At 41.3% G+C, this 144,179-nt stretch overlaps 10 protein-coding genes across 10 annotated transcripts in view; 5 read left to right on the forward strand and 5 right to left on the reverse strand.

Annotated features, from left to right (window-relative positions):
- Window positions 1–4,700: 4,700 nt before the first annotated feature.
- Window positions 4,701–10,882, reverse strand: LOC308172133 (very-long-chain (3R)-3-hydroxyacyl-CoA dehydratase-like; the record flags this gene model as incomplete). Its single annotated transcript, XM_080547043.1, has 7 exons — window positions 4,701–4,783; window positions 5,629–5,760; window positions 7,796–7,902; window positions 8,485–8,597; window positions 8,763–8,890; window positions 10,417–10,523; window positions 10,869–10,882. The coding sequence occupies 7 exons, from the start codon at window positions 10,880–10,882 to the stop codon at window positions 4,701–4,703; spliced, it is 684 nt and encodes a 227-aa protein (XP_080403169.1).
- A 1,843-nt stretch (window positions 10,883–12,725) lies between these two features.
- Window positions 12,726–18,969, forward strand: LOC308172134 (testicular spindle-associated protein SHCBP1L-like; the record flags this gene model as incomplete). Its single annotated transcript, XM_080547044.1, has 10 exons — window positions 12,726–13,088; window positions 13,646–13,831; window positions 14,155–14,369; window positions 14,965–15,051; window positions 15,378–15,590; window positions 15,727–15,838; window positions 17,185–17,338; window positions 17,503–17,753; window positions 17,984–18,103; window positions 18,715–18,969. The coding sequence occupies 10 exons, from the start codon at window positions 12,726–12,728 to the stop codon at window positions 18,967–18,969; spliced, it is 1,956 nt and encodes a 651-aa protein (XP_080403170.1).
- A 1,130-nt stretch (window positions 18,970–20,099) lies between these two features.
- Window positions 20,100–22,140, reverse strand: LOC308172135 (ATP-dependent RNA helicase A-like; the record flags this gene model as incomplete). The annotated part of the gene is made up of 4 exons (XM_080547045.1): window positions 22,032–22,140; window positions 21,303–21,503; window positions 20,419–20,523; window positions 20,100–20,103 (listed from the first exon to the last, which is right to left on the reverse strand). Exons 1-4 carry the CDS (start codon window positions 22,115–22,117, stop codon window positions 20,100–20,102), a joined length of 396 nt encoding a protein of 131 aa, XP_080403171.1. The 5' UTR covers window positions 22,118–22,140.
- An 810-nt stretch (window positions 22,141–22,950) lies between these two features.
- On the reverse strand, window positions 22,951–27,759 carry LOC308172137 (very-long-chain (3R)-3-hydroxyacyl-CoA dehydratase-like; the record flags this gene model as incomplete). The annotated part of the gene is made up of 7 exons (XM_080547047.1): window positions 22,951–23,033; window positions 23,878–24,009; window positions 25,980–26,086; window positions 26,462–26,574; window positions 26,740–26,867; window positions 27,295–27,401; window positions 27,746–27,759. The coding sequence occupies 7 exons, from the start codon at window positions 27,757–27,759 to the stop codon at window positions 22,951–22,953; spliced, it is 684 nt and encodes a 227-aa protein (XP_080403173.1).
- A 1,832-nt stretch (window positions 27,760–29,591) lies between these two features.
- LOC308172138 (testicular spindle-associated protein SHCBP1L-like) lies at window positions 29,592–35,852 on the forward strand (the record flags this gene model as incomplete). The annotated part of the gene is made up of 10 exons (XM_080547048.1): window positions 29,592–29,942; window positions 30,501–30,686; window positions 31,013–31,227; window positions 31,824–31,910; window positions 32,237–32,449; window positions 32,588–32,699; window positions 34,046–34,199; window positions 34,367–34,617; window positions 34,854–34,973; window positions 35,586–35,852. The coding sequence occupies 10 exons, from the start codon at window positions 29,592–29,594 to the stop codon at window positions 35,850–35,852; spliced, it is 1,956 nt and encodes a 651-aa protein (XP_080403174.1).
- Window positions 35,853–42,662: 6,810 nt separating this feature from the next.
- On the forward strand, window positions 42,663–47,036 carry cUnh4orf54 (chromosome Un C4orf54 homolog; the record flags this gene model as incomplete). Its single annotated transcript, XM_080547049.1, has 1 exon — window positions 42,663–47,036. The coding sequence occupies one exon, from the start codon at window positions 42,663–42,665 to the stop codon at window positions 47,034–47,036; it is 4,374 nt and encodes a 1,457-aa protein (XP_080403175.1).
- Window positions 47,037–55,687: 8,651 nt separating this feature from the next.
- Window positions 55,688–89,569, reverse strand: rap1gds1 (RAP1, GTP-GDP dissociation stimulator 1; the record flags this gene model as incomplete). The annotated part of the gene is made up of 15 exons (XM_080547050.1): window positions 55,688–56,525; window positions 57,016–57,144; window positions 57,346–57,472; window positions 58,659–58,798; window positions 58,957–59,082; window positions 59,896–60,030; window positions 61,748–61,879; window positions 63,888–64,031; window positions 64,388–64,513; window positions 67,392–67,520; window positions 74,601–74,747; window positions 80,830–80,955; window positions 83,156–83,278; window positions 87,467–87,602; window positions 89,513–89,569. 15 exons carry the CDS (start codon window positions 89,567–89,569, stop codon window positions 56,398–56,400), a joined length of 1,905 nt encoding a protein of 634 aa, XP_080403176.1. The 3' UTR covers window positions 55,688–56,397.
- Window positions 89,570–113,038: 23,469 nt separating this feature from the next.
- LOC308172141 (tRNA methyltransferase 10 homolog A-like) lies at window positions 113,039–123,462 on the forward strand (the record flags this gene model as incomplete). Its single annotated transcript, XM_080547051.1, has 9 exons — window positions 113,039–113,219; window positions 113,773–113,965; window positions 114,398–114,560; window positions 114,975–115,046; window positions 116,211–116,285; window positions 116,861–117,010; window positions 117,891–117,996; window positions 118,215–118,382; window positions 123,290–123,462. Exons 2-9 carry the CDS (start codon window positions 113,790–113,792, stop codon window positions 123,460–123,462), a joined length of 1,083 nt encoding a protein of 360 aa, XP_080403177.1. The 5' UTR covers window positions 113,039–113,219; window positions 113,773–113,789.
- Window positions 119,091–121,837, forward strand: LOC308171655 (E3 SUMO-protein ligase ZBED1-like; the record flags this gene model as incomplete). The annotated part of the gene is made up of 8 exons (XM_080546530.1): window positions 119,091–119,262; window positions 120,301–120,423; window positions 120,509–120,653; window positions 120,830–121,064; window positions 121,161–121,292; window positions 121,384–121,446; window positions 121,539–121,669; window positions 121,825–121,837. The coding sequence occupies 8 exons, from the start codon at window positions 119,091–119,093 to the stop codon at window positions 121,835–121,837; spliced, it is 1,014 nt and encodes a 337-aa protein (XP_080402656.1).
- An 8,389-nt stretch (window positions 123,463–131,851) lies between the features above and the next one.
- slc1a1 (solute carrier family 1 member 1) overlaps window positions 131,852–144,179 on the reverse strand; it is a gene marked incomplete at both ends in the record, with an annotated part of 14,100 nt that continues 1,772 nt past the window's right edge. Inside the window, 11 exons of the mRNA XM_080546247.1 lie at window positions 131,852–132,092; window positions 132,223–132,357; window positions 133,017–133,211; window positions 133,509–133,631; window positions 134,092–134,199; window positions 136,195–136,379; window positions 137,787–137,897; window positions 138,337–138,379; window positions 138,854–138,968; window positions 139,229–139,321; window positions 141,875–142,015. Of these exons, the coding sequence (XP_080402373.1) occupies window positions 131,852–132,092; window positions 132,223–132,357; window positions 133,017–133,211; window positions 133,509–133,631; window positions 134,092–134,199; window positions 136,195–136,379; window positions 137,787–137,897; window positions 138,337–138,379; window positions 138,854–138,968; window positions 139,229–139,321; window positions 141,875–142,015 (1,490 nt within the window). The remainder of the gene's footprint in view (window positions 132,093–132,222; window positions 132,358–133,016; window positions 133,212–133,508; window positions 133,632–134,091; window positions 134,200–136,194; window positions 136,380–137,786; window positions 137,898–138,336; window positions 138,380–138,853; window positions 138,969–139,228; window positions 139,322–141,874; window positions 142,016–144,179) is intronic.

Raw genomic sequence — 144,179 nt, forward strand, 5'->3', positions numbered from 1 at the left:
ATTTGAAGAGTCTGATCTTTGTCCGCTGACTGATTACCTTGGAGCTCCAGATGTTCTTTAGTTGGATGTATGAGGCCCTTGCCTTGCTGATTCTTGCTCTGACATCTGCCTCCGTGCCACCCTTCTTGTCTATGATGCTACCTAGGTAGGTGAAGGATTCTACTTCCTCGAGTGCTGTTCCCTCCAGGTTTACTGGGTCTTCGTTGTTTGTGTTGATCTTTAGTATTTTGGTCTTTGCTTGGTGGATGTTGAGGCCTAGTTGTGTTGAGGTGTCTGCCAGTATGTTCGTCTTCTCCTGCATCTGTTGTCGACTGTGGGATAGTAGGGCTAACTGTGCATTGTAATAATTGAAATTATTTACATTAAAATAATACTGTTAAAATTCCTCGTGGCTCTTTCATTGTGCACACCAAACATCATTAACAGACAACAGGTAGTGGTTGGAAAAAACAAGTTTTAATCAACAGAATCTTCTAATGGCAGCAGACCTGGTCTTTGAGTTAGTACCCCACTCTGGCCAAGCCCACAAGATGACATGAAATCAAATTTAACATAATATACAAAAAGACATCTAGTCTCGACTCTAAAAAGTCTAGAGAATATAGTTCATGACAATATTTTGGGATTTTAATAAATGTCTTGATGCTCAATATGTTCTGACATGGTACAGTATAAATGTCCTCATCTACGGGACAATAAAGTTATGAACATTTTGAATAGGAAGTAAATAAAACTTCCCTACATGACTGAAATGTCCTAATAACCAACACAGAAGAATCAGTTAATGTGACGCCTTACAAACAGGACATGAGACCTACTTCGACTAACACCCACCCCTCACCCTCACCACCCGCCCCTGTTGCCTCCTCTGTAACCACCACCACCACCACCACCTCCACCTCCACCGTATCCTCCTCCTCCTCTGTATCCTCCTCCTCCACCATAACCTCCTCCTCCTCTGTATCCTCCTCCCCCACCGTAACCACCTCCACCCCTGTATCCTCCACCTCCCCTGTACCCGCCTCCTCCACCCTGGTAACCTCCTCCCCGACCTCTGTACCCACCACCACCGCCGCCGCCGCCGTCAAACCTCGCCATCTTAGGAGGCCGTGGGCCATCTCCAAACCTGGAGGGAGGGAGGGAGACAGATAGAGAAGGACAGACAGAGAAATACAGAGACATAGAGTAAAGGAGAGAGACAGAGAGAAATCGGTTATTTCCTGTACTCATAACAGACACATACTACACTACTGAACATGACATCACTTAACTCCAGACAAGACATTCCCGCCCCCCTGTTCTAGGCTGGTTTTAGAGCCAATGTTGATCATCTACAGAAGACGCTGCTAATCCATTATTATTGCCATTTCATACACTATGTCTGGCTGGCCTGCGGGGGTTTATCAGACTATAGCCCTGCCTCAGAAACAACCGTAAGCTCCTCACCGATACCTCAGATCAGAATCACAATCGCTTTTGTTCCATCCCAGTGTACAAGTACACAAGAGTAACATTCTTTGGCTTTGCTTCCTCAACATTATATTGCAGCAGATCACAATAATAAAGTACAGTAATAATAAGTGATATAGTAAGTACTAATAAAGTAATAAAGTGATAGTAGTACCAGTCGTACTACAGTGGATTCATCAGGGCAAAATACAATACAATACAATGCAAGTAGTCCGAATATATGTATTATTGTAGTGTGCGTGGGGTTGGTTTGGGGGGGGGTAGTCTTTTGGGTTTTTTACCAGTGTATTTCTCCAGCAACCTACCTACCGATCTTAATGCCTACAGATCTACACTGGGTTGTTTCAACACAGGGCCTATCATAACTGCCGATTCCCAGAGAGCTGAGAAGGAACTCTACTCCGACCACGTGTGGTGGTCATCTGGTCGTACCGTGCGTTGTTGGCCATGAGGTTCAGCCCTGCGGCCGAGGGCTTGGAGATCTGCCGTGTGAGGTTGAGCAGGCGCTCGTTGGTGGGGTCCAGCTGCCTGATGTACTCAGGGTCTTTGCTGACCTCCACCACCAGGGCCTCCATGCCGGCCCGCAGCGCCGCGATGCCCCCAGACACCCCGTGGGGAACCTGCAGCTTGATCCTGGGAGGAGGAAGCTTATTATTGGATTTGATTGATCCTTTATCTGTACAGGAAGATCTGACTGAGACCTGAGTCTGTTTTACAGAAGAGTCCTGTAAGACCTGTTACAAGTACATGGCATGACAGGGAATACCATCAAATAAACATCCTGACAGACATAAATATTAGTAAGAGATAAATATCATTGTAAAAATGTTGTTATCATAAATGGTCTAAGACTGTCCATGCTTGACCGTGAGGATATTCATGTTTGATCAGAAAAGCCGCCCCCCCCCCCCACACACACACACACACACACTCCAATGAACAACCCCCCCCCCCCCCCCCCATAACTATACATATCCTATTTTGTCTACAATATCAAGTTTTGCACTGTCACAATTTGCACTTCTGGTTAGATGCTAAACTGCCTTTTGTTGTCTGGTACTTGTACTCTGCAATGACAATAAAGTTTAATCTAATCTAATCTAATGTATGTCAAATATTGGCAGGGTAAAAAACGATCCATTCCAGGATTGCACCAGTTAAAAAGCCACTGACCAGTCATCCAGCTCGGTGACGTCTCCGGTGGAGGTGATCTTCTTGGAGGCGAACAGGATGAGCTGCAGCGGGCTGACCAGCGTCATCCCATTGGCTGAGATCGCTCGAGTACGGATCTGATTGGACAACAATTAGACCCGAGAAATTAGACCAGTGATGACACGTTGATGCAGCTCAGGGCGCCAATTACTGTGTATATTGATATTTGATTTTAACATACATGTATAAATATTTTATTACATTAGTTCTACCTCAAAAGCAATGTTGTGCAAATAATGCTTAGACTGATGTTGTACTCATTTGCTGTTGGGTAATATCCTTACATACTACACAACTGTGTTGTGTCAGTTGGTATTGTAGGTTGAGGACTGTTTACTTTTGAAGTAAACCACAAACATGGCTTCAGGGGGCTATTCCATCAATGCCGCTAAAGGGAAATCCAGGCTTATTTTTGATAAGTCTTTCGAGAGACTATCAAACATAAGCCTGGATTTTCCTTTAGCGACGTTGATAGAATATCCCCCTGTTGTGATAACTTTCTAACTGGTTGCCACTGAAAACAAAGAATCCCTTTAAACACACATATCCAATGTATAGTTCTAGCCCAAAAAAGTTACACTGCAATACTATATTTTAGTGATGCTCCGATCTGATCAGCGCCGATCGGTATCGGCCGATATGGCCTTGATCGGTTTTGATCGGAGTTCTCAAAACGGCCGATCAAACACGACCGATCAGTTTACAAAATGGCGTCGCCAGTCTGGAAATATTACACAGTGTCGGAAAGAGACAACAAATATGCCGTTTGTAATGTCTGCTCAAAAGAAATACCTCGGGGAGGAACGCACGCAAGGTCTTTCAATACCACGAATATCATACGGCATTTGCTGCGTTCGTCGATTCGCTCAGAGAGCGCCGGAGCGCACACTGGGCTCGACGTCATAAAGGGACCGAGTGCTTTGATTGGACGAGAGGCGTTCCACGAGTGCTGGTCAGAGTTCCAGCGCGACTTCACGAGCGTAGTGTAGGTAGTGTTCAGCGACGTCATGTGACCCCGCGAGCAGGAAGTCACTTGGCCCATAATAACAACTATTAGCGCGTGAGTTTTAGGTCTTCCTCTGTGCACCTTGCACAAGTGTAGATAGCGAGCGACTTTTCAGCAGAGCAGGACATATTTTAGATAAGAGGAACAGGCTGAGTGCCAAAAACGCTGAGATGCTTGTATTTCTCAAGGCTAATCTGCCAGTGATGCTGCTTAATCAGAAGTAAGGTTTGAGTCTGAAATCTCCTTAGGTGCAATGTTTTGTTTTTTTGTTTTATTGATTATTGCTGACTTGCTGTCTTCCTGTTTATGTTGCAGTTTAGTTTGGGTATGTTTATTGTTCCTCAGGAAAGCTACAGTATAAGCTCCAAGTTCTCTAAGAGCTACTAGTTCCTCTCATTCGAGTGGAATGTTGCACATTTGATGTGACAGTGTACATTTTATTTATTATGATTTTTATTTTCACATTTTATTTGTTTTTCCTAAGCTACAGGTGGTTGTGAATTCAATAAAACAGATGGTCGTCAATTCATGATACTTTCTCATCTCCTAATTTCATTTGAATACTTAATATACAATGTCAATGGTGTTAAGAATAATTAAAAACATAAATAATGCTACACAATAAATAGAATGCTTCAATTGCCATTTTCGACGCTGTGATCGGTGATATCGGATCGGCAGATCACTGATTCCAGTGATCGGTGATCGGCACCAAAAACCCTGATCGGAGCATCTCTACTATATTTGCAGAAACCTTAAGACTGTGTTCACTTCTCATTACACTGAGGGCTGTTGTGTCTCCCCAGTTACTGTTTCTAATCACAACGGAATGTTTTCAGCATTGTTTACCCTGAAGGGTGGGCCAGCCAACATGCAACCATGGATTGCTTTCTACAAAATGTAAACATCTTTTCATCTTTTTTCAACTTTTATATGAATGATGTTTAGTTTCACAAGCATTATACACATATGTATAATAGTATATTATACTTTTACATAAAGTACATGTCCATTATTTCCTTTTGAGCTTCTTATTCCAGTTCTCCAGCTGCTGTGTTCTCTCCTTCACTAACTGCCACACTGCAATGGAAGCACCTAGACAGGATGAAGGTGAACACAGTTAGTTGTTTTCTTCTGAGCAGGACAGTAAGTTGAAGAGGCAATATTCAGTACAGTTGCAATGTTGTGTGCTTAATAGCGGGCGTTCATAAATGGCAAGTGCCTACAGTTTGATGTTATTCATCTCCCTCACACAAGCCATCGTTCCTCCACACACTTACCACAGTGCATTTCTGCAGTAGAATGTTTGCAGCATAGATTACCCTCCTGTTTCTCAATTTTCACTTTTGGCCAAGGTACAATAATGTGACAGAAGTTGGTGAAAGCGGCAACAAGTCTGCAACCAATCCAAATGTTCTGCCTTTTATTCAGAAAAACTTAAATAAATGTCAACGTTGTTGAAAATCAATGACACACTCGCTAGTCAAGCCAAAACATTGCAATGCAATGGATTCGGGGAGTAATTCCCACTACTCTACACTAACAAGGGTAGTGGAGATTACTCACCGAATCCATTGCATTGCAATATTTTGCCTTGACAAGCGAGTGTGATTGATTTCCAACAACATTGACATTTATTTACATTTTTCTGAATAAAAGTCAGAACATTTGGTCGGTTGCTGACTTGTTCCCATTTCACCAGCTGCTGTCACATGTATTTTGCAGAATGTTGCACTGTCAAATGTCAACATTGCACAGTGGAGGAGTGTGTGCCGAAATAATGGTGATGGTCATAGCACTGATGGACATCAAACATTAGCACTGTACCCATTTATACACATCCACTTCATTACAGATGTTTTGTCATTTAATTTTGTTCAGCCTATGAGTAGTAAAGCAATGACTTAGCTAGCAGGGAAGCGACATCAGAGTACACTTACCAACAGCAAGTATCGGTAAGTAGGTTTTCAGGATGAGGGGGAAGTGAATGTACGTAGACACAGGTAGTGACAGCTGGATTGAGTAGGTTCCCGTGAACTCAAAGTAAGGCAGTGCTTGGTAAATGGTCATGACTAGAAAAGGCAAAATGGTCAAATTGTTATTTGCAAATACTGTACTGACACAAAACTGCAAGATGCTAGACCAGGCACATAAACATCACATCCGTGAGACGGCGTTGATACGCTACTATTGTAGTCAATGTTAACGGCTCCATCGGCCACATGTGTCAAACATAGACGCTGCCTTACAGTTACATTTTTGGCATTTAGCAGACGCCTTATTCCAAAGCGACTTACAATCAATACATTTGACTAAGCAAGTGAATCATCAATCCACCAGTCGTAGCAGGAAGAGTAATCTAGCTCAGGCCAGGGGCCATTGGCAGTCTCAGTGAGTCTTTTTATTATTATTATATATATCTATATCTATATATAGAGAGAGAGACACTGTAGAACAGAGAAACAGTACAAGGGGGGCAGTAGAAGTCATAGCGGACACAGTAAAGGGGAAAAGCGGGTGTCTCAGGAGACGCAGTGCTGGGAGGTAGTGGATGTCTCAGGAGGAGCAGTTAAGAGTCCAAGCTGCCCTATAGCAACCAGCAGCATAAAATTAAATTTTACGAGTCTATTAACACTAATAACATATTCACTCTGCTTCATAGTATGAAAATGTAATAGAAACATTGTTAGTAGAAATACAGTCCAACTAGTCTATATTGTAAGGTAGAGGATGTTGTAGACAAACGCCCATATATAGACATATTGTAGACAAACGCCCAATAGAAGATATTAGGATGTGACCGTGCACTCAACAGTTCAACATCAAGAAGCCATACATTTGAAGTTCCATGCAGAAACAGACTGGTACAGCCATTTACTCTGTATCCACTAGCACAACTGTTCATGCTTGTGGTGTAGCAGGTCAAATGACTGCATGATGGGACGTCTACGCTTAGCGCAAGCTACATCCTGGTGTAGTAGCTCTGTAACTGTTTCGACTGCTTGACAAACTATTGGAATCACCAAAACACATTCATATATACTGTACATACATGCACATTATCTACATTTAGCAGACGCCTTTATCCAAAGTGACATTTACACAGACACATACACACTTCCTGTGTATCAGTATCCGTCTCTATGACTCTATGCCTGCTATGCCAACTCATTTCCTGTGGACTTGAGCTCTAGGTTTCCACACAACATGCAATGCTTGACACATCACCGAATGTAAAAGGAGAACTATTTATCACCACCTGTAAAAGAATATAAATAAGAGTATAAAATAACTATTTCAGAAGCAGTAGACAACAACCATGCACTAGCGAGCTGTGACATGTTCTACACATGAGACACCTACTGAGTCTGTCAGCCATTTATAGGAATGGCATGTTTAGCCTCTGAGTAATGTCTCCCAATTCTTTTTCATAAACAATATCATTGTTTATTTCCTGTAAAATGATGTCTTGAAAAGAGCGGGACAGCCTGTTAAATGTGGTGTGAAATAAACAAATTGTAATAATTGTTCTGAATTCAATAATTCATGTTAAAATATTCGTAGAAATGCATGAAAACACTTGGAATGCAATGGTTACGTAAGTAATCAATCTTATGTAAGTAAGACATCATCAGTTACGTTTTGCCTTAGATACCTCTTAAAACCACAATAATAGCGGGGGACACTATATGACCACCAGGGAACATCACACTGAACGCTGTCACAACACCAGCCCCGACCATCATAGAGCAGCATAGAGCAGAGTCATGCAGTCAGGTAGTGTCAAGGATCCCTCAATTAACATCGCAGGGCCACACGTCTTGGAGCATAAACGACATTTTCCTTTCACATGAACTAGCTCAATTACTTTTTCTTAAGGAAATGTATACAAAAGCGACATGGCCCTCCCCTGCAAGATGTGTAACCCTCCCTCTAATTGAAGAACATACTATGCACCCCCTTTGCTCCTTTTTGCTCCAAATCGACGCCCCACCAAATTTAGGCTGTTAGCCTACAGTCCACGTTTTTTCCTAATCAAGGGGTGTTAAATATTCTGTGAAAAGGCTTTCAGATTGCACCATTATAACAACTAGAGTAATATCGTACCTTCTGTGATGACTGAGAGTATGTAGATAGGGATAGACAGGGTGTATCGAACCCACATCAGGTTAAATGAATGAGTTCCCATGAGACACAGCAGTCCATGGGGGTACCTGCAAAATGCAGGTGGAGTGAAACATTAGCAGACATCAAATATATTTAAAAGAAAATATTTTTTAAAAGCGACCCGTCATTCATTATGTTGACACTTAAGAGAACAATAAAAATATTTTTTGAAAAGTGTCCCATAAGCTGTGTTGATCAGTGGGGGTCCATCTTAATAGGCTAGGTGCACAATCTCACTACTTCCTGAAAGGCAACTGGTATGAACATATCCTGTCTCACTCTATTGGTTTAATTGATTCATCAGCTGTGCGGTAAACCGTTGGAACACACAGTGCACAGCTGATTAATCAATTAAACCAATAGAGTGAGACAGGATATGTTCATGCCAGTTGCCTTTCAGGAAGTAGTGAGATCGTGCACCTAGCCTATTTAATGTTCGGCTGTAGAGCAACAAATTGTGAGAATTGTGCAACCCTAAACAATAATTATCCAATTAAATGCCTCTCCATAACTGTAATATGGTTCTCACTATCTATGCCCCATAGTTTATTTTGTCTCAAATTTCATTTAAATGAGAACCTAAAATGATGTGTCATTTTTAGGTAAAAAGACAAATGTACTGTACATACCTCAACAAATCTAGAATATTCCACAGGTAAAACTGTCCACACACAATTGGTGTACTCTGTATCTCCTCTTGACCGATTATCACCACAAACAGCAGGAGATTTCTCTCCATAACCTAGAGACGGAAAGGTTGTTATTAACCACACAGGGATGAACTTGCATGCTGTCACCTATCCAATTTGAATTGTAAAGTAAGGGAGGAAGGGCACACATTCAAGTATTTGAATGGATCCCAAACCCAGTCCTTAAGAAACAGAATAACATCAGACATGGCACACACTTGAACAAACCGTAGTAGAAGCCGGCCCTTCTCTATCCCATCAGCGATGTGAAATAGCTCCAACATGGACAGCAGTTGGCAAAGACTCATCACAACCCCCACAGCATAAAAGGTATCGGCCAGGGCATCTGAAAAGTAGTTAAACCACAGTGCTGTGAAAAAGTAAGTGAACTCCTGCACAGCTAAAAACATCAATTAGCATTGAAGCCTGAAATTGCATTTAAATTTAATTTAATTTCTTTTTCTCCAACAAATTCACACAATCTTCTCCACACAAGGGATCATGTTTTAATTAAACTTACCAAAATAAAAAATAATAACTAAATGACATGCAGTTGTGTATTATTACGTATGTGAACCCCTGACTCAGTACTTGTTAAAGCTCCTTTGTGAGCGATTACAGCTTTGAGCCGTGTACCTTGTATTTCTACCAAAATTGCACACAAGACAAAGTAACATGTTTTTCTTGGTGAATTAACCCAAACTCTATCAAGTTGTTTGGGAATTGTTGATGGACAGTACACCTTCAAGTCAGTATGTAAATGTCACACTCAAGCTCATTCACTCTCTTTGTGTTAAGCCATTCCAGCGTTGCTTTGGACTTGCTCTTGTGTCATTTTCCAACTGAAGAGTGAATCTATACCCCAATGGTAAGGTTTCTCTTTAAGTGTTGAGCAGATTCACACACGGTGGGGAAATTAATACTTGTTCACAGAAGTCAAGGGGAAGTGATTGATCAAGGGGGAGTGTTTGATTTGCATGGAATTTGTTGCGGTGATGAAAGATTATATAATGTAAGACACTAAGAAAACAAAACATCAGTCCTATACTTCGTACACTAGCACAGAGATCGAGAGCAGAAAGTTAAACATCTGACAGCTAGCCTAACTCAACATGACAACAAAGTACAGGAAAATGCAACATCACTGCTCTCAATACACCATTAGTATTTTACAACCCCAAATATTTAATACATGTAATGTATTACATTTAATAAAACAATATTTAACAAACGTTAGCCTTTTCGAGGTGCTAATAAGCACATTTACTTTATTTACATAAGAATAACAAGCTTATCCTGTAATACAGTTTATTTAAATGCTTTTTAAACATTGCTTTCTACATTGTTTACAATTATTATTGAACTTATGGACCACCAGCAATACCTTCATAGACCACCACTGACACACACACTATGAGTTTCTATCTTTAAATATTAGATGTTCTGTAAAATACTATGCTTTTTTGCCTCTTCAGCATCCTAAAAGACCTATTCACAAAAATGACCTGAAGAACAAGTCTGAATACTCGTAATACTGAATAGGGCCTACTAACTTGTTGTGGTGGAATGTTGTAAACTACAAACTCTTGATCTTTTCTCCTGTTCTTATTTTGCACCCAGATTTTTAAAATAGTTTGATTGTCCTAATTTAAATGTATGATACAGAAATGCCTACTCAAAGTGTGTATACCTCAATAAACTACTGCAATGACAACAGTCAAAAAAAGTATAACACGTATCAAATACAAGCATGTTAGAGGTAATTGCACATTTGAAAGTTGGACTGGTGTTATTTAAAAGGTGTAGGAGTAGCAGTGGGAACATTTGAAAGAAAGAGAATAATAATCAAATAATCTAAAAAAAAAGTCTTACCTCCACCAAATGTGAGAAACCTGGCTGTCATATTTGCAAATATCCATGTGTGACCACAGAACTGAAGCAGGTTATACAGGAAAAGGTAGGCAAGTCTGATGCTCATCCTATAAAATAAAGAGCACAGCAACTTTATTCAAATAACAAGCAAGCATCACATTGAACTCAATTTAGCTCTGACGCGACACTCAACATTGAGTGCCCTTACCTGTTTGGGCATGACTTCTACCTTTGAACATATCCACGTATTCTCTCTCCATCATCAGAGATTTTCTCCAGCACCACGAAATATCGATAGGGCTGTTTTAATATCCATGAAGATTAACCGTATAACCATTATTACACAAAGCCACATTTGGATCTGGTTTGGAAACCTCCACACATGGGTCGGATTGCATTTCCGCTACTTCGTAATACAATTATGATGTTTAGCCAATCACGCTCTAGTTTACCTGCAGAGCGCCATGTTTGGAGTTATGCCCAGTAACGACGGGTACACAGTTCATCTAATGGGCTGTCATGTCGTGAGCTTAGAATGATAAGGTTCTATCTCCGTTTAGGGCAGTTCAGAGATATTGAGCGTCAACGTTTTTACATTCCATTATGTTTGGTGAGATGGAACCTTTGTATTTTATTAATTACTAACTCAAAAATGTCTGCATTTTAAAAAAATAACACCACACAGGCATTAATAAACACCTAATGGATCAGATTATGTAAAAAAACTCAATTTTGACAAAAATTGAGATAGAACCTTATAATTCTAACGTCACGATGTGTCGCTTCTGGAAGCAGTGGTAAAACGCTGGGGGCAACTCGAGACATTTAAGCACCAGTTTGCAATTCTTCAACACGTATCATGGACAAACCCCGTTGGAACAAGCATATAGCCTACTGAGAAAAATGTCAACACCCACACAGCCCACTTGATAGATAGCGCCCTTGACTTGTGTTTAAGTGTTCTACTCTGCATTAAGGTGTCAGATCAATAAAGTAAGTAAGTAAGTAGGCTACAAAAAGAATCTGTTTCCACATCACTCATCATAGCGCTCATAAACTCCATGCAATGTAAAGCAGCTGACATCTAGCCTCATATCCGCGTGGTAACAAGTGACAGCGTTCAACATTATAGTAGGCTATGGTTCCTTACCTCATTTTTTAAAACAAAAACGGCGAGGGATTAATGTTGTTTCCTGACACGTTCTAGTTTGGAAACAGTAGGAAGTAGATTGCCCCCCGTGCAATTATCTGACGTCAGGAAGAGCTCAGATGGTTGCAACTTTTTCCCTGTTTTGCTCTCAAAAGAAAATGCTGACTCCTATCGTTCGTTCAAAAAAGCCACTACAGTTAAAGAAGTTGAAATAATAATATGCTCTCAAGGATAATTTCCTTATGTAATATTACAAACTGAAACTGAAAACAACATCATGACACCCTATGAATGAAGTATAAACACGCACCACAGACACTGCAGAAAAGAGTTCATGCTCTCGCTGTCAGTCCATCTCGCTCCACACCTCTAGCTTGAGCTTCTTTTTTTTCTTCTAGATTTTATTTTATTTTGGCTTTTGTTTTGTTTATTTGTCCACACTGCTGAATCTGTGTGATTCATGACCTTTTGCACCATTTCGCACCATTTAAAAAAATTAAAAATTATGTAACCTTTATTTAGACAGAGAGTCCCATTGAGACCAAGTTATCTTTTTACAAGGGAGCCGTGCATAGTTTACAAACTATTCCTTTAAAGAAGCTCACCTTAAATCTGAGCTTTTTAACAAGCTCCTCCGAATGATTACATGACTGGAACTGCTTTACTTGCCAAATGTGTGTCGGAGGTCCAGCAGCACGTATCCTAGTGTCAGCCAGTAGCCTATGTATGTATGCACTCACTGAGAATCAGAATCAGAATCAGAATCAGAAGACTTTATTGACATGACATGTCAACATGTTAGGAATTTGGTTTGGGACTCACTGCAATGTATGTGGCTTTGGATAAAAGAGTCAGCTAAATGGCATATATTATCATTATTATTATTATTATTATTATTATTATTATTATTATTATTATTATTATTATTATGGACGTAGCCGTATTCAGTCTCGCGCTTCAATTTTCAAAACCTTCCGCTTCCATGATCTCGCGAGACAGAACCGGAGTTCATTCGAATGTTTCACCAACTGCCGTTTGCGCCAGACAGACTCCAGGGTATTCGCGAGTAGCATACAAGTAGCTCCATCATCACACTACTATCACATCATATCACTAACTTTAATAGATAATTATCGAATTTGTAGTTGAAGTTCAGACGATGGCGACCTGTTCCCCAGACCCACCACCTCCTCCGGGTGAGGAAGATGTTCGTGAAGAAACGACACCGAGTGGCGGCGACTCCAGCGAGGCGTCGACCCTCCAGAAGGCCCCGGCGTCCAACAGGCCTGATCTGACCGGCGGCGAACCTTCTGTCGTCACTCCTCAAGGGAAACTTCTCCCTCCCAATCCCGACGGCGAAGAAGAGGAAGATGATGACGATGATGATGATGATGATGATGATGATGGTGATGAAGTAGAGGTGGCTCACATGTTGCCCCAGATCTTCATCTCCGACCGGGCGCACACGTACGACGAGCGGGTCGCCCTGTTCTGTGATCAGATGATCGCCAAGCAGCGTTCGGTGAGTCAGCCACCTTAGCTAGCTAGCATGGCTAAACTTTTGATAGAAGTAAAAACAATTTAACACATCGTGACGTTAGAATGATAAGGTTCTATCTCCGTTTAGAATGATAAGGTTCTATCTCCGTTTAGAATGATAAGGTTCTATCTCCGTTTAGAATGATAAGGTTCTATCTCCGTTTAGAATGATAAGGTTCTATCTCCGTTTAGAATGAGAAGGTTCTATCTCCGTTTAGAATGATACGGTTCTATTTCCGTTTAGAATGATAAGGTTCTATCTCCGTTTAGATTAGAATGATAAGGTTCTATCTCCGTTTAGGGCAGTTCAGAGATATTGAGCGTCAAAGTTTTTTCATTCCATTATGTTCTGTGAGATGGAACCTTTGTATTTGATGAATTACTAACTCAAAAATGTCAACATTTTAAAAAATAACACCACACAGGCATTAATAAACACCTAATGGGTCAGATTATGTAAAAAAACTCAATTTTGACAAAAATGGAGATAGAACCTTATCATTCTAACGTCACGATGTGTCACTGCTAATGGACTTTTAGGCAGAAGAGGCGGATGCAGCGGTCACCGTGTACATCGTTGACAAACTGGCCAGACAACGGTCTTGGACCGCGGTGTGGAAAGCTGCCCCCGACCTCCTGCTTGATACTGCTGATGATATTGCTGTTGTTGATCTTGTCAACTGCAAAATTGTTGAGGAAGTGCCTTTCATCGGTGTGCTCGTCGAGGTATCAAGTGTTGTATTTACTTTTACTGAATCAAATTGAATAGCGGTGTGTGTGGCTGTTACTGTTAGTGTACAAAGTCAGAGATAGATGACATTTGCTGCTCGCAAGTTCGTTGCAACCTTAACTGTGCTTAGTGTCAGCAAACACTTTCTTTGACAGGGGCTCCCTCTAGCGTTTGAAACAAAATACACAGTAGGCCACATTCAACTATCAACCTCCAGTTGCAGTTCATGGTTGTTTGAAATATTAAGAACAACAAACACTTTATTTCATTATGTCCTCTAATTTGCGTTATTATTATTATTATAATTTTGTATGTCTAGGTCAACTGTTTACCATGTGAAGACAAAATGGTCCCTCTTCGAGTGTCAGTCTCTGTGGCGGAACCATTCTCCTGCCAAATCGCCAACCTGCCAAGAGAGCGGGTTGAAGTGGTCCTGAAGGAGCAAGATTACTTTGTGCCAATCTGGGATGTCTATCCTGTACAAGGGTTGGGCCCTGCTGTGGATAGAATTGCAGAGTGCCTGGAACATGCAAGGTAAATACTAGGGGGCGGCAGTGGCTCAGGAGGTAGAGCCGGCGTCTAAGGTTGGCAGTTCGGCGGTTCAAACCATGGCTGGTTATGTGTCAAGGTGTCCTTGAGCAAGGGTCGCCAGGGTCGCCATCTATGGCCGCATAAAATAACAAATTCCAACAATTGACTGACAACTTGATTGCATGGCAATAAAACGTTTTTTTTTTTTTTTTACTTTGTATTATTATTACTATTGAGGATATCTGAACATTGAAACCCCAAGGTTTGCCAGAAACAGATAAGCCTGGTCTTTGACTACATACAAATCTAAATAGAAAACCTAAATTGGAGGTTGCATTTTAGTCTAGATTTAGGCTTACGGCTTTAGTTTAGGCTTAATCTGTGTCTAGGTCCTCTGCAGCTCATCCAGAATGCTGCCTCCAGTCTGGTGTTCAATCTCCCCAAATTCTCCCATGTATTTGTCGCTTTGGACAAAGGTGTCTGCTACATGCCAACAATGTAAATGTAATGCAGTGTAGGTCAGCTTTTGACACCTGAGATCTTGTGCACAGAATTCTTGCAGGTTAGAGTACAGCCTGTATGAATCTCTCTGCTGCAGGTTTTTCTACGATTTCCTGTGGAGAGACTGGGACGATGAGGAGGAGTGTGAGGAGTACGCTGGGCTCATTGAGAAACGCCTTCAGCTGTGAGTAATAACCATGTTTACTATGCATGCAATTGGAAATATGACTCTGTCTGTGTTTCTTTGACATACCTTGATTACATAATCATCATTGATAATTGGTTGTGATTATTTCTCAGTTTGGTATTTTACTTTGTGGTAAAATTATTATTATCTTCACAAAATATAATGTTAAAGTGACATTGACACCATTGGCGGTATTCTGATTAATACACAACATCGTCTGTATATATTAGTTCATAATTAGTGTATAATTCGTTCATTGATGTTCGTGCTGAATCAAAGAATAAAGACCACTTCAGGGCAGGACACTTCATGCTCTGTTCCAGCTACTACGACATCCAGGATGGAACCATCCCTGGTCCGCTCAGCGAGCGCTACTGGAAGACCCTGAAGGAGTACCGCAGGAAGCGCCAGGAGCTGCCCAAGTTCCAGACCCACGGGGAGGCCCTGTCATGGGAGGCTGTGGAGTGCTGGAAGAAGTTCTATGAGTTGTCCATGATCCGTAACCTCCTGAAGATCTGGGAGGAGCTGCGCCTTCGGTACCGACACGCCCTGTACCGATACCAGTACCCACACTGGTCACACCATAGCCCTGGGTCACATACATATACATATTTTAACTATACATATTTTATTATTCATAACCTAACCTATATATGTGTGTGTGTGTATAAGGGTGGGATGGCATGGGACTTTCTACTGCCAGATATCCAAGCGCAGAAAGGGCCAGAGAGGATCAGGGAAGAGTGTGACACATATCGTGGCCCAGATGATGACGACAGACATGGTGGGTCTGCTTCTCCTCAGTCTGCTGCACACATGTGGAACATGAGTGGTGACAACTTAGTTGTGTAGTAGGAGTCGGAGCTACAGCTGTTATGCGTTATTTATTGCTGTTTATTACAGAGGTTTGATCAGATCACAGCTTTGCTGTTACACCATATAGCGTCTAGGGCAGGGGTCGGCAACCCTAAATGTTGAAAGAGCCATATTGGACCAAAGAAACAAAAAACTAATCTGTCTGGAGCCGCAAAAAATGAAAAGCCTTATATAAGCCTTATAATGAAGGCAACACATGCTGTAAGTGTCTATATAAGCTATATTAGCCTACTATCAAAATTACTAAGTAGGCTACAAATACATAAGCCTTAGCAGATATGCATACAACCGAATGCAAACGTATTGTGCTTTACAAAAGTTAAACACTAGGATAGCGTAAAGGGGGTCTGGGGGGTTCCCCCCCAAAACATTTTTAACAGAGTAGATGCAATTTCGTGTATTCTGGTGCCTTTTAACAGGTGGGTTGATACTTTTATCTGGCTATACTAGCATGAGAAAAAATATGGATAAATTAGTAATTTCATCCGGAGGAAGTGAGCAAACCAAGAGATCAGCCAAAAAATAGACAAATCTACAGACTGTAGACTACAGTACCAAATGAAAACTAGCCTCCCTCGTCCTCTTTTCACTATTTACTATCTAAACCCTCTCAGACCCACAGGAGCGCCGGCGCTCCCAAATATCATACCTTCTTTAGAAGTTCATAATTCGGAAACGGTTTGAGCTAAAGACAAGCCGATTTTAGCATGTAAAAGTAGGCAAATAGCGCTCCCTGGGAAGCTCCCGTTCATCGATGTGCGTCGCCGATGTCCGTCTATAATTCTAGCCACAAAGTTGTAGACAATGTGGATAGTTTCTTTCTTTGCCTGCCACAGTACTTCGTCAATCCCTGTGGATATAGGTCTACTTTTGAAAAAAAAACGTCACATCCAGTCTCGTGTTGGGTCCAGTCAAAATGTATAATACTAGTCATGTGCCAACATATCCGAATCCTATTGGCCCACGTACAACATTACAGCGTAAGCAGGGAGTTGTAGTTCAAGGAGAGAGACCGCGGCAACGTAAAAAATAAATAATCGTTGTTAATTTCCATATAATTTGTGGTCAAAGCCACAGGGAGCCACTGAAGATGGGCAAAAGAGCCGCATGCGGCTCCGGAGCCGCGGGTTGCCGACCCCTGGTCTAGGGGCTATAGGGAGTAACAATATGATAAACCAGGGGACAAGAACCAGAGACAATGGGAGAATATAAATAAATATAAATGAACCGTTTATTCCACCGTGACCCACACAGATCAAGAACTTCTCGTCAGACACTCTGATCCTGCAGCACAGCAACCTGTCAGCAGCTCTGGACTCCTGCTTCTCCGGTGACACGGTGGTGGTGTTCCCAGGAGAGTACGAGGCCGACGCTCTGGCGTCCCTCACTGATGACATCATCATCAAGGGTGAAATACCTCCTTCTTCCAATAATACCAAGTCTGAATGTATTGTGATGAACCGACGCGAAAGAAAATGTTCGATGGACAATAAAGCTCTTGGGATGTCAATGTGGGATATAGATATCGGTGTACTGAAAGGGAAGGTAAGAGTTTTGAAACCCCCCCCGCAGGAGAAGGAGAGAGGCACGAGGTGGTGGTCTACTCCAGACCGGCCCACAACAACTTCGTGGCGTCCAAATCGTCCGAGGTGACGCTGATGAACCTGACGCTGGTGCAGCGCGGGACCTTCAACGGCGTGGTGGTGGTGGAGTCAGGACAGACCACCCTGGAGAACTGCACCCTGAAGTGTGACGGCACGGGGGTGTGTGTCCTGCCCGGAGCCTCGCTGGTCATGAGGAACTGTGAGATCTTTGGCGCTCAGGTACAGACGCTGCTCTCTCCCTCCGCCAGGGTCGTCATTGTAATGCGTGGAATGGAATGACGTGTGTGTGTGTGTGTGTTTGATGCCATTCCTCATTCTGTTCCATGCATCATCAATGAGACCGTCCTCCAATTTCTACCTCTGCTGGTCAAACCTGGGCAGGCAAGGTTAGGCCCAGGCTAGACCTGACCTGTTGGTGGTGGTGTTGATGGTGTTGGTGGTGTTCTCAGGGAGCAGGGGTGGAGCTGCACCCCGGCAGCACTGCAGAGCTGCATGGGAACGAGATCCACCACTGCGGCCAGCAGGCCGCTAAGGACTCCAAAGACTCCCGGGGAGGAATCTTCCTCAAGGTGACTGGAATAACGGAAGGCTTTTCATAACTGTCTGGAACACGACTCCTCATGTCCTCTCCTGTCCTGCACTCACTTAGTCCTCAAAAAGCATCAGAGGAGAATATGTAACATGTGACGGCAGCTGGTGAAAGGGGGAACAAGTCGGCAACCAATCAAAATGTTCTGACTTTTATTCAGAAAAACCTAAATACATTTCAACGTTGTTGAAAACCAATGACACGCTCGCTAGTCAAGACAAAATATTGCAATGCAATGGATTCAGTGAGTAATCCCTACTACTACCTATATGTGTAGAGTAGTGGGGATTACTCACCGAATCCATTGCATTGCAGTATTTTGGCTTGACGAGCGAGTGTGTCATTGATTTTCAACAATGTTGAAATTCATTAAAAAATGTTCAGCATAAAACATTTGGTCGGTTGCCGACTTCACCAGCCGCTGTCACATATGAGGAACCTAGATCTTCACCAGCGTGTCCTCAGTAAGACATGAGTGGAGTACAAAGAGGACCTGAGGAGTCGTGTTCTTAAAAGTCAATAAAATCGATCCTATGTCAGTCGATGATCAATAACGTCCTGTTCTGACGGACCTCCTCCCCGCGACCCCAGGTCCTCCCTCAGCCCCAGCTGAAGCTGTGCAACAACCACATCCACGACAACAGCGGCTACGGGGTGACCCTCCTGGTCCCGGACAGCCTGTACAAGGAGCTGGGCCAGACGGCCGGCGGGGACCAGAGAGAGGGGGAGTCGGACCACCTCTCCAAGACCCTGCAGAAGCTCGGCCTGGAGGTCCACGCCAACAAGCTGGACGCCAACACCTTGGGAGATGTCAGCCTACAGCGGACTCGAGAACTGCTGTGCTAACTGTTACTTACTTACTTACGCCTATCGCTCCTTTTGGAGGAGCATAGGCCGTCGACAACAGTTCGCCAGGGTCCTCTGTCCTGTGCTTTGCTTTCCAGCTGTTTCCATGTTAGTCCACTCTGTGTGATGTCTGTCTCCAAGTCCCTGCGCCAGGTGTTCTTGGGCCGGCCTCTCTTCCTTTTGCCTTGGGGGTGCCATCTAAGGGCCTGTCTGGTGGTGCTGGTGTTTGGTTTGCGTAGTGTGTGGCCGATCCATCCCCACCTTCTTCTCTTGATTTGTTCTTCCACTGGTTGTTCGCCCGTTCTCTGCCAGAGATCGTTGTTACTGATGGTATCTGGCCAGTGGATGTTCAGGATCCGCCTCAGGCATCTGTTGATGAATGACTGCACTCTAGTCATTGTGATCTTGGTTGTCCTCCACGTCTCTGATCCGTATAGGAGTACTGGCTTGATGTTGGATTTGAAGAGTCTGATCTTTGTCCGCTGACTGATTACCTTGGAGCTCCAGATGTTCTTTAGTTGGATGTATGAGGCCCTTGCCTTGCTGATTCTTGCTCTGACATCTGCCTCCGTGCCACCCTTCTTGTCTATGATGCTACCTAGGTAGGTGAAGGATTCTACTTCCTCGAGTGCTGTTCCCTCCAGGTTTACTGGGTCTTCGTTGTTTGTGTTGATCTTTAGTATTTTGGTCTTTGCTTGGTGGATGTTGAGGCCTAGTTGTGTTGAGGTGTCTGCCAGTATGTTCGTCTTCTCCTGCATCTGTTGTCGACTGTGGGATAGTAGGGCTAACTGTGCATTGTAATAATTGAATATTAAAATAATACTGTTAAAATTCCTCGTGGCTCTTTCATTGTGCACACCAAACATCATTAACAGACAACAGGTAGTGGTTGGAAAAAACAAGTTTTAATCAACAGAATCTTCTAATGGCAGCAGACCTGGTCTTTGAGTTAGTACCCCACTCTGGCCAAGCCCACAAGATGACATGAAATCAAATTTAACATAATATACAAAAAGACATCTAGTCTCGACTCTAAAAAGTCTAGAGAATATAGTTCATGACAATATTTTGGGATTTTAATAAATGTCTTGATGCTCAATATGTTCTGACATGGTACAGTATAAATGTCCTCATCTACGGGACAATAAAGTTATGAACATTTTGAATAGGAAGTAAATAAAACTTCCCTACATGACTGAAATGTCCTAATAACCAACACAGAAGAATCAGTTAATGTGACGCCTTACAAACAGGACATGAGACCTACTTCGACTAACACCCACCCCTCACCCTCACCACCCGCCCCTGTTGCCTCCTCTGTAACCACCACCTCCACCGTATCCTCCTCCTCCTCTGTATCCTCCTCCTCCACCATAACCTCCTCCTCCTCTGTATCCTCCTCCCCCACCGTAACCACCTCCACCCCTGTATCCTCCACCTCCCCTGTACCCGCCTCCTCCACCCTGGTAACCTCCTCCCCGACCTCTGTACCCACCACCACCGCCGCCGCCGTCAAACCTCGCCATCTTAGGAGGCCGTGGGCCATCTCCAAACCTGGAGGGAGGGAGGGAGACAGATAGAGAAGGACAGACAGAGAAATACAGAGACATAGAGTAAAGGAGAGAGACAGAGAGAAATCGGTTATTTCCTGTACTCATAACAGACACATACTACACTACTGAACATGACATCACTTAACTCCAGACAAGACATTCCCGCCCCCCTGTTCTAGGCTGGTTTTAGAGCCAATGTTGATCATCTACAGAAGACGCTGCTAATCCATTATTGCCATTTCATACACTATGTCTGGCTGGCCTGCGGGGGTTTATCAGACTATAGCCCTGCCTCAGAAACAACCGTAAGCTCCTCACCGATACCTCAGATCAGAATCACAATCGCTTTTGTTACATCCCAGTGTACAAGTACACGAGAGTAACATTCTTTGGCTTTGCTTCCTCAACATTATATTGCAGCAGATCACAATAATAAAGTACAGTAATAATAAGTGATATAGTAAGTACTAATAAAGTAATAAAGTGATAGTAGTACCAGTCGTACTACAGTGGATTCATCAGGGCAAAATACAATACAATACAATGCAAGTAGTCCGAATATATGTATTATTGTAGTGTGCGTGGGGTTGGTTTGGGGGGGGGGGGTAGTCTTTTGTTTTTTTTACCAGTGTATTTCTCCAGCAACCTACCTACCGATCTTAATGCCTACTGTTCTACACTGGGTTGTTTCAACACAGGGCCTATCATAATAATTGCCGATTCCCAGAGAGCTGAGAAGGACCTCTACTTCGACCACGTGTGGTGGTCATCTGGTCGTACCGTGCGTTGTTGGCCATGAGGTTCAGCCCTGCGGCCGAGGGCTTGGAGATCTGCCGTATGAGGTTGAGCAGGCGCTCGTTGGTGGGGTCCAGCTGCCTGATGTACTCAGGGTCTTTGCTGACCTCCACCACCAGGGCCTCCATGCCGGCCCGCAGCGCCGCGATGCCCCCAGACACCCCGTGGGGAACCTGCAGCTTGATCCTGGGAGGAGGAAGCTTATTATTGGATTTGATTGATCCTTTATCTGTACAGGAAGATCTGACTGAGACCTGAGTCTGTTTTACAGAAGAGTCCTGTAAGACCTGTTACAAGTACATGGCATGACAGGGAATACCATCAAATAAACATCCTGACAGACATAAATATTAGTAAGAGATAAATATCATTGTAAAAATGTTGTTATCAGAAATGGTCTAAGACTGTCCATGCTTGACCGTGAGGATATTCATGTTTGATCAGAAAAGCCGCCCCCCCCCCCCACACACACACACTCCAATGAACAACCCCCCCCGCCCCCATAACTATACATATCCTATTTTGTCTACAATATCAAGTTTTGCACTGTCACAATTTGCACTTTTGGTTAGATGCTAAACTGCCTTTTGTTGTCTGGTACTTGTACTCTGCAATGACAATAAAGTTTAATCTAATCTAATCTAATGTATGTCAAATATTGGCAGGGTAAAAAACGATCCATTCCAGGATTGCACCAGTTAAAAAGCCACTGACCAGTCATCCAGCTCGGTGACGTCTCCGGTGGAGGTGATCTTCTTGGAGGCGAACAGGATGAGCTGCAGCGGGCTGACCAGCGTCATCCCATTGGCTGAGATCGCTCGAGTACGGATCTGATTGGACAACAATTAGACCCGAGAAATTAGACCAGTGATGACACGTTGATGCAGCTCAGGGCGCCAATTACTGTGTATATTGATATTTGATTTTAACATACATGTATAAATATTTTATTACATTAGTTCTACCTCAAAAGCAATGTTGTGCAAATAATGCTTAGACTGATGTTGTACTCATTTGCTGTTGGGTAATATCCTTACATACTACACAACTGTGTTGTGTCAGTTGGTATTGTAGGTTGAGGACTGTTTACTTTTGAAGTACGGTAAACCACAAACATGGCTTCAGGGGGCTATTCCGTCAATGCCGCTAAAGGGAAATCCAGGCTTATTTTTGACAAGTCTTTCGAGAGACTATCAAACATAAGCCTAGATTTTCCTTTAGCGACGTTGATAGAATATCCCCCTGTTGTGATAACTTTCTAACTGGTTGCCACTGAAAACAAAGAATCCCTTTAAACACACATATCCAATGTATAGTTCTAGCCCCAAAAAAGTTACACTGCAATACTATATTTGCAGAAACCTCACTGTACTGTTCACTCTTAAGACTGTGTTCACTTTTCATCACACTGAGGGCTGTTGTGTCTCCCCGGTTACTGTTTCTAATCACAACGGAATGTTTTCAGCATTGTTTACCCTGAAGGGTGGGCCAGCCAACATGCAACCATGGATTGCTTTCTACAAAATGTAAACATCTTTTCATCTTTTTTCAACTTTTATATGAATGATGTTTAGTTTCACAAGCATTATACACATATGTATAATAGTATATTATACTTTTACATACATGTCCATTATTTCCTTTTGAGCTTCTTATTCCAGTTCTCCAGCTGCTGTGTTCTCTCCTTCACTAACTGCCACACTGCAATGGAAGCACCTAGACAGGATGAAGGTGAACACAGTTAGTTGTTTTCTTCTGAGCAGGACAGCAAGTTGAAGAGGCAATATTCAGTACAGTTGCAATGTTGTGTGCTTAATAGCGGGCGTTCATAAATGGCAAGTGCCTACAGTTTGATGTTATTCATCTCGCTCACACAAGCCATCATTCCTCCACACACTTACCACAGTGCATTTCTGCAGTAGAATGTTTGCAGCATAGATTACCCTCCTGTTTCTCACTTTTCACTTTTGGCCGATGTACAATAATGTGACAGAAGTTGGTGAAAGCGGGAACAAGTCTGCAACCAATCCAAATGTTCTGCCTTTTATTCAGAAAAACTTAAATAAATGTCAACGTTGTTGAAAATCAATGACACACTCGCTAGTCAAGCCAAAACATTGCAATGCAATGGATTCGGGGAGTAATTCCCACTACTCTACACTAACAAGGGTAGTGGAGATTACTCACCGAATCCATTGCATTGCAATATTTTGCCTTGACAAGCGAGTGTGATTGATTTCCAACAACATTGACATTTATTTACATTTTTCTGAATAAAAGTCAGAACATTTGGTCGGTTGCTGACTTGTTCCCATTTCACCAGCTGCTGTCACATGTATTTTGCAGAATGTTGCACTGTCAAATGTCACATTGCACAGTGGAGGAGTGTGTGCCGAAATAATGGTGATGGTCATAGCACTGATGGACATCAAACATTAGCACTGTACCCATTTATACACATCCACTTCATTACAGATTTTTTGTCATTTAATTTTGTTCAGCCTATGAGTAGTAAAGCAATGACTTAGCTAGCAGGGAAGCGACATCAGAGTACACTTACCAACAGCAAGTATCGGTAAGTAGGTTTTCAGGATGAGGGGGAAGTGAATGTACGTAGACACAGGTAGTGACAGCTGGATTGAGTAGGTTCCCGTGAACTCAAAGTAAGGCAGTGCTTGGTAAATGGTCATGCCTAGAAAAGGCAAAATGGTAAAATTGTTATTTGCAAATACTGTACTGACACAAAACTGCAAGATACTAGACCAGGCACATAAACATCACATCCGTGAGACGGCGTTGATACGCTACTATTGTAGTCAATGTTAACGGCTCCATCGGCCACATGTGTAAAACATAGACGCTGCCTTACAGTTACATTTTTGGCATTTAGCAGACGCCTTATTCCAAAGCGACTTACAATCAATACATTTGACTAAGCAAGTGAATCATCAATCCACCAGTCGTAGCAGGAAGAGTAATCTAGCTCAGGCCAGGGGCCATTGGCAGTCTCAGTGAGTCTTTTTTTTTTGTATATAGATATATATAGAGAGAGACACTGTAGAACAGAGAAACAGTACAAGGGGGGCAGTAGAAGTCATAGCGGACACAGTAAAGGGGAAAAGCGGGTGTCTCAGGAGACGCAGTGCTGGGAGGTAGTGGATGTCTCAGGAGGAGCAGTTAAGAGTCCAAGCTGCCCTATAGCAACCAGCAGCATAAAATTACATTTTACGAGTCTATTAACACTAATAACATATTCACTCTGCTTCATAGTATGAAAATGTAATAGAAACATTGTTAGTAGAAATACAGTCCAACTACTAGTCTATATTGTAAGGTAGAGGATGTTGTAGACAAACGCCCATTAGAAGATATTAGGATGTGACCGTGCACTCAACAGTTCAACATCAAGAAGCCATACATTTGAAGTTCCATGCAGAAACAGACTGGTACAGCCATTTACTCTGTATCCACTAGCACAACTGTTCATGCTTGTGGTGTAGCAGGTCAAATGACTGCATGATGGGACGTCTACGCTTAGCGCAAGCTACATCCTGGTGTAGTAGCTCTGTAACTGTTTCGACTGCTTGACAAACTATTGGAATCACCAAAACACATTCATATATACTGTACATACATGCACATTATCTACATTTAGCAGACGCCTTTATCCAAAGTGACATTTACACAGACACATACACACTTCCTGTGTATCAGTATCTGTCTCTATGACTCTATGCCTGCTATGCCAACTCATTTCCTGTGGACTTGAGCTCTAGGTTTCCACACAACATGCAATGCTTGACACATCACCAAATGTAAAAGGAGAACTATTTCTCACCACCTGTAAAAGAATATAAATAAGAGTATAAAATAACTATTTCAGAAGCAGTAGACAACAACCACGCACTAGCGAGCTGTGACATGTTCTACACATGAGACACCTACTGAGTCTGTTTAGCCACTGAGTAATGTCTCCCAATTCTTTTTCATAAACAACATCATTGTTTATTTCCTGTAAAATGATGTCTTGAAAAGAGCGGGACAGCCTGTTAAATGTGGTGTGAAATAAACAAATTGTAATAATTGTTCTGAATTCAATAATTCATGTTAAAATATTCGTAGAAATGCATGAAAACACTCGGAATGCAATGGTTACGTAAGTAATCAATCTTATGTAAGTAAGACATCATCAGTTACGTTTTGCCTTAGATACCTCTTAAAACCACAATAATAGCGGGACACACTATATGACCAGGGAACATCACACTGAACGCTGTCACAACACCAGCCCCGACCATCATAGAGCAGCATAGAGCAGAGTCATGCAGTCAGGTAGTGTCAAGGATCCCTCAATTAACATCGCAGGGCCACACGTCTTGGAGCATAAACGACATTTTCCTTTCACATGAACTAGCTCAATTACTTTTTCTTAAGGAAATGTATACAAAAGCGACATGACCCTCCCCTGCAAGATGTGTAACCCTCCCTCTAATTGAAGAACATACTATGCACCCCCTTTGCTCCTTTTTGCTCCAAATCGACGCCCCACCAAATTTAGGCTGTTAGCCTACAGTCCACGTTTTTTCCTAATCAAGGGGTGTTAAATATTCTGTGAAAAGGCTTTCAGATTGCACCATTATAACAACTAGAGTAATATCGTACCTTCTGTGATGACTGAGAGTATGTAGATAGGGATAGACAGGGTGTATCGAACCCACATCAGGTTAAATGAATGAGTTCCCATGAGACACAGCAGTCCATGGGGGTACCTGCAAAATGCAGGTGGAGTGAAACATTAGCAGACATCAAATATATTTAAAAGAAAATATTTTTTAAAAGCGACCCATCATTCATTATGTTGACACTTAAGAGAACAATAAAAATATTTTTGGAAAAGTGTCCCATAAGCTGTGTTGATCAGTGGGGGTCCATCTTAATTTATTGTTCGGCTGTAGGGCAACAAATTGTGAGAATTGTGCAACCCTAAACATTACAAATAATTATCCAATTAAATGCCTCTCCATAACTGTAATATGGTTCTCACTATCTATGCCCCATAGTTTCTTTTGTCTCAAATTTCATTTAAATGAGAACCTAAAATGATGTGTAATTTTTAGGTAAAAAAACAAATGTACTGTACATACCTCAACAAATCTAGAATATTCCACAGGTAAAACTGTCCACACACAATTGGTGTACTCTGTATCTCCTCTTGACCGATTATCACCACAAACAGCAGGAGATTTCTCTCCATAACCTGGAGACGGAAAGGTTGTTATTAACCACACAGGGACGAACTTGCATGCTGTCACCTATCCAATTTGAATTGTAAAGTAAGGGAGGAAGGGCACACATTCAAGTATTTGAATGGATCCCAAACCCAGTCCTTAAGAAACAGAATAACATCAGACATAGCACACACTTGAACAAACCGTAGTAGAAGCCGGCCCTTCTCTATCCCATCAGCGATGTGAAATAGCTCCAACATGGACAGCAGTTGGCAAAGACTCATCACAACCCCCACAGCATAAAAGGTATCGGCCAGGGCATCTGAAAAGTAGTTAAACCACAGTGCTGTGAAAAAGTAAGTGAACTCATGCACAGCTAAAAACTTCAATTAGCATTGAAGCCTGAAATTGCATTTAATGATTAGGATTTCTTTTTCTCCAACAAATTCACACAATCTTCTCCACACAAGTGATCATGTTTTAATTAAACTTACCAAAATAAAAAATTATAACTAAATGACAAATATTAGTTTTTTTTGCTTTCCATAGACCTCAATTTGCACTTTCAAATTTGAATAGTTTCAATAGAACTTCAACAAAAGTATGACTTTCAAAACGTTTAATACAAGCATGTTAGAGGTAATTGCACATTTGAAAGTTGGACTGGTGTTATTTAAAAGGTGTAGGAGTAGCAGTGGGAACATTTGAAAGAAAGAGAATAATAATCAAATAATCTCAAAAAGTCTTACCTCCACCAAATGTGAGAAACCTGGCTGTCATATTTGCAAATATCCATGTGTGACCACAGAACTGAAGCAGGTTATACAGGAAAAGGTAGGCAAGTCTGATGCTCATCCTATAAAATAAAGAGCACACCAACTTTATTCAAATAAGCAAACATCAAATTGAACTCAATTTAGCTCTGACGCGACACTCGACATTAGTGCCCTTACCTGTTTGGACATGACGTATTCTACCTTTGAACATATCCACGTAGCCTACTCTCCATCATCAGAGATTTTCTCCAGCACCACGAAATATCGATAGGGCTGTTTTAATATCCATGAAGATTAACCGTATACCCATTATTACACAAAGCCACATTTGGATCAGGTTTGGAAACCTCCAAACATGGCCGGATTGCATTTCCGCTACTTCGTAATACAATTATGATGTTTAGCCAATAACGCTCTAGTTTACCTGCGGAGCGCCATGTTTGGAGTTATGCCCAGTAACGACGGGTACACAGTTCATCTAATGGACTGTAATGTCGTGAGCTTAGAATTATAAAGTTCTATCTCCGTTTAGGGTAGTTCAGAGATATTGAGCGTCAAAGTTTTGACATTCCATTATGTTCTGTGAGATGGAACCTTTGTATTTTATGAATTACTAACTCAAAAATGTCAACATTTTAAAAATAACACCACACAGGCATTAATAAACACCTAATGGATCAGATTATGTAAAAAAACTCAATTTTGACAAAAATGGAGATAGAACCTTATAATTCTAACGTCACGATGTGTCGCTTCTAGAAGCAGTGGTAAAACGCTGGGGGCAACTCGAGACATTAAGCACCAGTTTGCAATTCTTCAACACGTATCATGGACAAACCCCGTTGGAACAAGCATATAGCCTACTGAGAAAAATGTCAACACCCACACAGCCCACTTGATTGATAGCGCCCTTGACTTGTGTTTAAGTGTTCCACTCTGCATTAGGTGTCAGGTCAATAAAGAAAGTAAGTAAGTTAGGCTACAAAAAGAATCTGTTTCCACATCAACTCACCATAGCGCTCATAAACTCCATGCAATGTAAGCAGCTGACATCTAGCCTCATATCCGCGTGGTAACAACTGACAGCGTTCAAAATGATAGGCTTGTAAATGTTCCTTACCTCATTTTTTTTAAAACAACACGGCGAAGGATTAATAATGTTGTTTCCTGACACGTTCTAGTTTGGAAACAGTAGGAAGTAGATTGCCCCCCGTGCAATTATCTGACGTCAGGAAGAGCTCAGATACTTTCCACTTTTTCCCTGCTTTGCTCCCAAAAGAAAATGCTGACTCCTATCGTTCGTTCGTTCAAAAAACCCACTACAGTTAAAGAAGTTGAAATAATTATGCTCTCAAGGATAATTTCCTTATTATATAATATTACAAACTGAAACTGAAAACAACATCATAACATCCTATGAAGTATAAAAACGCACCACAGACACTGCAGAGAAGCGTTGATGCTCTCGCTGTCAGTCCATCTCAGCTCCACACCTCTAGCTTGAGCGTCTTTTTTTTTCTTCTAAATTTTATTTTATTTTGCCTTTTGTTTATTATTTTGTCCACACTGCTGAATCTGTGTGATTCGTGACCTTTTGCACCATTTAGCACCATTTAAAAAAAAAAAAAAAAAAGTTTTATTTAACCTTCATTTAGACAGAGAGTCCCATTGAGACCAAGTTATCTTTTACAAGGGAGCCGTGCATAGTTTACAAACTATTCCTTTAAAGAAGCCCACCTTAAATCTGAGCTTTTTAAACAAGCTCCTCCAAATGATTACATGACTGGAACTGCTTTACTTGCCAAATGTGTGTGGGAGGTCCAGCAGCACGTGTTCTAGTGTCAGCCAGTAGCCTATGTATGTATGCACTCACTGAGAATCAGAATCAGAAGACTTTATTGACATGACATGTCAACATGTTAGGAATTTGGTTTGGGACTCACTGCAATGTATGTGGCTTTGGATAAAAGAGTCAGCTAAATGGCATATATTATCATTATTATTATTATTATTATTATTATTATTATTATTATTATTATTATTATTATTATTATTATGGACGTAGCCGTATTCAGTCTCGCGCTTCAATTTTCAAAACCTTCCGCTTCCATGATCTCGCGAGACAGAACCGGAGTTTGTTCGAATGTTTCACCAACTGCCGTTTGCGCCAGACAGACTCCAGGGTATTCGCGAGTAGCTAGCTACATCTCACACGCGGTTATCTTATCACTAAACTATATAGATTACAATTAGCGAACAAAGTTCAGACGATGGCGACCTGTTCCCCAGACCCACCACCTCCTCCGGGTGAAGATGAAGATGTTCATGTAGAAACGACACCGAGAGACGGCGACTCCAGCGAGGCGTCGACCCTCCTGAAGGCCCCGGCGTCCAACAGGCCTGATCTGACCGGCGACGAACCTTATTCTGTCATCACTCCTCTTATTCTGTCATCACTCCCCAATCCCGACGGCGAAGAAGAGGAAGATGATGATGATGATGATGGTGATGAAGTAGAGGTGGCTCACATGTTGCCCCAGATCTTCATCTCCGACCGGGCGCACACGTACGACGAGCGGGTCGCCCTGTTCTGTGATCAGATGATCGCCAAGCAGCGTTCGGTGAGTCAGCCACCTTAGCTAGCTAGCATGGCTCTAACTTTTGATAGAAGTAAAAACAATTTAACACATCGTGACGTTAGAATGATAAGGTTCTATCTCCGTTTAGAATGATAAGGTTCTATCTCCGTTTAGAATGATAAGGTTCTATCTCCGTTTAGAATGATAAGGTTCTATCTCCGTTTAGAATGATAAGGTTCTATCTCCGTTTAGAATGATAAGGTTCTATCTCCGTTTAGAATGAGAAGGTTCTATCTCCGTTTAGAATGATAAGGTTCTATCTCCGTTTAGATTAGAATTATAAGGTTCTATCTCCGTTTAGGGCAGTTCAGAGATATTGAGCGTCAAAGTTTTTTCATTCCATTATGTTCTGTGAGATGGAACCTTTGTATTTGATGAATTACTAACTCAAAAATGTCAACATTTTAAAAAATAACACCACACAGGCATTAATAAACACCTAATGGGTCAGATTATGTAAAAAAACTAAATTTTGACAAAAATGGAGATAGAACCTTATCATTCTAACGTCACGATGTGTCACTGCTAATGGACTTTTAGGCAGAAGAGGCGGATGCAGCGGTCACCGTGTACATCGTTGACAAACTGGCCAGACAACGGTCTTGGACCGCGGTGTGGAAAGCTGCCCCCGACCTCCTGCTTGATACTGCTGATGATATTGCTGTTGTTGATCTTGTCAACTGCAAAATTGTTGAGGAAGTGCCTTTCATCGGTGTGCTCGTCGAGGTATCAAGTGTTGTATTTACTTTTACTGAATCAAATTGAATAGCGGTGTGTGTGGCTGTTACTGTTAGTGTACAAAGTCAGAGATAGATGACATTTGCTGCTCGCAAGTTCGTTGCAACCTTAACTGTGCTTAGTGTCAGCAAACACTTTCTTTGACAGGGGCTCCCTCTAGCGTTTGAAACAAAATACACAGTAGGCCACATTCAACTATCAACCTCCAGTTGCAGTTCATGGTTGTTTGAAATATTAAGAACAACAAACACTTTATTTCATTATCTCCTCTAATTTGCGTTATTATTATTATTATTATAATTTTGTATGTCTAGGTCAACTGTTTACCATGTGAAGACAAAATGGTCCCTCTTCGAGTGTCAGTCTCTGTGGCGGAACCATTCTCCTGCCAAATCGCCAACCTGCCAAGAGAGCGGGTTGAAGAGGTCCTGAAGGAGCAAGATTACTTTGTGCCAATCTGGGATGTCTATCCTGTACAAGGGTTGGGCCCTGCTGTGGATAGCATTGCAGAGTGCCTGGAACATGCAAGGTAAATACTAGGGGGCGGCAGTGGCTCAGGAGGTAGAGCCGGCGTCTAAGGTTGGCAGTTCGGTGGTTCAAACCATGGCTGGTTATGTGTCAAGGTGTCCTTGAGCAAGGGTCGCCAGGGTCGCCATCTATGGCCGCATAAAATAACAAATTCCAACAATTGACTGACAACTTGATTGCATGGCAATAAAACGTTTTTTTTTTTTTTTTTACTTTGTATTATTATTACTATTGAGGATATCTGAACATTGAAACCCCAAGGTTTGCCAGAAACAGATAAGCCTGGTCTTTGACTACATACAAATCTAAATAGAAAACCTAAATTGGAGGTTGCATTTTAGTCTAGATTTAGGCTTACGGCTTTAGTTTAGGCTTAATCTGTGTCTAGGTCCTCTGCAGCTCATCCAGAATGCTGCCTCCAGTCTGGTGTTCAATCTCCCCAAATTCTCCCATGTATTTGTCGCTTTGGACAAAGGTGTCTGCTACATGCCAACAATGTAAATGTAATGCAGTGTAGGTCAGCTTTTGACACCTGAGATCTTGTGCACAGAATTCTTGCAGGTTAGAGTACAGCCTGTATGAATCTCTCTGCTGCAGGTTTTTCTACGATTTCCTGTGGAGAGACTGGGACGATGAGGAGGAGTGTGAGGAGTACGCTGGGCTCATTGAGAAACGCCTTCAGCTGTGAGTAATAACCATGTTTACTATGCATGCAATTGGAAATATGACTCTGTCTGTGTTTCTTTGACATACCTTGATTACATAATCATCATTGATAATTGGTTGTGATTATTTCTCAGTTTGGTATTTCACTTTGTGGTAAAATTATTATTATCTTCACAAAATATAATGTTAAAGTGACATTGACACCATTGGCGGTATTCTGATTAATACACAACATCGTCTGTATATATTAGTTCATAATTAGTGTATAATTCGTTCATTGATGTTCGTGCTGAATCAAAGAATAAAGACCACTTCAGGGCAGGACACTTCATGCTCTGTTCCAGCTACTACGACATCCAGGATGGAACCATCCCTGGTCCGCTCAGCGAGCGCTACTGGAAGACCCTGAAGGAGTACCGCAGGAAGCGCCAGGAGCTGCCCAAGTTCCAGCTCCACGGGGAGGCCCTGTCATGGGAGGCTGTGGAGTGCTGGAAGAAGTTCTATGAGTTGTCCATGATCCGTAACCTCCTGAAGATCTGGGAGGAGCTGCGCCTTCGGTACCGACACGCCCTGTACCGATACCAGTACCCACACTGGTCACACCATAGCCCTGGGTCACATACATATACATATTTTAACTATACATATTTTATTATTCATAACCTAACCTATATATGTGTGTGTGTGTGTATAAGGGTGGGATGGCATGGGACTTTCTACTGCCAGATATCCAAGCGCAGAAAGGGCCAGAGAGGATCAGGGAAGAGTGTGACACATATCGTGGCCCAGATGATGACGACAGACATGGTGGGTCTGCTTCTCCTCAGTCTGCTGCACACATGTGGAACATGAGTGGTGACAACTTAGTTGTGTAGTAGGAGTCGGAGCTACAGCTGTTATGCGTTATTTATTGCTGTTTATTACAGAGGTTTGATCAGATCACAGCTTTGCTGTTACACCATATAGCGTCTAGGGCAGGGGTCGGCAACCCTAAATGTTGAAAGAGCCATATTGGACCAAAGAAACAAAAAACTAATCTGTCTGGAGCCGCAAAAAATGAAAAGCCTTATATAAGCCTTATAATGAAGGCAACACATGCTGTAAGTGTCTATATAAGCTATATTAGCCTACTATCAAAATTACTAAGTAGGCTACAAATACATAAGCCTTAGCACATATGCATACAACCGAATGCAAACGTATTGTGCTTTACAAAAGTTAAACACTAGGATAGCGTAAAGGGGGTCTGGGGGGTTCCCCCCCAAAACATTTTTAACAGAGTAGATGCAATTTCGTGTATTCTGGTGCCTTTTAACAGGTGGGTTGATACTTTTATCTGGCTATACTAGCATAAGAAAAAATATGGATAAATTAGTAATTTCATCCGGAGGAAGTGAGCAAACCAAGAGATCAGCCAAAAAATAGACAAATCTACAGACTGTAGACTACAGTACCAAATGAAAACTAGCCTCCCTCGTCCTCTTTTCACTATTTACTATCTAAACCCTCTCAGACCCACAGGAGCGCCGGCGCTCCCAAATATCATACCTTCTTTAGAAGTTCATAATTCGGAAACGGTTTGAGCTAAAGACAAGCCGATTTTAGCATGTAAAAGTAGGCAAATAGCGCTCCCTGGGAAGCTCCCGTTCATCGATGTGCGTCGCCGATGTCCGTCTATAATTCTAGCCACAAAGTTGTAGACAATGTGGATAGTTTCTTTCTTTGCCTGCCACAGTACTTCGTCAATCCCTGTGGATATAGGTCTACTCTTGAAAAAAAAACGTCACATCCAGTCTCGTGTTGGGTCCAGTCAAAATGTATAATACTAGTCATGTGCCAACATATCCGAATCCTATTGGCCCACGTACAACATTACAGCGTAAGCAGGGAGTTGTAGTTCAAGGAGAGAGACCGCGGCAACGTAAAAAATAAATAATCGTTGTTAATTTCCATATAATTTGTGGTCAAAGCCACAGGGAGCCACTGAAGATGGGCAAAAGAGCCGCATGCGGCTCCGGAGCCGCGGGTTGCCGACCCCTGGTCTAGGGGCTATAGGGAGTAACAATATGATAAACCAGGGGACAAGAACCAGAGGCAATGGGAGAATATAAATAAATATAAATGAACCGTTTATTCCACCGTGACCCACACAGATCAAGAACTTCTCGTCAGACACTCTGATCCTGCAGCACAGCAACCTGTCAGCAGCTCTGGACTCCTGCTTCTCCGGTGACACGGTGGTGGTGTTCCCAGGAGAGTACGAGGCCGACGCTCTGGCGTCCCTCACTGATGACATCATCATCAAGGGTGAAATACCTCCTTCTTCCAATAATACCAAGTCTGAATGTATTGTGATGAACCGACGCGAAAGAAAATGTTCGATGGACAATAAAGCTCTTGGGATGTCAATGTGGGATATAGATATCGGTGTACTGAAAGGGAAGGTAAGAGTTTTGAACCCCCCCCCCCCGCAGGAGAAGGAGAGAGGCACGAGGTGGTGGTCTACTCCAGACCGGCCCAGGACAACTTCGTGGCGTCCAAATCGTCCGAGGTGACGCTGATGAACCTGACGCTGGTGCAGCGCAGGAACTGCAACGGCGTGGTGGTGGTGGAGTCAGGACAGACCACCCTGGAGAACTGCACCCTGAAGTGTGACGGCACGGGGGTGTGTGTCCTGCCCGGAGCCTCGCTGGTCATGAGGAACTGTGAGATCTTTGGCGCTCAGGTACAGACGCTGCTCTCTCCCTCCGCCAGGGTCGTCATTGTAATGCGTGGAATGGAATGACGTGTGTGTGTGTGTGTGTGTGTGTTTGATGCCATTCCTCATTCTGTTCCATGCATCATCAATGAGACCGTCCTCCAATTTCTACCTCTGCTGGTCAAACCTGGGCAGGCAAGGTTAGGTCCAGGCTAGACCTGACCTGTTGGTGGTGGTGTTGATGGTGTTGGTGGTGTTCTCAGGGAGCAGGGGTGGAGCTGCACCCCGGCAGCACTGCAGAGCTGCATGGGAACGAGATCCACCACTGCGGCCAGCAGGCCGCTAAGGACTCCAAAGACTCCCGGGGAGGAATCTTCCTCAAGGTGACTGGAATAACGGAAGGCTTTTCATAACTGTCTGGAACACGACTCCTCATGTCCTCTCCTGTCCTGCACTCACTTAGTCCTCAAAAAGCATCAGAGGAGAATATGTAACATGTGACGGCAGCTGGTGAAAGGGGGAACAAGTCGGCAACCAATCAAAATGTTCTGACTTTTATTCAGAAAAACCTAAATACATTTCAACGTTGTTGAAAACCAATGACACGCTCGCTAGTCAAGCCAAAATATTGCAATGCAATGGATTCAGTGAGTAATCCCTACTACTACCTATATGTGTAGAGTAGTGGGGATTACTCACCGAATCCATTGCATTGCAGTATTTTGGCTTGACGAGCGAGTGTGTCATTGATTTTCAACAATGTTGAAATTCATAAAAAAAATGTTCAGCATAAAACATTTGGTCGGTTGCCGACTTCACCAGCCGCTGTCACATATGAGGAACCTAGATCTTCACCAGCGTGTCCTCAGTAAGACATGAGTGGAGTACAAAGAGGACCTGAGGAGTCGTGTTCTTAAAAGTCAATAGAATCGATCCTATGTCAGTCGATGATCAATAACGTCCTGTTCTGACGGACCTCCTCCCCGCGACCCCAGGTCCTCCCTCAGCCCCAGCTGAAGCTGTGCAACAACCACATCCACGACAACAGCGGCTACGGGGTGACCCTCCTGGTCCCGGACAGCCTGTACAAGGCCAGCCAGGAGGAGCTGGGCCAGACGGCCGGCGGGGACCAGAGAGAGGGGGAGTCGGACCACCTCTCCAAGACCCTGCAGAAGCTCGGCCTGGAGGTCCACGCCAACAAGCTGGACGCCAACACCTTGGGAGATGTCGGCCTACAGCGGACTCGAGAACTGCTGTGCTAACTGTTACTTACTTACTTACGCCTATCGCTCCTTTTGGAGGAGCATAGGCCGTCGACAACAGTTCGCCAGGGTCCTCTGTCCTGTGCTTTGCTTTCCAGCTGTTTCCATGTTAGTCCACTCTGTGTGATGTCTGTCTCCAAGTCCCTGCGCCAGGTGTTCTTGGGCCGGCCTCTCTTCCTTTTGCCTTGGGGGTTCCATCTAAGGGCCTGTCTGGTGGTGCTGGTGTTTGGTTTGCGTAGTGTGTGGCCGATCCATCCCCACCTTCTTCTCTTGATTTGTTCTTCCACTGGTTGTTCGCCCGTTCTCTGCCAGAGATCGTTGTTACTGATGGTATCTGGCCAGTGGATGTTCAGGATCCGCCTCAGGCATCTGTTGATGAATGACTGCACTCTAGTCATTGTGATCTTGGTTGTCCTCCACGTCTCTGATCCGTATAGGAGTACTGGCTTGATGTTGGATTTGAAGAGTCTGATCTTTGTCCGCTGACTGATTACCTTGGAGCTCCAGATGTTCTTTAGTTGGATGTATGAGGCCCTTGCCTTGCTGATTCTTGCTCTGACATCTGCCTCCGTGCCACCCTTCTTGTCTATGATGCTACCTAGGTAGGTGAAGGATTCTACTTCCTCGAGTGCTGTTCCCTCCAGGTTTACTGGGTCTTCGTTGTTTGTGTTGATCTTTAGTATTTTGGTCTTTGCTTGGTGGATGTTGAGGCCTAGTTGTGTTGAGGTGTCTGCCAGTATGTTCGTCTTCTCCTGCATCTGTTGTCGACTGTGGGATAGTAGGGCTAACTGTGCATTGTAAAAATAAAATAATACTGTTAAAATTCCTCGTGGCTCTTTCATTGTGCACACCAAACATCATTAACAGACAACAGGTAGTGGTTGGAAAAAACAAGTTTTAATCAACAGAATCTTCTAATGGCAGCAGACCTGGTCTTTGAGTTAGTACCCCACTCTGGCCAAGCCCACAAGATGACATGAAATCAAATTTAACATAATATACAAAAAGACATCTAGTCTCGACTCTAAAAAGTCTAGAGAATATAGTTCATGACAATATTTTGGGATTTTAATAAATGTCTTGATGCTCAATATGTTCTGACATGGTACAGTATAAATGTCCTCATCTACGGGACAATAAAGTTATGAACATTTTGAATAGGAAGTAAATAAAACTTCCCTACATGACTGAAATGTCCTAATAACCAACACAGAAGAATCAGTTAATGTGACGCCTTACAAACAGGACATGAGACCTACTTCGACTAACACCCACCCCTCACCCTCACCACCCGCCCCTGTTGCCTCCTCTGTAACCACCACCACCACCACCTCCACCTCCACCGTATCCTCCTCCTCCTCTGTATCCTCCTCCTCCACCATAACCTCCTCCTCCTCTGTATCCTCCTCCCCCACCGTAACCACCTCCACCCCTGTATCCTCCACCTCCCCTGTACCCGCCTCCTCCACCCTGGTAACCTCCTCCCCGACCTCTGTACCCACTACCACCGCCGCCGCCGTCAAACCTCGCCATCTTAGGAGGCCGTGGGCCATCTCCAAACCTGGAGGGAGGGAGGGAGACAGATAGAGAAGGACAGACAGAGAAATACAGAGACATTTATCAGTTTATCGGTTTATCAGACTATAGCCCTGCCTCAGAAACAACCGTAAGCTCCTCACCGATACCTCAGATCAGAATCACAATCGCTTTTGTTACATCCCAGTGTACAAGTACACGAGAGTAACATTCTTTGGCTTTGCTTCCTCAACATTATATTGCAGCAGATCACAATAATAAAGTACAGTAATAATAAGTGATATAGTAAGTACTAATAAAGTAATAAAGTGATAGTAGTACCAGTCGTACTACAGTGGATTCATCAGGGCAAAATACAATACAATACAATGCAAGTAGTCCGAATATATGTATTATTGTAGTGTGCGTGGGGTTGGTTTGGGGGGGGGGGGGTAGTCTTTTGTTTTTTTTACCAGTGTATTTCTCCAGCAACCTACCTACCGATCTTAATGCCTACTGTTCTACACTGGGTTGTTTCAACACAGGGCCTATCATAATAATTGCCGATTCCCAGAGAGCTGAGAAGGACCTCTACTCCGACCACGTGTGGTGGTCATCTGGTCATACCGTGCGTTGTTGGCCATGAGGTTCAGCCCTGCGGCCGAGGGCTTGGAGATCTGCCGTATGAGGTTGAGCAGGCGCTCGATGGTGGGGTCCAGCTGCCTGATGTACTCAGGGTCTTTGCTGACCTCCACCACCAGGGCCTCCATGCCGGCCCGCAGCGCCGCGATGCCCCCAGACACCCCGTGGGGAACCTGCAGCTTGATCCTGGGAGGAGGAAGCTTATTATTGGATTTGATTGATCCTTTATCTGTACAGGAAGATCTGACTGAGACCTGAGTCTGTTTTACAGAAGAGTCCTGTAAGACCTGTTACAAGTACATGGCATGACAGGGAATACCATCAAATAAACATCCTGACAGACATAAATATTAGTAAGAGATAAATATCATTGTAAAAATGTTGTTATCAGAAATGGTCTAAGACTGTCCATGCTTGACCGTGAGGATATTCATGTTTGATCAGAAAAGCCGCCCCCCCCCCACACACACACACACACTCCAATGAACAACCCCCCCCCCATAACTATACATATCCTATTTTGTCTACAATATCAAGTTTTGCACTGTCACAATTTGCACTTCTGGTTAGATGCTAAACTGCCTTTTGTTGTCTGGTACTTGTACTCTGCAATGACAATAAAGTTGATTCTAATCTAATCTAATGTATGTCAAATATTGGCAGGGTAAAAAACGATCCATTCCAGGATTGCACCAGTTAAAAAGCCACTGACCAGTCATCCAGCTCGGTGACGTCTCCGGTGGAGGTGATCTTCTTGGAGGTGAACAGTTACTGTGTATATTTCAACGACAACACAACATGTGTCTCCATGACACACTGGATGTAAAACATGAGAAATGTAGTCAACGTCATAGTTGAAAGCTCTAAGAGAGAACATAAAGGTCCTAAATGCTATTGCGTGCCGGTTCAAATGCTGTAAATCCTGTGTTGTTGATGCAGGTGAATTTATATTGTCATTGAGCTGTTTTGCGTGCTGCTGTAAATCCTGTTGAGATGCAGGTGAATGTAGGCAATGCCATACAGGCTGTTGCGCTACGCTATGTGTAGTTATGAGATAACAATACATTTGACATTTTTTACCAGCTATTTGATAGTATAGTATATATGGGCTATGTGATTGACTTCATAGTATAGTATATTAGCCTACATTACATTACAGTCATTTAGCCGACGCTTTTATTCAAAGCGACTTACAATAATTGCATTTAACGTAGGAGTGTACTGCTTTTTTAAGGCAAAATGAAGAATAGCAAACAAAAAATACAGTATCAATATAGCAATAGCATAGAGAAGAATAGCAAACTAACAATACAATAGGTGCTTAAGAGGGAGGATCCTGGTAGTAGGCCTACTTCTTGAAGAAGTGAGTTTTGAGCCTGCGTCAAAAGATATAAGGGCTATTTGATTGTCTTTATAGTATGCGCTATGCCATTTGAAGTCTGGCTGCTGCGTTAATCGCATTATTTTTTTTAAATAGCTCACTGCCTACCCAGCCAATGACCTCACTGCACGTTACTGCTAATACTTAATACTATACCTATACTAAATAATAGATTGAGATGACTTTTGCTTTGTGACATGGTGCATTGGAAGATGTGCACATGACCAGCAACAATACTCAAATAGGCTGTGGCATTTAAGCTTGATTGGTATTAACAAGCCCAAAGTGTGCCAAGAAAACATTCCCCACACCGTTACACCACCTGAATGAATGAGAGGGTGTACAGTTGTTCATAATAATGTGTTCAGTGAGTGTATAACAACATAATAACAATAAGGACAACAGAATAAGAATAATGTTTTATTTATTTTTATAGAATTTTTCTCAGTACTCAAAAGACAAAACATGAAGAGAACAATAATAGATAAATAAAAAGTCAAACAAGTAAAGTAAAAAGCAAGTTTAAAAAGATGGGTTTTGAGGGATTGTTTAAATGAGAGTGTTCCAAAGAGCTGAAGAAAGCCTGGTCCCCCCAGGTACGGTATTTGTTCCTAGTGATGGAGACAAGAGGTTGGCATCAGCCGACCAGAGACTGTGGGTAGTATAGGGTGCCATGTTGTTGAAGGCTTTGAGGAGAATCTTTAACAGAATCCTAAATCAGATTGGGAGCAAGTGGAGGTTTTGGAGGACTGGAGGAGTGATGGTCTCTGGAGTGGGTTCTAGTGAGCAGGTGGACAGCTGAGTTTTTAACATGTTGTAGTCTGTTGAGGATTCTGTTGGTGGCCCCAAATACAACACTGTTGCAGTATAGTCTAGCCTGGGGGTAACAAAGGCATGGATTGCCCTCACTGAAGGACAGGGAGGATCGTAGGTGGACAACATTCCTAAGGTGGAAGAAGGCAGTTTTAGTACATGTGTTTGACATGAAGTTCAAATGAGAGGGTGCATGGAGTCCGGGTTACGGACCTGGCTTGATGTGGAGACAGTGAATACATCAATATTGAGGCTGGGATTCTTAATAGGACTGGTTGTTAAAATCCCTAAATATTCAGCACAACAATTGAGTGGAGTTGGAGATGTCCTCTTGGGTGGAGTGGAATTTGGCAATGATCACGTCAGGGACTTTGGGCCAAAGTGAATACTTTATTCTCACAGTAAACTGAGGTGTTTGTTCAAAGCAACCGTATCGGATTTGTCTCCTTTAACAAGGTAATTTGCAAGATAGGCTATTACAGAACCTATATAGTAATTTCTAAATAAAGAGCGCACCTTTTGGTCAGTGAACTGTTATAGGCTATAGGCTTCTGTCAAATCCTTGAAAATGAATGAAATAATCACTAAACTCCGGTATCTTTTCAGCCTTCAAATAAACGTCAAGTTTAAGCAACGTCTGAAGCAAGATTGATAACTAATCAAATAAGCACTACACGTTCAGGAACATTTTCAGTCATTCGTTTGAATAATTGTGACACACTTCTTCAATTAAAGCTATGTTGAAATACCGTGCCGCGCTTATTTAAAAACTAGGCTATACTTATAACTTGAAGTAAATGTGAACACCAAAGCAATAGTTTGCCTCAAAACAATTTTTATTCATACCGTATTTTGCGCTTTTAGATATTATTTGTCTGAAGAGGAATGTACAGTGCACCCCCCACCTTTCAAACTTCAAACACACGAACTTTTAGAAAAGAGAGAGAAAAAATGTGTTTTAGATAGATTTAGCACACATTTACCGGAGTTAATTGCAGGCTATGCAAATCGACGGAGATGTTATGGGGAACTGCATCACAATGGTTCTGGCAGACAATAGAAGCCATGCATGTTGTCATTCTGAAGTTCAGTATCTTGATCGTATGTAGGCTATTAAACAATCATGCACAAATACCGTTACAATTATACTGGCAGAACATATTAGCCCTTAGACCTATACTGTTATATTTCATGCGAATTGGCGTGGTATATCTTGTCTGAAATGTTCTGAAAACATTAATAAACGTTGGCCTATGTGTGTCATTCTTAAAATCGAATTAATTATATATGACTACTAATTGGATTATATGAGTAATTTGTGAGGAAAGGCGCGATAGGAGACTGATCAATAGTTTAACAAGGATGAACAAAAACCTCTACATAATACATCACTTAAGTGGATCGTTGATTTGTTTGCACTTGTCTGAGAGAGCCTATCTAGCCGTCTGTCTAAATACCCTGGAGACAAGGTTAGGGCTACCCTATTTTAAAATAGCCGTTTTAACATTTCGTCACCATTTCTATATTTATAAGATGATGTCATAAGAATAGGCCTACAGACAGCAACCGGAGTTATTTGTGTGATCAAAGCGAGCAAAAACGTTGTTGGAAGGATTTGGTTGGACATTTGTAATCATGACATGTTGAAGCGCACATTGGGTTCGCAATAGTGCACTGACCATTTTTAGATACAGGCCTAATATAAGATATAGACTTTATGCTTTCTGTGGCGAGGAAAGAGCATGGCATGTCCGGAGTGTTGGCGTGTCCAATGGCATCCGAAGTGACAGGCGCACAGTCCCATACAAGCGACTAAGGCCAGAGGCGCACATCTCCATTAGAGGATTGTGGATGGTTCTTTAAACAACGGGAAGTGAAGCAGGGAAATCCTGGGGACCTCTATCTCTATCGTTTCATTTATATCTCATGTCAAAACTAAGCTTTGTCGACAACAAAGTGTGGGTACTAAAATTACGACGATGGAAGCTCCTTATGATAAGACTCGGACTAACCAAAAGGACATCGACTCACCACAAAAGCATATTCACTGTATCGTGGATACCACCGGGAATGCACAAGACGAATCGAAGTATGTTGATTTGGATAATTCTCTTCTTGACTTAAATAAAGGCAGCTCAAAAACAGTAAACGTTTCTCTCACCGATGAAGGGTGCCAAACAGCGCGTCACGACAGTGGCACAAGTGGCCCGAGCGCAGGGGACAAAACCCCTGGAGACAGAGACCTGATGGCTAATGACTTAACTAATCAAGCCAACAACAACTACAATAACGGGGATATGACAGCAACCAAGTGTGTTGAGGGTGAGCTATCACTATCAGGCTCTTTCGCCACGGCATCCGAGGTACCTAACCTTAACGAAAACGTTGTAGACCGTCTCCAGTCAAGAGGGCCCTGCCTTGGTAATCCGGAGGCCACTGCTGCGCAACCCGCATCAGAAATGTTACCCCAAAAAGAAGACACAAAAAAGACACCTATTGATCATGAAGATTTACAATACGCAGACATGTATCTAAGCAGGACAAGTGAGTCAGATGATGAGTTTAGCTTGGTGCTGTCAAATGACGGTGTGCCTCTCACCATCGAGGATGACTCTCACTACATCACCACCCACGAAATTCAGCTCTCCGAGCTTTCAGATCATGAGGTCGATTTTGATATCGGGGTGGGATCCTCCTGCTGGGACATTGAAGATGATAACAAAGTGTCCTCTTTTGTCAATTATGCTTCTTTTGGCGGTGATCATGAAACGACATTAGGAGGGAGAGATGGCGCGTTAGCGAGAATGAAAGGTAATCAGGGGGGTCAGGCTAATAGCGGAGCAGCAGTCAGCACTAAGTGCGAAAGTGATCTTCTCTGTGACACGGACCAGTGCGCCGGCTCAGATGAGAGTACCGTTATGTCAAAGCACCAAAACTGCTGTGGGAATTCGGCAGGGGGGCAGATTCACCTGTCAATCAAAACGACTTCCCGAGCTATAAATGCGCATAGCAACAACAGCAGCCAAGAAAAAGAAAATATTATTTATTGTGCCAAGCACGCCGGAGACATGAGTCGCTATGTTATTAGAGGAGTTGATGGCGCGAAAGCGGAGAAATTCTGTGATAGTGCAAAATGTTTTATCGCTGCCCCCGGACGCTTGCACATTGGTAACCAATTAAAAAGGAAAGATGTTAACGGGTACTCCAGCGGTACATCTTCTAGCGCCGTGAGTGAACTCGACGACGCCGATAAGGAAGTGCGCAATTTGACGGCCAGGGCGTTCAAGAGTTTAGCGTACCCATATATTGAGGCCATCAATTTCAGAACCTCCAGTGATTCATCCGCGTCAGAGCATGGTCTGGGGATGAATAGGTGGTCCACTTTTGTTGACCTTAATTATGAAAAAATAAACATGTCACAGCAGGGACGAGATAAAAATACTACTGTGTCATGTAAAAGTTCTTCATTTGAAATAGCTAAGAATAAAGACAATAAAGGATATAAGGGTTTAGTTTTGGCTGACATTAAGCCGCCCCCGAACAAGATGTTGGCTTTGGATGGCAATCCCCCCCAAAACGCCTCTTCTTCAACCAAGAAAATTGAGCTAATGGGAGATTTTAGCCATCAGGGTCATGGTGGAGTTATCACTCTCACAGAAACGTTAAATTTCCGTTGCAATGTCAAATCGGGGGTGTCTGCAGGGGACGAAAGGCGCTCGAAATGTGCACAAAACGCAACGGGATCACGTTCCACAGATGAGGTTACCAACACCGTGCCAAGCGGGCAGGGGTCAGGGAGTGAGGCCAGCAGGCAACTCCGTAATGCGGGAGAAACCATGGAAGACACGACACACAAGAAAGCAATATTTGCATCGAGCCTTCTTAAAAATGTTATCTCTAAAAAAATTCAGTTTGAGCAGGAGCGAAAAATGGAGAGAGGGGAAATATGCGAGCCGTCTCAAGTTCCGTCTCCCTGCTTTCTGCACCAAGAGCCCGAGGCGCACCAGGGGAGAGCTCCTAGGCAGAGGGGGTCCAGAGATTCACACCGACACAGCTCGACATTATCGGAGACCAGTTCTGACTTGACTATTGTTTGTGAGGATGAATTAGGTGACCTATTGGACAGCAGTTCGTGCGATGCCAACGATGCCTGTCGGAGACAAGACTCCGCATCAGAAACGCATTTAGAGTCGACAAATGAAGCCGAATTTGATACTAAAAAAGGCGCATTCGACGCGGCTAAGAGCATGCTGCTCCGGAGCCAAAATAGCGCCTTCAGATCCTGGAGGGACGGTGAGAGTTTAGAGTTTCAAAAGGGACATAAAAACGACAAAACTCCGGAGGGTAAACCTCCTCCGTCTAACGACAACCTGAAGGAAACGGACTTGCAAACCGATTCGGGCAACAGTACTAATCTTAATAAAATGTCACATTTGTTTGTGCCAAGTATCCAAGTGGTGTCCAATGAGAGGGAACTTGGAGGACAGCTGCCGGCTATGAATTATTCCCTCTGCGCTCCCGGCGCGGACCACGGGGAGGTAATAGGGGGTATGAAGTTGCGCTCTGACACCTTATACGTGGCCGATACAGCTAGACGTGGTGTAACATCGTCAAAATCACCGGAAATCAAAATCAATGTAAGGAGCGTGAAAGATACCAACAAAAACGACCGTTTCAACATGTCTAAGCTGCCAACTCCCCAAATAAGCTGTAACGCAGCAGCCAACCGCTTATGGGCCGCTGATGATTCCAGATGCCAGGCGCTCGCCGCGGCGTTGAAGCAGGGTGAGTCTTCCGACAAAGTACCGCATTTTATGGTCAGAGACATCAGAGACAACAAGGCAAAGCTGCAAACTCCAATACACCAAGTTAGAGACGTGCGTAAATTGGTTAAAAGTTCTTATCACTTTGTGTCTTTGGATAGCAACGAGAGTAAATTCAGCGTTAAGTCTGATCTTCATTCATCAGAGCAACATGTTTTGAAACAGGGGCCATATCGGAATCCCGCGTCTCTTTCCCCCATAGTGATAAAGTGTCAGTCTGTGAACACAAACAGCAATATGAAGCATTATGGAAATGTATCCGAGGCTTCTAAACATAGACTCAACGAGGACACATGTGAGGTTGACAGGTCCTCTCCAGAGGGCGCCAGAACAGAGACACCACTTCTCCACCCACCGGCAGGGAGAGTGCCCTTAGTCAATACAAAGAGAGCTGATTCCTCCGAAGGGACCATTGGTCTGTGGACTGAAAATAGAACAGCTTCCCAAAGACAGGAGAAAACACCCGATAAGGGAGAAAACAGACCAGAGTCAAAGATGGCCAATCAGAACGCCTTGAAAAAACTACAGGCTGCTGTGAAAACAATGGAACAGCTTTATGTTTTTGATCGAAATGAATGGAAGAGGAAAAAAGATCCCCATTGTCTAATGGACAGCCATGTGCTCTCCCTGATTGCAAATCAGCACTACAGTGGGCCAGAGGAGGACATAGGGAATGTGGCCAACACCATGGCAACAACACCCAACATGGACAAGCTTGTCAGGAGAAATTCATACCCAAACCCAGACAAAACTCCCCCTGTGGTGACAGCCTCGCCTAGCTATGAGACAACATCCAAAAGAGAGGAGAAAGACCACTTTAAACACATTCCCATCAGCCGTGAGGTGAGAAATGGGCAGAAATTGCTTGCTCAGCAAGGTGAAACCGTGGGAAATACAAACATGTCTAATGTCAGCTCCAGTCAGAAGGTCTCTGTATGTGCCACCACAAGTAATAGGACTAAGGCAACGCCGCAAAATGCCATATCACAAACATCTTACAACACAAAAGGCCTCCTAAAGTCTCCTGAAGCCCCAGTGGTGTTAAAGATATCTCATCCCAGGCGCCCATTGGAGGAGGGGCAGAGGCCCGGCAGAGAGGCAGAGAGGCTCGCTCATGCCCATCACAGCACCCCAGAAGAGCCTGAGAATTACCTCGAGTTCCATGCCAACAGTAGCAAGCAAGCAGCCATGTCAGGCCATGAGAAGAAGGCCTTTTACCCCTTCTCTACGACAGGTGTCAAGACCCAGCCCGCCAGCCCGCCCACACACATGGGCCACAGTGCCGCCAGGAGGAAGGAAGAGAGCAGACAGTCCCCGAAACGCTCGACCATCGTCATGGATGGAAGATCCCCAGACACTACTGCTACTTTCTACCACCATTCCCTGCCCATGGCTATGGCTTCTGCCCAGCCACAGGTCATCTGCTTCTCCCCTACCATGGCCCCCATACCACCAGCCATGGACCACTATCAGGCCACACAGAGGAAGATGCTGTTGGACCCCACCACCGGAAACTACTACTTGGTGGACACACCCGTCCAGCCGTCCACCAAGCGGCTTTTCGACCCGGAGACAGGCCAGTATGTGGACGTGCCTATGCCACAGCAGCCCATGACCCCCGTGCCCATGCCCATGTCCCCTTTGGCCCTGAGCCCCGGGGCATATGGCCAAACCTACATGATCTATCCAGGCTTCATGCCCACGCCCACCATGATCCCGGCCAGGACGATGCAGTCACAAATGTCCATGCAGTCAGAGATGGACGGCGGATACAAAGGCTCTCCACACGGGGGCCAGCAGATGGACGGGGCCTACATGGAGAGCCCCTACTACATGGCTACAGGGAACTCCCCCCAGGCAGCTCAGCAGGTCCCCACAGCCAGAGGGGCCTACCAGGGCTTCTCCAACGGGAAGCAGCCGGTCATCATTACCTCCCAGCAGGGACCTAGGATCATTGCGCCCCCCTCCTTTGATGGGACGACTATGAGCTTTGTGGTGGAGCACAGGTAAAACCGCAGCTCACGGGATACGTAAGTGCCTTTGCTTGTGTATTCTATTCTATTGAACTGTTTACCTATTTTGCATATGGATCTGATATGCTGATAGTCAAAGTCAGTTATTTAAGTGTCTCCAAATACACTTTCATATTAGTGTATTGGAAGTGTGCCTACAGTACACTGCATTAGTGTAGCAACAACGTATGTACAATGCTGTACACATTCATATAGGCATACAGCTGAAAGTCGTCATCCATGAGAGAAGATCCACAACAGCTGTTATGAGCAGAGGTGTAGGCTAGGTGTGACAGTGTAGGAATCTGTTTCCCAAACCTGATACTGTATTGCTTCAATAACTCTTGTTTCACAGATTCCTTTTCTATTATAAATAGCTGACTAATTATTAGTCTACATAAGCCTAAAACGCTCAATCCTTTGATTGATAATTAAGACAAAACCATTGCTCAAAACAGCTCCAAACATCCGAAATGCCAAACAGCCTGACTTGCAACCCAAATGTCACTATTTTTTGTTGTTGTTGCTAATTGAACAACTTACACTTACTACTCAAAGTGAATGCCCAATACTGCCTAAAATCGTCACACAAGTCATAATTCACATAACTCTCAGTAACAGTGGAGGCTGGTCCATTGAGGATGAGGATGGTTCAAATTAAATATTTAAAAATTAAAACTGCTGTACAAAAACTGGACATCTGCTTGATTCTGCTGCACAAAAATGCTTTCAAACAAAATCAGCTCAAATAGAAGTAGTCTCAACAGTGGTCCCAAGTGGTTGAACTTGGTAACTGCAGGTTGAATGGGGATAGAGGAAACAATTTGCAGACCCCCCTGACTGCTTCGTTAAGCCCCATTTGTGTTTACTTTGCCTCACATCTTTTTCAATGTAAAATTAGGAGCTTCCGAGGATGGTCCTCAGACCAAATATAGCACATATTTGTCTCTAAAAATAAACCAAACATTTGTCTTCCCCAAACGCACACGTTAGCCCACCCACAGTCAAGGTCACTTGGCTTCACTGGGATATTCAGTTGACCATGAAAAAGTAATTTTGGCGGTCATCATATTTAATGTAAACAGCTTTTTCAGACGAAGACCATAACCGGTAAAAGGGCCATTAAACACCAAAGTGTCAAATTCAACCTGCGAATCTCCAAATTGTTTAATGAACCTGTCTCGACTTTTCTCACGTTTTTATCATTTGCATCAGCTAAATGATTTTCCTTTATCACTCGCAACACCCTGTCATAACCATGAATACCTGCCTCGTTGGATCTGTTTACATGCATTTCATTATATGTGACAGGTCTGTTGAAAAAGTCCTCAAGTAGGGCATGGTAAGTAAGCTTTCAAATGATGTGTCATACATTGAAAATAGTTGAAGAAGAAATTTTTATTTGAAAAAAAGGGGTCCTACCCGGTACTAGCAAGGTGTACCTAATAAAGTGGCCGGTGAGTGTATTATCCCCCTTCAAATATTAGATGTATTTTAGAGCCTGTTGATAAACATATCATGAGTGCTGTTACTAACCATCTGAGATGGGAAATTAAATTACATTTAAAAAGGAGAAGACATGCTATACTTTCTGATAGAACCATCTTTCAACATTTCAAAGCTCATCCACCCCTTAAAAAAGCGATTTCCGTGCAAATCACCCACAGGCCTGACTGGACAACTCAACAGGCTGGATCTTGTTTATGACTCTGTTTACATTCTGCAGCAATAAAGGGAATTAATAGGTGGTAACTGACTCTCAGGGTGAAGCAGTTATAATGCAACTCTAGTAGGTTCAACCTTTGACCTCTGTCCAGACCACATATCAACACAGTTCCATTTAAAACAAGAGCAGTTACTACCTGCTATTTTTATGCTTGGTTACCAGCACAACATTATTCATGGTCCTGAACACTCTGGAGAGGGTGTGTGCTGTATGCATTCACTGTCATGCCTTCTGTTTATGATTAACAATTTCGTTGGTTATATAATAATATCCATATTCAATAGTTGCAGATGAAGGCAAACATTGCAAGTTCACTCACTCATTTATTTATTTATTGTTTTAAATCTAATGATGTTTGAGTTTTCAATATCTGCAATTCATTGAATGGGGGCTAAGTGCATACACTTAAGTGCAATGTGACTGAGGATGATATCTATGAATATGAGATGTCGGTCGGCCAGGGTGGCATGGGTGCTCGGGGAAGGGGAAGAGGCATGGCATGGTTGGCATAGCCTTGAGTAGAGGAGAAGGTCAGACTATGCAAGGCATTTGTTAAGCTGATACAGGGACAGGCCAGCTGCTGCTGGAGATCAAGGCCTTGACAACGTAGGGTCACCTTTTTATAGTATGCAGTCATTTTTAAAAGGCAGACAGTGAGAAACAGCCGGTTCGCTGGTGCTCAACCATGACATAAACAAATCAGGCAACATATCAATGGGTAGCTGGCTTACTTTTACCGTTTGTCCTGAAACTTTATTTTGAAATGTCTCCTTGTAACTCCAGAGTTTCATTGTGCCACAAGTGCCATGTCCCCTAATATCCCATGATCCTTTGTTCTTTGTTCCACACAGGAGTGACTTGTGAAGTGTCGTCTGGACTATGGTTCATGGTCAACTCTACAAACAGGACTATGGTTCATGGTCAACTCTACAAACAGGACTATGGTTCATGGTCAACTCTACAAACAGGATCGCTATTGCCTCACTGTTCTCTGAAGTCCCACTTCTTGTCTGGTATTAGTGCTTCTGTGTTGAACAGAGGTAGTTTTCCTTAAATGTGCTTCTTAAAATTGTGTTATACTATATACAACACAGTGCATATTGCTGCAAACTTTGACTGAGGATGATCGCAGGGTTATCACCTGTTAACCTGGGTTCCATTCTAATTCTCTACCCTTCTCCTTAAGTGTGCACTCATACACTCCCCCTAACTGATTAGAGTATTAAGTATTAGACTGGTGTAAGGAATATGGGGAAAACTTTCTCCAGGCAGGCTGGCAGCAATCCAATGCTTTTAAATGCCCGAAGGGTTTAGCAAGTAACCATCCCCTTTCAGAGTTGGCAGCAATTGGCACATGTTTTCTTTAAATGTACACCATCTCTCTTACTTTGTGTTAAATTGTGTTACTTAGTTGTATGTCCACAACACAATACGATGTAGATCAGTTAAGATATTTATTTCGAAAATATGTGTAGAATTTCTTTTTTTAGTCTAGTATGTTTTTTTACTGAGCTGTCATTAAGGTAACAATTTAGCCCAGTCACACATACGTGCTCATAATTTAGTCGGCAAGCATGTGCATGTTTGTAATGTGATATAGCAGACAGTTTCATGACATAACTTCTGAAGCCAACTGCAGTAAGAGCAGTTGGCTGACCCCATGGAGTCGACTTATCCAAGAATAATCAGTCAGACCCAGAGTCAACTCAGGTCATCCGAGTCAAATAGTCACAAGTGATGGAGAGAGAAATAAATTCTTACATTTTACATCAAAATGTAAAAAATAATAATATTGATTGTTAATTATGCCATTTGCACTGACACATTTGCTAGAAATAAGAGTAACCCTTTATTTTACAGCTCTGTATTAAGGAGGTACAGTACTTTAAATGACTAATTAAAAATTGCATATTAATTACACTCAATGTTTCTTTTAGATGCACTGATTCAAGCACCACTGTGTGCTATTTATTTATTTTTACCAGGTAGTTAGTTACCAATTGTGCTGAATGTATTAATGTTGGTACCCGAAAGTACACCTTGTTACCACATGGTTAGTTTCATACATAGTTTCTTAGTAAATACTGGGTATATACCAGTTGTAACAGGGCAGTAAAATAAAGGTTTACGGAAATAATGTGCGACTAGTCAACGATTCACAAAAAACACTGCCGACTCCAGTGACATTTTCAAAGGAATATCTGCTCCTCAACCCTTTCCCATGTTTCTGTTTTATATTGATGGCCAGCAATTTGTAGGCTTTTGGATCTGCTGGTCAGTCCACCTGTCTCCATTCTTAATGTAAATGTAGTATCAGTAATTCAGTATACTTGAAGCACCCTCTTTATCGTGTTACTCAGCCTTATGAACAAATCATGAAACTTGAAGAATTGTAAAATATTAGAAATAATGCATTAAGGCAGTAATATCTCAACTGCATTTATGAGGTTCTATGAATACCATAGCATTATGTTTTGATATTGTTATTATTACAGCATAACACACTTTAAATTAAATATCTTACCCATATTACATATACTGTAGGTGAAGCTGTGTACAAATCAGATGGATGTGTGGTTGTCTTAGGGTTGTCTAGAGATACTACTACTGACAAACTGGGTCAAATGATCAGTTTTGTTCATGCAATACAAATTGAGCTATTGGATGGTTTTGGATTCAGGATGTTGTTTACAGAGAGCAGATTTGGTTGTCGTCTTGCCTTGTGTTTTATAACATTAGTGCATCATCACATTTTAAGGTGCAATTTGTTTGAACAAGCTGTTGAGTTTCTTGTGCAATTTTCAAAGGAGTCTTGTGGAACAGCCTAGCTATTCTCCATTCATTTTGTGTCACCAGTGGCAGCAAATTTAAACTTCTTGGGCATAATGGCTTCATGGTTGTCATATTCATACATGTTTAACCATTGTTAGTTAAAATAAGGACTGTTTACTATTGTGGTGGAACTATGAAATGTTGCGAGGGTATGAGCAAGTTTTAGAAATAAAGTTGAAATGAGGAAGAGAAACTGATGTCAAGGTCTCCCCTAGCCGGCTAGCATCCTCCTCTATACAGTCCTATGAACAAATAGTCGGACACTGTCATTTATCGAAATAAAAATGACCCTGCCAAGCCACAATTTGTAATAAATTCCTTCTTTCACTGACTATGGTTGAGTGGTTGTCCCCTATGACGGGCATCAAGCTTGCCAAATAATTGCTCTTGCAAAATAATCTAATGTCAAGTAAAGGGAGTTAGCGAGTTAACTTTGACAAAAACTTCCTTAGCTTGCTTCCATAGTATACCCCTCCAGTAGTTAAAAGTGCCTTCATTACATTTTTTGGGAGGGCAAATTTTGCAAGCTTCATGCCTTTATTACAAACTGTCTTGACAGGATAATCTTTATACATGACTGAAGTAAGCTGAAGATACAAAGGGAAAAAAAGTAAAACCCATTAATGTGTCTTGCAAGCAAATGTACATTGTGAGAGTTGTTCAATAAATATTAAGTGACCTTTCCAGTACTTGCCACTTTGTCTTGATGCCTCTGATGTGCGGTATGTATTAAACTTGCCTGAACAGTTGTATGTGACAGTGAGTAGTCTGGTGGGTCAGTTGCAAACAGAATTCAGAACGGAATGACCATAGACTGATCTGTCGTTAAATAAGAATCAGGTGTGAAAAAGATGATCCTAATTGCAACCAAGATTCTCCCTGTGACAAGAGCACCCAGGGTCATCTTCTTATTAGATAATCCAATTACTACCAAACATTTGCAAACGGCATGCGCCCTTGAGAGGACGCAGGCCTATGTTTAAATCTGCTTTTCAGACAGACTTAAGGTGCCTTTCATCATAGTAGGAGAAAATCCTCTGTCCATTTTCACAACTATTTAACTGAATACACATTACAATTCAAGATAATTATGATAATGATTTACATTTCACATTTGTATCTTTTTAGTCATTGAATAATACATAATAGAAATGGGTTAGGGTTAGGGTAGTGGGTAAATAGTGGGTAAATAGTCACCAGGCCTTAATAACCCTTGTTCATAAGCCTGGTTGCTTGGTGGAAGTAGCAGTTGTGTCGTCTCTGGGTTTTGGCCCTGAGGCTGCGGTACCATTGGATGGCAGCAGCTCCAACAGTCTGTGGTTGGGGAGGCTGGGCTCTTTGATAATCTTCCGGGCTTTGCTGACACACTGCCTGTTGTAAATATCCTGGATGAAGGGAAGCTCAGATCCATTGATGCTCTCGGCTGTCCGGCACGACCATCTGTAGCACTCTGTGGTTGAGGGAAGTGCAGTTACCATGGCTACCAGGATGCTCTCAGTTGTGCCTCGGTAGAAGGCCCGGAGGATCTTGGGCCCCATGACGAACTTCTTCAGCCGCCTGAAGTGAAAGAGGCGTCGCTGTGCCTAAACTTACAACTGCTGATTCTCTCTACAGTGGACCTGTTGATGGTGATGTGGTCCTGTTCCCTTTCTTTCTCCCTTAAGTCCACCACCAGCTCGTTGGTGTTGTCGGCATTGAGAGCGAGGTTGTTTTACTAGCTGACCTGTGCCAGGCGATCGGCCTCTTTCCTGTAGGCCGACTCAACGCTGTCTGTGATCAGTCCAATCACTGTTGTGTCGTCGCAAACTTAATCACCAAGTTGGAACTGTGCGTGGCCACGCAGTCGTTAGTGTACAGGGACTAGAGGACTTTAGTGAATGTGTATAAAATGAATTCATGGAGCATACATGAAGTATTCATAGTAGTCTACTAAGGGATGCAGAGGACAAGTAATGACAATTCACCAATATGTGGACTGTTATACAAATGGGGTGTTGTTCCCATCCAAGTCATCCATGAACAAACACCTCTTAAAGCCCGGGCCACACCGCCGGTGTCAACCTCAGTAGCGCGTGTGTTTAATTTCAGCACCCATGTTAACGGGTTACAGCAGCCACACAGTGCGTGTGAGACGAGTGTCTCACGCAGGCTGCCACGCCATCTAGAGAGTCTGACTCTCGCCTATTTCTCCTGTGTGCTGCACGCATGAAAATGATCTGGTGATAGTCATATTGACATCATACCAACAACATACACTACAGTTTCAATGTCTACATCTGTAAATATGTCTCTTTCCCCCCCCCCCCGATCTGTTGTTAATAAGTAATAATAAATAAATAAATTAGAACTGTGTAAATCTTCTAAATGCACTATGAAGAGGTCATGAATGTGACATGAAGTCATTATGCCAGTACTATGCAATCAAATAAATGGTTACCCAGTGTCGAACATTGGATTTACACTCAAAACACAGTTGCCTACACAGCTCTCTACCATGTAACCCTGGTAATTTAGGTGAGTGCTCCCTCTAGTGGTTAACTCTATGCCTTCACTATATTCCTTCATGATCTGAACATTCAAACAACTGTTCTAGGGTGTTCCATGGGGTTCTACACACCAAACCCTTAAAACTGGTTTCATCTAAAGCTTTACAAAGAGGGGAGAAGAATCCTGGCACCAGGGTAGCTGTAGTTCTGAAGACCCACAAGTTAAATGTCTTTGACACTGAAAAGTGGTCAGTGAAATCAGGACTAGTAAATGGTTAGTTTTTCCTAATCATTGGAAACAAAGGCTTCTCCACCAACTATTAAATACATTTCAGTTAGCTTGTTCAATACTTCTTTCCTGTGTCATTTCACTCATTTCAGGATAGGTCACCAGGCAAGGGCCAATGTGCTAGGCTAGGGAAACCCTGTTTGTTAGATATGTACCATCATGATCGGAGTGACTGCTAATGTATCAACAACAGACAGCTAAACTCACCAGAGTCAATAAAAAAAGAAACATTATTGCCAGCAATCATCTTTAATTATCTGTTGAGTTACAATTCTCCAAATGTACAACTCATCAATGACATTTACAACAAACATTTAAGTTTATAATATCATATGCAGTTACTGTGGTTATGTCTTGATTGGTTTGTGTCTTTGTAAGGGTACAAATTTGACAAATTACCATTCATACCTGACAAAAAGAGTGGAACAAGACCAATAAACAAATAAGTTATAAAATGGCTGTCACGTTATGGTATCTACACAGTATCCAACATGCTGGAATGTGCATGTTCTCCATACTCTCACACATGCAAAGGAGCAGTTTTGAGAAACTATTGAACAGTACTACACGTACACAGGGGGCACCATCCTCTCTGGCTGCCCAGATTAGCCTATTCTGACAAGGTTATCTATGAGGGATAGAATACAGTGTTCTGTATATCTATGTATGTAGCGTAGTATTATATAACACCAAACCCAGCCATAGTCTGACTCACCAAATCCACACACACCAGCATGACTGAATGCTTCACTGTACACTAATATGTGAAAGGGCCTGGTGAAAGTCGCGCAAATGAACAAAACGTTTTTTTTGTTCATATTACGAAAGTTTAAGTGTTGAAGAGCCCTCTCAATATAACAAACTACAGTTTTAGGATCACTAAATACTTATAATTTATCAGCTTGTTTTGGATTCACTGTATCGTCTGCCGTCCTGCTTTGTGAGTGTCAGTGATCCATAGGCTGTTAAAAAGCAAGGACTGTGTGATCATCTAGTCATGTGTAGTAGTTATGTGTTTTTAGCATGTTCATGTTCTATCAGCATGTGGTGATGTGCTAAACATGCAGTTAGATGTTACATAGCGATGTTCTTTGTTGTTAGCTGTTCGCTAGCTAGCAAGCGCAATGGAACACAGACTGTTTTGAATCAGAGTGATTTTCAGCATAATCTTCTTTAACTATTTTCAATTTCAGTTTACAATCTGCACTTTCATAATCTGTAAAAAAAAAATACAATAAATAAAAAAAAACACTGAAAAATGACCTTGCCGACTTGGGGAGAAAAACACCAGACCCCGTCACATATAAGGACCAGGGGTAAATGTGTTAATGTTCTGGTTCACACACAGACACACATCATTCAGTGAGAGAAGGCAGACACACCTCAGCTGATTGTGGCCCCCTGACCTGTCAACAGGATTAGCTAGAACCAGAGGAGCGGGGTTGGGCTTCTATGAAAGTAAAGGGAGAGAGAGCTAGGTGCAAAAATCTAGCCAATTCTGCCAGTTCCGTACAAACTCCACACTCAGATCTGGATCGATCTGCAGGCTGTATTTTTGCATATGTGAGAAGGTAAAGTTAACGCTAATACATTATAAACTGGACATGCACGTCATCAACTTGGCTGATATCAAGCTAACATGGGGGACACGTCAGACAATAAAATTGTAAAAACGCAAACCGTTTTCTTTTTTGTTATGTTTTTATTTACTTTTTAATGAGTTATTGGGTGAATGGGTATCACAGCTATGGTCATAAAAAGTGTTCTCTCTTTGTTACCTATTGCAGAAGGCTGTCTACTGTGCCTTTTTCATTATGGAGCTGCTCAGAGCGGAGTATGCATGCACGATTGGTGCTAAAGGGTGGGGGGAAGGGGTGTTGGGCGCTAGCTGGAACAGCTGGCTACTCGCAGGGTACAGGACACCTTGGCACATGACGATGGGACACACAAAAGGGGAGTTTTGGAGAGGGATGGGGGGGGGGGGGGGTTGGTTGTGAGGCAGGCATGTGGTGGGGGTTAGAGTCCTTTAGCTCTGTGCCGTTAGCCTCTGCTCTGTCAGTGACGCCTGGTGGGACACCGTCTTGTTCTCGTGCAACCGCAGCTTGGACACCACGTCGATGAACGCCAGGCCTTGCACTTCTTTATGGAGGGGCTCTGAGGAGAGAGCAGAAAACCAGCCACTTAAAACTCCCCGGAGTGGCCTGGGGTGGTCCAGTGGTCTAGCACCGCGGTCTACAGTGCACACATATGCCCATGTCGGCATGGGTTCGAATGCGGCCCATGCCCTGCTGACATGCCCTCTCTCCCTTCTTCTATTTACTTTCCTGTCTGTCTTCACTATGCCTGTCCAATAAAATGAAAAATATGAGTGGGACTCCATGGAGGTCCCAGGTGATCTACTTTGCTGGGTCTTACCGTGATTAATTACTCCGTAGAATGTCTGGTATCTACTTTTTTAGTTCTAATTCTAAATACAAATTACTGTTCAACCTTCCAGACACACCGTGACCACATGTCAGGTTGATTGTTATGTTAATGACAGTCAAGGCTTTTTTGCTAAGGCATTGCACCATTGTGGTCACGGGTGGTGGCTGCATGGAATAAAAAAAAGGTGAGAAATTCTTTCAAGTTGTACAAGTCTTACCTGAGCCCATGACTGAACAGATCAGAATCATGGAGTTGTACTTGATCTCTGGTGCGCTCCTCTCGTCAGACAGCAGCTTGTGAAGAACCTGGACCAAACTGGCCCCGACAAAGTCCTTCTCAGCTGCAGCTGAAAGATTGACACACTCACACTATATTTATTTGACAACGACACCAGAGCCAAACTGCTATATATCGCATGGGGATAACTCTAACAATCCATCAACCAGCAGTTGATTTAGGCACGCAATAGATATCTTTGGCAAGGGCAAACCTCGCCCGTCTCATACTATGTAGCTCACACAGTGGCTAGAGATGTGCTGTTACATACCCAAGTCCAAAGCTGCGATAAGGCCCAGAGCCACCAGCGCTTCGTTCTGCATGATCATGTGCTCGCTTGTCGCCATGGTTACTAAGTGCTTCACTCCACCTCCCTGGATGACAGTCCTAGCAACATCCTGAAACCCACACATACATACAAACCACTTTTCAGGACTGCTTTGGTGACTGAAAAGCCTGCCTTGAAAGCTTCAATCATGACGTTCCTGCTGTGGACCTTTCAGTTTGAATTCTATCCATGAAGGTATTTATCAAGGTAGTATCAACCAAAATGTAAAAAAATGTTTTCATTACATCTATACAGTCATGTGAAAAGATAGGACACCCCATGAAAACGTTTGTCTTTTTTAACATATTTAAACATATGGACATTTGATCTTCATTTTAACAATAGTGAGAGGTGGAGGTAATATAACTAAACAAATACAACTGAAAAAAATATATTTAAAAAATGACTTGTAAAATGTAATTAATAGAAATGCAATTTTCTTGTGAGGAAAAAGTTATGACACCCCCACATTTATTACTACTTAAAATGCATAAAATTAGAATCAAGTGCACCACATGATTAGAACATAGTTAGAGGATTTGGGAGGTTATTACATCAGTTTCCTGGGCACACAAACAAGTTGATTGCAAGGAACAAAAATCTGAGAGCTGCTCTCAACATCGGTGATGAAGAGTGACAAAGCCATCCTCATGGTTTACAGATGTAAGCCAGAAAGAATGTCTACATTCTCAGCACCATGCATTCCATGTTGACCATCAGCAGTGACCATATTATGTCCCTCAATATGTAAGTTCTTTACAATGTGGTATTCTCTGATTCTTACATCCCGACTAACCACAACCAGTGCTTCACTTTTTTTGCATGGCACTGACCTTGACCTTGACCTCTCCTGACCTTGCTCTGGGTACTTTGGTTAGTAATGAGGGCCAAGGGTTTCAAGTGATAATTGAGGGGGCAGGATTGGGGCCCCCATACTCAGTGCCTATGCATAGAGTAGTTCCTCGCTAGATATGTTATGCTGGCTTGTTTGTGCTTTGTTGAATGAAGTTCACAGTTCACTTCAGCTTCCTTGCTAACTACGGGGGGGGGGGGGGGGTCCCTTCGACAACAAGCCTCCTGTGGATGAAAACTCAGGGTGATCAGAGTTTCTAAACAGCATCTGAACAGTGTGTGGATTACTCAGACAAATAGTATCTCTATAGATCTTCTCTACAGAGAAGACTTTGATCAGTGTATAGCTGTTTGGTAATTGCGTACTCTAAATAAGGCAATGTTGCATTGGCAGCCGGGCTGACCTTTGACTTGCTGTGACGGATGAGGGCGGAGAGGAGCCTGTTGGACTCGCCCATGACCCCTGCATGGTCTTTAGCCTCACACCACTCCACCAGCCTCTCCACCAGCTTCCCATTGGTCCCCAGCTGATCCGCAGCATCCGCTGGAAAACACATCATCATTACGATTACCTAATTGTTACACACACATTACATATTTTCAGCATTGGACACAAAAAATAAAATAGATCAATAAAAGGGTTCCCTGAAATTGTACCTTATAGAAAGGGACACAACTTTCAATGCCGTAAAGATACCGTACCTTGTGTATCGACGAGCATGCGTAACGTCCCCAAAAGTTTGAACTGGACAGGTGGCATCTCCGATTGGAGAAACTTCAACACGATATCCGACACACCAGCAGACAGCATCTTGGACTTGTTTACCACTAAGGACAAGAAAATTACTTATATTAAATAAATATGCATCTCATGTGTGAACTCTACATTTATTTGTATTTTTTTTTATCATTTATTATACTGGCTAATAAAACTCCAAACATTAAACTCAAAATGGAACATATAAGCCTAAAAAGGTAGGATTTTGGTAGTGTGAAATGCAGTTGCTGCAATTCGATATTGTTTTGGTGAGTCCTCCACAGAGTCAGAGAGGTTAGGCACATTTGAAGAACATGCCGTTGTTCTCCTTTATTGGAAACAGACACAAAGGTGAGCTGGTTAACTCACGTCAGAAGAGCCCCGACAGACTCACCAGGTATGGCTAGGTTGATAGACTCACCAGGTATGGCTAGCTAGGTTGATAGACTCACCAGGTATGGCTAGATTGACAGACTCACCAGGTATGGCTAGGTTGATAGACTCACCAGGTATGGCTAGGTTGATAGACTCACCAGGTATGGCTAGGTTGACAGACTCACCAGGTATGGCTAGGTTGATAGACTCACCAGGTATGGCTAGATTGACAGACTCACCAGGTATGGCTAGGTTGATAGACTCACCAGGTATGGCTAGGTTGACAGACTCACCAGGTATGGCTAGGTTGACAGACTCACCAGGTATGGCTAGGTTGACAGACTCACCAGGTATGGCTAGGTTGACAGACTCACCAGGTATGGCTAGGTTGACAGACTCACCAGGTATGGCTAGGTTGATAGACTCACCAGGTATGGCTAGGTTGACAGACTCACCAGGTATGGCTAGGTTGACAGACTCACCAGGTATGGCTAGGTTGATAGACTCACCAGGTATGGCCAGGTTGCGGAGAGCGCTGAGTGCGGCGTGTTGCACGGTGACGTTCCCCTCCTCCACATGTCTGTCCAGCAGCTCCAGAAGCTTCTGCACGATGCCCGTGTCCACCATGTGGATGCAATTCCCATCTGGGGGAGACAATACTCCTCAAAAACACATATATACCTGCATGTATACACACATATACACACATACACATAAACACACACAAACCTGCAGGCCATCAACAATGTTGTTTTTTCTAAAATACGATTACCTGGCGACCCATCCTGTTATCCTGAATGGAGGTAGATTGTGACTAGTGTTGTTCCGATACCGATACTAGTATCGGCATGGCCACCAATACGCACAAAAATGATGGTATCGGTATCGGCGAGTACTTTACAAAAACGTTTTTTTTTTTTTTTTTTTACTTAAGTTTTACAAAAACTTTACGAGTTTTACAAAGGTTTTGAGCAGTGCCAGACTAAGTGTTAGCAATAATTTTACATCGAGGTGAGTATGCGGTTCAAAAAACATGTTTTTTTGTTTTGTTTTTTCAAACGCCGTGGTATCGGATCGGTACTCGGTATCGGCAAGTACTGCACGGTCAGGTATCGGTATCGGGATAGAAAAATGGTATCGGAACAACACTAATTGTGACCACGTCACACTTGAGGGGGGTTATGCATAATAAATGAATCAGCGACTGGATTGTCCTTAACTAATCAGAATACCAAAGCCTTTTGACATAATCTAAAACACTGTGATCCACATTTGGTTTAACGTTTCGGAAAGGACACCGATTGGCAAGAAGGGATTTGCATTCGGGAGGCCTCAGGAACGAAAGTGAATCCAGACTTGAATCCACAGAGAATAACAATAGTGGTTTTCAGGAGGGGTGACAAGCAAAAAATGCGATGCTGAACCTTTCAATGTGCACCAGATCATTTGTTGCTATTTTCTTTGTTAGTTTTAGAATGATTGAGATTATTTGTTAATTTAGATACGATGTGATATGATATGATGTGCTTACTTCTGTGCATCTACATTTACATTTTTGGCATTTAGCAGACGCCTTATTCCAAAGCGACTTACAATCAATACATTTGAATACTAAGCAAGTGAATCATCAATCCACCAGTCGTAGCAGGAAGAGTAATCCAGCTCAGGCCCGGGGCCATTGATAGAAGGAAAAACCTTCTCCTATCACCTTCTTCTAAACCTAGTTTTTTTTTACACACATCATACATCTCGGCAATGCTCTAGCTGCAGAAGAAAATAGATCTGAAGCATATAGCCACCATGCATCATGTGACCCTCACTTCACTGTGAGGCGTGTCACTGATGACAAGTGAGACTGCTTCTCATGGTTCAGAGAAGTTACAGTGTCATGGTGGCAGTGGTGTATAGTAGCTCTAACGCTGCCATCGTGATAGTACAATTGGACCATCTCATTTGTTCCTGCACTCTTGATTACTCAAATCTAATAAAAGAAATGTTCAATTATAATTATTTCATCATCATTTCACACACTACCATTTCTTTACTCAAATTGGCGTTCACGATCATTTGATGAATCAGGCTTATGCTAATACACTAAAACTCGCTCAGATAGAAACACTCTTTCAAGTAGACCAGGATGTTCGTCCTTCAAATCAGGAGTAAAAACTCACCCCTACAGGCATTCCTGTAGTGTTCTTTGTTGTTAATATTGTTTGTTTTTCAGTTATTTTCCTCTTCTTAAAGCACTCAATTACATGTGCTTTACCATTTTTATTTTATTTTGTCGTCACTGGTTACAGTACGCTATGAAGGCCTTTACAAGTGGTTCACTCCATCACCAGGGACGACGCCCATCCTCACCATTACGGGCGAAGTTGGCGATGGCCAGTGCTCCCGCCAGCTGCAGCTGATGATTATGGGATGGCACCCAGGACAGGACTCTCTGAAACACGCTCCCCTTGCCACCTTCAAACAGTTTCTGCATGGACTCGTCTGCAAAAAGATGGGGAAAAAGTCATGACAAAAACACTCACCCAGGAAGACATCAGAGACAGAGAGAGGCCAATAACAATATCATTAAATCCACAAAAAACCTCTTAGCGGAGGAGTGCATGTTCTCAGTTCCTCAGTTCTTAAACCATGAGATTCTTTTCATCACTCTACTCTGCGGTTCATCTCTGGGGGTTGAATTGCCAATTGCAAACATACATAGCTTGTCCTTTTGACATGTTTCTGCATAATATCCTATAGCATTCTTTTCTAACCCTAACAGCCCAATAAGAAGAACACGTTAGGCTACTCTGCAGCAGATCAAACGCCTAAACAGGGCACATAATTAAGGCACTATGTAGATTTGCTGATATTGATCACACTATTGCTGATTATTCTGTGCATTTCTTAAACGTGAGGATTCACTGACAAGCTATGTTGAGAAGTTTTTTTCCCCCTGTCAGTTTGTGTGTGCGAAAGGTGTCTTCTCCTCTAGAAACTTTGCATCCGGTCTTGTTTGAATCAAGATGAGCAAAAGTAGCCCCTTTTTCTGCCGGGAACAAGCGTGTGCCTGTTTATATCAATGATTGGTTTTGGCCAGATTGGATAAGTTTTGCTTGGCAGATTGGGTGGTAGTGATTTGAAAATGACCTGGCATGGTATTCATTTTCCACCAATAACAGCATTTACAACATCGCACTCTGCTCGAGTGGTTCTTGGGTCTTGGGATACTCTTCTGACTAACTTTCTGACTGCCCGGTCAGAAATCTTGCGAAGAGCTCCTCTGTGTATGGCCGAGTGATGTTCCTTCCACTTGCGGATAATGGCCCCAATGGTGCTTGAAGGAACATTTACGAGTCGAGAAATCCGTCGGATTAACCAGTGCCATTCCTATGCTGCTCAACAATGTCGTTGCAAAGGTCTCTTTGCCTCTACCCATCATGAGGTGTTTCTTGCAGGAAACCCTGGTGACAATGTATTTGTTTACTTGCATTCAAAGGTGGGAAACAGTGGAAGTACTTACCCACCAACATGCACCAACCCAGCTGATTGTAATTATCACAGGTAGAACTCATTAGTGACATCAGCTGGTTTAGTGTTTTTTTTTTACTGTGTTCAATACTTTACTGTTTCATTCCACTTCATTGCATATTGTTTTTTTAATGGATTGGGATGTTACAATTTCTTCAGTTGTGCATATTGAGTTATTATGTCTGTTCTAAATTTCATGTGAATAGCTGCAATGGAAATATGTTGAATTAAACACATTTTTGATGTGTGTATTGCTTATTTCGCCCACTGTATGAAGCTATCCAATTACTTTTGGTACCCTGAAACCGAAGGGGGACTATGTAAACAAAGTGTTGTCATTTCTAAATGGTGAAAACGATATGTACAATATTACCATAAAAAAAACATCCAAACTGAAATCTATTCTTTAACCTCATAGAAATTCAAACCTTGTGAGCGTAGAGCCAAAAGTAAGAAAATATTTAACAGTCCCATTACTTAAGCAGGGCACTGTATTTGAACTCTGTCGTAACTACTCTCCTTGTTTGCTTTTGGGGGTGGTTAAAATGGCAGTAAAATAGATTCATGTACTTCATGAATGTGTTCAATGGCCCCTATATATTAAAGCAGTGACACACTGATGCGGACATTAGTTGCTAGACTCCCAAGTCTTTCGGATCGTCTGGGGGATTCATGATTGGAAAATGCTTTGAATGGAGCGGGGGCTGCAAGTGGGCACATTTGGTTTTGCTGAGCAGAAGTGATATTTCAAGGACACTCGAGGAGAGCAAATTAGTCAGAGTTAGCACATTAACGCAGCTAACATTGCTCTCTTGTGCTAACTGCTCCTCATGTGTGGAAAATCATGCAGGTCGCACATATGCAACACAACACCGATTAACAGCATCATCATCATCATCATCATCATTGATGGACATCCATAAGCAAGTAAGGGTGAGTGTTTCTTTGCGTTTGTGTGTGTGTGTGTGTGTGTGTGTACCTCCCAGCAGCAGAAGCACCATCAGGTCAGAGGCAGTTTTGAGCTGCGCCACGTCCTCCTCCCTCTCCCCATCCACTGTGTGAGCCACGACGTCAAGCAGACACTCCACCAGACCAGCATCCACCAACTGCAGTTTGATCACATCTGACACACACACACAGAGAGAGAGAGAGAGAGAGAGAGAGAGAGAGAGAGAGAGAGAGAGAGGGAGTGTGTGAGAGAGAGAGAGAGAGAGATGGGTGAAAGATGGGTGAGAGATGGGTGATGCTTTAGTTGACAACTAATGCTTTAGTTTAGAACACATTTTTGACCCTTTCAAAACATTCACTTGTTGCTGTCCCAAAGCCTGGAATCTAAATACATCAAATGTGGATATTTTTCTTCATGACCTGCACAGCATTTAATGTGAAAAGAATGTCTGTCTGTCTCTCTGATAAATGTATTCCTTCTCAACAATTATGTTTCCCCTCCTTTGTACTCTTCCCCACTCCTCTCCTTACCATTTTCAGCAAGTGGAGCCAGGACCTCAAATATCATCTCCTTCTTCTCATGCTCAGACTGCTTCTGAAACAAATTTACCAGCTCCTCTGCGATATTTGTGGATGCAAACTGCTCCTTACTGGACTCTGCAGCAAGTGAAAAAAAAGAAGAAAACACTGATGATATCAAAATTCATTTCCTGTTGCCGGATTTGCATGATGGCTTTTTTATGGTTCAAATAAAGGCTAGCACAGTAATTGTATCATCCATAAGTGTAACGACGCTTATGGACGTCGACTGTGGGAAAAAAAAACTACCAACATAACCTTCTTACAGTGGAAGTAGGTAAGGGGAATGAGGACAAAACCAAAAGTATGTTTTTTTTCTAGATCCCACATTATAATGTCCCACATTATAAAGTACCTGGGCATTTGGATAGATGATAAAAAATGTCTTTTAAAGCACAACACTGCATAAGAGTTTGAGAGTTAAGCTTTAGTTCTTTAGTACAGAAATAAAGTCATGCTTCACCTTTGATAATAGGAGGGTTGTCCAGACAACCGTCTTCTCTGTCTTTAATGACGGTGACAGTAATTACACGCGTGTGGCAGCTTCAGTTCTCAAACCGTTAAACTTGGTCCATCCCTCTGCTCTACAGTTCATCTCCATGGATAGTTTCCACACCCACCATTTCTTTTGTATCAGTCTGTGGGTTGGGAGTCTGACAGACCAGGTAAGCTTGGGTAACCATTAAAGTTCCAGCTAGGTAAATCTATTTTTAGTTTTTGTACCTGGAATACCAGTGATAACAATATAATAAGTGATTATATTGTGTAATTATTACATTGTGTTAATTGTTTGTAATGTAGGCTAATGTAATGTATTATAACATATTGTTTGTAGTAGGCTAATGTGTAATGGAATAGAATGTAAAGTATTTGAATGTAAGCAGGGCTCCCCTGTATAAATAAAGGTTTAATAATAATAATTTATCCAGTGAAAACATACTGAGACCAGCATCTCTTTTGCAGGTGAGCCCTGTCCACAATATAAATACAACTACAAGACAACACATTAAATATATAACACAATAAAACACAGACACTAATGGATCAAAACAAGACCATGCCTCTGTGAGTCGGTCCCTTACCAAGGACTTAAAACACTTAAAACTTCAATCTACCCTGCAGATCATTCCAAGTCTGAGACGAAAAGCAGCTAAAAGCACTTTTACCTAATTCTGTGGACACTCGTGGGGACATTAAAAAGTAGCGAGCTCTGAGAGCGAGTCTGATCATCACTAGGGTGCCATGAAAGCAATGATGTGAGGTAAAGTGGGAGTTTTAAAATAACTGCTTTATATACTAATACAATTCAATGATAAGCCCGTTTCCAAGTCAAAGACTCTCAACCCACAGACTGATACAAAAGACAATGGTGGAGGTGGAAACTATCCTTAGAGAGGAACCACAGAGCAGAGATAAACCTAGGGGGTTTAAGAACTGAGGCAGTTGCTGATGTTTTTAGGACATTTCTGCTTTATTGGGATAGAGACAGTAGAGATTGACAGGAAAGATGGGTGAGAGAGAGGAAGGATGACATGCGGGATATGTCGACGGCCGGAATCGAACCGGGGACCGTGCGTTTACATGGCTGACGCCTTAGTGTGCTACGCCACCAAGCGCCCCGTCTGAACTTTTCTTATGGCCTACATTGATACAATTAATGCAAATTATATTGGTACAGCCATGATAACGAATACAGCATTATTTTGTGATTGCTTCAGATCTCCTACTCACACTGAATTCATACTATGAAAAGGTGCATTATGGCAGTTAGACACAGAGATTAAATTCTGGTGATTCTCAAGTTAAAATAACACAAATCAAATAGCGGTTTGTTGCCAGCCCTACCTGAAATCTTCCTCTCTCATCATGTCAAATAAGAAGCTTACTAAGCTGATCCATGTGTAATCCACACATTGTTTATTTCATGGAAACAATCTGGAAAGACATTCCTTTGGTATTTGACATTTGAATGATAAATCTCTCTTCTAGCAACTGTATCTTGGCCATGTATGTGCTGGAATCATTTTAAGAGCTGCTTTTCATACATGGTAAATGCCACACATTATCATCATTAAGGTTGCTGCCAACTTTGGTACATCACAGTGGGTAGTTCATTTTCAGCTATCAGCTTAAGGCCAAAGCACACGGCCCCGATTTTGTCGCAACGCCGAATACGATTCCATTGTTTTGAATGAGACAATGCACACGGCGTGCGATGCGATATTATCACACGACAACATTCGATTCTCCATTCACACCAATTGAAATAATTCAAAGAATTGAGAATCGAATGTTGTCGTGCGACAAAATCGCACGCCGTGTGTATTGGCCTTTTGTCTCCTCAAATCTATTGTTTTCACACAGAAACTCCCACAAAGGCTCCCTCTTAAGGCTAAGACACTACAGGCTTTTGTGCCACTACAGTAGAATTTAGTAGTTAGTAGATCAGCCCTAAGATCCTTTAATTGGTTAACAAATTACTGGTGCAAGGCAATGTACAGGAGAGTTTTTTTTTTTAAGGTATGTACCCAGTTGAACTCTGGTATTGGTCTTTTCCTTGTCAAAAAGCCAAGGACCAAGACCTACAGAGAGGCTGCTTTTAGTTTGTATAGCCCCAACCTCTGGAACAGCCGACCAGAGGTTAGAAACTGTGGATATGTGAAATGTTAGAAAATGTGCATATTTACCTAGGGTTCTTTGCTTTTTCATTTTTCTATTTAACTGTATATACTTTATCTCAGTCCACCATTATCAGTCCCACTATTATGTGTCCAATCTTTTTTTTCCTCTGTTTTTGTATGTTTATAATACTTTTAACTGTGATATGTAAATACAATTAGATTTGATCTGGATCAATGTAAAACAGCACAGAAAAACACATGTAAGTGTAAAAATAAAAGTTAACCATCACCTTGAGGAAATGCTAGAGCAGAAAAGACAGGACTAATGTACCCACCGAGTTCGGCTAAGTTTCCAAAAGCGATTAGGCACATCTCGGTCAGGGCTGTGTTCTGGGAGTGGAGTCCCAGCAGTTTCACCAGCGTGGGGATAACACCCATGTTGATCAGCTGTGCTTGTAAGGAATCTGGAGAAAAGAGGCAAGAACAAAGGCAGTTAGAGCATTGCCACCTACAGGTCAGGAGGTCAGCTTGCACGTACTTGACAGGGACGGGCAACTCTGGTTCTGTAGTGCCACAGGGCGGGCAGGCTTTTGTTCAGATCAAACATACCTGGACTACCATGATTCAACTCATCACCCAAGTCAGCTTCAACTTTTAAGCACAAGCGCATTTAATTCGATTTCATTTAATGTACGCAATATTTATGTGGAGAATCATCTGCAGTGAAATTCATCAAACTAATATCCAATAGTGAGAGTAATTTTTGTCTAGCCCAGTTACAAGTTCAAAATATTTTGGCAGCTGATTTAGCCAGTTATAGAGTGCTTTACATACATTTTGGTTTGCCATTGCCATGGGTTCAAATACTTATTTCACACAGGACATTTAGGTTTAAAATGTTTGACTATTTCTATACATTTTCTTCTGTGAATGTGTACAAAGTAGGATGCGTAGACACATCCACATAAAAAGCATTTCAAATTCAGGCTCAAGTGACAAAATGTGAAAATTGTGCAGGGGTTAAGATTAGGTTAAGGTTATCTCAGCACTGTCTTATAGCTGTTTTACCTGTAGGTTTGCGGCTCTTGGAAAGAGGAAGCATTTTGTCTTATTTAAGCTCTATACTCAAACAGTTTTGATTTGAAATCAAATCATTACGATGGGGTCAAAGTAGAAATTCTCAGTTTTTTTTTTTTTTTTTCAGATTGGGTTCACCATTTAGAAAGCACAACAATTAAAAAATATATACTCCCCCTATTTCAGGGCTCCAAAAGTATTGGAAAATACTTTTTTGGTATACTTTTAGGCCCTGAAAAACTCCCAGTTGCTATGGCAGTATGTTTGGGGTAATTGTCCTGCTGTATGATGAAGCGCCATCGATGAGTTTGGAAGCATTTGCTTGTACTTGGGCTGACAAGACGTTTCTGTACACATTCTGCTGCCGTCAGCAGTTACATCATCAATGAAGACAAGTGAGCTAGTTCCAGTGGAAGCCCTACATGCCCAAGCCATAACACCACATAACACCCCTCCACCGTATTTCACAGATGAGGTGGTATCCTGTGGATATTGGGCAGTTTCTTTTTTTCTCCCACATGTTAATCTTTTGTCTTATCTGTCCAGACCTTTTTACAGAACTCAGCAGGCTCTCCTAGGCTCGTTTTAGCATATCGTAACCACGCAATCGTGTTTTTTGTGGAAAACTTCACCTAGAAGTGAAACCTCTGTAGTTCGGCTGCTGACGGATTCTGCAGATGGTATTCTCTGACACATTCATCATTTCTGAATGGTTAAACCCATATGTACACCAATACAATCAAATACAAACTGAGAATCTCTCACTTTAAATGTATAGCAATTATCTGATTTCAATATCCACACTTAGAGTGTAGAGCCAAAAGAAGAAAACAAGCTTCCCTGTCCGATCACTTATGCAGAACACTGTATACTGGGCCAACATTGGTATACACAGTTTACAATGAGTGTGCAGATGTATTTCCCTAGAAATAGTGGGACATGGAAAAGCAACTAGAAGCGCCTAGAGGAGAGGTAGGAAAAATTGTTGAGTTAGTTTCCTTTAAAACAAGACAAAGAGTGAAAATGGAAAGGATTGGTGATTGGAGAGGGTACACGAAGAAGAAAAAGGAAGGAAAGAAAGGGGGGGGGGGGGGGGAGAGGGTAGAATGAATAAGCAAATGTTAATGAAAAATGTGTTTTTCCAAAAGGGTAAAATCTCATTAGATCACTGCTGACGAATCTATCATTGCAAAGACGATGATAGCAGATTGCTAGCAAGACCTCAGCTTTAGGCAATTAATTATTTCGCTAGCATTGGCAAACTTGGTTTATCTTCAGTCGAAAAGGCTCCACATATTTACTGTTTACAAGACTATTCTCCATTTGCTAGACTATAGTAAGACAAGAGAAGAGATGGCTACAGCACAAATACGGGAATTGGCTAGTTAATGCCTTGTTGCCCTGGTTGAGTAGCACACATCTTTTTTTTAGCAATCATACAATAATATAAAACTATATTTCCAATGAAATATTGTCACAAACCACATTGCAATCAAGTGCTTTTATTTCCACAGTGGAGAAGAGACCAAACCAATAGATAGCCTAGCCTACTATGTATAGAATCCACTGTTATTTAGTTCCTGCGGTAAAGCTGCGTGAAGTTTGCCTGCTCAAACCTTTAAGATAGGCCATTTGAAATCGGTGAAAGAAGGGAACTCATCCCCCATCTGCACCCAAGTGCGCCAGAAGCAAAGCCCAGAGAGGCCAGTCGCCGGCTAAGCATCAGGTGGAATTTGGTTATGACCGGACGAATAGAAAGTCTGCCAAGTGAGATACATTCCTGTACCGGTAGTCACTTCCTATATTTAAAGGGTGAAGGGAGAAAAAGCGAGTGAGAGAAAGTGAGAGATAGGTATCCAATAAGAGAATGGGTGATAGATCATTAGGTTGGCAAGGATATGAAGATTCCTGCAGAATATAAACAGAGATTATTTGCTGGATTAATAGAATTAATAGAACTCATCTGCCATGGATTTTATGGAAGCAATAATTCTCAGTAGGCCTCGAAACACATAGCTCCGATTGAAACAAGTGAATTATCCAAGTGTAAACAAAGCAGGGTCTCAAAGTTATGTAAATATGCACAGATTTGTTCCCCTCTGTCTCTCAAGGCCTTTGGGGCCTCAATCACTCTCCCCACAGCCCCTTTACGGACCAGAAGACAGGTGGAGGTATCAATACCAACGGAGGTTGCATTAGATGTGGTGACAGTTTACAAACACCAGCTGCAAGGAGTTGGCGGCTGGCAACCACAGAAACTAATTTGCACTGTGTAATTGCAAACACGCTGTCTGTGTTATGCAGCCTGACCCCATTACTCTGACTTAACCATCACAGTACAGGACTATGAACTCTCTACTCTCTACCCTCTTCCCTGTTCCAAGGTGACTCAGAAAGCTTTACGGTTCCATATCACACCAAAAGCGTGCTTACAAAAGTACCAAACAGAATGACTAATGCAAATATCATGTAACTGGATAAAACATCGATGTGTTTTCACAGACAGATACTGTTTTCACATTCTGTTCCAACCTCTGACAAAACATCCTTACATCAAGGATCACCAATGGTCTGAATTCTCCCCGAGATTTTTCAACAACGTGGCGCTGGATTGCGTTATCAAAACAGTCTCGTTTATTCATGTCAAAATAGCGCTAAAACAATTCCACTACTTGTCTGCATTGTCAAATGTATTTCTGGCCATATCAGAGCTTGGGTAGACAAAGATCATGACGACTTTGGAATCGCAAAAATCGAAAAATGACCCAAGTTAGAATGTTTTGACAGCACGCAGAGTGCACTCTATGCGTCCTGAGCATGCTCTATGTACACTCGTGTTTAGATTTCACTGACGTAATTACTGTTCTGCATTTTGATAACAGAGGCGAAAAAAGTAATGGCCATACATAAATTATTCTGAGATGCAGTTTCAGCACCTCAGGGCAAGAACATAGGCGAGATCGCATAAATACTTGCCATGCTTCCTTCTGTGCCACTAAAGCAGGCTGGCGAATGAACAGTCCAACCAAATCCTGAGTGGACAGCCCAAACACTTTACACTCCAATTTGGGGAGGCATAGGTTCAAGAGGAGTTTGTTTAAAGGCAGTGTTAATGCAGCAACAGCAACATTCAAACCAAATAAATTGCAGGAATGCAAACGTTGCATTATAGCAAGATTATGCAGCAGTTAATGCAGCAAGTTAAAGGGTGGAAACAATGCGCTCTGAATGAAATGTTGAAATCAAGCGTTATAGAATAGTCTAATTGACCAAAGGGTTCACTTGAAGAGCAACAAAACTGATCATGTATTCATTACTTATTATTCCTAACCTTGCACCATGGGTAGGGGAGGAGAGTTGGCTTTAAGCAGGGACACCACTACCTACCACCATCACCACCAACAATAAACCTGAAGGAGACAAGCAGTCATTGCCATAAGAGGAAATATGCGAAAGCCCCAGCAGGACAGAACAGAAAGCAGGTGGAAGTTAAGTTCAACCAGACAGAGAATACACTCTATGGGACACCACATACACTCTAGTGTTCACCAACACCTTCTGCCACCTTAGTTCAGATACAGTAACATTGAGTTCAGATACAGTAAATATGGCTTAAAAGCACTGTCAGTGAATATTGGTTGAGCGCAAGGAATAATTTGAAGGGATACCTCATGTGTTTAACAAGTCTCCTATGACCATAAAAGCAAACAATTAAGACCTAATCAGACCTGGGTTTAAATAGTTTTCTATTTAAGTATTGGTAGATAAAACTGGATACACATTGTATTTGATCATTTGAAAATAAACTTCCCAAAAACAACCCTAGTATAAGTAAGTACAGTAGTAAGTATTACTTGAACAACAATATTCTCTGGAATAACCTGCCTCCAAACCTCTGCTGCATTTATAGTAAACCACATTATCTTAAATCGTATTTAATACTTTAAATTGTTTTACTGGTTATGCTGTTTTGTAAGGTGTGTTTTGTCTTACATGTCATTTTAGGTGTCCATTTGTTAGTTTTATTCATAATTAATTATTTCCCATAGTTATGATTGTTGTGCTATTTACATGTTATTTCATTGTTCAGATTTTTATCTTCTGTATTTGCAATTTATGGTGCTTTTATCTGTGATTATTTTTGTATGTGTTTTTATGTGGACCCCAGGGGGCCATTCCACTAAAGGTGGCTTAGTATATCGGCGATTGAAATAAATGCGGCGATCAGGCAACTCGGGATTGGAATTCAAGCCTCAGGTGATTCCTCGAACGAGGATCAGCCTTGTGTCATCAGTGTTCACAGAAGACAGGCTTACAAATCTTCGATATGGGCGCGTGCACGCAGACATAAAGAGCCCCGAAGAGTCGATCTGTCGAAATGAAGATACTCCACTCTGCAGGGGTACTACATTTGCGCAGCATTCCCGAATTATTGATCTTTATGAAGACGGAAAAATAAGATGTAAAATAGTGCAATACTGCCGCAATTAACAAGGCGAGGGAAGTGGTTTGGCAAGAAATTGCTGACCGATTAAATGCGTAGGTCATACTAGCCCCAGTTATTGTTATATGTTCATATTTTAATAAATGAATATTACTACTGTGGTGATATCAGCAGCAGGCTACAAACCGTCATATCGCCACAATGGCCTAGTGGTATCGACCGCTGCCACAGGATTTATTCATCATTTTTAGACGTGGTTCGAATCCCTCTTCGGACACACTTTTTACTGCATTTCGTTGTCTGAATCTAATCTAAAATCTCATCTAAAAAAGTATGTAGGCTATAAAATTATGGTGCAGGCTAATTTACAAGAACTGACACGATTACAATGGTGTTTGAAGCCTTTGCATGAAATCTTCGGTAAAAAAAAATCACTTAGTCAAGTCTCGAACTCGCAACCTTTGGAACTCCAGCTGGCTGCCTTAACCACTGCGCCAGCCAGACCGCTGTGATAACAGCAATGCAAGTTGATAGACATACCTATTCATTTTATTTTATTTTTTACACTTTTTAATTTATGTATCCATCGATCTATCTATCTATCACACTTTCAAAATATCTAGTTATCTATCACACAATCAAACTATCTATCGATCGATCACACTTTCAAATTATCAAATTATCTATCTATCACACAGTCAAACTATCTAATCTATCTATCTCGTGTGAAGTGGGAACTAATATTTCCTAAAAGACACATGAGGAACTGTTGTTCGGGGTTTAGTTTCCGCCTGTGAGCCTTTTTTGACGCACGTCTTACTATAGCCAGTGTTTTAGCCTGGTCGCGACAGAAGGAGCTCAACCAAGCAGCGAATTATTTGAGCCACATTGATGGAACCGAACGCAAGCTAACATTATCGAGGCTTAGAACTTTATCGAGGCTTAGAACTTTATCGAGCTTCGTGGAATAGCCCCCTGGAAGACTAGCTTGTTGCTTTGACACCAGCTAATGGGGATCCGTAATAAAATCAATATCAAATCAAAAACACTTGAAACGATATACCTGGCGTTCTAATTAAATTCTCATGCATTAAAAAATAAAATTATTACATTTATTTTTAAATAAATAAACAATACTACTACTGCTACTACTACTACTAATAATAATAATAATAATAATAATAATAACAACAACATCAACTTTCAGATACTTCCTTTAAATAAAAAGTAATTTCTAAACTACTTTTGAACATTATTTTAATGAAAAAGCTTCCAATCCAACGGGTATTTTTTCCTGTTTCAGTCGCATGCTCCTCTTGTTTTCACACAAAGATTCAACACATCATGTTGCTTATAGTCCTAGAAATTACCTTTCACTGATCATTTGGAAGTTAATACACTAGTGCTAGCAAGAACGTTGCTAGCTAGCTATTTTACTTGCTTGCAAGTTTCTTATGTCTCTAGCCAGCTCTATTGTTTACACAGACTAACTTATAACTTATGTAACTTATAGGTTAATGTCACAATGGACGTCCAGAATCAAATGCGTCGCTTTAAACATTTACTATTATCAACAGAGAATACTGGTAAGCCAGTTATTTAGTGTATTGTGGGCCAGTACTTATTTGCTTCAATTAGTGGCCCGGCTATTATTGGAGACAGGCGTTTGTTGAAAAGACTGAGCTTATTGGAAGTTTTGGAAGAAAAAAACTATTTTCACCCAGGTCTGAAAGTTATTGCTTTTATAATGAGGTAATGCTGGTGTTCTACTCTCAAGTCATATTCATTACAGGCCAGTGGTATATTTAATTATTTGAACATTGAGAAAACATCACTGACAGTAGCTTTAACATGTGGGTAATACTGGAGATGGATAGTTCAGTAGTAACAAAGTCGAACTTAGGGTCAAAACACTGGCTCAAATAAATAGGGCCAAAATACTGGTCAAAATACTTTTCTGTGCTTTTATGAGAAATCCTATGTTTAGTTGTGTTAATTTCTTCATCCAGTGGTTGGTCATTACCATTATCATTGCTATAGTTCATCAGCATGCCACAAAAGACAGTCAAGAGCTTCCCATTGTCCGGGTCAATATTTTGGGACATTGACTTTATGTGTTCAGCTACTATCTGAGCCCCTCCCGCCAGGTCAACTGCACTCCTGCCCTCATCTGCAAAACAAAGAAGTCAGGGAAAATCAGCAACAATGAAAATCACATAACGACCTGAGAAAAATAAATCTCTAAAAAAGGAGAGAACGTTAATCAAGCAGTAAAAACAATCACATTCAATAAACACATGCTATAATATGATCATAAAAAATAGTAATAGTAAAGTAAGTGAATAATAACAATGAAAAAAGAGCATAAAGGATTTTGACTAATGGCAAAACAAAAAATTACTTCATGCAGCCTGCTCATCATTTATGATCTATAGCAAACCAAAACGTAAGCCTGCCACAACTGAAATTCATGAGACTTTATGTAGCCCACAGAAACATGTAGCCTATTGGCTTATGGTACAGGGACATGACCATGCCCTTATACCAGAGACATGAAGAGTTTGATCTGCCCAGAGATACAGCAGTGTTTCTGCAGCAGTGTTTCTGCTGTATCAATTTCAGCAGCGGCACTCTGCCACGGCAAAATCAATGCCGCCACAACACCCAAAAACGTGCATATACGATATAAAAAATAAATATATTTTATATATTATATGTTATATAAATATAACATTTCGTGTTCAAACGCTTTTGCGACTAAATAACTTTGCTTCTGCGTTGTGTGAGTCGTAATTATGATCAAAATGTGTGACAACTCTCCTACTGCATCTAATTCCCTGCCACACTCTTCCTAACTTTCAAACAAACCCCCAAGGCCATGAGCTTTCTAAGATACAAACAAATAATGATTTATAGCTAGAAAAATAAGTTCCAGAAGAAACTGAGAGCTTGGGCTTCTAAGTCTTATTTTGGTGGTGGAAAAGGTTTAAAGATGTTTCGATAGATAGATCGATTTGCATGGTATAGTATGGTTGGTTAAGAGTAGTGAAAGTTCTGTAGCAGTTGCAGTAACAATGGGGCTCTCAGTATGTTGGCCTAAGATGGTTTGGACGATAGATAGATGGATATGTTTACATTGCGTACAGTACATTGAGTACTGTAGCTTGCACTGTAACAGTTGCAAGAGTACTGTAGCTTGCTATATGAGTTGTTTCAAACACTTTGGTCAAATATCGTAGCCTCGGTAGGCTAAAAACGTTGGTCTAGCTTGTATACAGTAGCTTAACCTTAAGGTGATGAGACACGCAACACAGACACTCCCCCCCACCCCACCCCCTTCACAACCACCTGTAGTCCCCTCGTATCTTTTCCTGTCCTTGATACTATTAGCTTGAAAACACGGTGTTACAGTAAAACTGCCCAGCTTCGCTCTGATGAAGGTATATCATCTCATGTGTGATCATACTCCGTTCTCTTCTCGGCAGTGGCGGCTGGTGCTACATTTTTTTGGGTGGGGCACAGCAGTGTGGCGGGGGGGTCCTCTTTCGCGATTTTTTTTTCCGCGTGCACGATTTTTTTTCCCGCGTGCACGCGCATAAAACACGCACTGGCGCTCAAAACAAAGACGTAATTTCACTTTACCCACGCAATACCCACTTAAACATGTGTGAGGATACGTAACAGCGTTTTGTGACAGAACTTTCACTTTCATTCATGAAATTCACCCCGTCTGTGTTACTGTTTACACAAGTACAATCACAGTGTGACAGTCAGATGGAGCATTCGGTAAACAACAACAGCAAGATAATGCATCAGCTGAGTTAAAGAAAACCAACTCTTACCTTTGATCAGAACATGAGCCGTGTTTACCCGTACCTCCGCCTTGCCCCGCGCATATTGCTATGAATAGTTCGAAGATAGGTGCTTGCACGTTAGGTGCGAGGCTGCTTGGTTAACCCATTAGCGGGAACATTATTAGTTGCACAAAATAGGCTGATTTAATTGACCATGAACATCAGAGACAGACATTACGAATGTTCATTTAAAATACTCCGGAAGCCCGAAGTCCGGAAAACCGGAAGTCGGAAGTCCTCAGCATAATGCATTGTCTGCAATACAACCGGAGATTCAGGACGCACATTTGTGCGCCCTGGCCAAGAAATAGAGACAGCCAATTGGAGCGCTGCTACAGCTCACGTGTAAGCGAAAAGTATTCGTCCTGGCATAGACTTGCAATGACCGGCGCCCCGCGTTCTCCCCCTATGTATTTTAACAGTGAGTTTTACACACACACACACACACACACACACACAGATAAAAATGTTTATTGTATTGGAGGATTTTTAATGAATGCTGATAGGCGCCGACAGAATATCAGCCGCATTTTGTGAATAAACAATGTTTATTTTAAAAAAAAACTTTTACAAATAGCAACTAGGAAGTGAAGGTGGGGGCGGCGCCCCAGCGCCCTCTATCGGCCGGCCGCCACTGCTTCTCGGTGTAGGAATTGCAATTCACAATTTATCACATTAGTGATATATTAAATACCCGGTCACAACTCTTCACCCCACTTGTGGAACGAGCTTCCCACTGCTGTCAGGACTGCCTACCTTCCGCTATAGCCTGAAGCCCCATCTCTCCAGGCTACACCTTAACTGTCCCTCCTGAAACCTCTCCATCCCCTGTACAGTTTCACTACAGTAAGTCATTATATAAATATATATTCCTTCTTCTAGCATTTTGACTGCCAATGGCCTCTGGCCCAAGCATATAAGTGTACTTTTGTTGCGATGACTGATGGACAGATTACTCACTTAGCCTACTTTAACAAATGTATTTGTTGTAAGTCACTATGGATAAAGGCGTCTGCTAAAAGGCAAACATGTAACTGTAAATGTCTACGCCCACATCAACCATGTAACAAATGTTGCTTTTTACCATCTAAAAAAACACTGATAAATTGACCCGTGCTTTTAACACTACTGTAATACGCTACTTGTCAGGTTTACCAAAAATAAATAAATAATCAAAACTTGTCCAAAATGACAGCCATTTGTTCTAGAATTGATTCTAAGATTATTTTAAGCCTGCTAATATTTAAATCATGGAATGGTTTCTATGGTTTCCCTCCTGTGTTCAGAGATTTACATTTCTGAGTGTTTGTTTGAGCCTGATTGAGCGCCAGATGAGCAGGATTTACACTCTGGGACTATTCCATTGGTTCTATCGTCCCAGGCCACCCCAATCAAGCAAAGCTAAGTATTTGATATTATTTCAAATACTATTTGAACCCAGGTCTGTTTTCATGACTATTAGAGCGTGCACTTCCAGTTGCCGTCAGTGTTATGTATATGTATTGTATATCTACTGAGCTGAATGGTTAGGGTTACAGAACACTGGCCAATATTGAGGTTAAAGGGATTGTTCCCTACTTTAACACTTAGATTCATTTTTAGATACTGTATATGGGTCATTCCATAAATTAGGAGGCCATAGACAGTTTTGTGGTTGGAAAATGTGTGAGGGCTGTTCCAAAGACATGTATATTTAACTTGCCCTTTTTTCTATGTGATTGCATTGAAAGCATATTATCTTCTGATGGTGAAGATCACAGGATATGTCAAATGCTTGTTACATCCTTGTACTGGCTTGGTGCCTTCACATAGTCAGCAAAAAAAATCTTGCCGTAAAACTATACTCGCCTTCATATTTCATGGTGTTATAAAAATGATACATGATGTCAGTATAATACCATTTAAAGGGCAAGTAAAAGATGAATCTATGACACTCCCACATTTTTCACATTGTTCCATGTGTACGTCCCAGCTGCAGCCATCGTTCAACTTGGAGAAATAATGGGAATAAACAGGGAAGCTTGCACCATTAAGCACCAAAATGTCATTTTAGAATAAACAGGGTTCCTACAAGTTTCAACAAGTCACATTTAAGACCCTTTAAGACCTTTTTAAGACCTCTTTGGATAGAATGTTTTACCTATTCGCGACACCATACCTTTTTGTCATCCTCGAGGTGATGAAATTAGGGATTTCACTGCCACACAGACAATAAAGGAAGCGAATTGGCTTTTTTTTTGGTTCCAGTTTGATTAATTTCCGCGTTTATAGATGTGGTCGGACTGATTTATTCCAAACTCTCGTTCTATATCTAAGATGAGTGACTGTGGCAGCTAGACATAACTTAATAACAAAGCCATCTGGGTTGATCGTCAACATGGGAGAACCATATAACCAGGGGTGCACATAACTGGTGCGCCAGTGCGCATGCGTCGCCAAAATGCATGCTGCGCGGCAGATCAGCCGCATGAGGGCGCTTTTGCGCACCCCAAAAAAAAATTTAATAAAAAAAAAGTTGATCACAAAAAAAACATCCTCTACCATGGTTGAAATTGAGGACAGTGATAATTTACAGCAGTCAAGAGAGCAGTGATGATGACGATTAAGCTTGTAGTATAAATAAATGCTTAGGCTGTAACTTTTTGTTGAAAAGTTGATTTCAGTGTTTACAGAACAGAGCAGTGCTTAAAGAGATCAGTTGATTTCATTGTGTTTAAAAGGAGTCTGACAGACTTTCATGCTTAAAGAGCAGTCATTTGATTTTGCATTTGTTTCTTTTGTTTTGCACACAATCATTTGTTCGTTCATCTTTATTTATGAATAAATGTCGTTTTGCTAATATAAGTTATCCATGTATCCCTTTTTCATCCATCCTGTGGGACGGGTCGTGACTCGCGAGCTCGGGGAGCACCAAGCAGCATCCCTAGGTGCTCCTCTGAGCACTGGCCCCAAAAAGTTATGTGCACCCCTGCATATAACTCAGTATAGCACACAGCAGTAACAAGAAAGCAAGTAGGCGCAAGTTAACTTTTCTCTCCAAATTTCTGTTGTGATTGTTCTGTGTGACAGTCTGTATGAACCATCTGCTCTCAACAGCATAGTGAGCTTTGGTAAACTGTCTCGGGAATCCAGAATACCGAAGGGAGAGTTGATTAATGATAATGTAATAATCACAATACAATGGAGAGATGCCAGTCACCGCAACACCTGACCAATTTCTCACAGCCCATTGCCAGCCCAGAGGAACACATCTGCTTCACATTGACAATAGTAGACCACAGACAGACACTGGCAAGCAGAGTAATCCCAGCTCTAAAAAAATTATATATATATATATATATATATACATATTTATTTTTTTACCACTCTGATATCAAGAAGGTTTAAGATGAAAAAAACTATTTTCCGCTGACAATTGTGAAACCAAATAGCCTATTACAATCAATAAGAACAGATATGAATTAGACTGACATCTGTTTCCCTTGATGGACAGGAGAGGTAGAGGGTCAGTGAAAACAAAGATGGAGAAACATCCCAATTGAAGCGCAAACATACTGAATCGTCTGCTGAGTGGAAGTGTTTCTACCGTCTCTCCTTGACTCTTCTTCACCCCTATCTATCTACACAGTTGCAGTAGTAATTGTCACGACTCACCATGCCAACATGTTTACTTGAATACCAATTTGAATACCAGCTTGAGTGTAATGATTTGGATTACCAAACGATACCTCGACAAAAACATCAGGCAAAGTAAAGGAATATCCTATTAAAATACACTGTCTCTGTCACATCATAGCCATGAAGTCCGTAAACCATCCAGAGTCGAGGATGGCATTGCACAGGAGAGGAGATTATACTCCCTTCCCATGCCCTGGATAGCCTATTTTTCTGTCCAGTCCAAATGCTGCTAAAACCTAAAAAATACTGACTGTCATGAAAATGTCTCACTTCACACTGAACTCCATAGGGCGCGTTGTTATAGCATTCATGTAATTTCTCCGTTATTTCGTCTCGCACATAATCTCCGCAATTGCTGCCTGTCTAGTAATTTAATGAAAAGCTGCTAATTTTGTACATGAGAGCTAAAGTTTTAATGTCGTCATAGAGCGTCTTATTTTCATGTTTAACTAATTGATTCAACTGTTGGCCGCACACAATCTGCACTGTTGCACACAGGCTGCGCAGATAGTGCTGCGTTTGGTAGACTCTGTAACTCACACCCGAAAAAATAGAAAGAATTATTACTGCACAATGAGGCCCCTGCCTGACAATGTTGCCGTGTCAACAAACTGCTCCAATAACAAATGGTCATGTCAGCAGCACTGGATAGCCTTGGGTTCTGGGGGTCTTTGAGCCCCAGCCTGAAAATATATCTAAGGGGAACACTGGGCTACTTACGGCTGTCGTAGCAGATGTTGCCCAGGGCGCGGCCTGTCTGCAGCAGCACTTCCTGGTCTTTGGAGTTGAGTAGCTGCACCAGTGGGGGGATGAGGCCCGCTTCCACACACGGGCTACGCATGAACTCTGGGAAGAGCACAGGAATCCTGTTAGTGCCCCACCATCACTCCTCCCCCCATAGAAACAACACCTGTTCATTTACAGTAAAAAAAATAAAGTGCTGTCCCTGGACTGGATTTTTTTTTTGGGGAATGGACTTGGAAACAACTTATATATATATATAATATTATAATAGATAATATGTCATTCGAGGCTGTGCATGCACATATTACCTGATCATTCTTGGAAAGTAATTGGAGTAAATAATATATTTTTTACATCACTTGAAAGTAGTGTAAGAACGTAGTAAGTTTATATGTGAAATATCTAGAGAAATAAAAAAATATGAACACAAGTTTCTAAAAGGCTGTTTTTCAAGCCAATGCAGTAAACACTGTCTGTAACCATGTGCAGCATGCCTTATATGTGACAAATCCTGAACATATTTTTGCAGTTTTTCTCGGTAGCTTACACCATCTGTATGAAACTTCACATACCACAGCAACAATATACACTCACCGAACACTTTATTAGGAACACCTGTACAACTTCTCATTCATTCAGGTGGTGTCATGGTGTGGGGAATGTTTTCTTGGTACACTTTGTGCCCATTAATACCAATCAATCATCGCTTGAATGCCACAGCATATTTGAATATTGTTGCTGACCATGTGCATCCCTTCATGGCCACAATGTACCCATCTTCTAATGGCTTCTTCCAGCATGATAATGCACCATGTGACTAAACAAAACATGACAATGACTTCAGTGTTCTTCAGTGAGTCCCTGGATCTGAATCCAATAGAACACACTTGGGATAGAATGGGAGATTCACAGCTTGAAAATGCACCTGAAAAATCAAGGAATTGCGTGATGCAATCATGTCATCATGGACCAGAATCTCAAAGGAATGTTTCTAACATCTTGTAGAATCAATGGCATGAAGAATAATTGAAGTCTTGAGAGCAAAGAGAGGCCTCATCCAGTATTAGTAGTGTGCCTAATAAAGTGTTCAGTGAGTGTAACAGTAGCGTTTTCAGCTAAACAGTCATTCCTCATTGCTTTCACACAAAAAATGTGTGACTGTTTTGCAAAACAGTTAACACAACTACATCCCCTCTACCCCCGTACAGTTTCTCTACTGTAAATAATAATAATAATAATAATAATAATTCTTCCTTTTTCTAGCATTATGACTGCCAATAGTGTTGTTGTAACTACAGTACCTGCTTGATTCTGAATATTTTAGACGAATTTGATGTATGTGATTGCCAGAGCTTCATCCCTCTCCTCTCCTGTTCTCATTCTTCTGGACCACCAGATCCTTCTCTACACCCCTCTGAGAGCTGGGTTTTGTCACATTGTTTGTGCAGGCTGTCAATGTCTAGTATTGATTCTACCCAACTGTCTGCTCTCTCTCTCGCTCTCTTCTTATCGTCTTATCCTCCCTACCCTCTGTTGAATCTTTCTTCCTTCGATCCACTGATGCAGCCTACTCCACCCTCCTGTCCACTGTTCCTCATCCTTGGACTCTCTCTGTCCACACCTCAAGGCCAGCACACTCCTCTCCACACGCTCCTTGGCTGTGTGAAACCCTGCAAGCTTGCAGAATAGGGGCACTTCTTATCTTCCGCACAGAGTACTGCAACACACTCTTGGACGGGCTTGCTAAATACACAATCATGCACTAAACTGTCTGGGTGTATAAATGACAGAAGTGGGGAAATCATGCATGTTTTGTTTTTCTGACCGGTCATCCCTTTAATTTGCTGACATTGTGTCTGACAATGACAACAGTTTATGAGAGGCAGGCACATGATAGATGGCAAGCTGGTAAATACACCACCTATTAACCTAACGCCATCTGTTGCTAATCAAGCTGGAAAAGCCAGCGTTGTTTATGGTGAGTGGAGAAAAGGAACAGGAAAGGAGTGCCAGTACATCTAAATCTATAAACATACATCACACGTACATGTACAGATATCCCATAATCTTGCAATCTTGCCCAAAAATAAAATCACTATCACATGAAATGTACACATCATGGAAATTATTAAAGTCATTAAAATATGAAATAACAAACCACTGTTTAAACATACGTGTATGGCAAACAAATACAACAATAAATAAATAAAAAAGTAAAACAAAAATGGTGTACTGACAGCCAGGTAACGGAAATAAAAAAGTATTTCTTTCTGGTAGGAAGTGGTGGAGAAACAAGCCTCACCATTTTTGGCCACATCGGCTATAATGTTGGCTACTTTAGGTGTGACGGAGGACTCTGGTGCCAGCAGTGTGGGCAGCAGCAGGAGAACACCCATCTCTTGGATCTTTTCACTGGCCTCAGCATCTGGGAGAGGAAAGAGGGTAGGAACAGAGAGTAGAGGAAAAGGATATGAAACACTAATGAGTAATAATTATATAAATAAAACACACCTAGAATATAAGAATGGCCAGCCAGCCAAGACTTGTTTTTTTTCCTGGTGGTCTGAGGGCCTCATGTATAAAGCTTTGCGTAGAACTGGCGTAAAAAGCTTGCGTGTGTACACAGACAAGCAAGAACGTATACGCACACCAAGAATTACTTTGATCAATAATTGATATTATACAACAGTTAGTTCCGACCAAGTAATTTGATTGGACAAGAGGCATTCCATGAGTTACGATATATAGTATAACAGCACTGGGACTTTTAACTATATGTATCACTCCGCCGCACAGATGTTCTACTAAATGACCGTTAATTAGACGACATGTTTGTGTTCAGGTTACTAGGCAACAGTCCATTTGAAGTTCAGTTGCGGAACTATTTTTTGTTTATTTTTATGATTAAATGAACAAACAAATCATAATCTGTTGTCGCTTATTACTGTTAACTAATAAATCGCGCTGTAGAACTGTTGTATAAAAGCAATATCACACTTGAGGTCTTGCTGTTATACTGAATATCAGCACGGCTGTGATATTGCTTAAATGACACATACAATGACAAATGGATATGGATATTTGAGAAGAAAAAAAACACACAAGTTGGTCCCATTGCTTGATCATTAAACCATTTCCACTCTTAATCTCTGTAATTCATGAGCTGCTGTAATAAACTTGATTTTGCCAATCCATCTGATGAGCCAAGCTGATTAGGAACCATCACCAACCATTCTCCCTCATTTCATTATTTGGAGGGAACACCAATAATGTCAGCACCGTCAGTACTGTCACAACTCATGTCTGCTACAGCAGCAGCAGCATTGAGGTAGACCACCATTGCATGGCAGTATGAACCTTTTAAATGTTGGCCTACTGTATGTTACATTGGCCTACTGTATGTTACCCCAATTCTTGTACGTTTCAAAGAGGCTTCTATAACTGCCTTCTATAACTTCACCTACGGTTTTCCAGCACACAGCTTTGATACCTGCTGTGCTGTATGTTGGTCTACTGTATTTCAAACAATTCGATGGTGGTTATTTTTTTCGGTTCCTATGTTGGATGAGAGTGCATTTATATATTCAATATCGTAAATATATATTTTCCCCTATCATTTGTCTATGCTCCTTACTTGAAATACTTGGATATTTACTTGGATAATATTATTTTCAATTAGAAGACAACACTGCAGCCCAATGTTGACTCTGTGATTGGGTTTCATACTGTATAAGACAACTTGTGCCTCTTTGAGCTGTCGTTGCGAGTCTTCAGACATGTGATAGACCTAATACCCATCTGTCACACCACAGCCGTGACGTCTGTTCATTCAGATAGAGGCATGGGAGGGAAAAGTAGATCTTCTCTTGTCCTAGAGCCTAGCAATGTTCCTATTCAGTCTCAATTCCGCTTAAATTCTAAACCCTCCTGTTTCGATGGCAGTTCATCACTTTATTCTGTAATCCATAGGTTTCATCTGGTGCCTATTTCTTTATTTCCTGCTTCTCAGCCATGCGTGGCCTAAATGACAGCTTAATGAAAACGTGTAGCTAATGACTACAACAAATTGTATGACAGTAGATAAGTTATTGTTTTAAACACGAGTTGGTCCATATTAACATTTTGATATCTAAAAAATGTTCTCTCTTCATTTCCCTATTCTTCATGAACTGACCTGCTATAGCCTACAATCATTCATTTAGCTCTCCCTCACTCTAGGCCACGACCTGCTGTCATAATCCCATGATGCCCATGTCTGATTCATTATTGTGTATGACATTGTTGCACAAGCCATGTAGCTAGTAACCTTTTTTTTATCATTCATGAAGGTTTTCATTTCAATCATGTGCATTACGTTCAATGTAGTGTGAACTTGCGGTGCCCAGGTGGGAAAATTCATGACGTATGCATATGCATTTGACAGATTTAGGTGAGAGTGAGATATTCTCTCTTTCCTGCAAGGAAGTATTCTATCTAGCTTTTGACTGTCGATATGGAGTTAGAATCATTCGACAACACTACTCAGCGTGCTCTGTGCATCTGAACACGCTCTGTGTCCATATGCTGATTTACCTTGAGAAACATGAGAACAAGTGAATTAAAGCTGCAATTTAGGATTTACTGAGCGGACCCACCTTGCCTGTTGGCTATTAGGTTATTTGCAAGATTTTCATAAAAAATATGCCAGAAATGAGACCACCAATGGGATCAAGTATCAAGTGCTGCTGTTGGTTTCAAACAGGTGGTCGCTGACATGACACCATACATGCCGTCAACTGTCCACTTTATCACACCCGAGACCGACTGGCCACTACAGTGAAAATGCCTACAGACCAGCCTTTTTCCAGAAACCCACATGGTGGACAACATTGTTGATGCACTCCACGCGGTACTTCGATGCGAATTAACTCTCGGCCATAACAACAATGCTGCTAACATTGCAGCTGCCATCAAGGCCCTGAATTGGCTCAACTGTTTTGGCCCCAACCTCAATCTGGCTTGACAAACGCAGAGCAGGACCAGAGACAGACCGGGCCCTCGGAGTCTGCCATGCAAGCCATGAAAGAGAGAGCTCAAAAAGAAGGAAGTGGAATTCAGACTCACAGAGCATCGTCTCATAACGGTAACTACATCAATATTGTACAGACAAAATACAGCCCATGGGCTATATGACATATAAGTTATGTTTTTACAAATGCGGTGTGTGATGCTTCTTATTAAGCTGTGATATTATGCTATCCAACAGTTTAGTTTGTCAAGCTGTGATCGGGATGTAAAGTTTAAATTAGTGTTGCTAAATGTCATATGTTATAGCAGTCACCACATAAGAAACAATGTTATTTTTAAATTATTCTTACCGTATAAAATCTGAGGATGGTATAAAGGTATAACAAAATGTATAATGCCCAACCCTACAATGTGATATTTAATCCTGCAGTAATACCGTATAGTGAGGTAACATATGGGAAAGGTTTAACAGTGTCAACATTTGTGAAACATATAAACACCATGGCTAGACAGGCATTATTAGCAGACTTGACAGTGATATCTATCAATGATCTGAAAAAATACTCTGGTATTTTAAGGAAATATTTACAAACTAAAATGTTTCTTTCTTACACAGTAATTGACAGAACAGGTGCAGGAAAATCTGACGTATGGATAATTGGGGTAGACTTTGTGGTGAGCTCATCACACAGCACAATATTCACAGACAGTAAAACATATTTAAAGCTCTTAACCTTGTGCTATCAATAGAGTGCAAAATAAATAACAGCATCCGCACACTCAAACACTGTGCAAAAAAACTTTTATTGAGAGCTTTCGGTCATAGACCTTCATAAATCTTCAAGCATCTAACCTTGTGCCATCACAAAGGCATATGACTGTACCCATAACATGACCACGCTACAGTGAACAACGTGGGGAGATACTGTGTTATAATCCACAGTGCACTGGTCTGTATAACGTCTCTTATTCTTTACTGTGTAGGTCAATGAACGTAGTTCTCCACACCATGCTGTACTGAAAACAAACTCCACCAACGTAGGTGTGCGGCAATAAAATGATCTTGTACCTTGCATAATAATGTCATGCAGAATATAAGTCACTATCTTGGTAGAAAACATACTCTAATAGTATGAATTAGGAATGAGAGAAGCTTTGAATCCTAAGAAACCTGCCCAGTGGTGAGTAGGCCTACATGATGTTTGAAGTATAGTAGACCAACATAAAGCACTATAGCACAGTGTCGAAGCTGTGGGCTGGAAAACCTTGTTAGTGCATAGGTGAAGTTAAAGACCCATCTCTTTAGGGTACACTTGGGCTCCTCCTCCTCAGACCTCTCCACCCCCAACACCTGACATTACCAGAAGATAGAATAACCTTCTCTAGCAATGTGACGGTCAATGGCACTTGTTCTTATCAAAGGTGTTACTTACAATGACTGATGTACTGTATAGTTGATTCACTTACTTATTAGACACATGTAGTTATTATAGCCTAAGTTGCTTTGACTAAATGGCAAAAATGTAAATGTACGTTTTGGTACTCATTTAGCAGCCATAACACTTAAAAGAAAAGAAAAAAGTCTAGTCACTGGGGTTAAACTTACTATTGTGGGCCAGTGCTTTGAGCAGACAGTCCAGGCAGCCCTCCACATTGTCAGTTGCACTCTCCGCTGAGGCTAGCTTCAGCTTCTTCAAGGCTTCACTCAGGTTGTCTGCTGGGATAAAAAGAATATTAATGAGCTGTTCCCCCCCACCGCCCGTGAGTCAAAAATGGGGGGAATTTTACAAAATCATTTTTTTTTATCCTATCATTTAGGCCTATTAGCGGCCTGTACTTTCATTCACAAAAGCTTAGGGCGTCTTACAATATAATACTGTATACAGTGGGGGAAATAAGTATTCAACACATCAACATTTTTTAATTCATTCATTTCCATTGCAGCTATTCACATGACATTTAAACCACACATTGGCATTACTCCATTAAAAAAGCTCTGTGCAATGTGATATCAGTAAAGCATTTACCTACGCTCCTTACTTTTGTTAACTGTCATTATCCTCACTTCTCATGAGCCAGACATCTGAAAATATCTTACACTTTTGTGAGTAATGACCCAGACACTGGGCAATGATTCTTAATCTTACAGAAGCCAAAACCCTTACAACCCTTAAAAAATGAAACAAGTGTTGATATTAGTTGACCGGGTTTATATTTGAACATTAAAGAGGTTTGATGGTTTTCTTCACTTTAAACGTGGAAAAAGTAAAAACCTTTTCTGGTAGATGTTTTTTTAGAAGCTTTTATGTTTGACCTGAAGTCAAAGCCTCTGCTTGTTCCTATTTTATGATGGAAGATGGTTGGGAAGATGGTTGGGAAATGTATGTCTCACTTAATTTCACCCAAATATAGGCTAAGTCTTAGCTTTCATTTAACACCACATTTGATCTGCTCTGATGAATTATTTCACATTTTCATCCTCATGGGTCCTTTCACACTGAACTTCCCGGAGTTGATAGGGGTAGGCGTACTGTATGACTAATAATAGCTTTAATTTATACAGCGCTTAGTTGTGTACAGCTGCATGGCTTTCAGATGCATTTTTGTTTTAATTATGGTTATTACCTCAAGTTATGGTTATGGTTATGACCTCAACAAGTGTACAGTAAGCATGTTGTTCCCCGCAAATGATCGAGCGTCCATCCTTGTGTGAATCAATTATTCAAACTCATCACTGAAAAGCTAACAGAACATGTGGTGCTTATTTGATTAATTATCAGTCTTGCTTCATAAAGCTTTGCATTTATTTGAAGGCAGTCCACGGATTTGAGGTAGGCTGAAAAGTTACCTGAGCTTGTAGTGCTTTTTTATTAATATCCAACGATTTTACAGTATTGTTTGAAAACAGTCAATTGGCCAAAAAGTGTGGTCTGAGGTGTCGTCTACTCTTGCACCCTATAAATTGTGTTTTTAATGATAACAAAGCAAAATCAACAAAAACACTCCTGCCATCACAGGATGAATCGGCATCACCTCGGCACACAAACGATATCGCAAGACAGTGATGTAATTCACCCAAGCTTCTTTCAAATTGTGCCAGTGGTGTTGGAGATGAAGCGTGCGACATACGAACGGTCAGAGATGATTTAAAAAAGGCATCTTTTAACCGTAAGCGCAACTAGTCTAGATTGTTGAAAGACACTGTGATAAAATACTTGTCTTCGATATTCGAGATGTGTGCACTGTAACAAGAGTGCAGGCTGTTATTGAATGTGTTGCTGTCACCTATCAATGTCACATTGAGCTGGTTAACGGACTATGAATGACAGCCATCCAGCCTCCTTTACCCTCTACATATTTCAGAGAAAATACATGGCTGCAGTCGGATGGATATTTATAGATGTGTAAATTGCATTTGTATTCATTTGCATTTTGAGAACATTAGGTATATAAAAAAACAAAAAAACAACATGGGCAAAGTAGGTACAACAATGGTTGTCATTTTTACCAATACAGCCTCTCAATAGTGTCCTATTCATCACTAAACATATCTGACTCTGGATGGAAAGGGTGCACCTTAACATTTTTGTTTGAAAGAATCTTGATTGCTTCAACAAAGGTGTGACAATTTATCCATCACGCTCTCCCTCACGCTCTCCCTCACGCCCTCTCTTATTAAAGCTGACTCGTGCTTATTCATGTTAGACATGGTAGACGTTTCCCTGTTTCTCTGCACTGAGAGAATGTGTGATCTGCAATTCATGAGCTGCTATAATAAACTTGATTTTTTTTTAAACATTTAACTCTGGCACCGCTCTGAGTTCACATTAGCCTATATATTTCACGTAACATGGCTGAAATGTGCATCAACTGAGAAACTGTATATCCTATGAGTTTATTAATATGCAATTTCGTAGATACACTGCCACATACACTCACTGTGAACTTTAGTAGGAACACGATACTAATACTGGGTAGGGCCTCACTTTTGCTCCCAAAACAGCCTGAATTCTTTGTGGCATGGATTCCACAAGATGTTGGAAGATTCTGGACCATGATGACATAATTGCATCACACAATTCCTGCAGATTTTTTCAGGTGGACTTTGAAGCTGTGAATCTCCCGTTGTACCTCATCCCAAAAGGTGTTCTAATTGGATTCAGATCCGGTGACTGGGAAGGCAACTGAAGATGAACACTGAACTCATTGTGTGTCTCAATAATCGACCGATGACAAAGCTTTAATTTCTGCAATAACAATTGAAGAATTGAACAAAAATAGACTCGAGAGGTTGCAGAAGGAGGTCTATAACAGCAGCGAACAAGATTCAATGATGAGGACAAATCCATTTTCACTGCTAGATATTCAAATGGCTTTAGTTTGGTAATCAGCTTTGTTGCCTTGAATTTATCCTTCAGGGAGGGCTCCAGAGTACAGCCAATATCTGTCTAGTAGTGTAATCTGTCTAAAGGTTTTCTTTGGTCACACCAGTGCAACTGGAATGTTAAAAAGCTAGTCTGTATGCATTTTCACCGTTGTTTTCAGTCGGGTGTGACAATGGACCGTTAACGACATTTATGGCGTCATGTTAACTGACAACACATATTCGGGTGTATAGTTGTCTGAACCCAACAGAGCAATAGATGATACAGATATGGCATCCGGGCAGCTGTTAATGGGTGTAGATTAATTCCCATTAGTCTTTCCATCTCTAGCTGTCAACTTTTTAATGCAAATCTTGCAAATAAATCGTAAATGGACTGCACTTAGCCTATATAGCGCCTTATTCCAAAGCGCTCTACAATGGCCTCTCATTCACACACACATTCACACACCAATGGCGGCACGCTACCATGCAAGGCGCCGGCCTGCTCATTGGGAGCAATTAGGGGTTCAGTGTCTTGCCCAAGGACACCTCAACATGTGGCCAGCTGGGGATAGAACCGCTGAATTGCCAACCATGCGATCATTAGACGCCGGCTCTACCTCCTGAGGCACAGCCGCTTTATTATCAGATCAGAACCTGAATTCCTGCCTTAGCAGCAGTGGCTTTTTCTTTAGGGACCAAGTCATCAGCCCTAGTCATCTTTTTTTGTTAACGCCCCAAAAGTGAAATATTGTAATTCTTTCTCCGACTACGCTGTTAGACATTGTAAATTCACAAACAGCACTTAGGCCTAATTTGGCAGGTTGATAATGATAGATACCATTTATCTATCATATGATGGTACTGAAAAGCACACTGCGGGCATTTTCAAATCCTCCTCGATACAGTATTACCGTTATACCACCCTACTCTACTGCACACGTTCCTAAGACCTGGAAATTGTCTCTCTTCAGGCCCATGGACAGCTCACAGCAGTCTACTTCCACATGGACCACTTGGTTGGCAGGAGCTTCTGCAAACGCAGATTTCACTGGAAGAGCCAAAATGATCAGTTCATCGTTTTAAACATGAACCAGAGGGTATTTCGATCATTTAGGGTGTCTTGTTCATTTTTTTACTTGATTTGATGATTGTTGATCTGAGTTGTGATTGTGAATAATGGTTGATTTGGGTTAATAATACAGATCAAGCAAACCATGGAGGACAGCACTTTTGGAGCCTTCCGTCACTTCCTTGCTGACCTGTTTGCTGGAATTCAATTAAGTTCAGCCTCCTCCTGCAGCGGAATGATGATCTATATTTATGTAGTTCACCATTATTTCAGGTCCTATCGCTCGCACTTCACCTCTCCGACAGAGCGGGCATTTAGAAATCCTTCAATAGGGGCGCTTAGGTGGCGTAGCGGGTTAAGCGTCGACCATGTAACCGCAGGGTCCCCGGTTCGAATCCGGCCGGGGACATATCGTGCATGTCATCCCTCCTCTCTCTCTCACCCATCCTTCCTGTCTATTTCTCCACTTTATCTATCAATAAAAATGGGGGACTGCCCCACTCAGAAAAATAAATAAAAAATAAAAAATCCTTCAATAAATATTTAAAATGTAAAAAAAAAAAGATGTTGTCACACATTTTGTATACATCTCAATAATGGCAGCACAAAAATTGGGAGCACTGGGTTGGCGGGTCACACTTCACCTCCACTTCTACCACCTAAGCCTTATTTTGAGCCAGGAAAAAACGTTGAGATAGGCTATTGAGACAATGAATTTAAATGTTTTCAAGTCCAACACTAAAAGTTTGATAATATTCAAATTCGCAGAGGCAAAAATAATGGGAAGAGAAACACATATGTGTGTGTGTGTGTGTGTGTGTGTGTGTGTGTGTGTGTGTGTGTGTGTGTGTGTGTGTGTGTGTGTGCGTGTGTGTGTGAGAGAGAGAGAGAGAGAGCTGAGTAATGTGGGGCACAGGGAAGGGGGTTGTTGCCAGTTCTGGTCCGTTGGCAAATGGACAGGTGTGGTGCGGACAGGGAGAACTCACTGGCTCAGAGTTTAGCTGTTAGTGACCCACCGGCTCAATGTTTGGCACCGTTTTGGTGATGCCGGAGGAGAGGAGGAGAGAGGCTACACTACATGGCTGTTGGCAAGGTCACAGCAATTCCAGATGTCGCAGATTTGTTTGCTGTTTGACTTTGATTTCTTGTTTTCTCATTTCTAAGCTTGAAAACTAGGGTCTACTGTAGGTAGCTTGAAGACTACTACTTAATAAATAATGTTTTGAATAATTGTAAACAGAAAACATTCACTACTACAGCACAGCAGTTTGTAGACTAATGAAATTGTACTTTAATAACTCATCATCAGTTGTCGGGTGGTTGTTGTATCAGCATCAAGCTTGCCACATGTCCTTGCAAGCTTGCAAAGTAAAAATACATAGGCCTACACTTCTGAACTACTTGTGAGGTATACTACGAAGCTACGGTAGTTAGTGAGCCAACTTCGGCTCCAACTCAGGATTTGGTCAAGGTTACTCCCACGCTATAAAATTACTTTGCAAGGGACATTTGGCAAGCTTGATGGCCGATACGATGGACAAGCACCCGACAAATGGAGTGCAAGTAGGATTTTACTACAAACCGTGTCTTGGGTGGAGTCATTTATATTGTAGATAAATGACAATCAATGTCTCAGACTTTATGCAGTCACTAGGACTTTTCATTTCATGAGGCATTTGTAGCGTAGTCAAACATTCTGGCCACACAATACTACTGGTTTGCCAGAGCTTGTGACTTAATTCAACCACGAGTGCCCTTACCTATTTAGGCACTTATCCATGTTTTTAAAGTATGAGATACTATCCATCTAAGATTTTCTTCAGCCCCACGAAATATCCAAAAGGCTGCTTAAAATGTTATACCTGTCTTTACCCGAAGCCACCTGAAACTCCAAATTCATATGGATATTAAGCTGCCTTTTGGGATATTTCGTAGGGCCGAAGAAAATCTCAGATGAATGAGTTAGCCTAAGTACTTTTTCAAAACTGGGTTAAGTGATACCGAAACAGGTAAAGAAAGGCACTCATGTTGAACTAACGTCACACGCAGCCTGGCAAAAAAGTACCTTTGGTACCTTTCGCTACCCATCCCGAACAAGAACTATTTTACTGTGCCGTGCCGTGCTGACACGGGCCGCTCAATGGAAAAGCGCCAAAGAACAGGGCTGACCCGGGTCGACCTGGGCTGGCCCTGTAGTGGAAAAGCACCATAAGTCGCAGGCTCCTTGCAAGCCAATAGCAACACACGCCACTCCCATGTCCCATCTCCTGGAATGATGGAGTGTGGCGTCGGAGCCAGGAGGACTTCCATAGTGGAGGATGCTGCTATGGAGCTTTATTTACGAGTCTGCCCAGGTGGTTAGCGTCTCACCACTGCGCCCAGAAACTGTCTGTGGAACATGCCATTCATAAAAATCGGATTTAATTGGAGCTAGTGTACGTGCCAATCTGGGATCAAAGCCTTGCCAAAACGTGTCCATCGCCCTGTCTAGCGACTGGCGTTCGCTGGGTGAATCATGCCACAGGGCATGACCAGACAAGGGAGCATGTTGTGTTGTGAACCGTTATCTAGCTTGCTTGTATGTTGTTCACACACCACCACCACCCACATCCCTGGCTAGGGAAGTACATCAGCTCGAGTCAAGCCCGCAAATGCATTGAGACAGACCCTCTCAGTCTATTCATTTGACGTCTCCTCTATGCTTAGCTATCTAGCCAGCCAGCTAGTAGCAAGATGGCTCAGTTTTGATTAGCTCGCCCCAGAGAAACCTGCCCTGGCTGTGTCATTCGTGTACAGACAGTTGCCTGTTTCTACCTGTTAAGCTATGCAAGTATGCATATTAACAACGGGGACATGATGTTTGACGTTAAAAAGGCGTGATGAATGAATGAGATTGCTAGCTTTTAGTTTACTCACCCATTTGGCTGGTTGAAGTGCGTGATGCGGTCCCAAGCAGTTTGGAATCAGGATGCAGGAACTAGCTAACGTCGCTTCACACTGTCTTTGACTATAGCTGACTTGTCTAAGCAAGCTGGCTGGCTGGAGATACCCAGGCAAGGCCCACCTAAGACCTAACCCACGCCGTGGATTCGTCTCCCGGCAATAATAACCAGCTGCCACAACACAATATTAATATCTCCTTGCTCCCAGAGTGATGTCGTCGCCCGATGCCTTTCAGCCCTGCGTAGCCTTGTCACGTCCCTGAGATATCCCTCCTCACCAACTAGGATGGTAAAATAGGTCCGCTGGTATTGATACACATCGATAGATCGATAGAAAGCGGCTTCAATTCTTAGCAAAATGTATTTAACTTCCTAATACAGCTACGTTTCGTCTACACCCGTGCCATATACTAAGCCTAAGATCTTCGCAATAATAATAATAAAAAATGTCTGATCCATGCAGTGTCAGGGAACCGTCTGGTAGCCTCGTCGTTGATTGGTTCTCGCGTTCAGCTCTTTTTTCTCATAACTTGTGACCACGCCCTACAGTAAGTAAGTAAGTAAATAAATAAATCCTACGTTTTTATCAAAGAGGGTTTACTTCAGAGGTGATGCTACGACGTGACATTAGAATTATAAGGTTCTATCTCCATGTTTGTCCAAATTGAGTTTCTTACATAGTCTGATCCATTAGGTGTTTATTCCCAGTGCGTACCAGACGTCTGTGGACGTCTTTTTTTTACAGCGAAATAAGGTCCGTCCGTCTGGCCCTTATTTCCACTGAATATAGCCGTTCTATTGATTGGACCGGTATGTCCCCCACATATGAGCGAACGTGTAGTTGTGAAAATGTAAATGAAACATGCATGTAATATCAGTACTGCACTTCTGGTTGAATATTAAACTGCATTTTGTTGTATATAGTTGAATAAAAGTGAATCCACGTTTGTTTGCGCTATTATTCCAATACAGCAGGTGGCGCTGTTGCAATTCTTCTACCGTCATATATACAAAGATCGACCAGAAGAGGAGGAACCAAGTCAACATATTGTTGTGTTCAAATTCGCGGGATGATTGGCCCGCGCAGATAGTGGGCTGGGTGGGAAGGCTGATTTGGCCTCTGATTGGTCACTGAGAAAACGGAAGTTAGTACACCCACCAGTGTAGGGATTTAAAACCGACGGCGAAGCTAACGGCTAACTACTTGCTACATTCAAGCAGAGACAAGATACCTATTTTTTCATCAACGGAAGCTTAGAAAAACCCACGGTAAGATGGCACCTTATATTCACTACATCCGTACATTACAGACAAGGCGATCTTAGTTTAGGAAACATCATAACCACTGTCCTGTATAGTCTTTAGCACCCTGTCTGTAGCATTGCGCCATGGCTCCAAGAAACATTCCTCGTCGTTCCTGAACGATGTGGCAATAAACCTTTTTCTGATTCTGATTCTGACCAAAAAACATGGGAAATGCAGGGAAATTGCCTAAAACAGCGTTTAGAGGTTTATATGTGTGCTACGTTACGTAGCCTACGTATGTGCTGTGTGTTGATACGTGTACTATCTATGTGCTCCGTTTCAGTTTGTAGCTCAGTGTTTTCACTTTCACTGTGCTGCACATAATGTGTTGTACATTATGGATATGCTTTTAATATGCTTTTATCATCACACTCTACTCTCAGTACTATACCTGACAGATTCAGAATTGTTTTTAAACACACACTTCATGATAACCAATAGCCAAGACAGCGGGCACCCATTCACCTGTGTGATGTGATCATTGGCTCAGTAGAGACAGTGTAAATAACACTCATTTAAGAAACCATCCAGAAAACATTATAATGCTTTCACACCTGATTGTAAGAAGTAGCCCCTTAAATCAATCGGCTCAGACCTTACTTGATTAGCATGTTTGAATCCCTCTTTTTCTGTACCAATATTGTTCCAGTGTTGTGATACAATTACACCCAAGGGCGAAAGTGGTTATGATGTTTCCCAAACTAAGCTCTAAACGCTGGTTTAGGCCATTTTCCTGCATTTCCCATGTTTTTTTGATGGAGTTATTATGTTTCCCAAACTAAGCTTACAACGCACAAATAAAGTGTTTCTGAATGTGGGAAACAGCTCTAAACGCTGTTTTAGGTCTTTAAACGCTGTTTTAGGCCATTTCCCTGCATTTCCCATGTTTTTGGGTGGTTATGATGTTTCCCAAACTAAGCTCTAAACGCTGGTTTAGGCCATTTTCCTGCATTTCCCATGTTTTTTTGATGGAGTTATGTTGTTTCCCAAACTAAGCTTACACCATTAGACCACCACTACCCCCCAGTTATTGTCTTTCAAATAATAATACTCCTCGCAGATTATGTGAGGTTTCTCTAATTTTAAACAACTTCTGGACACTTGAGGGAAGTGATTTGTTTTTAGCTTTGTACATCAGAATCAGGAAAAAGGTTTATTGCCACATCGTTAGGAACGACGAGGAATGTTTGTGAAGTGGTTTGTATGGTGATGTAATCAACCAAATTTGCATTGATGCAAATGCTAGGGGATCTTCTAGTATGATTTGCAATTCTATTGTCTGACCAGTGCGTCGGAGGCACTGATATTTGCAATTCCATTCTTACATGTACATACACACACACACAGCTTAACCCACACACACTCACACAGCTTAACCCACACACACTCACACACATAATCACAGACTCTAAACTCCTCACACACACCATTTGCATTGATACAAATGCTAAAATCTTAGACGGGGACAAATGCTAAAATCTTAGACGCTGATATTTGCAATTCCATTGTCTCACAGGAGAGAGAGACGCACGCACACACATTCTTACACGTGTACACACACACACACACACTCACAGCTTAACCCACACTCACTCACACACACACACACACACACACACACACAATCACAGACTCTTAACCCCCCCCCCCCCCCCCCCACACACACACACACACACACATGTACACACACACACAGCTTACTCTTAACACACGTACACACACACACATAATCACAGACACATACACAAACCCATAGTTGTACATACACTTAACCGCATAGACACACAACCAAGTCAGTACAAACACAAGTATGGCAACACCCGTAGGTCCATATTGTTGCATATAATTCTAGGAAAAATATTGCTTCAGAGTTTTATACTATAGGTTGAACATTTTCTGTGTGACTGTCGTAATAGATTTGTGAGTGCCAGATGTTAACCTTTTTTCTTTTCTTTTTTACTCTTTAGCTTTCCCAGTGGAAACTCAAACGGGTCATACTGTAATACAAGGTGAGTTGTACTGCATGCAAGGCAAAGCATGCTTATGTGACTTATTTGAAACATGATTCTCTTAATTTTTGATTCCTAATATTTACAAAAAACATTATTCATATCTTTTACAGATGGCTTATTTAAGGGCATGGAGAAAAAGAAGGGCTGAAGTAAAAAGCCTCATCCAGTCTTACGGCATTGCGTATGAGTACATTGCTAGTACTGTGCCTCGAAGTGATATGGATGACATTGAGGAGAGCATTGCTAGTACTGTGCCTGGAAGTGATATGGATGACATTGAGGAGAGCATTGCTAGTACTGTGCCTGGAAGTGATATGGATGACATTGTAGCTAGTAATCGGTCTGGAGATGACTTTGATAGCTCAGACTTTGATTCTGCCTCAGATGTTGTTTCTTCTGATTCAGAGGCAGAGTTTTTAAATCTGGATTCTCATCTTGACCCACCCAAACCCAGGCTGGCAGATAAGTTGCAATACTGGGCAGCCACAAGCAACGTAAAACAAAGGTCCTTGAATGAGTTACTGGATATACTTAGAGCAGAGGGACACCAGCTGCCTAAGGATGCACGCACACTCCTTGCAACACCTAAGACAGTAGACAGTCGGCCACTATGTAATGGACTGTATATCTATTATGGACTAGAGAAGGGGATTCGTGAAGTGTTGTGTGACAAGGGGGTCAAACACAGCTCTATTAATTTGAATATAAATATTCATGGTGTTCCAATATTTAAAAGTACCAAGCTTCAGTTCTGGCCGATATTAGCCAAGTTCGACAACTTTGCTCCATTTTTAGTAGCTTTGTTTAGTGGGCAGAGCAAACCAGAGCCAGTAGTAGATTATCTGAAAGATTTTTTAGAGGAAGTTATACATCTGAAAGAGAATGGTATGGTGTATGAAGACAAGCGGTATACTGTTGGGATACAGGCCTTCATATGTGATGCACCAGCCAGGGCATATTTAAAGTGCCTCAAAAACCACAATGCCTATTTCAGCTGCGAGAGGTGCACAGTTAGGGGTTCTTATGTGGACAGAAGAGTGGTTATCAATGAGCAAACATGCCCTTCACGGACGGATGAGGCATTTAGTCAAATGAATTACACGTCCCACCAACACAGAGCAAGCCCTCTTATTGATGCCAGCATTCCTTGTGTAAGCTCCTTCGTTTTAGACTATATGCACATGGTCTGCTTGGGAGTTGTAAAACGGATGTTGGTGTACTTGACTCGGGGGCCAAACATTTGCCGTTTATCTCCAAGCCAAAAAAAGCAAGTGTCTGAAAGGCTGAACATGCTAAATGGCAAGATGCCCAGTGAATTTGCCCGGCAGCCTAGGGGCCTTGAAGAGCTAGACAGGTGGAAGGCCACAGAATTTCGGCAATTTCTTCTATATACTGGACTTGTTGCCCTTCGAAATGTTGTGTCCCCAGAAATATACGTTCATTTCTTGACATTGAAAGTTGCAGTATCCATAATGCTGGACTCTGACGAGAGCAAACGAAATGCTTACATCGAATACGCCTCTCAGCTCATGCAGCACTTTGTCAGTAGAAGTACTGACCTGTATGGAAATACGTTTTCTGTGTACAATGTCCATGGCTTGATACACCTACATGAAGACGTGACCCAATTCAATTGTTCTTTGAATGAGATATCTGCCTTCCCATTTGAAAACCATTTGCAACAACTGAAGAAACATGTCAAGAGTGCCCACAACCCCCTAGCACAGGTGACAAAGCGAATGTTTGAATTTGACCATGCAAAGCCATACAAATCAGAGCGGAAGGGACAGCCACAGATGTATGTGTCCACAAAACAAAAGGACAGTTGCTTTTTACTGAAAGATGAAAAGTTTGCTTTTGTTGAAGAAAGAACAGGCGATGGGACTGTGATTTGTAGCATCTTAAATCAGTGTCACTCATCTGCATTCTTTGAAAAGCCATGCAACTCAAAGCGATTGGACGTGGTATACGCCAGAAATGCTGTTGGCAGAACAAAAAGACGACAGATTAATGAGAGAGACCTGATTCGCAAAGTGGCCTGTCTTCCGTATAAAGATGGTTTGGTCCTTGTTCCTCTCCTCCATGGTATAGAACACAAGAGAAGTTAAAGGTTAGAAAACACAAAACAATCATTTTGTCTTTTCTGTCTTAAATGACACTGAACATGCTTTATATCTAAGTGACTGCCAATATACAATATGTACCGTATGTCTACCAATGTGTCCTTTTATTGGTTTCATTGTTTAATGCCTGTGTGGTGTTATTTTTTAAAATGTTGAAATTTTTGAGTTAGTAATTCATAAAATACAAAGGTTCCATCTCACAAAACATAATGGAATGTAAAAACTTTGACGCTCAATATCTCTGAACTACCCTAAACGGAGATTGAACCTTATAATTCTAAGCTCACGAGTTGAAGAAAATGTGAAACGCACCTTTCAAACTGTTTATTAACTGTTCTGTGTTCATTCCAAAGCAGCCCAGTAGCCTTGCTGTAGTTTGTTTTTTGGGTTATAACTAAACAAACACGAATAAACAATTGATGTGAATTATTCGTTTATTACTACTTATTATGAATCATGCAATGTTGGATCACTTTACTTGATGTCCCCTATGAACATTCATTAATGTTCATAATGTCTTATGAAAGGTAAGGCTACTTCATTTGGAGTGCCTTATGATTGGTTACAAATGTTTGTAACTCAATAATTAATGTTAATTAATAATGAACTCATTCGTGGTAAATGATGTTACACATCACATTAAGGTCACATTTCATCAGTTACAAATGTTGATAAGTCAGTAATAAACGGTTGATTAAACGGTGTGACATTTAATCAGTTATACATGTTGGTACCTCTTATGGTCAGAGGGTTTCTCCATAATTACACAGGATAGAAGAGTACCCACGTGACTTAATTATCACTGTGGTCTACTCATTGATGAACCCAAAACAGCTGAGACCACTACACATCAGTGCAGGGAAGACAGGGAAGGGGTGGATAGATATAATAACAAATCTGTGAACCTACACACACACATGTATAAATGAGGAACGCGTTGACAAGGACATCAGGAATTAAAGAGCCATGGTTCACAAACATGATGACAGCTGTACTGTACTTTGGGAGATCTTCAGTGTATGTAAAGATGTGTTGAATTGGTTTGATGCCAGCTGAAGCATCCCCACAATTCAGTAAATAACTTTACCAACTGTGCAACGACCCCTGTGCCACCATTGCAAATAATTTTGCATCATTTAACATCAGGGTTGGTTTTCAAAGCATTTATAACTGACTCCCGATTGCAAACTCCCTGTTTGGCAAGCACCAAGTGAATATCGAACATAATGTCTAAACTAATGAGTTATAACTGGTTATAAGTGATGTATTAACTAATTATAACCCATTTATAAACCCTTTATAAATGTGACCTTAATGTAAAGTGTTGTCATCATTTATACCACTGAAGGGTGGATCTTTTCAAATCTGCCTTTACCTGGTGGTGGCTTTTGGCAGCACTTCACACATTTTCACAACTACTATCTGCCACAGTAGGCTGGGTATGTATGTATGTATGTATGTATTTCAGCAATCAGTAAATAATATATGTAATTCACCAAACAAACACCGAGTCCATGTACAATCATAAAGCCCCACCCTAAATGCTCAACTATTCACATTTTCCCCCCGACTCAAGTCCAAATTCCGCCCTAATCAACTCAGTCGGATCCGTCCGTGACGCCGTGACGTCCAACTCCAATCAAAATAATCCCCGCGAATTTATAATCCAGGCAAAAGGGAACCTCAACCTTCACCAGCCTTAACAAATAAATAAATAGCAGTTTGGCAAAAACCCACTGGCTGGGCAAAGGCAGGGCTTAAAGTACTCCGGCACAGTGCCGGATTTCCGGCGCAGGAGAATAAAAAATAAAATAAAAACTGCAATTGCGGCATTGCGCCGACGTTGTGGCGGGGGCGCTGTTTCACAAATAGCTTAGCTTTCGTGTTTGCTAGCGAAACAGCTGATAGTTGATGTTGACTGCTCAAGGAGAATACATATTTGAAAGTACAGAATGCCTGAGAGCCTTATATTGCATTATATTACATTATATTTTGAATGGCCATCTGGTGCCTGAATATTGTTTTTTCCTTTACATATATAATGACATTTCCACCATAAATTGATGGCGAAAGGGCACAAATTGGTGCATATCAATTCACCAGAATGCATGAAATTAAGTGTTTGATGCTCGTTTAAGGACCCCCAGACAGCCCCGCTTCATGGGTCCCCCCCGATGTCAAACACCACTGGTACCAAAAACCCTGAGTAGTGACGGGAAGCCTTATGGAAAGTGGTGCCAAGAAGGAGAATATAAGTGATAGTGGCTTAATAAGTAATCAGTTTGTTCTTTTAAAGACATGTATATATTTTATTCTGTATTGTTATAGTGATAGTGGCTTAATAAGTGATGCAATCAGTTTTGCCTTTTAAAGACATCTATTTTTTAAATTTTTTTTATTAAGTATAAAACAGTATTATGCTAAAACACAAAAGCCAATTCTCTAAACCAAATGACCAGTTCTCTAAACACATTTAATAAAACTAGCTCCCATTTGCCAAAACCATAAACACATTTCACATGAAGACACAATTCACAAAACACAATCCTCCTTTTCTCATAAATCTAAACACATTTTGTCTTGCTAAAACACAAGTTGCAAAAAACTCTGCTCAAAATGTCAAATTCTCAAATTAAAGCTCATGTGATGCAAAATGCTTGCCACAGTCAGCAACATTTTAACACAATGAACACACCTGGCTTCATTCATTAAACATAACGACTCAAAATGTAAGACACTTGTTGCAAATGATTGTGGTGTGTGTGTGTGTGTGTGTGTGGTATAGTACCATAAATAAATAAATAAACATCACACCCTGAACATTGTTTTCAGTGAGTATTGTTGTGTGTAATGGATCCTCTGTAGTGTTTGCCTTGAGTTGTGATACAGTACAGTATTGTACATGTTACGGTACATGTGGGAATACGGTACATTTTTTCAAACCTTTATTTACGTAAAACTCGATAGGACAACAGTGCAACAACTTCACGGCTGAACTTTAGTAACATTTCGGACATCATATGCCATTTAAAGGGGGGAAATAGATATCTAAAAATGCATGACTATCATGCAAAATCAGCCTTACTGTAATGTAAAATATGGAATGTTAGATATAACGTTAGACAGGGAGCGCAGATTTATTTTTATGCATGACTATCATACATGTGGGAAAACGGGTTAGGGTGAGGTGCTATGGTGCTAGGGTTAGGGTTAGGGTTAGGATTAAGGTTAGGTGCTAGGGTTAAGGTTAGGGGTAGGGGTAGGGTTAGGGTTAGGGTTACGGTTAGGGTTAGGGTTAGACATGCCAGCATGTACCAAGTCACCCTAGCACCTAACCCTAACCCTAGTTTTCCCACATGTACCGTATTCTCACATGTACCGTAACGTTGAAGGAAGTTATACTATTTCAATTACTGTAACTCTCACCCACCCCTGTGGGTAATTTGCGTACTTCAGAATGGTCAAGAGATCCCTTTAGAAAGAAGTCGATTGTCCACACGTAAGATCAAGTTCGAATTACTGTACTGTAATGTATTTTATAGTAAAATTAGCCAAGCATTACAGTAAAACATTCATGAAGAACATATACATACTGTAAAAGGATATTTTCCAACAACATGCATACTGTATTTTCTGTAGATTTACATACTGTTCATATGAAACACACACATCTATGAATGCCCAATACTCTACAGTGATATATTCTGAGAACAGATACTGTAAGGTTTCTAAAAATGTCTTTTGGCAGTTGTGAAAAAAAAGAACATTCTCACACACGGAACATTGTGTTTTCAGTTGTTTTGTTGTAGTCTGTAATGATGCTTATAGTGTTTACATTTTTTAAGGCTTTGAGCAGCTGTTTTGGTGTGAAAGTTTGAGTTTTGAAGAGAGAAGGTGTGGTTTTGCTTATGTAGCTTTAGAAAAGTGTGTTGTGTTTAGAGTTTGGGAAAATGGAGGAAAGTTTTGTGAAATGTGTTTTAGCAATTGAGAAAAACTGTAATACAGTACAGGTACCATACAACGAAATGTAGGAGGGGGGCCTCCCCTGGTGCTTTGAAAAAGACTAAAAACACGAGGGCCAAGGGTAAAATAAAAAAGGGAAAAGAGCTGGTTTACATAAATAAAGGCTATGTACACTATCTACTATACTACTATACTATACAATAAAACACTGTGCTGTACTCTTTGCTATGCTATAAATATCCTAACTTTTCCTATATCTGAACCTTATGTACACAAATGTTGTCATATTGCACATAGTATTGTTGCACATTCATTTAAAGTATTAATGCATTTTAACATTGAGACATATATTTTGTATTGACTATAAAATAGTATTAATGCATTTAAACATTGAGACAAGAAGCTGTCTTCTGTACCCGCTCTCCCAATATCTCAAACTGTGACCCCCCTCCCCAAGAAAAAGTTTCAGGCACAGGATTTTTTCCCACTTTAAGCCCTGCAAAGGTCACTCAAACTTTTGACTCCCCTAGGGCGGAAATCCTATTGCCTCCCCTACTCTATGCAAACCCTATTTTTTATGACTTTCTAAAAACATCATGCAGACCGGTCTCAATGTTAATTGGGAACCTTACTTACTTAATTTGCGAAGTTAGGCTTTCTCTGAAGGGGCTCCTTTTTTCTCCCATAATAATAATAATAATGATAATAATAATAATAATAATGTATGACCTGTACAGGCTATATACTACATTTGACTGATACATATCATAAACTGACTATCGTCAATAACCGTAATTAGTATGATGAAACTGCTTTAGAGGACCAAGTGTCGACACTATCATTGTTAGTTTACAATAATGGGAAATAATATGACACTTGTTACAACATTGACACGACCCCTGCCTTTCCCTGAACACGCGCCTTTCCCTCTTAAATAGAATGGGGTTGTGTCGTCACATGCACCAACCGTTATTTGGGACGTGGGGTAAATCTTAGTAGCTAGCGAGGTAGCTCTTTTTACCCTTACAAGTAGTCTAGGTGTACCCAGTAAAAATAGATAGATATGATTTAGATTAGCTCATTCTTATTGCTAGCAAACCGTAGGTCATGCATCGACCTACAATTATTAAGAAATAGAAGTATAGTTAGTTAGCTGTAGCTAGCTATAAAGTAGCTTAGCTTGAGACAGAAGGATATATAGAGAGCTAAACTAAATCAACATGGATTTCACGGCTGTCACTGTGGATGGGGATGTGAAGAGCAACAATGAAGAGCAACGATCTCGTTGTTTCGATTGGACACGTTTCATACAGTCGCTTGTGAAGAACAGATTTCTCATCTCCACCCTTGCTGCTGTTATTTTAGGTAAGTCTGTAATAACTCAAACAGATCTCTTGGGGCCGGTTTCACAGACAAGGCTTAAGCCTAGTCCTGGACTAAATCACACTTTCAATGTAAAATCTCCATTGAAGACGCTTTTTAGTTCAGGATTAGGCTTAAGCCTTGTCTGTGAAACTGGCCCCTGATGTGTTTGTCATGCTGTTTGTCTGTGTATGTGTCTGTCTAAACCAGGGGTGGGCAATTCATTTTCACAATGGGCCACATGAGAAACCAGGACTATTGTGGAGGGCCGGACCAGTAGGCTGAAATTAATTCTGCTCAATATTACTTTAATCGCTTTATAAAAAGCAGTAAATGATATGGTTTTGACTAGCTGCTACTGGTAAGAATACATGTTACGATAAGGCTATGAAAATGTGGAGTAGGTCAAATATAGAAGAGCAAGAGGACTCATTTAAACACAGGGAAGTAAATAAAGCTATAGTTATTTTATTCTTTTATTTTTTTTCTTTTATTCTGAAATTTAAACATGTTAAGACTTATTCTGAAATATTTTTCATCCAGACTTTTATTCTGAAATATTTTTTATCCAGACTTTTATTCTGAAATAAAAAAATCCAGACTTTTATTCTGAAATATTTGTGTATCCAGACTTTTATTCTGAAATTTAAAAAAATCCAGACTTTTATTCTGAAATATTTTTGTATCCAGACTTTTATTCTGAAATATTGTTTTATCCAGACTTTTATTCTGAAATATTGTTTTATCCAGACTTTTATTCTGAAATATTTTTGTATCCACACTTTTATTCTGAAATATTTTTTTATCCACACTTTTGTTCTGAAATTTAAAAAACATCCAGACTTTTATTCTGAAATATTTTTTTATCCAGACTTTTATTCTGAAATTAAAAAAATCCAGACTTTTATTCTGAAATATTTTTGTATCCAGACTTTTATTCTGAAAAAAAAAACAAAACAGACTTTTATTCTGAAATAAAAAAAAAATCCAGACTTTTATTCTGAAATATTTTTGTATCCAGACTTTTATTCTGAAATTGAAATAAAATCCAGACTTTTATTCTGAAATATTTTTTTATCCAGACTTTTATTCTGAAATAAAAAAAATCCAGACTTTTATTCTGAAATAAAAAAAAATCCAGACTTTTATTCTGAAATATTTTTGATCCAGACTTTTATTCTGAAATTTAAAAAATCCAGACTTTTATTCTGAAATATTTTTTCATCCATTTTCATTTATTCTGAAATAAAAGAAATTCAAGACTTTTAATCTGAAATATTTTTACCAGTATGGTACGGTTCGGTACGGCATGCATTTGTATCCTACCCGTACCATATTTTTGAAAATAAAATATTTTATGTGTGAATCCGTTCTGCCTGGCAAAAAATGTACCTCTCAACTACCCCTCTAAAACGAGAACTAAAACGGCTCGGCCCAGCTTGGTTGGCAGTGGAGAAATCAAAACAAACCGGGCTCACGCGGTACGGCACGGTAGTGGAAAAGCGCCATAACATAGTCACGCACGCACATACGTAAATTGAAAATAAAATTGTCGCCTTCAAAATAAAAGCAATGCAATTGTACTTGACACATTGCCTACACTTATTTACATGTTATTTCTATTATTATGAAGAAAAAAAATTCGGCCTCACACAGGGCCGGCCAGGGACAGCCATAGGGCCGCATGCGGCCCGGGGGCCGTACAATGCCCAGGTCTGGTCTATAACAACTCTTCTCACAGGAATTGGGGCAGGTGTGTTGGACATGGACAAATACTATATTGGCTTTCCTGGGGAAATACTGATGCGGATGCTCAAATTAGTTATTCTTCCTCTGGTCATTTCAAGTATAATAACAGGTTAGCAAATTTCCATTGTCCTATTACTAGGCCACATGTTAGAATTATTGAGATATTTATTTTGTCTCTTGTATTTTAAGATGTACTGTATATGGTTGATTCACAGATTCCTACGTGTTTTACTTTTTAAATGCCTACAGGTGTTGCTGCTCTGAGCTCTGAAGTCTCTGGCAAAGTTGCTTTGCGCGCAGCAGCAGTATATTTTATCTCAACAACCTTAATATCTGTCACAACAGGTATGAAACGTGCTTATGGCCTATACCTTAGGCATCAAGGGAAAACGCACTGCTGGTTTACTTTAGTCTAAGTTTAGTATAAGCTTGTAAACGTTTAGGCTATTACATCCCATTATACAAGTACAAGAGAGTCAAATTCTTATAGCTTCAGTTCCAGTCCACATTGCAGCAGCGAGAGAAAACATAACATTTTCCACAAAATACTACTATGTTTGTTATACTGAGTGAGTGGGCTTTTCAACACTTCAACTTTCTTAATATGCAAAAAACCAGAAAACACATGACTTGAGAATTGCTGACATGTGGCCCTTTTTACCAAACCATGTCACATTTCTTTGCCATCTCACAACTTTGACACCTATGACAGGTTGAAATGGACAGTCAGACGGCAGCTTTTTCACTCTCTTTCTATTGCTATCTACAAACTGACAATTTGTCGACTCAGCCCCAGATACAACTGAAATGTTGGTTATACACTGTCCCTATATCAACTAGGCCTAGATAATACATAATATTTGCATGAACTATTAAACAGATGTAAAACAAATAAATAAAATAAATACAATTTAAAAAGTAACAGTGACAAAAGGTGCTCTTATTGTATTCTGGAATCATATTACAGGAATAGCATTGGTGTTGACCATCAGGCCTGGAGTTACTTACACCGTCGGCAGAGATGAAAGGGGGGAGGAAGATGGCATCTCCACAGTGGATGCCATGTTGGATCTTATAAGGTGTACATTTCCAGGATTACGTACAGAAGTTTTTATCACCACAATGAACTCAATGTATATGTATTATTTGCCTACATTGTTTTGTGGCATCTTGATAATGGAAAACATAGATCAGTGTAATTTGAAATACTTTCCTTATAGGAATATGATTCCCTCAAACCTGTTTCAGGCTTGCTTTCAACAGGTTTGATATTTTTGTTATAAGCAACCCTTTGTAATTTCTTCTAGTATGTTCAATCTGTAGCCTATATAAAATATTATATTATGGGCCATTTTAATTCTGCATTTTATCCTTTTCATTCTTTAGTACAAGTCTGAGCAAAAGGAGTTTGAGATTGTACCTGATGACAACACGTCTGTGTTCGCATCAATGGGAATTATTGGAAATGACTCTGAGGTAACTATACATAGACGCACAGAAGATAAACATTGCCTCCATTGACATTCACACTTAGCATATCTGCAGAATGATGAATGATGGCGGTATAGGCTGTTGTCCATTAACCACACCGTTAGGTGTGTTCATATGGTTTGTCATACAGTGTAACCATGCCACACAGTGTAAGCTTTACTCTCCCATCTCATTTCAGAATGTCGCCACTGAAATCAAAGTTGTGGGTGATTATGTTGGAGGAGTCAATATTTTGGGACTTATCATCTTCTGTCTGGTTTTTGGCCTGATCATCGGAGAAATGGGAGAGAGGGGGAAAATCCTTGTTGATTTATTTACCTCTCTCAACGAAGCCACCAAAAGCATAGTTCAAATTGTTATGAAGTAAGAATGATTTAAAAGACTTAGCTATGTTGTGCCACGTTTAGTTGAATTTTATTTTTGTGTGTGCAATTCTATTTGCTCAAGGTGATATGGAGATGACCTTCAGTAGTAGAGACTGCTGCTTTTGAAGTGACAGCCTTACCCTGAATTTCCCCAACCTAAATTAATTATGTTCAATTATCATTTTCTTTCTAGCTACATGCCTGTGGGGGTAATGTTCCTAATTGCCAGCAAGATCATTGATGTTGACAACTGGGACATTTTCTTAAAACTTGGGCTATTCATGGTAACGGTTGTTCTAGGGTATGTGGAGAACAAGTCATCTTCTGAAATGTATCTTTATAGTCTACTGCACTTTGTATTCCTCTTAAGACCTGCCCCTTTTCGTTTTCACATTAACATCATAGTATTACCAACTGATTATGATTCATTCATATGATTCATGTACATGTATTCATCATTGGTAATGTTTTTTCCCCTTAATGTTAGGCTTATTACCCATGCCACAGTGACTCTCCCATTGATCTACTTTATTTTCGTGAGGAAAAACCCTTACCGCATAATCCAGGGTATGGCCCCTGCATTGATTACTGCACTTCTCATCTCGTCCAGGTATGAGGAAATTAATTCGAAGGCCTTTCCCCTATTGTTGAACTATGTTTTGCACGCAAGTATATTTTCATAAGCAATTGGTAAAGACTTAACTAGCAAATTATCTGTATTCCTCAGCTCTGCTACATTGCCTGTAACTTTCCGATGTTGTGAGGAGGCCAACAAGATTGATAAGAGAATCACTCGCTTTATGCTGCCCATGGGTGCCACTGTCAATATGGATGGCACAGCCCTTTATGCGGGTGTCGCTGCCCTGTTCATCGCCCAGCTAAATGATATCCATCTTCACATGGGGCAGATTCTTACTATTGGGTAGGATTCCTTTATCATTTTAATTAGTATAGTATATCAGATGTTTTGCTGCTGCAACTTTTGATCTTAGAATTGTTTCTTTCTTTTACATTTCTTAATTTGTCAAAAAAAAGGGGCAATCTGGGATTGGTGCATACACATGTTTGTACTTTTAAATTAGGTTATTGAGGAATCTAACTTTAAAATAATTTAAAACAATATGGTCAATGGCCATCGGTCACCCGCACCTCAGCTGTTTACCAAAAAGTGGCACCGAGACCGCTCCAAGATTGCCCCTTTACCACACATGCCATGATAAACTAACCTAGCATTGTTTAAAGCTGTTTTTGAAAGACTGTCTTGAAGACTTAAGCCTGGTACACACATCTTAACAGATTTTTTTATCTGAGAGAGACCCCACACATGAAGATAAAAAATCATGGATTGAACCGTTTTGATCGTATTGTGTGTGGTGTGCTCTGATATTCCCAATACAGCACACCACATACATAAAGATCAGTCCTACGACAGTCGTCTCATCCCCCAAGCGTGTACACATTTAATATTTACGATCGTCGGCCCCGACCATTTTCCGAGCAGATTGTCGGGAGAAATTGACTCTCAACACACCTCACACCACAGGATAATCTTGTAGGATAATCTTTAGAGCCATTCGATAATCGGCCGTTTGCCATCCTTGGTCGGAAGGGGGGAAATCGGGGCAAAATCGGCCAGATTATCTTTATGTGTGTACCAGGCTTTAATGTTGAATACGAAGAGTCTGTAGTTACTGAGCTAAAGTGTTTAATAATCAATCACACATCTCTGTGTATTTTAACTGTAGCATAACAGCAGCAGCAGCCAGTCTGGGGGTTGCTGGGATCCCTGCCGCAGGTGCTGTGACCACTCTGCTCGTCCTGACAGCAGTAGACTTGCCTGTGCGCGACGCCACTCTTGTGATTGCTGTAGAATGGCTTCTGTGAGTGTCAGTCTTTTTTAGACATTGTACGATGAACATACTATCTCTGTGGGAATCTTCAGGATTTTTTTTATTTTATGTACAGTTCAAAGAACAGAGTCTGGATTTTACAGTAGGCTATAGATTTTCATTATTTGAGTGTATTATTTGAAAGCAGTCCAAGTGAGGATTAGTTTGGGATTAACGGGATAGTGAGAGTGGGCCAATCAGACTTGCATGCCACGCTCCCACGATGGTCAAACATTATCTAATTCCTTTGCCTTAATGCCATGTCTACCTAGCACTTTTCTGACAGGGTCTGGTGAAAAAGTCCCCAAGTAGGGCAAGGTCATTTTTTATTTTTTTCTCCAGATTATGAAAGTGCAGATTGTAAACTTTCAAATGATGTGTCATACATTGAAATACATTGTCATATACTGAAAATAGTTGAAGAGGATTATTTGAATGTTGAAGAAGTTTATTTGAATGTTGGTACCCCTCAAACCAAATACCGGAGAAAAACGCTCTGAATCGCGTTGGTAGCTAGGTAGCAGCTAAGAAATAACATCGCTATGAACATCTAACTGCATGTTTAGCACATCACAACCTGCTGAGAGAACATCAACATGCTAAAAACACATAACTACACATAATCAGATGATCACACAATCCTTGCTTTTCAACACGTCCTAAAACCTATGTTTGTTTACAAGTCATGTATCACTTGTAGTCATGTACCCAGTAGCCTACAGCAGACTATAGTGAATCCAATTGAATGAATTGGAGTCTTAAAACGTGTTTTCATTACATATCCCCTTTAACAGAATGTGTTATTCAAAGCAAAACTCAAATGTCCTGTTTTCTATGTTTTCAGAGATCGTTGCAACACTGCTACGAATGTCCTGGGGGATAGCTTTGGTGTAGCAATAGTGCAGAAACTCTCCAAGAAGGAACTACAGTAGAGAGAATGGATGAATTGGTGCTCCAAGAACCTGCCGTCAACACCACTGAGGTGGCTGTCTGACTCAAGGTGGTGTACACATCTCTTTTTTTTATATGATATCCCGGTCCAGCTTTGCATGTTAAAATATGTTGGAGTTATCAATATACAGTACAGTATCAATAAGAGAAGAGTTTGGCCTGATTATTACAGAAATTGTCATGTGATTATACATTTATTTTTTCATCATCCCTTTCTCCACTTGCCGCAACCTTTTGACAAACCACTGTTCTCTGGTCCTCCTTCATGTAGACATGCTCTGGGCCCCATGATCACGGGGCTGGGAGAGGAGACATTAGGCACGCAGAACCCTGAAAATAGAATTTCCAAAGTCATGGTCACCAGAACACCCTCCGAAGTGAATATGACGTACAGCCAGTCGTCAGCCAGTCGTCAGCCAGTCGTCAGCCAGTCGTCAGCCAGTCGTCAGCCAGCCGTCAGCCAGCCGTCAGCCAGCCGTCAGCCAGCCGTCAGCCAGCCGTCAGCCAGTCGTCCCGTGGCAGTTCAGGATATAGCAACAATAGCATATCGTCAATTATCAATTCTGTTTAGATATTTGTTGTTGTGTTGTCATTGTTGTTTTCAATGCTATGGTTGTGAAATGTCTCTGAACTTATTATTATTATTTATTGCACTCCTCAGAATTCTGTATAAAAGGCACTATTAATTGTAATATGATACCATTGTAATTGAATATTCAAAGTTGAATATCTTTAGTTCTGGCAGAACATTGCTTGGCATATGTTTTGAGTGCTCATTATTAAACACATTTGTCAGAATCGCTTTGTCTGATGATCTGATTAATGTGGTATTAACAGTCTAAAATGAAATCCAGTTCTTAAGTCCTGTCCCATCCCAAGTGGTGTCCAGGGTGCTGTATTCTTTGTGTGGCTGTGTGTGTATTGTTTGTGCTATGACTTGGGAGAAGGTCTTGCTTTTGGAAGAGTTTGATGTTCCTTTACATCCCAGATGACCTGTTTTGTGATGTTGATGACCCCCCATGCGTTCCTCTTCTGCAGGGAAGGGAATTCCGTCTGGTGGTCCCTAGGGCCTAGATCATTGGTCAGATGGATTTTGCTACCTTCCATCCCCAAATAATGTGGTCCTCTGTTTTCTTGTCCTTGCATACATGGTAGCAGGTGTCTTTTCTTGCTATGCTTCAGGAAACCATGACCCTTGTTGGGAGGCAGCATGTGGCTGGTCTGTCATCCATGCAAGCAAGGTCGTTGTGGAACAGGATTGATAAGGAAAATCTGACAAACCAGACACTGTAGGAGTTACCTAACTTCACCAGAAGATGGCAGTAATGCAACATTAAGGATGCAAGCTGCCGTTAAACCCAAAAGAAGAAGAAGAAGAAGAAGAGCACACACACACCCAAGTATATCCAGCTGCAGGCATCACGCGCATCACCCGGACGCTTGATGGACCATATTTGGTTCGAGCGCGTCATCATACCGCGCCTGCATATTTGGTTCGGACTACACACGTGCCGTTGATGACGACTTGGTTGAGCGACAGTTTTAAAGTGTTCCATGTGGAATCGTATGGACAGCGTAGAGATGGCTGACGTGAGAACCATTACACTCCGCTACATTTATGCATAAGTTAAACGACTTTGCGGTATAAAGCGTATTGCAGATTGTTATTCACAGAAGCTGTTAGCGAAGTGCGTTGACTCGCCACATATCAAGGAATTGGCTGGCTCATTCGAGCGCTTGGCTTCACTGTGACCTGGCTGATAGACTGGGTGAGTGTGGTACATCTCGTTGCTAACTACCCTAATCAGGTAGGTGGAGGCTTGTCATAAGAGTTAGTCCGATCATATCTGAAGTCGACCTTGTTCCACTGCTCGTATCTGGTCCCTGCAGCCTTAGAAAGTTGCTAAATCCAGTATGTAGTTTGTAGTGTATGTAGTGGCACCGGCAAGTTATATTTAAGAAGCTTCAGTTGACTGTTATAATGGTGTCAAATCCTTGGAAATAAGTTGGAAATAAGTCACTTTTCAGCCTACCTCAAATCCGTGGACTGCCTTTCAATTAAACTCCAAGCTGTAAGAAGCGAGACTGAATGAATCAAATAAGCACGTCATACGTCTGGATCATACGTCATACGTCTGGATCATACGTCATACGTCTGGATCATACGTCATACATCTGGATCATTGTCACCAATTCACCCGAGTGAGGGGCCTCATTCGTGGGGGGACAAGTACAGTTGTTTTCAGGCAGTACCGTTATTTGCTAGCCAAGATATCGCTCACATTCATTATTTGCATTCATTATTGTCTTTGACTTACACAGGCAAGAATACAACACCGATGTCCAGTGACCCTGTCACAGATCTGGCACCGATCCAGGAGATGGATGACACTGCCCCGCCTGCAGACAAGGACGGGGAGACCTGTGCTGATGGAGAAACAGAGAACCTCTCCAAAAGACAGAGGAAGAAGCTCCTGAAACACCAGCAATGGGAGGACCAGCGGGACGTTCGCAAGTAAGTAGTTTGCCTGCTGTGTTTTGTATGCGTATCTCTTGTAGTTCAGCACCAAGTGGTGACAGGCAGCGATGTGTGTGTGTATGTATATATATATATATATATGTCATTTATATATGTCATTTATACTGAACACACTGTATGAAAATAGCCTAGTATACGGTATTGCAAGTGAGATTCTAGAACTATTTAACCTGACCAGGGAGGTTTTTTTATTAGCTTAATACAGGCGCCTCATTCCTCTTCCTCGTGTTGCATAATTAGCTCACATTGTTCATTTTAAAAGTGGAAAACCATCTCCCTGTTTACACAGCCTACTTTAATATAGCATCCTACCTTCCTTTTTAGTTATTGTTTTTTTAGGTTTTTGGATGTTTGTGTGTTTACCTCTCCCATGTTATTCTTCACGTGTGTCCGTTGTGTGTTTCCCAGGCAGAGGCGTAAGGACAAGAGGCAGAAGAGGCGTCTGGAGAGGCAGACTCAGGGAGAAGAGGGAGTGGAGTGGGTGGCCCCCAAGCGTCCGTGCAGGGAGATGGAGCCCAGCCCCCTGAGGCTGGTGGTGGACTGTGGCTTTGACAGCCTCATGGCGTTCAAGGTAGGGTGTTTAAGGACCACTGACTGACATTAGTGTTTTGTTTTTTTAAAGTTACTTTTTCTGAGTGGGGCAGTCCCACTCATATTTTTCATTTTTAATGACAGTTACAGTGAAGATTTAGACAGGAAGGATGGGTGAGAGGATATGTCCCCGGCCGGAATCGAACCGGGGACCCTGCGGTTACATGGTCAGCGCTTAACCCGCTATGCCACCTAAGCGCCCCCTACATTAGTGTTTAACAGGAATCACCGTTTCTGGTGTACACACAGCTTAACTCTTACTACCCTACATATCTCGGAATTAACAGTTGTTGCTTGTCTGGGTGTGTCACTACATTTTGTATTAGCTGTGTTGTATAAAGGACCCGTGTGAAATCGCTTATCTCACGCTATTTACATTGTTTCCCCTGTGAAGGATGTTAGGAAGCTCCATAAGCAAATCCAGAGATGCTATGCAGAGAACAGAAGAGCGTTGCACCCTATACAGGTGAGTCGGACTGCCTCACAGATTAGATTAGATTAGATTCAAATGTATTGTCATGGAATGGAATGGAATGGAATGGAATGGAATGGACTTTATTTGTCATTGCTACAGTACAGGTACCAAACAACGAAATTTAGGAGGGGTGGCTCCCCTGGTGTTAGGAAAGGGAAAAAAAAAAACATTTTAGAAAAAGCATAAAAGCATAAAATCACAAGAAGGTAAGGAGCTGGTTTACATCAATAAAGGCTATGTACACAATCCACTGTACTATACTGCACAGATAGTCAACTAGGGTTGTCATATTGCACAGAAGTATTTTTTCACATTATTTTAAAGTGTCACAGTTTGCAGGCTTGAAAATGTACATGTTTGTGCCTCAGCACTAGCTGCCATACAATCCGTCCGGACTGTCCTGGGCCCAGAACTTAGGCCTTTTCTGTGTTCAGGGCCTTGACGGCCCTGTGGTAGAAGCAGTCCTTCAGTCTGTTTGTCTTAGCGGCCGGGGTCCTGTACCTCCTGTTCGAGGGCAGCTTGACAAAGTGTACGTGCCCAGGGTGGGTCGGGTCCCTGGAGATCTTGGAGGCCCTCCTGAGACAGCGTGTGTTGTACAGCTCCTCCAGAGAGGGGAGGGGGGCGCCGGTGATCTTCTGTGCTGTTCTCACGACTCTCTGTAGCGCGTTTCTCTCCGTGTCATTGCAGAGTACAAGTACTAGGCAACGAAATGCAGTTTAGCATCCAACCAGAAGTGCAAATAGTAATATAGGAACATAATGATATAAAAAAAACATGATATAAAAACATGACAATGATAGTGACAGGTACAGTATGATAGTTTAGAGGTATACAGTTATGAGCTATGTACAGTTAAGGTAGCTTATACAGTATGTCATATACAGATGTATAAAAGAGGTTATATCAAAGAGGTATGTGCAATGTGCAATAATACAGTATGTGTATTGTAGTAGTGGTGTATTGTATGTGTATTGTAGTAGTGTAGTATTGGTAGTATTGTAAACATCAGTAGTGCAAAGCGTAAAAAGTGATCACATTGACCAGGGGTGTGCAACCAGCAGTAGTGCAAAGAATCCCCTGCATCATATTCATCAACCGTCATTGAGGTCATCTTCTCTCATGGTTTTATAACATTTCTACTTTTTTCTCTCCCAGTTTTATCTAACAAGCCTCGGTGGACAGTTGAAGCAAAACATGGATGATACCGACAAAGGATATTTAAACTGGAAGGTGAGTTTACAGTCTTCTGCAGCCGCTGTGTTTGCTATTAGGAGTAATCAAGTCATAGACATCACTAATCAGTTGTGTTCGTACTGTGCATGGGATATTGAAACGACACAAGGCGACTCAAGGGATATATCCACGGTTCGATCCCATAACCATCCAAATCAATGTCACCTCGTTCTGTATTTCAGTACTGAAAAAGTATGTTTTTCATAATATGGGATATCCTTGATTTAATAAAAATAAATACACATTTTAAAAGGATATATCTTTGCTGAGTGATGGAGTTGGACAAAACTTAACAATCACACATTCATAGACATAACTCTGGATGCCAGGCCTGACAGTTTGTGACATTAACATGGGAGTTTTAAACACATTTAGTGTTTCTTTACGTTCCTATTGTTTGTAATCAACGTAAACAGCCTTATAGTTTGGGTTATGATGTGGTAAGATAGTTGTATTAAGCTCATGAGGCATTTCTAAGTAAGATTCTTCAAGAATCAATGAGTATGCTAGCTGTAGGTAGTAAATGGGCGAGAGGGGGAAATGACGTGTGTGTGTCTGTTTCCCTGTGCCAGGATATTACTATCAAAACGGAGCACTACCATGAGGTCCTGAGCAAAGCGGAGCTGGTGTACCTCACCTCTGACTCGCCCAATGTGCTGACGGAGCTGGACGATACCAAGGCCTATGTCATAGGGGGTCTGGTGGATCATAACCACCACAAGGTCAGGAGGACTACATACTGTATCTATCTACAGTCATGGGCAAAAGTATTGGCACCCCTGCACAGAAAATTGTTGCAATTATAAATGCTTCGGTATTCACATGTTTATTTCTTTGGACTGGACCGAATTATTGGCATCTTTTCAAAATTGTATCTCAAGCATGATGCTCCTTTAATTTGTATTTCAACTCGCATCATTTAGGTTAGGGCAGAGTGTGGTGTTAACAGAACTTATTCTGTGCATTCCTTCCCGAGTCTAGTATACCCTATGGATGACATTCAATTGAATGTAGCTTACAGAATTTAGTAATGCAGGAATATACACTAGTTTTGCCAACTGTCCTTGAAAACCCATCGGCATTCCCATTCACCGCTCCACCTACATCGGTGCCAAGTTTGTGTTGATCGGGGCAGACGCACTTTGCTGTAGCACCGAATTACTAAAACGATCTTTGCACATGGTTTTGGTATTAGGCAGTGGTCTTTAGCGAAATCAAGTCGTAGCCCATAGGCGGCTCTCCCTAATGTTTTCCTGGGACAGCTTGTCTGATATTATTGTCTTCCCTCTGCAACCCTCATAGACTAAACTAATCTAAATGTATCAATGTGCATTTAGGGTGCTCATTTTAAAAACACCAGCCCTACATCCACACTATAGCAACATAACTTAATGCAGGTCCATCAGGCCCAGTTCCATCCAAAACCTGACACTTATTTGGGGAATATTACTGTGTGAATGAATGAAACATGCATACATTTTTTATAGCTTTATAGCTATGTTTTTGTTAGTCTTTTTCCACTATTGCTGTCTTGGAGCCTGGCATACAAGAGTAGTTGTTGTTGTTGAACGTAATGTCTGACCCTCTTGTATTGTGTTGTAGGGGATCACCTATGAGCGGGCTCAGGAACTGGGGATCGACCACGCACAGCTCCCGCTGAGTAGCTTTGTCAAAATGAATAGCCGCAAAGTGCTGGCAGTCAACCATGGTGAGGAACCCTGATCCAGCCTTAAGGTGGAACACTTCCATTTAGCACTACACTGATGTATTGTGTAATTTGCAACACAATTACTAAATGCTGATTTAAAACAAGATGTCATTATAAGGCTGTTAGTAGTAGGTGGATGAAGTGTGAGAAAATGAGAAATGACACCTTTGTCTGTCTGTCTGTCTGTGTGTCTGTCTCGTGTCTTTTCCCTGCCTTAGTGTTTGAGATCATTCTGGCCTACCTGGAAAAGGGGGACTGGCAAGAGGCTTTTTTCACTGTCCTTCCACAAAGAAAAGGGGCTCTGCCTGTGGAGCAGGAGGACAAAGACAAGGAGGAACATGATTCAGACAGAGACTGTGACCACTGTGACTTGGCTGATAGACTGGGTGAGTGTGGTCAATCTCGTTGCTAACTACCCTAATTAGGTAGGTGGATAGCTGCTTGTCATAAGAGTTAGTCCGATCATATCTGAAGTCGACCTTGTTCCACTACTCAACCGGCCCGGGCAGCTCGTATCTGGTCCCTGCAGCCTTAGAAAGTTGCTCAATCCAGTATGTAGTTGTAGTGTATGTAGTGGCACTAGGGTTGGGTACCGAAAGTCGGTACCGGTTACTTTACATTCGGTATTTACCGTACCGAATTGCAAAGGAGATTTCGGTACCTCATTTCGGTACTTTTCTACTTTTTTTTTGCCCTGGTGTCCGGTGTCATGCAACAGTCAACCACACGTGACTGAGTCGTGACGTGACATCGCCTGTTAAATTTCCAATCAGTGCGTGTCGTGGTAGTGAGCTGAGCAGTTGTGTTACGAGAACTTAAGAAGAGTGAGTTTATAGTAAGTGTAGTAATATAGTTAGTGATTGTATTATTGTATTACTGTATTATTATTATTATTATTATTATTATTATTATCATCATCATAATCATAACGAATTTCGCTAGCTAGCCTAGCTACGAGGTCACCGAGAATGCCGAAGGCCCTAATGAAGCGTTCTAAAGTGTGGCTGCATTTCACCCGACTCGATGAAAACAACGCGAAGTGCTCAAAATGTTTCAAATCATTCGCGTGTAAAGCAGGGAACACATCGAACTTGATGAAACACCTGGTAACGCACGGGATACATTTAAGGGTAGAAGGCTGCACCGTGTTTGACAGCTTGCGCAAGTTCACCCGCCCTTCGGCAAGCACCTCAGCAGCACCCGGAGAGGGGGAGGGGGAGACCGCCATTCCCATTGAGGATGATGTTGACAGCAGCATTTCCTCAGGTTAGTAATGTTTCCGTTTATTTATTTAAAGAGGGGGACAGTGGACATTCGCCCTCTATTAAATGATTTCTTGTTTTGTTTTATTTAACCAGGAAAGGGGGGGGGGGGATTGAGAGATTAAACATGCAGGTAGGTAGGCCCAGGATGGATGGTGTTAGCTGGACTGGGGGAGTAGGGTGAGGGGTGTGTGGAGGTCAGGCAGGCAGACCGTCTGATCCGCACCCAAGCGACCCCAGGTGTCGTTATGTGGTACAGCATTCAAGAGGGTCCTATCCAAGACAGGCAGCAGCAAATATTTAGCTACAGTAACATTATTTAACCTATGTTTATATTGTTGGCTCTCCAGCTACAGCATCAGAGACCCCATTCACCTTGGCAAAGAAGGGAACTTTGACCAATGACAAGGTGGAGGAAATTCACAGGGCTGTTACCAGGTTTGTGGTCAAGGGACTGCATTCCTTTTCCACTGTGGAATCTCCCTGTTTCAGGTAAAGTGACGTGAAAACAATATTTGTTTACTTTATGTTTATAAATCTGTGCCATTAGACAATTATGTCAAAACAAAACAAAAGTCAAAATGACTAATAATAAATATCCTCAAATATGTTTACAGAGAGATGACCACCGCCCTCAATCCTCGCTACAAACCGCCATCCAGGGATGCTCTGTCCAATACCCTTATTCCTGCATGGTACTCCGTAGAAAAAGAAAACCTCATTAAGGAATTAGCACACATAAATGTGGTTGCTATTACCTGTGATGGGTGGACGAGTGTGGCACAGGACCACTATTTAACGGTTACTGTGCACTACTCGATTCATGGCCACATTAAGCAGAAGGTGCTTAACACCAAAGCTGTGTATGAGTCACAGACAGGCCTGGTGGTGGCAGAAGAAATACATGGCATTCTGGATGAATTTAAGTTAAACAAAAAAGCTGTAGCCGCCACAGTAGACAATGCCAGCAACATGGATGTTGCATTGAAAAATCTGCCCTTATTAAAAGTGGGGTGCTTTGCCCATACCCTAAACCTTGCAGCCCAGAAGGTTTACTCCATCAGTGCAGTTACACAGTGGTGTGCCAGACTGCGCACAGTTGTGGTGTGGCTGAAGCGGTCCACCCTGTCCAAACCTGTCTTGCGGGAGAAGCAGCGACTTCTGAGTAAGTAGCGCCTATAAATCTCAAAAGGTTATGTTTGTTTCAAACATCTTCAGCAATGTAGATTGTAATTCAAAATGTGTTTCAGACCTGCCAGAACACAACATGATTCTGGATGTCAGAACACGGTGGAACTCCCTGTTCCTGATGGTAGAGCGGTTTCTGGAGCAGTACCCAGCCATCCGGGCAGCTTCACTGGACCAGCGACTCAGAAAGCCAATGGAGAAAGACAGGTGATGGACAAGATGGGTGTATTTTACTTAAGCACACTTTATGAGCTAGCAATAACATTTCACTGCACATTATACCTGTGTGATGGAGTATGGAGAAGTGGACCTTGAAAAGATCAGTTGTTAAACAACTTTGTTGATATTTTTTATTCTTTATTTTATCTTCTTTTTTCACCCAGGCTGGAAAGGCTCACATACAATGACTTCCAGAAAGCAGAGGAGTTTGTGAACGTCATGAAGTTGCTGTACACCTCAACCCTCTGCGTATCCAGTGAGAGGTCCCCCACATGTGGCGAAATTCTCCCCATCCTGAACAAGCTGGAGAAGCATTTCAGGGTGATTGAAGGAGACGACACTCTGTTCACCCGTGCTGTGAAAGAGGCGGTCTGGGGAGATCTGAAAAAGCGATACCAGGTATTTTCCATTTCCAAGCATAGCCTATGCTTACAAGAGGGCAAACCACATAATTTCACTGTTAGACACTAAACAGTTTGTCATGTTCATTTACAGAATCCAGATATTCAGAACTTTCTCCAGGAGGCCACTTCGATGGACCCTCGCTTCAAAGGCAGATTTAAATATGCTGATGCCTGGGAGAGGTTGAAGAAAGCAGCAGTTGCCAGTGCCAGTGCAACAGAACAGGTATTTTATCCTCATCCTTGTTTACTATGTGTCCTATAATACCGTTTCTATGATGAAGTATTGCTATTTATGTGCAAAATTGTGCCTACAGCTTCCAATGGCGGGCACAGGGCCAGGGGAAGAAGATTCAGATGAGGACAAGGCAGAGGAACATGTAAGTTCATAAATAATCATGGAATACCTCAAATGAACGAATGCAAATTTTTAAGTATGTTTGTCTAAACACTACTTTTATGTATTTTTCAGCACAAGAAGCGTGCCAAAAAGTCAGCCCTAGAGGAGCTGTTTGAGGATGAGGACCTAGAGCTTCTTCAGGAAACAGGGACCAGTAATAGTGCCCTCCCCATTACTGAAGTGGTCCAGAAAGAAATTGAACTGTACACAAGTTTGTCTTCAATCCCATCAGGTCAAGACCCTGTAGCCTGGTGGTGGGGTAAGCGGGACAGCCTCCCCATACTGTCTAAGCTTTCAGATAAATACATGTGCGTACAAGCCTCATCCACACCATCTGAGAGGGTTTTCTCATCTGCAGGTCATGCAATTAGTCAAGAGATGTGTCGTATTTTGCCAGAGAAGGCAAATATGCGGATCTTTTTGCAAAAGAATTGCTGAGGTGGGAGTTTTTTTTTAATTTATTTTAATTTGAGTGTATATTTAACTGTAATATTATATATACTGTATGTATATTGTGCCTCAGTCAGCAGGAGTTTTATTTTCATTTATTTTAATTTGAGTGTATATTTAACAATATATATTGTGCCTCAGCAATAAAAAAGTGAAAAGCTGTTTAATGTTGTCGACCGTGTTATTATTATTATATATATATATATATATATGTCATTTAAAAAAATCAAAAGTACCGAATTAAGTACCGTTTCGGTACCGGTACCGTTTTTAAAGTATCGGTTAGGTACCGGTACCGGATAAAACCCAAACGATACCCAACCCTAAGTGGCACCGGCAGGTTATATTTAACCTCATAGGAGCCAACGGACCCCCATCGGCATCCGAAGTGATATAAAGAGTTTACCTCGATCAATTCTCTTCAACGATATCACATTTTTTTCACAATTTTGCATGCTATACGATGCCACCATTTTTTCCCCGAGACGGTAAACACGGCCTAAGTCACATCCAGTTTTCTCCAACTGGAGAATGTGTCATGTCCGGTTTCAAAGCCGAATTTCCATACCATTGGTCGGTCAACCCCAAAAAAAATCCCCCCCCCCCCCCCAAAAAAAGAAATCTGATACATGTCAAAGGTCAAAGATGGTGCCAAAATATCTCCAAATGGCCTAAACATATAGGTGTCCGCCTAAACATACCTGTACTAAAACAGGTACAAAGTTGCATTTGCTCACATTACTAGCATCGACTTTGGCACAAGTACTAATAAGACCCTGGAGTACTGATTCCTAGATGATTTGGGCTTATTCATCAGGTTTCCAAGGTGATATTCACTGTAAAAGCTGGGTTTTTTTTAGGCGGAGACTGAATTTGAGATGTTTTATAATGTTCTAGCTCTATTTGCTCTGACACAGTAACATAGATTTTGATTCTGACACTTCTACAGCCACCCCACAGGTGTTCGCTTTCATTTGATAACAATATCATTATGAAGGCCCTTGTGATTGTGGAGATATTCTATATTCACTGTGGGCATGTCATTTTGAGCAGAAAACCAGAAAAATTAGGTGGAAGCTTCGATTGACTGTTATAATGGTGTCAAATCCTTGGAAATAAGTTGGAAATAAGTCACTTTTCAGCCTACCTCAAATCCGTGGACTGCCTTCAATGAAACTCCAAGCTGTAAGAAGCGTGACTGAATGAATCAAATAAGCACGTCAATGACGTCATACGTCTGGATCATTGTCACCAATTCACCCGAGCGAGGGGCCTCATTCGTGGGGGACAAGTACAGTTGTTTTCAGCCAGTACCGTTATTTGCTAGCCAAGATATCGCTCGCATTCATTATTATTGTCTTTGACTTACATAGGCAAGAATACAACACCGATGTCCAGTGACCCTGTCACAGATCTGGCACCGATCCAGGAGAAGGATGACACTGCCCCTGCAGACAAGGACGGGGAGAACTGTGCTGATGGAGAAACAGAGAACCTCTCCAAAAGACAGAGGAAGATAGCAGAGCCAGTCACAGAACTGCATTAACACACGGGAGCAACAGGAGAGAGAGAAAATAAAGGTTATGTTTTTACATTTTGTTTGCAGAATTATACAGTAGACTTTGTAGGACTACATCTTTCTTTTTGCCATTGCCTAGAATGAATTAACTTACAATGACCTTAGTTCCAACGCTGTTTTGATTAGTGATGGGCATGGGCACTGATGTGGAAATGATATCAATGCAATATTGATGTACATGATTGGTTGGAAAAGCTTGAAATAAAGAGAGCTATAAACAGCGCCATATCGGAATACATAAGAAAGTACCGTAGCCTAAAGGCATGATATGCCTTCACAGGCCAATCACTTATCTGTTATGTTGCTATATGGTGGCTAGATAAAACAAGGAAACTTTCTAACTACTTGGTTAACAAGAACCTTTACCACCACAACAGAGTTTAACCCACTGTACACTGAATACAGTGTGCCGCCTGTGCTGTGCTTACTACTTGGTTTTACTACTTTGTAATCAATTCCCGTGAAGAAACACAGGGAAGTATTTGTTACATTTTGACCACAGGGAATCAACTTACATTTTCCCCAGTTGGTTATATAGATCTGTTGTGAACTTGATCTTTGATTCTTACTGGCTGGTGAAATGTGCAAAGACTGTTCCGCCACCATTGCTTACATGATAGAAAAGTGATATTGTGATCGACTGATACAGTCGACTGTACACTCACTGAGCGCTTTATTAGGAACACTGTACTAATACTGGGTATGGCTTCCCTTTTCTCACAAATGTGCTCTATAGGATTGAAATCTGGTGACTGGGAAGGCCACTGAAGAACACTGAACTCATTGTCATGTTCATGAAACCAGTTTGAGACAACTTTTGCTTTGTGACATGGTGCATTATCATGCTAGCCATTAGAAGATGGGTACATTGTGGCCATGAAGGGATGCACATGGTCAGCAACAATACAGAAATAGGCTGTGGCATTCAAGCGATGATTGATTGATATTAACCTGTTGCAAGAAAACATTCCCCACACCATTACACCACCTGAATGAATGAGAAGGGGTACAGGTGTTCCTAATAAAATGTTCGGTGAGTGTATAGCATTACGGTATTGGTGATCATCAATAATTTGATGTCTAAATATTTTTTCTGGTTTTTGTTGATGTGAAAAGAAAAGAAAATCTGTTTTTCTTTTTATGAAAAGTGTTGATAAGTGCTTATATTAAGTGAACAAGTCAAATGCAGTTGTGTTTTGGTTTTTTATTGGAATGATATTACTTCATTTTGCATATATTTTCATTAACATTTGAATAAAGTTGAGACTGTTATTACTGGCTTATTGGATCATGCAACATAGCATATTCATTTACAGAGAACGCACATTATGGGGTATTTTGTGTAGGTTAGTGACCACAAAACCCTCTATCAAATCTATTTAAAAGTCTGGTTGTAACAACTAAATGTGGGAAAAGTGCGGGGGAGTTAATTTGCTTCCACTCGAGCAGACAAGATGTTTCTGTACACTTCAGAATACATTCTAATGCTGCCGTCAGCAGTTACATCATCAATTATGACAAGTTAGCTAGTTCAAGTGGAAGCCATACATACCCAAACCATAACACCCCCTGCACATCATGTTTCACAGATGAGGTGATATGCTGTATTCTCCAAACATTCCTCTTGCAGTCATCTGGTAGATGATAATATTAATTGAACCTTTCCACAAGACCTTTTTCCAGACCTACGCCATCTTTTTATGTACTTTTTAGTGAACTGTAACCTCGCCATCATTTCTGAGGACGCGGGACAGCTGCGCAAATGGATAGTAGTATCTCCCGCCTAGCACTCTGCCCTACGGGCTAGGGGAGTGCTGTCCATGGTGCTGAACCCTGTGTTTACAGACAGGAGTGAGAGGGATGCCACAAGGAACCGTGTCTTTTCTTTGACGGCCTTATTTTGTTTTCCGTAAACAGTACAGTCCTCCTGGGTCTCCTACCATAGCGTTCCATTTCATTCAAATGGTGACGGATAGTGCGAGCTGACACTGTTGTACCCTGTGTCTGCAGGTCAGCTTAAATTTGTTTGGAAGTTGATCTAGGTTTTTTTATCCACCATTTGAGCAATCCTTCATTGCAATCTTTCATCAATTTCATCAGTTTCTCTTCCGTCCATGTCCAGAGAGGTTAGCCAAAGTGCCATGGGCTGTTAACCTCTTGATGACATCACGCACAGTGGACACAGGAACTCTGGAGATTGTCCATGCTTTTCCACAATTTTGGTTCTCAAACCCTCTCACAATTCTTAATTAATTAATTTTGCCATTTAGCAGACGCTTTTAATCCAAAGCGATTTACAATTACGAATTACAGGGACATTCCCCCTGGAGTAACTGAGGGCTAAGTGCCTTACTCAAGGGCACACTAGTAGTGGTGTGGTTTCAGGTGGGATTTGAACTCACAACCTTCTGTACACACGACACAAAGGTTAAGTCAACATTTCTCCATTTTAAATGGTTGCAAGTGTGAGTTCTATATTGCCAGGCAGCACCTGTAACTTGCCACAGATGAGTTTAAATACAAATGAAAGGAGCATTACATGCTTGAAATACAATTATAGTTCTGTGTGTAATGATCACATTTGGCTTTTTTTTCTTGATTTTCAACAATGTTGACATTTATTTAATTTTTTCTGAATAAAAGTCAGAACATTTTGATTGGTTGGCTAACTTGTTCCCGGTTTCACCAGCTGATGTCACATCATTCAGTAAATGGAAAACATTTAAATACATGTAGACAAGTAGTTAGACTACTGCTGCTTACTAGCCGAAGAAAAAGCCTAACAAAACATTTGTTCAGCTGAAATGCCAGCTTGCTCACTTTTTCTCCATTACTCTTAGGCTAGTTTAAAGCTAAGCTGTGATCTATAACAACATTTTCAGTAATATGTCGTACATGTATTGACTTGAGGGTCATGTTTAAGGAAAATTATCATGAATGTTATGTTGAATAATGTGAGATGCTCTAGAAATGTAATTTGGTGGGTGGACAAAAGGGCGGTTTAACATCATGTGCTGGTTGATGTTAAAAGACAGACGGCGGTCTTATTGGCTGATAGTCTTGCTGGTCCAAGGCACAATAAAGACAATCCAGGAACATGTCCTAGGTGGTGATATCAGGACGTGCCCTGCGCATGACGCAACAGCTGGCTCTAGGCATGTACTGTTAAATCTTTGGTATATTAAAGTAAGTTTTCCAAAACTTCTCAAAAAGATAAACATTGAGTTGTATTTGTCTTTATTCTCTTACAGTTACATACATCCAGTACATGTTGATTCATATATAGAAGTGATTAATTGATTGTACAGTATAGCCATTGATTGATGTTGATATCATCATAATGTACTTTTGAAATGTAAAGGACAACCTGATTCACAAACATAATTTATATCTACATCTAATTGCTCCTGATTTTCAAAGTTAAGAGATTCCACTTGATGAATAAAACCTTACCACAAATTTGAGTCATAGGCTATTGCAATGAGCTGTTACATCATATGGCAGTTCCTTCAGTTACCTCGTGTTTAAGGGGCTATTGCTGTGTAAGCAAACTTAGCATTGTTTTGCTGTCGAACCCCAACTGAGACATGCACACAGAATGTAGACTGACAGCTGTGTAACCATGATATGGAAGAGCACACTACTGTTTTTTTCCCCTAGAACTCATTTGTAATGTACTCCAGAAATCACTTCAATTCAACTGGGGATGTTGCAAATTGCAAATAAGTTGTGTTCTTGCTGAAACCAAGTCAAGAGTAGGTTTGAAGTGATTTTCTATTGAGGAATATAAACCGCATAAAGAAATGTAACGGTTATTTTTTGTTGTAGGTCCCACTCTTGTCTTTTTCAGCTTGAATTGGATAGAGATAGTAGAGAAAGAGAGGAATGTAAAGAGGAGAGGGTAAGTCAGCAGGGCATGGACCGGATTCAAACCCATGCTGACATGGGCATATGTGTGCACTGTAGACCAGCTGCTTTGGGTATATCAATGAGTAGACCACATTAATAATTAAGTCATGTGAGTACTCTTCTATGCTGTGTACTTATGGAGAAAATCTCTGACCTTATAAGAGGTACCAACCTGTAACTGTTGGACTCTCACGTGTATGTATGAGTCATGAACATTCATCAATTAGTTATCAACATTTATTCACGAGTTATCAACATTCATTAATTGAAATGTGACCTTAATGTAAAGTGTAACACCATTTACCATTTATGAACGAGTTACTAACATTAATTATTGTTTTGCAAACATTTGTAAACAAGCATAATTCATGTGCACCTACAGTATAACATCTAAAATAAGGCACTACAAGTGCACTCCTCTCATAAGCAATTATGAGTGTTTATAGGGGGGACATCATGTAAAGTGATCCAACATTGCATGATTCATAATAAGTAGTCATAAACAAATAATTCACATCAATTGTTTATTCATGCTTGACTATACTATAGTAATGACAGAGATGACATTCACTTTTAACAAAACCCAATAACAGCCTGCTGTGAAATGAAAATAGATAAGTTAGTAAACAGTTTGAAAGGAGGGTTTCACATCGACATCAACTTACAGGCTTGCTACAGGTGATACTGGCTAACTAGCTATTACATAGCCTCATTTGGCATGATCTTAGCTAGCTGGTGAGCAACATCAGAAACACAGAATATATAACAAACTGTGTACTATTGGTGTTTAAACTACAAGTTGTTTCAAGCTTATGACAAAGCCAGACGTAGGGCTGGGGCGACTCGCCGGCGTAATCGATTACGGAAATACATCGAGTCGTCGACGCGTCGCAAGGAAGCAATATGGTTGCGCCCGGTCAAAGCATGGAAAAACCTTGTCCATGACCATCTAAAGTGCAGGAGTTTTAGACAGAGACCGAACAATGTGGAGCTCTCTCTGTATACTCTGCAAATTGGAAATGGCATATCACAGCAGTACAACTGCTATGCACGAACATTTGAAGCGAAAGACTCCCAGAACGCTTTGTCCAGCAGCAAGTCAGCACCGTAAGTTCGGTTAAGTGAAGATTATTGAAATATTAATCAGACAAGTTTTTTATATTTATTTTGGGTAAATGAATTCTTATATTAATCGAGCAATAAAAAGAAAAATAATCATACAATAATTGACAAATTAGTTGTTAGATTAATCGAGTAATCAAAACAATTAAATAATAATAACAAATAAAAATGGTCAGATTAATCGATAAAAGACTAATCATTAGGTGCAACCCTACAGACTGATGTGAGCCTAGCTAGGTAGCTCTACATTAGTCAGTCACTCACGACAGTATCAAAATGAAATTGTTACGTCCACACCTGTGTGTCCGGCCACTAAATACCAGACTCTTCTCACTTCTCTGTCAAGAAATGGGGTCTGTACACGAGTGTCTTCTTTTCCATTCCGAAGTAAAGTGACTTTCAAGGGGCATTCCTTACACGCCTGTTTGAGATGTGGGATGAGGTGTCCTCTTAGACGTGCTTTCCCTCTCGCACACCACCTCACTAACCTGAAATGGATGGCAAGTCTTGCACACCTGGCAGGCATACAAGGCCCCAACACAGCAATATAACATGGATGCTTTCACAAAACAATTGCAGTGCTGATCAGACCGTGTGGAGAGATTTAGACATTTTTCAGATTTTGAAAAGTTTTCAGAGCTACATCATGATTTTATTTAGAAGAATGCCATGAATGTTAATTTCATGAAATCCACGATTACCGCTCACCTCCAAGGTCTCCATGACAGTTTCCATCATATTTTCCCCAAGCAGCAAATTCTGGAGTAATACGACAGTACGCCTCCCATTGACCTGCTCCTCTAGCAATGACCTACCGTCTGAGCTCAATGACGCAATGCTCAAGCTTTCGAGTGACCGGACACTGCACACTTATTTCACTGCAAGAACACTGGATGAGTTCTGGCTATCAATTGCGCAAGAATACCCCGGATTGTCACAGGCTGCCAAGGACATTCTTACACCTTTTGGAATGACGTACTTATGCGAGAAGACATTTTCTTCATTGGTGTACTGTATATAAAAAACAAACACAGATATCGGCTCAGCAGAGTGGAGGAAAATCTCTCTGTCACTGTGTGTACAGCATCAGGCCATGAATTCAACTGTTATGTTCGAGTTCGCAGGCCCATTCATATCATAAAAAATATGTAAGTAAGAGAAAATAAGCCAATATAAAAGTAATATTAACTATTGGGTGAGACAATACAAGCTGATTTATATACAGTATATATATATATATATCAATTTACATCAATTTATATATCAATATACACTGAAGGGCACTACTACTGAAATCTGGCAGGTGTTGAATCAGGATCTGTATTTGTGATATTGAGGAACCCTGAACCTGAACTTGGTCAAGCCAGAATTATTTATTTGTTTATTTGTTTATTTATTTGTACAGCATATGTTGTCTATTATTGGTTAGGGGGATCAGGGAACCGTATTAGCTTATTTGGGGGGTTCACCGTTAAGTTACATTACCAAGGGAAACCCCTACAGTAGATCTTATATGATAACTTGTATCATGTTATTGTGAATCTTAAGTCAACATTTAGTATGCCAATGAAATACATTGTGCATACAGTAGGCCTATACCTGTCTCTTTCACGCCATGTTCAGAGTAGAGGCATGGGACTGGCAGGTGAAAGTCTCTTCTCCTGTCTTAGAGCCTAGGCAACTGTCCAAACCAATCCTCTCAATCCTTACTTCATTCTGCAATTCATAAGCACATTTCGCACTATTCATTTCAAAACACTGCTTCTCAGGTAGCACTTTTTAATTTTTTTTATCACGAGTTGGTCCCCATTAAAATACCTTGATATTTAAACAATTTTCTCTCTTCATCTCACGTTCTTCATGAGCTGATCTGCTATAGCCTAATAATCTCTCTTGCTGTTCCTCTCTCTAGCTTACCTTGCTCACTGTCATTATCCCTAGAGCCCTTCTTAGAGTTATTATTGTCATTGCACATCATGGCATGTAAAGATTGTTCAATTAATTCATGAAAGCTCTCATTTCAATCATTTTAAATATGGTCAAAGTGAACTTGCCCATAAGTGCCAAAGCGGAAAGTTCATGACACGCACGGCACTGTGCATTGTGAGCGTGCTGTGTCCATAAAGCCAACTGCTGAGATGCACAGAATCAACTGAGAAACATTATATTGCTCTGAGTTAATTTATATGCAATTTCAGATTTTCTGTTTGCGCATGCTCTTTAGCATAGCGGACCACCCTGCCTATTCACACTGACTCAAGACCATTAACTTGGGATAATCCTGAATATAATATGCTGTAGCTTGCTTCGTAATATAGCCCTCTGGTGCACAATACAAGAAAGGTTGTTGAATTAACAGTTGAACTACGAACTAACTGCATGATGTCACTATCAGAAACAATAATAACACAAATCATTTCAGAATTTGACCTCTGTCTAAACTCGTATATATCAGTCACATGTAAAATGCAGAGAAAAAAAAAATATGATGAAAATATTGAAATTAGTTTTTTTAGGCTTGCTGTGTAAATGAAACCAATCAGTCAGACAAACAAGCTTTTAGTACACCTGCACACAAGCAACACACACATGCCCCTTTTCCACCAAGGCAATTTGAGGGCCGGTTCGGAGCCGGTGCCTAATATCGAACCAGTTCTTTGCGTTTCGACAACAAAAGAACCGGCACTTGGTCAGGAAAAACTGTGCAACTATGCAAACATAGAAATCTGTGTTTCATTAATTTATTCGATTTGTTTAACTGCAAAGTGATCAATACCAGCGTGGTTAAGGCTAGACAGCTAGCTTACAACAAAGGCTGATATTAACATCTTACATCCAGTGTTAATAATAAACAAAACGTGTTAGGTGTAATTACCTTTCTTCTTGAATATAATCGCCGTCCGTAGCAATTGCGACGAGCATCACAAATACGTTATTGTTGTATTTATTATATTGCTATTGTTGTGCTTGAAGTTGGCGAAAGCAGAGATGTATACAGACGTATACCGTGACGTCATGACGTGGCTCTCTAGCCCGGGAAAAGCAAACCGTTTCTTAGAAGGTTTGCAAGTTGAACCAACTGCGAAACCGGCAATGGCATCAGCCCAGAACTTGAACTAGGTTTGCGTTGGTGGAAAGGAACTAACACAGACACAGTGAAGAAATGACTGTCAAAACTATGGTGGCTATTGCTAAAGTCCGAGCTTGAAAGTGTCTCATGTAATGGTTTTCCTCCCTCATAATGGCACTGGTTGAATAAATGTTGTAACCTCCTCACGTTTTTTTGGCACTTCATTCCCCCCCGTCCCCAGCCAGTTCAGGATCCCTAAAACTGGGACGTCTCGGTGAAGGAGATAGCATCGGTCTTGTCTACGGTGAAGCCACCGTTGACGTAGGACTTCTTTTCGCACTCCTCATCATCCAGCGTGGTCTCGAGAGCAAAGGGATTGGCTACATCCACATCTGAGGTCAGGTCCATCCTCTCCAGCTCTCTCTTGGAGAGTTTCTGGACTATCCCAGCTCCATAAGCATCCCCCAGCACGTTGACCATGGTGCGGAAACGGTCTCTGAAACAGCCAGACCGTATAGCAACCATTGGTAATGGTCACTTACAGATCATTGTATTCATCATTAAAACTGTATGTTTGCTGAACATCATTTAGAAAATCTTTGACTCAGGATTTATGGATTACTCACAACAGCCAATCCACAGCAACAATTAAAGTGACGTCACTTGCCGGTAGTCCTACTGCAGTCAGCACAATCACCATGGTAACAAGGCCAGCATTTGGAACCCCAGCGGCTCCGATGCTGGCTACTGTTGCAGTTATACTGGAGAAAAAAAAAATCACACCCAGGTGGTGAAGTAAGCGGTGCAGGTTTATGAGCAATCAGTAAGGTATTGGTATATATTGTGTACGTTTTACAATACCAAGCCAATGCACAGCATTTAAAAATAAATCTGTAACCAACCATCTACAGCAAGGGTGCCCAACCTTTTTCTAAATGAGATCCAATTTGTTCATTGTCAGCCTGAGAAAATCTACCACATTAAACTTCCATGTGGTAGAAAGAGAAACACAACTACAAAAATGTAATTAATTAATTACAACTACTAGTTGTATGAGTTGTATGAGTTGTACCATTATTCATGATTGAAACCATCCATATTTTGAGTAGATTTAGATACTAGGTAGGGCACACAAATACAACTATTCTGCAACACTTCTATACTATGGATCAATCATGAATAATGGTACCCTCATACAACTGGTAGCTGTGTTTCTCTTTCATGTGCATTTTTAGAGTTTGGAAAGTGTAGTGGATTGTTTTAGGCTAGCTATAGACAAAGTAGATCTCGTTTAAAATAAGGTTGGGCAGTAACCCTGCCCTAGACAATGTGATGTTTTGGTCTCCAGAAGCTTTAACCTCCACAGAACGTGTATATAGAATAAACATCCCATTTCAATGTGGGGCCATTGGTGACTTGCCTGATGGTGACAATCTGACCCACATCCAGATCATAGTCATTTAGCTGGGCAATGAATATGGCGGCAACCGCTTCATAAAGTGCTGTGCCGTCCATGTTGATGGTGGCGCCCACTGGCAACATAAAGCGGGTGATCCTCTTGTCCACTCGGTTGTTCTCCTCAGCGCAGCGAAAGGTGACAGGCAGGGTGGCAGAGCTAGGATGACATCACATCACGTAGAGTTAAAAGGATAGCCAATGAGAGTAGAGTAACTGTCTTACCTTATAACCAGAACAAGAATGTGTAAAACATAAATAAATGCTTTTATTATTAGTTTATTTGAGTTGTAATCTTTTGTTGTCTTTGGTGTAATCAGATCACACTATGAGGAGCCCGATACAATACCACACCAAAGTCAAAGTGTGTAATAACATACTGTACTAATGTACTAACATGTACTAACATGCCCAATGTAAGAATTGATGGTAAATACCATTAGTAGTCGAGGCGTACCTTGAAGAGATCATGAGAGCAGTCACCAGTGCCTGGGCCATGCCACAGGCGAAGGTATAAGGGTTCTTCCTCACAATGGCAAAGAATATCAGTGGCAGACAAATGATGGAATGGATGGCTAGACTGAAGAGAAAACAGACGTAGTATTAAATGATTGGTATGAACCGTAGTTACTCATTGGTTAATGTTTCTTAATGCTAGTCTCTGTCTAAGTCATGGTCATCGGTTTTTAGAATGTTGCTAATCATATTATTATACCAAAGAAATCTGTTTAAAAACATTGTACATTTTGTCCCCCATGCTCCTCTACGTATTATTATTAGTTAACACAAGAGTTACAAAAGTCAACAATTGGAGCGTGTGAATGCAGACCATGTGCCATTTTATCACAGATTTTCAGACCCAACACTCCATGAGAAGCGATCTGCGTTTGGTTTCAAATAGTATCAAAGCTTTTCCTGGTACATTATTATTATTATTATCTTTTACAGTATATTTGCAGGGGAAACCGGAACCAAATACCAGCTATTAATCCCCCTTCTGTGGCGAGAAAACAGAGAGAAGTTACTGTATGATGGCTCACCCACTCAGCACTGTCACCATGTATAGGCCCATTTTTCGGAAAATCTCAAAGTCCTCCACCTCAATTATCTTGGCCGCGATTAGAAAGAGTATGCCTACTGGCATATAACTGTAATAAAAAAAAAACACACAACTTTTATTATTAGACATTATTACACAGCTAATATTATTAGTTATCCTCACCATCGGATACACAATGGGGCTATTTCTGAGTCAGTTAGCTCAGCGTTGTTTTGCGGGCTAAACCCAAGTGAGACGCGTGGACAGAATCTAGACTGACAGCTAAGTTTTACTTTGAACTCAGTTGCAGTGTACTCCAAAAATCTAGGCATCATGTAAATTGTGACTGTAGACCTGTGAACAGTCCAAGGTGGTGGAGGCGGTGTAATGGTGTGGGGAATGTTTTCTTGGCACACTTTAGGCCTGTTAATACCAATCAATCATCGCTTGAATGCCACAGCCTATTTGAGTATTGTTACTGACCATGTGCATCCCTTCATGGCCACAATGTACCCATCTTCTAATTTAACGATGAATTGAGAATCAAGGACCCCAATTGAAATAAGCCAGTGGCTTTCTTGGGTTTTTATCCTTTTAGTTGACCTTGTATGTAATATGTACTTTCATGTACCTACTTCTGCAAATCTTCTAATAAAGTTTTCAATCAATCAATCAATGGTTACATCCAGTATGATAATGCACCATGTCATAAATTAAAAGTAATCTAAAGCTGGTTTCATGAACATGACAGACAATGGCCTTTCAAGTCACCAGATCTGAATCCAATAGAACACCTTTGGGATGTGGTAGAACGATTGATTCACAACTTGAAATTGCACCTGAAAAATCTGAAAAGGGAGGCCCTACCCAGTATTAGTATAGTGTTCATAATAGTTTTCGGTTACTATGGCACATTAATGGCAACATTGTAATTAATTAAAATAATAAAGTATTAAAATCAGATAATGGTGACCCCATTGGAATAAATATCATGATAATTAATGTTTACATTCTTATACAAATTAGCTCTATTTCTACTTAAGCCATGTCTGAATGAGGTTTATGCAAGAACACAATTTGCCTGACCCCTAGTGGTAAGTGAGGTGATTTTTGTCGTGAATTGGAATAGAGTTGAAAGTCAAACTGAAGACATAGACCTGAGAACACAGCACCAAAACCACAGACCTGAGAACACAGCACATACGTTTACCGTATGCTGTGGATGTCAAATCTGTATGCGCCTCTCAGTTGGTTTTAGACATGACTATGTTAAGCTAGCTGTCGCACTGTGTCTGATTGTGCTCATCCCCTCCACTCCAGACCCTACCCACTGGCTCCCAGTTCAAGTTCCCCCCTGTCAAGAGTAACAGGTACAGTACAAGCAGTCTTTCATCCCCTCAGCCATTGGCCTTCTAAATGCTGAGAAGGGGAGGAGCTTGTCATTACACAGATTGCATTGTTCCTTGTGTTGCCATGACAAGGATGATCATGAGGATGATGAGGATGGTGGTGGTGATGATGATGATGATGATGATGATGGTGATGATGATATTGATGTTGACAGAGATGTTGGTGACTGACATTGATGGTGATATCGGGTGTATCTGGTCATCTAGAGCCATCTGATAATCGGTTGAAGTCCTTGGTAAAAATCGCCAGATTATCTTTATGTGTGTACTAGGCTTAAAGCCTGATCATCGGATGGCTCTAAAGATTATCTTACAAGATTATCCTGTGGTGTGAGGTGTGCTAAGAGTCAATTTCTCCCAACAATCTGCTTGGAAAATGGTCGGGGTCGGCGATCGTAAATATTAAATGGTAAATGGACTGCACTTATATAGCGCCTTTATCCAAAGCGCTTTACAACGGCCTCTCATTCACCCATTCACACACACATTCACACACCAATGGCGGCAAGCTACCATGTAAGGTGCCGGCCCGCTCACTGGGAGCAATTTGGGGTTCAGTGTCTTGCCCAAGGACACTTCGACAAATCGACAAAACTTCAGCAAAACATTTTAATTCAATTTCAACAACATGTTTTCCTCATGAAGTGTGTGTGTTTTGCCTTTTAGACAAAGCCTGGAGGCTTGGTTGTACGTACCACATAATGATCTGGACTAGTCTCATGGTGGCTTCATTTAAGGCATCGAAAAACTCCAGCAGTATGCGTCCCCTTTCGCCCATCTTGCCGATGACGAGCCCAAAAGCAACGCAGAATACTATAAGGCCTAACACGTTGATCCCTTCAGAATACATCCCAATTACTTTATAGTCCTTGGTTATGTTCTACAGAGGATAAAAAGGGGAGCAATTAGTCTCATTAGGCTGTTCTCGCAACTGATACCTTGAAGGGATATTCACTCTAAAATCAATGTGCTGTATGTGATTAACCACATACCCTCAATCGATACACTTTCAAAGTAAAAAAATAAATAAAGAAATACAGCTTTAAGACCCGTTTGCAAGTAAATAGTTCACACACTTGGAATGAATACCCATGTCTTCGTAGGGTCTCATATGAATAGTTAGAAGATTACAAGTGTTGATCAGTGAAGAAGCACTTGAAGAAATAATGATAGTCACTTAAAGGACATCAGTAGTTACCAGCTGTGTGTGTGTGTGTATATGTGTCTGTGTGCATGCACGTCAGGCGATAGCAACTGGTAGAGGGTTACAAAAGGAAGGTTCAAGTCGGCTTTGGGGCAATTTCCTTTGTGTTTTTCTTTGCTATTTCATGTTGCTAATGCTAATGTTTGCTAATATCGTAACTAACAACTCATGTTAATTGCCAAAACGAATCCTTAACCACTCTGAAGTTAATGCCTTACCCGATCCGTTAACCACCCTTATATCAACCATTAACCACCCTTATATTTATGCCTTATAGCCTACTGTCTAACCGCCATTTATTCTGAAGTAATACAAAGTCACGTTGCTAAATTATTATTATTTTTTCTTTTCTTTTTTTACCCTTTAGTAATGCTTTGTGGAAACTTTCAGACGTCACGCTACAGTAACGTGCAGATGATCTTATGGAGGCCTATTGTTTCGTCATGCATGGAGGGAGACTGTGTTGCTATAGCCTTCAGATTCACAGGGGTGCAAACTTGTCACCTTTTAGCCGTTTTAGCCGTTTTGACCTCAAAATAGGTCAACAATTTTCATAAATGTTCTTTGTTTTCAGGCAAAAATGTTGTCATCTTTTTGGGCCTTCACCAGTTTGCATCCTTGGATTCAGGTGTAGATGCACAAAAAACACATTGTGATCATATATTGACATGGACACCTTGTTGACATACCTTGGCCTAAGGTACCAAAGTACCTTAAGTAGGCTATTTTCATAAACTCCTTCTTTGTATTTTCAGTATTTCAACACAGATGTGAAAATGTGACACACTGAAATGAGACACTTGTGATGCCAGGTAAAAAGGCATTGGATGTGATTGGATATCAGGCATGAGGCACACACATAATACCTTATAAGCACATCCATAGTGCCTGATGATGCATTAGAACACCTGCTATTAACTCATAAATAGTCATAGAACATCCTCATAATACATCACCACGATGCATTATAAGAGCAATGTGCATAATGCCCTACCCAGAAGATAGTATGTCACAGATAACAACTACAATCTTCAGATCACGTCTTCTTGTTCAGGAAACAAACAAAGCGATTGTGACACCTACCTCCACAGTTGTCATGATAGTGGAGAGAGGTGGGAACGTTGTTGTGTTGACTGTTGTTGTGTTGACTGTGACTTTAGGGTTAGGTTCCAGCTCTTTGCGTTTTGTCTTGTACTGGAATGAGATGGTTACATTTGTACTTGTAAGTGAAGTCTAAAGGCCAATGCACACAGCGTGCGATTTCTGTTGCGTGTCAACATTCCATTTTGAAGTTTGAATGGAAGTCTATGAGAACATCGCATCTCAACACACACGGCCCGGATTTTAATCGCACGGCGAAAATTCGATTCCATTCATTTTGAAGCTAACATTTGCAAAATTTGACAGTGCGACAAAACTCGCACGCCGTGTGCTTTGTCCCATTCAAAATGAATGGAATCGAATTTTCGCCGTGCGATTAAAATCGGGGCCGTGTGTGTTGAGATGCGATGTTCTCATAGACTTCCATTCAAACTTCAAAATGGAATGTTGACACGCAACAGAAATCACACGCTGTGTGCAGAGCCCTTAACATTGTGACACTTCAATGTCAAAAGCAGTGAATGGCCCTTACCTGTTGAAAACAAGCCTGCAACAGATTTTCTGGAAACATGTTCCTGTTGATGGAATTAGATACATGATGAAGGATAATGGAAATCAAGGATTATTTTTTCCTATTAGTTTAATGGTCAGAGATGTTCTAAACATTTCAACCATCTGTGGTGGAAGTAATATGGTACTTTGCAAGATACCAATGACATGATGGTGATCTCCAAAACTTGGAATAGATAAAGACAAAAGAATGCTAATTTGCTTGAACTGAGGTTCCTTGGTACCACACTACAACACCCATTCTAGCTTTAACTTATTTTCCTGGTCTGACAAAAATAAATGTGATCAAATGTGTTGATTAATCTGTTAGATCAATCAATTAATCTGTACAGCCCTATAACAAATGGTGGGAAAAGACAAATGCACCTGTCTTCTTGACATGTCTAGACACATGCGTGTCTTTAAGTTGGTTGATTGGGAACGGATCTTTATTGAAATCATCAGTTAGTTCATCGTTGCCATTGAAGAAACGGTGTTACCTAATGAGGTCCAGCAGTGTGTCAACGGTTGTGACATTGGGTGTGGTGCCGGCCCTTTCGATGTGGTCTGCAGTCTGTGAAACACCAGGTTTGATAGCCATCACCAAAATAATACCTGGAAAAGATTTCACAGCCATCACTCAACATTAGGGCATCATTTATAGAAATCCTGAAGGTGTAGATTAGAATGTAATATGTCAGCTTAGCCCATGATAAATCAGTAGGAATTAGAAGAGATCCAATCAATGCATGTCAGCAGAGGGGAGCGCCAGAGGAGCGAAGAGTGAACCGAGGAGTGGAACGAAGGCATTTTATCAGGAGTGCATTTTAAACATCAGTCTGAGCATCTGCTGGTTGAGACCAGTCCTTACTTACCCAGAACGACTGCGATGACGGTGGTGGAGAAGTAATACACAACGGCGCGCAAACCAATCCTTCCTGAAACCTCTGAATCCAGGGCTGCAACCCCTGTGGACATACAGAGACAGGGACAAGCTGTTTTTAACCCAAAGGAGGCTTCCTCTTAAAAATGAATGAATGAATGAATGAATGAATGATCTTTATTGTCATTGTAACAGGTACAATGAAATGTAAATGCAAGCCCTAGGTGCTAACAATCAACACAGTCCTAAGATAATAAAAAACAAGAATGAGACATAAATAGACATAAATAGGGGGGATATAAATAGGGGGGTAAGTGATCGGTAGGAATCTGAGAATGTATCTATTATGTAAACTTAGATACTTATATACACTATATGGCCTATTCACAGGGGGGTATATAGACAGGGGGGAGTTAGCATGTAACTGTGTACTTTTTTATAAACATAAACGTATGAACTAGTAACTTATATAGTCATACAATATATTGTGCAGGCCTAGCCTAATAGCCGCTACTAAACTGTGTTTGAGGTTTCTCTGAGGAGATTGTCATTTTCTTACTGTGTGTCTCATTATGCAGAATAACTCTTCAGTCAACATCCTTTAGTTAGAAACTGTGCTAATTGACTGCAGTTCAACTAGATAACTTTGCTAAATTCAGCTACTTCAGTAGGCACGAGGTAAAGCAAACACCAATAAACAAGTTGATTAATTCATAAAAATCCATATTATAAATCCATCTATATTGCTCTGGAAAACCTGAATTACACATATATATTTCTATATTTTCGGAATGTCTAATTTGAAGTGCTGTATAGTGTAATAAACATTTTTTATTGAGTGAGTGTCACAAGCGTCTTGCAATATGGAATTTCACATCGATAGTGCCGTACTCCACACACAACATAGTAAAATTAATATGTTCTCCACCTAAGGCTTGCTGATATGTTTGTTTTTTAGCAGAGGGGAGTATGGACAACTACTAATAACGTTTTTTTAATAGGATATACTTCAACAGACATAACAAATAATATTATTTGTTAATAATTATAATATAATATATAATTATAATATTATATTATATATAACCTGCATTACAGAGGGGATTGAACAATCTTAATTGTGACATCATACATTCGTTGCCTTATATGGTCGTCATGCTGATGGAATGAGTGGTTGCTAAAACAATATTTCATAACACAAGCTGCATCTTTTAAGTTTTTGAAAACACACTTCAATGATGTCATAATCAAAATCTATGATTCTTTTTCTGGATTTCCCAGGAAACAGAACCAAACAGAACACTCCAACTGTGTTATTTTCAGGAAAGACAGACAAAGTTACATTCATACCACAAACCTTGCTGGTGAAATGCAGTCGTGCAATACTATGAATTCTAACGCCTTCCAGTTCTACAGGTCTCAGACTGCTCTTTCAGGCCTCTACTCCACTGTTGCCAGTGGCCAGGAGCCCCAAAGTGACTCTGACGACAACGACTTGTCAGGTGGTAAGGGATAAACTTTATTTTCTCCCTTATCCACTAATCTTTGTTATTTGGTTTTGTTTGTGTAAGCAAATTATTCATACGTTTTGAGCACCTACATGCCTGTCCTGTTTGGTCTGCAGCTTGGGGCTTCTCTCCTGCTGGGCCAAGAGTAGGGAGCCCTGCTAGCAGCCAGAGAGACCATTTGGATTTGGAGATCACCCTTCTTCTATCCCGGCTCTCTGAACTTTCTCTCTCAGATCTGGAATGTAACCCCCAGCCTGGTGCTCGGCCCAACCAACACAAGAGAGGCAGGGACGGTGGAGACCAGTGGTCCACCCAAAATGCAAGAGAGCCAGACCTGGCCCCAGCAACCCTCTGCCTGGCCCCAGCAACCCTCTGCCTGGCCCCAGCAGAGCTCGGCCCAACCAACACAAGAGAGGACCGGGGTGACGGACCAGTGGTCCACCCAAACTGCAAGGGACTCAGGATATGAGACCATGTCTCAACAACTCAATTAGGACATGGGGACTTAAAGCATCCCATTTGTCTTTCAATTCAATTTAATTTAAGAATTAATTATATTTGAAATATTTTAATTGCAATATTATTGACTTTGTGTTGGCTCTTTTAGAAACATAAGTAAGTATTTTGTGTAGTATTTTAAAGTAGCGTTATAAATGTTATGTTTGAATTCTAAATAAATATTTAAAATGATCACTGACTCTGCTGTTTTTGTTACATAATGTATTTTTGTATTATTGAGCAGAGCGTCAAAGAGTGGCCAATAATGCACCCTCTTGTAATGTGGATATCGTCTGTGTTAACATTGTGATACTGTATATGAAAACCTAACACAAGAATGTAAACATATTGCAGGGTTATAGCACATTGCACTATTCCCTTGGTTATTGCACAGAAAGAAAAGAAAGAAAAAATACAAATTGCAGTGTAGTCTGATAGTTTATCCATCTTGCTATGAAACATTTTGACAGTGCATATTTTAGCCGGGCTACTTTTTATCCTTCCAATAATTGTTACGAGTTATCTGACAGATCAGTGTGAACAGTGTCATGCTATCTGTCATAAGACAGTGGCCTACTGGGTGTCCAGTCCTCCAGTGCTGAGGAGATAACGTAAGATGTATCCCGTGTTACCTGTTATCATGCTTGAAATGATGAGGGGCAGAATCACCAGCTTCAGCATTCGCATCAGGATCTCTCCGGGGAAGCCAAAATATTCCTTGTGGAGGTGGGACAGAGATCCATATTCCCTAACCGCAAGCCCAAGGCCAATCCCTGAGAGAGAGAGAGAGAGAGAGAGAGAGAGAGAGAGAGAGAGGGAGAGAGAGAGAGAGAGAGAGAGAAGAGGCCATAATAATTAGAGAAATGCTTGAATTGTCTAATGAGAAGTAAGATCATCTTACTTCCATAGGAATGGAAGACTGTTGCAATATGTTTAAAAAACAAGTATCGCTGTAATTGGAAGCCTTGATATGCATGATACAGGTTACCCCATATAATCTAAGATGGTATAACAGATTTAATTCTGTTATAGAGGGCTGGCTATGAACTATATATTTCCTCAAATAATTACAATTCAGAAAATGTTATTGTGGTATAGTTTATTTGTAAACTTTATTTTTGTGCAGATGAATATAGCCTAACATGCTAATTGCAGCTTGTCCAACAACTTTGAAAAACCCAACATTTTATTAAGCTTTATTTATTCCAAGACCACAGCCTCTTTTGTAGGTGCACGCTGTCCACAATACCTATACAATTACAAAAGAACACATAACCGATAACACAGTTCATTACAGAAATCAATACATCATATACAACCACAAAATATCAAGAAAAACACATACATCATCAAAGAGGTCCTCGATCAACACCCTAAATTGCCTGAGCGACACCAGAACAACCAACTGTGATGATTTTACATTGTACCAGCAGTGAGGTGCACCATAACTAAAAGTAGATTTACCCCATTCAGAGGAGACCTGTTCGTTTGTTAACGAGTAAGGTAATTTATGTTCTTGAATTTCAATAATAAGGTTAGGTAAGCCAGGAGTTTATGCCGTAGGGCTCTATACACAAAAAGGAAGTCATGAAGAGATCTACAGGTCTTTAACAAGGTCTAGCCAACCTTGCATGTTGGTAGATGATATCACCATAATCAAGCACTGGCATGAAGGTTGATCTGCTTTCTGCTATTCAGTGAAAGACAAGAACTATTCCTATAAAAGAAGCCCACCTGAAATCTTAGCTTTTTAACAAGCTCCTCTGTATGTTTTCTGAACGTCATGTCTTTGTCAAACCAAAATTATGCCCAGGTATTGTTATATCTGTTTTTTTTTTATGATGAGATGCTCAAGGTACAGAAAACAAGGCATACAATACACTCACCGGCCACTTCATTAGGTACACCCTTTCAACTGCTCGTTAACGCAAATATCAAATCATCACGTGTCAGCAACTCAATGCATTTAGGCCTGTAGACATGGTCAGGATGATCTGCTTATGATTTGCTGAAGTTCAAACTCAGCATCAGAATGGGGAAGAAAGGTGATTTAAGTGACTTTGAACATGGCATGGTTGTTGCTGCCAGTCCTATTTTTGGTGATGAATAGGACACAATTGAGAGGCCATGTTGGTAAAAATGACCAACCATATTGACAACTAATTTGTCCATGTCTCTCTTCAATGTCTTCCACAACAGAGGTGTGTCTTTTTTTATGTATACTACATGCTTTTCACTCACACTAACTGAATTATTACAGTGGATGTGAATGCAGTGGTGTAACGACAACATTGCTAAAATGTTCTCATGGGCGTATGCAATTAGTTCCAGTATTTGCCTCATATTTTAGAACAACAACATCAAGGACTGTGTCCCAACATTATAATAATACATTCAAGTAAAAGGCAAGAAATACACACACACACACTATCAACAACACTTTCACAAGTAATATGTTGCCATTTCCAATGTGTTAAGAAATGATCAAGAGTCAGATAACTTGTGGCTTGTCTGTGTGTTGGTGTGTAACATGTGTCTCTCTTTGGGAGAAACAGTTGAATCCCTCCAGGCTCCCCATCTTCATGGGCTTTATGGCTACTTTGCATCTAAAGATGTTTACTAATCATTTGTTTATGGCATGTCGACCCTAACTCCAGAGGTATGCTGATTGCATCTGGTGACTGTTTAACAGACACGGCCAAATGGAAGTCTGTCTAGACAGCCTTGGAACATGAGAGACATCTTCAACAACAGGGTAGTTAAATGGTAGGAAGTTGGGAAATTGTTTGAGCCCCCACCTTTGCTACAGGTATTAAAGGTGCAATATGCAATTAAACCTCATCTGACCGCTGCCACATACGTATGTAGGCAGAGAGTTTGGCCATTGGGGTTTAAGCAAGAAGCATTATGATGACACCACATAATTCCCAGACAACC

The sequence above is a fragment of the Nansenia antarctica genome (genome assembly GCF_963989245.1).
Source record: "Nansenia antarctica genome assembly, chromosome: 16".
NCBI classification, from domain to species: Eukaryota; Metazoa; Chordata; class Actinopteri; order Argentiniformes; family Microstomatidae; genus Nansenia; species Nansenia antarctica.